Source organism: Natator depressus, chromosome 1 (genome assembly GCF_965152275.1).
Source record: "Natator depressus isolate rNatDep1 chromosome 1, rNatDep2.hap1, whole genome shotgun sequence".
In the NCBI taxonomy this organism is placed as follows: domain Eukaryota; kingdom Metazoa; phylum Chordata; order Testudines; family Cheloniidae; genus Natator; species Natator depressus.
The window spans coordinates 212,726,362-212,859,834 of NC_134234.1; the positions used below are offsets into that span (position 1 = coordinate 212,726,362).

At 47.8% G+C, this 133,473-nt stretch overlaps 1 protein-coding gene across 1 annotated transcript; it reads left to right on the forward strand.

The window, feature by feature from the left end:
• Positions 1–26,722: 26,722 nt before the first annotated feature.
• LOC141975063 (antigen WC1.1-like) lies at positions 26,723–83,874 on the forward strand. Its single transcript, XM_074935235.1, has 16 exons — positions 26,723–26,786; positions 33,490–33,804; positions 61,676–61,990; positions 62,235–62,549; positions 66,724–67,041; positions 67,121–67,435; positions 71,092–71,406; positions 71,978–72,040; positions 72,127–72,441; positions 72,867–72,902; positions 73,272–73,409; positions 75,777–75,872; positions 78,753–78,836; positions 81,588–81,677; positions 82,611–82,754; positions 83,587–83,874. The coding sequence occupies exons 1-16, from the start codon at positions 26,723–26,725 to the stop codon at positions 83,733–83,735; spliced, it is 3,072 nt and encodes a 1,023-aa protein (XP_074791336.1). The 3' UTR covers positions 83,736–83,874.
• Positions 83,875–133,473: the final 49,599 nt, after the last annotated feature.

The window sequence follows — 133,473 nt, forward strand, 5'->3', positions numbered from 1 at the left end:
CCAGGTCAATATACAAATCAGATCTTACCTACAAATCACGCTGTTGCCAATCCTTTAGAATCTAAAAGCAAAAGGTTTATTCATAAAAGGAAAGAAATATAGATGAGTTAGAATTGCTTAAATGGGATCAACTACATACAGTAATGGCAAAGTTCTTGGTTCAGGCTTGCAGCAGTGATGGAATAAACTGCAGGTTCAAATCAAGTCTCTGGAGAACATCCACAGTTGGGATGGGTCATTCAGTCCTTGGTTCAAAGCTTCAGTGTAGCCAAGTTCCTCCAGAGGTATGAAGCAGGATTGAAGACCAGATGGAGGAGCTGCTGCAGCTTTTTATATTCTCTTGCCATGTGGTCTTTCTTTCTTTGTTCCAAAGACAAGCTGTCCATCACATGGCCTGGAAAAACCTCAGAGTTCTGTCCATAGGCAGGTCCCTGCATACCTTGCTGAGTCGCAAGGCGTGTCTACCTTCTCTCAATGGGTCAGTTGTATGGCTGATGGTCCTTAATGGGCCATCAAGCAGGCTAGGCAGAGCTGACACCAACTTGTCTGGGGTGTCACCCAGAAGTATAGCACAAGTTTGAAATACAGACAGTATAGAGCCAATATTCATAACTTCAACTACAAAAATGATACACACATATAGACAGCATAATCATAACCAGCAAACCACAACCTTGTCTTAGACACCTCATTTGACCCCCTTTATATAAGATTTGGTGCCACTACAGGACCTTGGTTGCAACAATGATCTATATGGTCCCAGTTCAAAACAATAACGTCACAACTGCCAAGCTGATCCCTGGGCTGCCTGAGAGGCTAGTGGAGAGCAGGAGCTCACAAAGGATCAGGCCGGTCACCTCCCAGCAGGAGCTTTACTTCCTGCAGAGGGGAGGTTCCCCCTCCCCAGTGTAACAGGAAAATTCAAACTCCCACTGAAACACATAAAAGAGCTGCTGTTGGATTCTGCAGGGACAGGACTGACCCCTACTTATTTATGTGGAAATAATGGTGGCACAACTACTGTCTTACTGTATGTCACTAACTAGTGCCCTTCTCACCATGGTCACTCTGACTTTCCCTGAAAAAAGGTCATGAGCAACGGCTCTAATTATAAGGGCCACCTTCGTTGAAGAGAAGCACAGGATGATATGGGCTGAGTGTGGTGTTTGCTGTTACAAGGGTAGCTCCCTCTGATAAGCCTCAGATGTATTTTGATTACAAGGAGGGGCCTGGATTTAGTGAAGTCCCAGGGATTCCAGATGGCCAAGGTGAGAAGGGGATATGCATCCTGGAAGTAGGAATTCACTATCTGAAAACTAAATGTATTTTCCTAGTGTGACAATTTGGGGAAATTTTCTGTACAATTAAAGAATTCTGGTTGATGATATTATGAAGTTGTCACTATGAAAACAACTGTATCATGTGAATGCCTCTATGTAAATGTGGAATCTACAATGGACTTTCAGGGCCTGTAGCCTTTACCCACTAGACTAAGGACAATGGAGAGTGGTTAACCTTAACAACATACTCCGATTACACAATAGATACACTAAGGCGGTTGGTTGAAGTGAGGAGAACCAGTTTTCTCCACACCCTAAACAAGGGGCTGGAATTTGGAAAGTAGAAAATTCCCAAACAGGACAGAGAGACAGAAGTGACAGAGCAAGGGTTTAAAAAGGACTCACTGGGGAGAAAAGTCACGGAGAGACAAAAGGAGAGTAGAAGGGAAAAGATGGACATGCCTTTTAGTGTGAGCAGGAGGCAGTTTAGCTGCAAGACCAACCAAGGTTAGAGAAAGCAAGCTGATCTAGAGAGAGAGAAGATCCATGGTTCAGAAATCAAACCTTGAGCTGCAGCAGAAGGATCCCGTGTCTTCCAGGCTCTTGGTTCCCTGAATCCCTTTCTTTATTGGCCTGTAGTGCCCTGTCAATCAAGCTGACCTGGAGCGTTGGCTTCTCCCCATTGGCCCTGTGGACTGTCAGTCTCTCCCAGATCCTTTTTTTCGGTTAGAGGGATTGTGCAACCAGGAGCTAATCATGCTCTCCAGTGCGAAATTAAAAAAAAAAAAAAAAGCAGCAGCCAATCCTTTGGAAGGCCCAAACAAGCAACACTCAATAAGCCACTTAAAGCAAGAAGCCCAGTACAAGAAGCAACAAGCCACTTAAAGAGCCAGAAAAGACCAAAAGCAAACAACAAGCAACTCAAAAATATTGCAAGCCAAGTCCAGAAATTGGCTTGTGTCAAGGTTCCTTCCGCACTCTGAATTCTAGGGTACGGATGTGGGGACCTGAATGAAAACCTCCGAAGCTTACTTTTACCAGCTTACGTTAAAACTTCCCCAAGGTACAAACTATTTTACCCTTTGCCCTTGGACTTCCACTGCCACCACAAAACTTTATCTGGGTTCCTGAGAAAACGTTGTTTGGAAAAGTCTTTCCCCCCCAAAATCCTCCCAACCCTTGCACCCCACTTCCTGGGGAAGGTTTGGTAAAAATCCTCACCAATTTGCATAGGAGGCCACAGACCCAAACCCTTGGATCTTAGGGCAATAAAAAAGCATTCAGTTTCCTTACAAGAAAACTCTTAATAGAAGGGAAAAAAAGAATCACCCCTGTAAAATCAGGATGGTAAATACCTTACAGGGTAATTAGATTCAAAACATAGAGAATCCCTCTAGGCAAAACCTTAAGTTACAAAAACGACACACAGACAGGAATAGTCATTCTATTCAGCACAGCTATTTTCTCAGCCATTTAAAGAAATCATAATCTAACACATACCTAGCTAGACTACTTACTAACTTCTAAGACTCCATTCCTATTCTGTCTCCGGCAAAAGCATCACACAGACAGCCCCAGACCCTTTGCTTTTCTCCCTCCTCCCAGCTTTTGAAAGTATCTTGTCTCCTCATTGGTCATTTTGGTCAGGTGCCAACGAGGTTACCTTTAGCTTCTTAACCCTTTACAGGTGAGAAGATTTTTCCTCTGGCCAGGAGGGATTTTAAAGGGGTTTACCCTTCCCTTTATATTTATGACAGCTTGTTTTAAGCCTACTTGGCAAGCGTGGATAGGGGGTGCTGCCGCACCTCCCCCCGCCCCCCGCACCCTTAGTTCCAGCACCTATGGAAGAAACTGACACTGAAACTGCTCATCAAAAATAGCAGTTTAAATTATTGTCTGAGAGAAAAACCTGCCTTAATGTATATTTCACAAACAGCTCAGTAACTGTGTGGTGAGTAGGGGGCTGATAACCAGAAAATCCTGAGCAAACCAAACTGTCTCGCAGGTGACTTGGAGTTTATATTTCAGATTTTCAAGAAGTTCAGATATAATATCCTGGGGTTAGAGCCCATGACCGAAAAGCGGATAATTCTGTGTTGAGGCCTGGGTGATCAGACGGACATTGCAGGAGATGGGCAATAAATTACTGCACAGTTATTTGTGAGATAGTGTCATGTAGTGATGCCAAGCACATGTTCATCTCGAATATATTTTTGTGCATTGACCCCTAGATATATTTAATTTTCTATGGGAAATTTGAGTTTGCTTCACATGATGCAGACACATTGATGCTGGGGAGTTTACAGGACAGGGGATATCACCATGTAGCTACTTTTCCCTCCATGCCCCAATCTTCCTCCTTGAGCCCTGAGTAGAGGCCAGGTCAATCTTTGCCAGAAGATCATGTTTCACAATTCTTGACCTGTTTAAACAGTACAGGAGAGCAAATTTGTAAAATGATGTGGGGTTCAGGCAAACAAATGAGAAAATATCAGGGATGAACCAAAGCCTCAGGTTTCACCCCCAGGTCCAGATCTGAACTTCCCCAAGGTTCAGAGTGCTGGGTGGGGTCATTATTCCAAGTTGGGCCAGAGAAGTGGAGCCAGTATATGATAGGTACAGTATGTAAATGTGATTGTTATCCTGCAAGGTGCTGATGGCTGTAGGGTGACCAGATGTCCCTATTTTATAGGGATAATCCCGATTTTGGGGCCTTTTTCTTATATAGGCTCCTATTATCCCCCACCCCCGTCCCGATTTTTCACATTTGCTGTCTGGTCACCCTAAAGGGCTGCCATCACAGGGTCTTGGATAGAAAGCTCCTTTTTTCCTAGTGCAGACCAGGCCCAAGGGGTTTCCTTTGGGACTGGATTGAAATGAACCACACCTGAATAACCTTCCCTTTGGAGTGCAGCAAAGCGAATGATTTATATTTGCTTGGCATTAAAGGAACAGGATGGTCTGGACATGTACTGGTGTTATGCCATGAACTGCACTGTTCTCTGAGCTCCATGGAGGCTCCAGAAACATGGTGTCCCTGGCTCAGCCATCCACTGCTGCAACCAGCCCGTTCCAGGGGTCACAGAAGAACTCTGCATGTAGCCATAGCTCATGATCATTGTAATGATACCTGTACATGCTCCCAGTAGCAAGGACAGTCCTGGGTCTTCACATCCTGTCCTGGGGATGGGGAGCACAAGGCTGTAATGCCAAGTGCCACAGAACAAAAATGATGAGGTTATAAAAACCATCTAGTCATGTTATTCAGCCTGTCTATGGACTTTAGAACCCCCCTCTACTCCTCTGCCGGGGTGGGAGTGAGAATTGCAGGCTGAAAAGTCACCGTTTAATGCACCTGTCATAAATATAAAGGGAAGGGTAAACACCTTTAAAATCCCTCCTGACCAGAGGAAAAATCCTCTCACCTGTAAAGGGTTAAGAAGCTAGGATAACCTCGCTGGCACCTGACCAAAATGACCAATAAGGAGACAAGATACTTTCAAAAGCTGGGGGGGAGGGAGAAACAAAGCCTCTTTCTCTGTCTGTGTGATGCTTTTGCCTAGGACAGAACAGGAATGGAGTCTTAGAACTTAGTAAGTAATCTAGCTAGATATGTGTTACATTCTGATTTCTTTAAATGGCTGAGAAAATAAGCTGTGCTGAATGGGATGTAGATTCCTGTTTTTGTGTCCTTTTGTAACTTAAGGTTTTGCCTAGAGGGATTCTCTATGTTTTGAATCTAATTACCCTGTTAGGTATTTACCATCCTGATTTTACAGAGGGGATTCTTTTTACTTTTTCTTCTATTAAAATTCTTCTTTTAAGAACCTGATTACTTTTTTCATTGTTCTTAAGATCCAAGGGTTTGGGTCTGTGGTCACCTATGCAAATTGGTGAGGATTTTTATCAAACCTTCCCCAGAAAGGGGGGGGTAATGTTTGGGAGGATTTTTTGGGGGGGAAGAGATTTCCAAATGGACTCTTTCCTAATAATAATCCGGTTAGACATTTGGTGGTGGCAGTGGAAGTCCAAGGGCAAAGGGTAAAATAGTTTGTACCTTGGGGAAGTTTTAACTTAAGCTGGTAAAAGTAAGCTTTGGAGGTTTTCATGCAGGTCCCAACATCTGTACCCTGGAGTTCAGAGTGAGGAAAGAACCTTGACAGCACCCAAACTGCACGACTCTCCCTGGCTGCTCAGCTGGAGACTGTGCTTACCCTCCCCTCACCCCTGAGATCGGGAACTGCCGTCCATTGTCCAGCACTGCCTTCGCTATCCCCTCCTCGTTCAGTTCCTCTGACAGAAGAAGGGCTGGCTGGGAAAGAGCTTGAGACCCACTGAGCTAATTAAGGAAGCATGGTTCACACTCACACACAGAACTTTTGTTATTGTTGAGGGGTGAGTTACAGACAGAGATACGGGAGACCTTCACACTGACATCAACCATTGACATCAACTATAATGTCACCATAAACACTACCAGGATTGGTTTAGCCATTTGCAAACAGCAACACTTCCCTGACCTCTTCCGAGCCTCAACTTCTCTTCCATCCCTCCACTCTAGAGCCCCCTCCCCTTCCTTCCCTCTTGCCTCCTGCTCCAAACCTCCCTTCCCTCACTATCTCTCCCTCCTGCCCTCATACTCCAGATCCCATTTCCCTCCCCTTCCTTCTGATACAGATCCCCACTTCCCCTCCCCATGCCTCCCTCCATTCTACCCTCCTACTCCAGGCCCCTTCTGCTCATTCCCACCCCCTGCTCCACACCCCCTCCCTTCCCTACCCCTCCCTCCTGACCCTGTTCCAGACCCCCCTCCCCTCTCTGCACAAGATTCCCCCTTCACACTCTTCCTTCTTCATTCCCCCTTTTCCAGATCCCCTCCTTCCCACCCCCACTCCACTCTACCTCCCCTCCTTCCCCTGACTCCAGACCCACCTCCTCCCCTTCCTGTCTCCCTGCTCCATACCCCCACCTCCCATCATATCTCCTCTTTCCTGGCCCCATTCCAATCCCTCCTACCCTCCTGATCACTGTTAGGATATAGATATTCAGGCCTGTCGGTAAAGGCCTGTACTCTAAGAATTTAGGTGTATTCTTATCACTTGGCTAGTTATAGAGGTATAAAAGAAAGAATCAAAATCACTGTGTGCCAGTGTAAGGGCCTTCTCTTACTGTGACAGTCTGAGGCCCTGTGCTTAGGCTGAGGTCTTTGGCTAAGCAGCAGAGGCAGCCATAAGCTAGGAAGCGACCGGTCACCTCCTCACATTCCAAACTAGTCACATTGAAAGAAGGTGCTATTGGGCTGTTAGGAATACAGTCCTGTCCTGATAGTGCCTATCACCTCCAGAGAAAGGGAAGTGCCTAGAAAATGTAAAAGGAAACTTAGTTTGATAGCATCCTGTCTGGCAAGAACTCACTTATCAATAGCTGGGATGTGAAATCCTCACTTCTCTATTGTCTTGTCATTATAGTTCCCACTTTGCTATTGTTAGTCTGTATAATCTCTGTCTGGTTCTGTGATTGTTCCTGTCTGCTGTATAATTAATTTTGCTGGGTGTAAACTAATTAAGGTGGTGGGATATAATTGGTTACATAATCGTGTTACAATATGTTAGGATTGGTTAGTTAAATTTCAGGGAAATGATTGGTTAAGGTATAGCTAAGCAGAACTCAAGTTTTACTATATAGTCTGCAGTTAATCAGGAAGGGAGTGGAGGTGGGAGATGGGAATAGGGGTAAGGAAATTGGAATCATGTTTTGCTAAAGGGGGAAATGGGAACAGGGAATGGGAGTAAGGAAATTGGAATCATGTTTGGCTAAGGGCAGGAATGGGAACAGGGACACAGGTGTAAGGCTCTGGTGTCAGAGCTGGGAAGAGGCACACTAAGGACGGAAACTGGAATCATGCTTGCTGGAAGTTCACCCCAATAAACATCGAATTGTTTGCACCTTTGGACTTCGGGTATTGTTGCTCTCTGTTCATGCGAGAAGGACCAGGGAACTGAGTGGGTGAAGGAATAAGCCCCCTAACAATCACCGTCTCCAAACCTCCCCTTGCTCCTTCCCCCTGTACAAGATCTCCCTTCCCCAACCCTATCTCCCTCCTTCCCCCTTTTTCTGATCCCCTTCTCTCCTCATCCCTCCCTCCAACCCCCACTCCGCTTTCTCTCCCCTCCCCAGTCAAGCCTCCTGCCCCCAACTCCTCTCCCCTCCCCTCCTCATTCCTCTCTCTTGCCACCCAGTCCAGACCTCCTCCTCTCCCCACTCCTCCTTCTTGACCCTCTTCTCTAAACCATTCTTCCCTCCTGCTCCCTCTCCACTGCACCCTCTTGTCCCTGACCCCACTCGCCTCCCTCCAATCCCACTTTCTAGACCCTCCTCCCCTTTCTTCCTCCTGTCCCCCACTACAGACCCTCTCCCTTCTATATCCCTCCCTCCTGCCCCCCTGCTCCAGACATTCCCTTCCCCATGTCTTCTCCTCACCCAGATCCTGCCCCCCACTCCTCTTTCCTGCCCACACACCACCAGCACCCCATTCCCCTGCACACCTTAACTCTGCCTCCTGCCCTCCCCAGTGCCCTGCTCCCCTCACTCTCTCCATCGTCCTTTCACAGGGTCTCTGCTGCCCATCACAGTCCGTGGGTCCTGTCCAGCTCCCTGAGCCACACAGGGGCAGCTGTGTTCCCTGCGGGTTTCTGTCTCACTGAAAGCAGTGGGAGTTGGCAGCCAGATTTACTCAGGGCGGCCTCACTCCCACATGCCCACACACTGTAGGGAGATGGTGGCATCTCACTGGCTTCTGCCCCTGTCAAGGCTGAATCCCTACTCTGTCACTCTGAGTGCAGAAGGTGGGGGCCTGAAAGGATTCTAAAAATTAGTATGTGCCACTCCAGGCTTGTGTTACACTCCCAAGGTTACAGCTTTTCTCTGACCTTGGCTTGGTCAATGCTGCCACCACCCAAATGCAAAAAATCCCCTTTGAACCCAGGAAGGAACACTTGGGAATTCCTCCCTGTGGGGTACCCTCAAGCCCTTCTACACCCCCCCCCCCCCCACTCCGGGGAAGAACTGAGAAAGCCACAGCTAATTTCCTTTATTTTCTATCAGCTAATCAAACAACATGCACAAACCTTCTAGGACACCAAAAATCCAATCCTGCTCTTAAAAACGGTAAATTTTATTAAGAACAAAAAGGGGAAAAATACATCTGGAACTCAGACTTTTTGCTAGATCTTAAAAGAAACAATTACAAAAATTAAGCACTGAAAACAGCTTTCTCGGGGGGTTCAGCTTAAAGGTTACAAGCAAACAAAAGCATCAGGGGTTAGCACAGAGGAGATCCACAAGCCTTAAAAATAAACCAGAATAATCCTGATCACATCTAGCTAAACATTCTGATCTACTTACACATTTGGAGTTCAGATAAGTAGTTGTAGGTATGATCTGATGATTTATGATCATACCTGGCTTAAGCTTTACACAGCATTCCCTCTGCCCTTTGTTCCCATCTTTCCCGGAGAGCAACGGACAAAGGGAAAGTTTCTTTCCCCCAAGAGGGATTTTAGAGCTAACTAACTGGCTGGCTGGGTGTCCATCAAAGGGAACTATCCCCCCACTTTATTTATCACAGCCCCAGTGACAGTAGCAGGAGATGGCACCATTTGGAATAAGGGAAACTCCATGAGTTGGCGCCTTCCATCGTGTTCTCCCAAGACAGGTAAAAACTCCCCAAACCACCAGAGTGGGGATAAAATGGTGAGAGCTGCAGCACTGACAGCCCCGAGTGGGAGGCCCTGAGATGTGAGAAGGTGGCGCCATGAGGCAGCTCTGGGCGTGTCCCATTCTCCTGGCTCTGGGCGCGGAGCCCCCGTTGCCAGGCGCAGACTTTGCTGTGATAACGCTGGGGAGGGAGCTCCTTGCTTGCTCTGACCCTGCTCTGTGTCTCTCTTTGAAGGTGCTGAGGAGCTGAGGCTGGCGGATGGAGGCAGCCCCTTGCTGGGAGAGTGGAGGTTAAACACCAGGATCAGTGGGGGACGGTGTGTGATGATGGCTGGGACATGGCAGATGCTGGGGTTGTTTGTAAGCTGTTGAGATGTGGAGCTGCTGTCAGTGCCCCTGGCTTGGCTCCATTTGGACCAGGATCTGGAATAATTTGGCTGGATGAAGTTGCCTGTGATGGTACCGAGTCTGCTCTCTGGCACTGTGGGAACGAGGGATGGGGTAAGAGTGACTGCGGGCATGGAGAGGATGCTGGAGTGACCTGTTCAGGTAAGAATCAGCCAGCTCAGTCCTAAAAGGCAAATCCCCTGAGACAAAAGGGCTTGAACCCAGAAGGCATCCTGTGCCTGTGACATGAATTAGAAATGAACAAAAACCAAAGCATGTCACCGGCCACTGAGGATCCCCCTGTGTGACTGTGAAGCATTTTCATTCTGTCATTTCCAGTTGTTCCAGTGCCATATCTTTCTTGCTCTGCAGGGCTGAAGGTTTCTTTATGATGCAGTTGTTCATTAGGGCACTAGTGGTGCTGGGGCTGCCTGCCCACAAGGCCTTGTGGCTGCGGTTGGCAGCTGCCATTTTTGGGGGGAAATATTTGGGAAACTGTCATTGTCAGGGAAAAAAATAAACAAAATCATTGAATTAGCAAACTTGCCTGTTTCCCAATAATGTGTCTGTTAATGGTTATAGATAAACATGCATTTAAAATTTGTATATGATTTTCCATTGGGATTTCCAAAGAAGTCAACAAGAGTTTGGTGCCCAACTTGCATTGACTTTCAATGAGACAATTCATCATAAGTGCCCTAGGGCCAAATTTTTAAAGATATTTAGGTGTTTAAAGCTGCACATAGGTGCCCAGTGGGATTTTCAAATGTGCCTGGTGCCAAACTCCCAGGAGTTTTGGAAAATCCCCCTGGGTACCTTTGTGCATTTCCAGGCAGCTGAATGCCCTTTGAAATCTGGTCCTGAGTCATTTTTGAAAATGGTACATAAACTCCTAAGTCACTGAGGCACTTTTGAAAATGTTACCCTTAGACTCAAATCCAGACCCAGGCACCCAGCCGAGGGAGAGGGGAGGTGCACAGAGGGTGGGGCATTTATATAAACCCTGGCCCACCCTCATAGCATGACCAGAGAATGGGAGGATCCTCCTGGCTTGACCGGAATTAGAGTTAGCCCAAAGCACCCCCCCGACCCCAGCCTGTTTTGTTACTTTTCATGTTTTGGACCAACCAGTAATAGAAAATTACAAAATCTCTGATACCCTGTAGATCTAGCCTAGAGAATATCATATTATGGAGACATTTGTTGTGACTCAATTGTTAACCTTACAACTACAGGCCCATTATGAGTTATTTTAAACTCTTCTCTTCTTAATATTTGGTCAGAGTAATATCTTCCTCTGAATATAGCACACGGAAGAGAGAATATTTTCCTATAGTTCCAAAAGTTTTTGCAGCTGCTGTTTGCAATGGGAGCCAAGGGTTGTGTTTAATCTTGGCCCTTTCTTGAATTTTGAGTGTTTCAATGACAAACCTTGAAATTCTCTTAACATGGGGGGAGGGGCAGAAACAGAGGGTGTTTTATGCACTTTTTTAGTCTTTAAAAATAAATAAAAAAGATCTGAGAAAAGAACTTAGTAAAAAGGCGCTTCATTGCCAGGACTTTGAATCTCTAGAGACTTAAAATATATTGTTTCTTGCAGATGTAACCCCCCTATTCTAGTCATAAGAACGGCTCAATGCCTGGTGCTGCCCACCCAGCAAGTGCCCAGCAGGGCGTCCCTCTCCTCTGAACCTCAGCAGGAGGAGGGAGCTGCACACGAACCAAGGGGTATCAGAGCAGACGTCCCATCTGTGCTCCTTTCTGTAAAACAGCTGCTGCATCTCAGCTGGAGCTGCACGTTTGCAGTAGGAATAAAGTGAGGGTTGTTCCCCATCCCCGAGCTGAAGGCTGGAGAGGAGGAGGAGTCTTTCCATGTCCCGTATAGTTATGTCCATTCCTGTCACTAAGCCCCATCTTCCCTGATAGAGGTGCAGGGCAAGGACATAGGGCCAAACCAGGGTTCCTTACTCAGGCAATCAGCCAGTGACTTTGATGTGCGTTTGCTTTGTACAGACTGAGTAGAAACAGAATAAAGGACTCAGGATTGGGACCATTCAGAATTATTCCAGAAATAATAAGCTGTCTACAAACTGCCCTGGGTACTAGATATCACTGAGAACAAACACATAGGGGAACTGTGATGTTTCTGCACCAAGCGATTTTTGAGAGATGCTGTCCTGGCAGAATACTAGAAAACTTTCCAAAAAGGGTCAAGTATCAGAGGGGTAGCCGTGTTAGTTTGTATCCACAAAAGCAATGAGGAGGCTAGTGGCTCCTTAAATCTGTCTTTAAGGTGCCACCGGACTCCTTGTTGTTTTTCCAAAAAGTGAGTCATCCTCTTATATGCAGTGTTGTTGTAGCCGGGTTAGTCCCAGGATATTAGAGAGACAAGGTGGGTGAGGTAATATCTTTTATTGGACCCACTTCTGTTGGAGACAGAGATAAGCTTTTTACCCTACAGATTTCAGAGTGGTAGCCGTGTTAGTCTGTATCAGAAAAACCAACGAGGGGTCCTTGTGGCACCTTAGAGACGAACAAATGTATTTGGGCATAAGCTTTCGTGGGCTAGAACCCACTTCATCAGATGCATGGAGTGGAAAATACAGTAACAGGTATAAATGCACAGCACATGAAAAGATGGGAGTTGCCATATCAAGTGGGAGGTCAGTCTAATGAGACAATTCAATTAACAGTAGGATACCAAGGGAGGAAAAATCACTTTTGAGGTGGTAATGAGAGTGGCCCATTTCAAACAGTTGACAAGAAGGTGTGAGTAACAGTTGGGGGAAATTAGGTTTTGTAATGACCCATTCACTCCCAGTCTTTATTCAGGCCTAATTTGATGGTGTCCAGTTTGCAAATTAATTCCAGTTCTGCAGTTTCACATTGGAGTCTGTTTTTGAAGGTTTTTTTTGTTGAAGAATTGCCACTTTTAGGTCTGTTATTGAGTGACCAGGGAGATTGAAGTGTTCTCCTACTGGTTTTTGAATGTTATAATTCCTGATGTCAGATTTGCGTCCATTTATTGTTTTGCATAGAGACTGTCCGGTTTGGCCAATGTACATGGCAGAGGGGCATTGCTGGCACATGATGGCATATATCACATTGGTAGATGTGCAGGTGAACAAGCCCCTGATGGTGTGGCTGATGTGGTTAGGTCCTATAATGGTGTCCCTGGAATAGGTATACGGACAGAGTTGGTACTGAGGTTTGTTGCAGGGTTTGGTTCCTGGGTTGGTGTTTTCCTTGTGTGGTGTGTAGTTGCCGGTGAGTATTTGCTTCAGGTTGGAAAGTGAGGACTGGCCTGTCTCCCAAGGTCTGTGAGAATGAGGGATCGTCCTTCAGGATAAGTTGTAGATCCTTGATGATGTGCTGGAGAGGTTTTAGTTGGGGGCTGTAGGTAACATTATAATTCCTGATGGACACAAATCTGATATCAGGAATGATAACATTCAAAAACCAGTAGGAGAACCAGTAGGGGTCTCTCATGATGCTGGTATTGGGTAGGTTTGTTCTTTGGCCGAATTTACCTCACAGAGAATTTAAAAACAGTTTAGCGATTTGGTGTTTACTGGGGTTCAACCCAGTGGTGAGCTGGAGCCGGTTCGCACCGGTTCGCTAGAACCGGTTGTTAAATTTAAAAGCCCTTTTAGAACTGGTTGTTCCACGAGGGACAACTGGTTCTAAAAGGGCTTCTAAATTTAACCAGCCAAAAGTGGCGCTTTAGGCGCCGACTCCATGGGTGCTGGAGCACCCACGGGGAAAATTTGGTGGGCGCAGAGCACCCACCGGCAGCTCCCTGCCCCGCCCCTAGCCCCAGCTCACCTCCGCTCCGCCTCCGTCTCCTCCCCTGAACACGCCGCCCTGCTCTGCTTCTCCACGCCCCCTCCTGGCTTCCTGCGAATCAGCTGTTTGCGCGGGAAGCCAGGGCGGGCTAAGAAGCAGGCGGCAGCTTCCTGCTCAGGCCGAGGGAGGCGGAGGGGAGCTGGGGTAGGGAGGCGCGAGGAGGGCCACCCGTGCTGCAGCAGGTAACCCGGGGGGGGGAGGTGCGCGCAGGGAAACTGCTCCCTGCCCCAGCTCACCTGCGCCACCCTCGGCCTGAGCGGGAAGCCGCCACCTGCTTATCCGCCCCCCCAGGCTTCCCGCCGAACAGCTGATTCGTGGGAAGCCGGTGGGGGGGCGCGGAGAAGCAGAGCGGGGCGGTGTGTTCAGGGGTGGAGGCGGAGTGCAGGTGAAGTGAGCTGGGGCCAGGCGCGGGGCGGGGAGCTGCCGGTGGGTACTCCTCACCCACCAAATTTTCCCCATGGGTGCTCCAGCCCCGGAGCACCCACGGACTCGGTGCCTAAGGCTCCACTTTTGATGTGATCAATGGGGGGAGTGGCCACTCCCCCTGCTCCGCCCCAGCTAAGCTCCCCCGCCCCTAGGAGCCAGAGGGACCTGCCGGATGCTTCCTGGGAGCTGCCCCAGGTGAGCACCACCGGAACTCCCCACCTCACCCCCCGGCAGGTCCCGCTGGCTCTTAGGGGTGGGGTGGGCACCCACTACTGTGGCCCACGAGACCCTTCTGCCCGGTTCTGGGGGCAGTCAGGGGACAGGAGGGAGGTGGATGGGGCAGGGGTCCCGGGGGGAGGGTGTCGGCAACAACCCCCTCGTGGGGTGAGGAGGGAACCAGTTGTTAAGATTTTGGCAGCTCATCACTGGTTCAACCTGATCTCGTGTTGGCGTAAACACACACTTTCTTTATCATAGAAATCATTAACGTACTTATTTTGTTTTTCTTTGTCTGTGCACCAGATGGGATAATCTGAAGCCTCTTGTTTCTGGTGGAGGTGTAATTTTATGTACTCTGAAAAGAGTTGGTCAGATTTTTCATTAAAATGCCAGATTTCATAGATTTTAGGCACCGCGTACCCCTTCACTACGGCCATGTTCAACTGCACCGTGCACCAAGTGCCCAGGATGGACCTCTCCTCATCAGTATGGGTGCATGTCTCCCGCTGCTCGGTTTCCGCACAGGTTTGGCATAGCGGGAACATAAGCTTGCCACCCACTCTGACAGGTAACAATAGGAAAAAAAGGCCTTGCTGGGGATACACTTTAACTTTTTCAATTCCAAAATAATTTGCAAGGGGTCCAAATTTGTCATAAACTATATCGGGGTGTCCGATAGGGTATTCTTTGGTTTTGTTTACGAAAGGGTACAGGCTGGTAAAATCATAATAGTGGATTTCTTCCCCAGGGTTAGGTTTGTAATACAGGCGGATAGTGTTTGTCCTCCCCACAAAAAGAGCATCCCTAGGCAAGGGAGGCTGGGGCAACTGGGCTCGGTTTAAAGACCTGCAAGGTCCCTGTCTGTTTCTTTCATCACCTCTCACTTGTGCTCCCAGAGAGTCCTCACTACAAAACCAAGTCTTTTCAGATAGTCGGTCTTGAGGTGTGTCTTGTAGTAAAGAAACCCAAAAGTTGTCCCCATCATAGGGTTCTGTGCTTTTTCACAATAACAGGTGACACAGCTGTGGAAAAAACACCCGTTAAACTCAAAGGCCGTTTGTACCCCGTCAACATTGGTGTAACCATCTAAAAAGTAGGGGGCCTGCCTGTAAAGTTCCCCACCCTGTAAAGCATGCCGTATCTGTATATTTTCTTTGTGAGAGGTATACAACAGCCACTGAATAGATGGGGTCGAATATATCTTTTTCTGCCTGTGGTATTTGTCTGGAGGGAGAAGAGCTACCGTGTTAGGCTCCCAAAACATAAACCTGTACATAGCCATGCAGACGGATGCCAGCATTATGTACGGGAAAGGATCTATACAGTTTTATCTCTGTGAATTTACTAGGGCCTCTCTACTATATCTCCCAGCTCCGTCATTTTCATAATCTCTTTTCTGCATAGGATACAGGTCTATCTCAAAATTTTGACCTCTTGCTCACAGTAATATGCAAGCTCTTTCTGCAAGTCAAACGCCTCATATCTGTGGTCCCGATACCAGTCGAGAAACTCTGCTTTCTCTCTTGGCATCATGCTTTCTACACCATAGTGCTCAACACCAGGCATAGGCCACATAATTTTGATTTTCTAAAATGTTAAAAAAATGTGGAAAATACCCTTTGCACCATTCAAACCCTTTTGCATGCGAGACCTTGCTAAGCTTCATGGACAAGAAGTTTAAAGAGTCTATAAAACCAATGCCCAGGGCCTTAACTTCCACACGCATTAGTTTACTACCCTGAGTGATCGATTCTATGCACATCTTTTCCTTCAGTAAATAATAACAAAGTACACATTGTAACCTTTGAAACTGTGCGCTAGGAACGTGTAGTCCCGGAACTCTTTGCCAATAAAGGTCTTAACAAAGATAGAAAGACACTCACAGCCCTTAAATTCCCAGGATTTTTCCAGATTTAGGGACATAGCAAAAATGCAATTGGACACGTGCAACCCCGTCTCCTGCGTGCATTCAAAATTGTAAAAAATATACTTCTCTGAGGATTCGGGCTTTCTAAGGCGATCCATAAAACACAGGTGTCTGTCTAAATCACCAGTGAACAAACCCTGACACTCCTTACAGCACCTCCCTTTACACCTGTGCCGCTTGTCCACGTAAGACTGTCACTTATCACATGTTTCGAATTATACCCAACAGGTCACGCACAGTTCGAGTCTAGGCTGAGGCACACGAACAAAGTCCACAACTGCAGAGTTCCCAAAGATACTAAGTTTATTATGCTCGAGCATGGTGCCCCCTGCTAATCAGGAGGGGACCCCGAATGCAGGTTAAACAGAGGATTATATACCTTTTAGCAAAGCATGTTGCCCTCGTGCATCGGAAACCTTAGCCAATAGACAAACCCTTCCCTTATCTACCACCTATCCCTGCTAAGTGCATCCCCCGTGCTAAACCATTACTTCAACTACACTACATGGTCCTAAAGCAATGCACCAGTAGCATTTCTTATCAGGATGGGAGGCTCACATCAAGGCCAGGAGGCAGGGAGTTAGGAACAGACAAAGAACAGAAACCAGGAGTCGAGACAGGCTGGAAACAAGCGGGCGGGGGGGGGGTCACAGGAATGCAGTATCTAAGGAACACTCCTCCTGGTGCATGATGTGTTTGCTTTTAGGCAATGGTGGGCCCCAAACCAAAATGGAGTCACATATGCTAACTTTTCCTTAACACACACAAAGTTTTAGACAGGCATTCGGCTTGTTTTTTCGATGCACAGTTGACGTGTCTGTCTAAACACTCCTTGGACCGACAATACAGTCGACAGCTAGGACACCTCAGCTGCACGCCCATGCTGTCCGAACATGTTACGCTCAAGCAGAGGCGGCAACGATACCTGCAAGAGTGGTCGTGACTGTACACCGTGTGGCAAAACTCACAATTTTTCGCACCCAACAACTTTTTCACATCCAGGACCCCATAGTAATGCTCATTGTACAACAGGATCAAAAAAGTCTTGGGGTACACTGGGCCCCCCGGTTGAAAAAACCCCATCCCCCTTTCGCCACATAAAGCACCACTTGTATGTTGACTCCTAAATGCTGTTCAGATGTTGCTACGTCACTGAGCAGAACCTTTTTTTGATCTGACCGCCCCAGTTTCTCATGCAACTTTCTCGCCCCTGCTAACAATTCCGCGTCCGTAGGTTTACGGTCGGACATGATGGCCGAGAGCCCAACCACAAAACACAGGTTGGTACCGGTGTAAATCAGGTCTACTAAACATTGTCTCTTTTTACGGACGATTTAAGTACTGAGGATAGAATTTAAAACTCTACGACCGCCCACACCCCTGTTTTTACATCTGTCACAACAAGATGCAACGTCCCATCGACATGCTACTCTCTATTGTCTGTAGCAGCTTTGAGGTCTGATTGAAGAAATCCTCAGCAGACAGCTCATCCCTAGTTCAGACTGAAAACAAAGGGTTAGTTAAATTACGGCTCTAAACATAACTGAACATAATCATCCGGGCCTACCCTACCATTAACGTCATCGAGAACTAACTGTATCCCCCTGTGTATGGCTTCAACAACCTGCTGAGCAGAATTTATTCGCTCAGGATTGACAGAACAAAATTCTTCACAATACACCGACCCCTCCCAAATCTAGGTCATTCACGTTGCCAACGTCTCACTCTTCATATACACCTCTGCATTTTCAGGGTTACTTGCGGGTTCCTCTATGGGACCATCAATGGCATCTTCTACATCACATGCTATTTGACAGTCAGATTCCCAGGGGCCTCCATAAGGGTCATCAGGAGGAGACGGGGACCCATCTAGAGAGCCTTCTGGGGAATTTTCTAAATCGGACTCTGTGTGAGAGTCACCACCACCCCGCAGGTCAGATTCCGCCTCCCCATTTCCAGACAAGCCAGTCTAAGAGCCTCCAGTAGGGGGCATCTCTTCATTTTGTTTTTTTCCTCATTACCTCTTTAGTCTTTTTAAAATTTTTACAGTGACCCTCGCCTGGAACGTTTTGGCAGCCATCTGTTTAGCCCCCAAGCGCTGTCCCCCGTTTTGTTTACACCTAAGCTGATGTGTACCCTTGAGAGTGCCCCTTTTACCCAAGCCCCTTTCCACGAATAGTCAGGCCTGCTCAGAGCCACCCTTTGGAAAAATTGAAGTATTTTTCAAAAAGTCACCCACAAGAGCTTTTGGATTTTTGATGTAGTTTCCAGCCCTCCCTTCTTTTAGAACCCCCGAGGATACAGTGTCCACCAGTTTTCTGAATGGAGCATCAGACTTTTCCCAAATACTAGAAAATGGGGGAGCTGTGATGATCTTATGGTGTTGGGAGAATGGTTTGTCAGTCCTTGGTTTTTTTATTCACAACCCCTAGAGCGTGTGCTCCATGTTTGTGAATGTGGGCACTTTCACTCACAGTTTTCTGAGGGCTTGGTGTGATGGTGACCACTGAGGAACTGGAGTTGTGTTTGCGTGGTTGGTTTTTACCAAAGTCTTTTGTTTTGTCCTTGGGTTTGAGGTATATGAGGTTTGGACTGCCCTGATGCTTCATCTGCACTCTTGTGCTGTTTTGTGTTGGCATTGGTAAAGGTCTCAAAGGAGATTCCTGGCTCTTTGGCGGTTCTGCTGGAGGTGTCCCTCTAGCTCTGACTACAGCATTGTCAGGAGAGCTGCACATTCCTGATTAGGGGGAAAAAACATTTTACAAAACTTAACTTTACCATCTTTCTCACCCAGATCTATGTATTTACTTAAAATAAACAACCTCATAAAACAACCAAACCAATAAGCAAAATATATTTACCGGGCTTCATCCATCCATCAGTCACTGATGCTGGTGAATTTTCCTTTTCAGCTGTCTCTTTGCTTTTTCTTTTGAGCTTGTTTACCCTCTGGTCTAAGGATCTCTCATGTTTTGACCGTACTGTGGAGCAGACATGATTATTATAAAACACATGAAACTGTCTTGTAAATTTAAAAAATAAAATACTCATTAGGGTGTTTTTCTATTTAAAAAGTCATAGCTTTAAAACAAAGTAATCCATTTCTGGCTGTACAACACAGGTTTTGAGTTTATTTCTACCACTTAAAAAAAACCAAAAGAACCTACAAACATTTTTAAAAACACATCTCATTTTGCAGAATAAAAAACAAACTGCTTAAAAAAACAATTTTTAAAAATCCATTTTAAAACACATTTTTTCCAGAAACTCCTGTTGGTTTGGTGTGTTTCAAACTAATACTTTGCAGCCATATACTTTTTTAAAAAAAAAACACCGAAGTTTTGCACAAACTCAGACACAGACACACACACACACACACACACACACACACACACACCCCAGCAGTTTAAAACACCAAACCAAATACCTTTTTAAACACCCACACTTATCTCTAGCTTAGGTCCCTGAATCACTAACAATTTAAAATTAAAGCCAACTCTTTTAAGAAGACAAACAACCCCATTTAAAAAAATCTCTTTTTTGCAGAATAAAAACCAAACTGCTTTTAAAAAACAACTTTTAAAAACCATTTTGCACAGAAAAACACTTTGTTAGTTTGAAACACACCGTACCATCAGCTTGCAGCCATAAAACCCCAGCAGTTTAAATCCAACAGATTGCAAGAAAATACTTTTCAATAAACCCACATGCATTTAAAAGCCAATTGCAGAAAATTACCTTCTACTACAGGATGAAGGGTTGCTACCACATGGTTGTTCTGTTTTCCCCCATGTGTGTTTGGGCCTTTGGGTTAAAGAACAAGCAAAAATTTTAGTTCGTATCATTCCCGAAATGCATCAAACCCCTATACAATCTGTGTAATACCTGAAGTTTTTTAATTTAACAGTATTAAGCACAACTTTCGTTAAAAATGGTTTTTGGCTTTTACCACCTTGGCCTGGTGGTGAAATGCAGCTTAAAGTTACTGGTTCTATGCTAAACAGATCACACTGCAATTAAGATAGGTACCATTATTTAGTAAGGACAGCATAGCCAAAGAGTGACATTATATATGTAAGCCTTCTGCCCATCAGATTTGGCAGCAAAAAGGGCCGGGTTCAGTATCTAGGGGTTCTGTTTCAATAACACGATGCAAAACTGGCTCGAGCCCCCACCCAGGGACAATTACATACCACCCACCCGGTGCACCTCTCAGAGGCAATACTTCCCCTCTCTCAAGCACAGAGTCTGAATGTAGCAAAAGCCTTTTAATAAAGGAGGGAAACAATGCGGCATTATGTTGGGGAAACACTACAAACAGGATTCATACCACAAACCATGAGCAAAAGACCTACCCCCAAGTACATTTGGCAGTGTCCTTTTCCCCTCAGGGTCTTAAGTCCAGCAACCCAAAAGTCATCCCACCCACAGTTTCTGCCTCCAGAGTTCAGAAGTTCATCTGCAGAGTTTACCTCCCAGCCTGGATGCAAGTGGAGGGAGGTATGGGGGGCATCTTACATGCTCCGCTGCTCGGGTCGACGGCCGAGTGCCACACCTCTCCATGGGGTCCTGCTGCAGTCTTCACCACCAGCTGCACCTCTGTGCTGCTGTCCACTCCTCTCCACCAGCTGCCCTGCTATCCGCTTTGCGCTCCTCTCCTCCAGCCATCCTGCTGTCCACTCTTCTCGGTGTGCCTCTCTGCCAGCCATCCTGATGTCCACGCCTCTCCACCAGCCGCCCTGCTATCTGCTAGCCATGCTGCTAGCCACTATCCAACTTGTCTTCAGTCCCCCCCTTAACACAGCTCTCAGCACCTAGTAATTTCAGCTCTTAGTGAGTTTAGCTGGTAGTAGGGGGACCTCAGTGCTGGTGGACCACTAGCCCAAAGTAGGTCTAAAGCTTAGACCTAGGTATCAGTGATTTCAGCTCTGCAACATGTAACAAGGCTCCTAATAGAGTCAAAATTAGCTCTCAGAGTAGCAGCCATGTTAGTCTGTAGCCCCAAAACGAAAAGAACTCCTTTTCTTTTTAAAACTAGCTCTGTTATTACACAGTGGAGGAAGAAGAAAGGGGTCAGAGGACTGTTTCAGGACCTCAAAAGGTACCTGCCTGCCTGAATTCACTGGGTTTTAGAACCCATGTCCCTTGCCTAATGAGTACTGCTTACCTGAGGGTGAGTCCCTCCATCATAAAATGCCAAGTAGAGTTCTACTGTTCTTGATTCACATAACCAGGATAACAACCCTCTATTACTCCTGCCCCAATAACAAAGAGATTGGGGATCCCACAGCAGCCAAGTGACCATTTGGGCAAGCAGTCCATCATGCTAGGCAGGGTGGGTGTGCCCATGCAAACGAGATCGGCTCCTGAAGTCGTTTTCCACAGCTCACCAACAGACGTCAGGGTAGAGCTCATTCTGACCCTGCTTACATATAATATATATTTTCAGAGTAAAAAACAGGGAGCATACCTCCTCTTGCAGTCCAGCAGCAATTCAAGATAGTTTCTGTTGAAAGAGGACAGTCTCAAAAAAACTGAGGTTTTTATACCATCCTAACTCTTTGTTTCAAACAGACTTCAAAAGTCTGCAGTTAGCAGGTTGATTCGATCACAACTCTGAATTAATAGATACTTAAGGACTTTAGGCCCCCTGTCCCTAACATTCCGTTTTGTGATCTGGGGTAGGGGAATTAAGTTGTCTGCACAACTGGGCTGCTTTTGGCTATTTTTTTTTCTTTCAGTTAAAATACATTTTTCTGTTTCAATGAAAAAAGCAGTAAATCGCCATATAAAACACTCCTTAATGTTACTGTACCCCATTCCCAAGTGTGGGGCCCCTTACAGATATCAATGAATGTCTTCGGGCTTGTTTGTTTGTTTTTTAAACATGTTTCTTTCGTGCTTAAAGTTTGGAGGTTGTTTCTGAAATAAAATGGGTGTACCACAACCATAGTAAGCACCCTACAAATACCCAGAGCTTTTAAATGTTTGTTTGTCTTCAGAGCAAATGCTTGTTCTAAAGGATGGTGGAGGTTTGTGAACGCTTGAAACATTTCAGTTTTGGGTTAGACCCTTGTTTATTTTTGTGACTATATTATTTTAATGACTTTGAGTTGCTAGAAAGAGTGACCCATAGCGTTCAACTAACTCCTGGCTTGTATTTAAACTGTCCAATAGCATTCAACCAACTCCTGGAGATATATTTAAACTGTCCAATAGCATCTGCAAACTCCTGAGGTTTTATTTCATTTCATATTAATCATAGCTCACCATCCTCACCCACCTACCTCCCTTACGGTGGGTGTACACCCATCAAATTTAATTACTGATCACTAATATGATTACCCACCCTTGTTGCCATCAGAGTTAATCTCAGTCACCCTGTCTATTCAGCAGGGGAGTGGTTAAAACCATTCAGTTCAACAGGGTGGGTCAGCTCTCTTGTACTCAAACACATGTCTGAACCATCTCTTTTTTTTTTTAATTGTAAATGTTACCCGAAATTGAGCCAGCTGGTAAGCTTAGGGAGGACTAATGACCCACGAGAGTTTGGCAGAAAGCAGCATGTTTATTATTCTGATAGCTAAACTCAAAAGAAGGGGGGGGGTCACACTCACACCCGCATACTCATGCTCACAGGACAGGCACGGCACTGGAGATGTCAGGATCCTTCAAGGTAAGTGTCCCACAGCGCAGCGATGGATGGTGCGATGACGGTAAGTCTTCCCGAGGCACGATGGAATGCAACGCAGGAAACCACTGGCCAGGCGGTCTGGGTGAAGGGCCTTCACGGGAGATCCAAGCTTGTAAGTGCACTTCTGAGCACATGGACCCTTCCCCTTTGAAGGATCTGCTCCTCATGGCCTGCGACTAGACATGACTTGGCCAAGTCTGGTTGGTCACACTCCACCTCAGGCAGCGTCCATGCAGTGTCCCTGCATTGGGTGTGTGAGCGCTGCCTAATTAGAGACCCAGACACCTTGTCTACCTGGGAGCTCTTCTGATCTTCCAGCTGTTCCAGCAGCCCATTCATCCCACAAGCATTCCAGGAGGGACGGGGAGGGGGAAAGCCACTTCACAGGTATTCGAAGAGGGAGAGGAGACAAAGTGGGGGAGGGGAATGTAACAGACCTTTTGAGCAAACAGGTTATACATAGCATAGCCATACAGAGCATACAGATCACTGCTGCTCCAACAACAGTAAACACACTTTTAGGGTGTCTCCCCCTCACAAGATTCTACAACATATATTTCAGCTTTTTGCTGTAAATGGGTCTCTTTTACACAAAGACACAAGAGCTAGGTTCTCACAAACTATTTTTGTTATTTAAAAGACATACAGCTCCTTGAAAACAAACCAAGATGCTCCATTAAAACTATTAGCTCACTCAAGGGCCACAGAGACCTTCTAACAGAAACACAGATAGTCACAAAGCCCTTTCCAATAGATTTTTTGTATTTACAGCTACCAAGTTTTATATCGCATGTTTGTCCCCTCACCATTCTCTAACTGAATCCTTTTTGATTTCTTAAGCAGGGTTCTGTAACTTTTTGTATGGACCAGATGATCAATATAATGCTATATAGATATATATAACGCATCTTCCAGTTTGGTCATTTTCTTTAAAACACTTCAGGGTCTCCACTGAATTGCACAGCATTTATCAAGGTCACCCCTTGCACTAAATATTCTTGAGTTCAGCACAGACATTGCATAGCATCACCTATGGCAATAACAGTGTTTAAGAAGCTTTCCAAACACAGCTCAGCACACAAGCCCCGGAGCTTGCAGTTTATATCCATTGAAGTCCAGGCTACACAGTCATGGTGCCGCTGGCCTCGTGCATCTATGACACAGCCCTCACAATCTTCGAAAATCTTTCCCTAAGACAGTGATTAAGGACAGCATAAACTGCAATGTGTACAAGAAAAGTATGACTTTTTTATGCTCACGACGTGGGACTGGCTCAGTTAGTTCCATGCCAAGCCTCCTCTTAAACTCCTCATAGCCGTCATCCTCGGAGTCCTCTTCAACAATTTGTGTCGGTATTGAACAAAAACAAGGTGGGCCCGGTTCGTCTTTGCTGTTTGATGCAACGCTGTCCAGGGCCTCCAGGGACTCGAGAAAGGCATCCTCTAGCTGTTGAGAGATTTTCAGAAAAGAAACAAGTGTAAGTTCCCACTGCTTGTTTTTTAGATTTACACAACCCCAGTTCCTAACCCCATTACACACACACACACACACACACACACACACACACACACACACACACACACACACACACCCATACACACACACAAATCCTCTAATGTTCCTTCTAAATTGTTCATTTACCTAAGCAACATCTTTTCTGTTCACTTTGTCCTCCGGTGACTCCCCCGAGCTGCGTTTGCCTTCCTCCTCCAGGGGGGTGGACAACGAGAGGCCAGCACACTTATCGGGGTGTCTCATGAGCAGCTGGGTTTCGGGGTCAGGTTCTGGCATATCCATAAACAGCTGGGCCAAAGGGCTCCCCTTCGCTGCTCCCTCCTTCTCCTCGGAATTCTCGCTGATGTAGCACTTTCTCTGCAGATGGTCGAAGGCTCTCGGTGCTAAAACAAAGTCCAGAGTTTTCATGGGGGTGGTGAAGGAGTCCATGTTTCCTCTCAGCATTTCCACGATTTCTACAACACACATTCTTAGTAAGAGATGGCCTCTTCTGCCCAGTGCTGGGACTTAGAGTGCAGCACCACCACCCCATGATTGGCAGAGGGTGGTGGGAGGAGTTCTTAGAGAGGTCACATGACCCTCTTCTGGGCAGTTCATTCTGCCCCAGAACCTGCCCTATTTTGATCAAATCTGTTCTCAGGGCAGTCCTCTGTGGACAAAACCCATCCCAACTGGTAGAGGGTGGCGGGGAGAGTTCTTAGAGGGGTCACACAAACCACTTCCAGATGGGTCACCCTGCCCCAGAGCTCCCCCAATAGGTCAAATATCCTCTCGAGGGTGGTTCCCAGCAGCTGAAACCCATCCTGATTGGTAGAGGGCGGTGGGAGAAGTTGTTAAAGGGGTCACACGACCCACTTCTGGATGGGTCAACCCTCCCTGGAACTCCCCCCGATTGGTCAAATCACCTCTTGGTGCAGTCCTACCAGGGCAAAACCCATCCTGATTGGTAGAGGGCAGTGGGAGGAGTTCTTAGAGGGGTCACATGACACACCTGGCTTCTGTTCATGTGTCCAGCTTGACCCCGGAAGTAATACCCCATGGGTGGGACTTTAGGTGACAGGTGGGCGGGGCTTAAGGGGTTAAGAGGCTGGACTAATGTTTGGTTGACAGTAGGACCTTTGTACTACTTTGGTGCAATTTCCTGTTTTGTCATTACTGTTTATTTAAATAGTTGGAGGGCAGAGTGAGGAGGAATGGCATGATTGGGGCAGGGAGTTTAGTAATAATAAGGAGAGGGAAGGATGGGGAAAAGGCACAGCCACACCTCCTCATCTGCCAAGATAGTCACTCACTGTCAAGTGTTTTTCCGGAATCACAACAGAGCAGAGTCTCAAGGAGGGATTCGAAGGAGAATCAGGTGTTGCTTGCACAGATTTTCTGAGGGAGTTTTCTCCATACAGAAAGGGCAGCATCAGAGAAAATGCAAAGGTAAAGAGTTAAAGACGTTTCCCTTAATCCAAGTATTTGTAACAGTTCTCTTGAGGAAGAGCAGGAGGTAGGTGTGGTGCCAGCCAGTCATTATTCTGTTCTATTCCCTTCCCTTGTGCCTGTTCCTTGAATTGTCTGTGTCCCATGAATCAAGTACACTTGTTTCCAAGGAGCCCTCCTGCTGCTGATAGCACTGATGGGCACGGTGTGTGCAGGACCTCCTGCTACTGCAAGAGAAGGTCATGGCCTACTCAGGAAGCCCTATGCTCTGCCTCTACCACTAAGAATCATGGTCTAGACAGGAAACCCCAAGACCGGGGTGAAAGTAACATAAAGTCCTTATTGGTACAGGGTCCTGACTCTGGGCCCCTGGAAAGGGTGGGGCCTTGGGCAGAAGGGGTGGAGCTGAGGGATCAGCCTCCCCCAGCCAGCCCATCCGCACTCCCTGGCCTGTGCTGCCCGGGGCTCCGTCGATGATTTAAATTTTAAATTGCTGGCCCCAGGGCAGCTGCCCCTTTTGTGCCCCCCTTTGGCAGCCTGGGTTGGGGGGCAATGATGTTAAAGCGCTGCCATGGCAGCGCTTTAACGTCATCTGCGTACAGGCCAATAGCAGCAGCCACTTTTTACTGGTATGTTGTACCGGCCCACTTTCACCCCTGCCCCAAGGCCTATTAGTTGAAGAACTGTCAATATTTCAGATGCTGCTGAGTTATTCTTCTTCTATAAAGCTGATCTGAGTGACACAACCTGGTTCTAGTGAGTTGTCCTTGTCTGTAATTGGGCATGTCCTGTACTGGGAATTGGTCTTGTAATGATCACCTTTGGCACAAGAGATTTCTTTCCTAGTTTATAAAATAGCCTGCCTCGAATGTCTCCCAGTTCATGTTTAATATGATATAGAATCTATCAGGGCGAGAAACAGCACGGCTACAGTTTGTGCAGAACTTTTCCTTCCGGCTCCGGAGATTGGGGGTTACCCGATGATCTGAGGCTGTGGTAAACCTGACGTCAGGAGGGGGCTCATCACTCATATATGGTGATGTTTGTTGCTTTTGAGTTTTATTGGATGTTTTAGCTTCATACATTCACAGATAAAACCACTGATCATAACTAAAAAGGCAGATGGATTTGCTATTGGTTCCTTCGCGCAGCTGATGCCAGCCTCTGAATCTATATATTTCCCTTCCACTGCTTTGTTGTCACTTGTCAGACACAGAGGAGCCCTGGCAGGTGTTTAAGTGCAGCCAGAGTATTGAGAGGAGGTGACAGCAAGTCAGGCTGGCAATGAAGGGACATCTCTCCACTCCGGTGCTGTGGCTTCTTCTCCTCTCATTTCAGGACACAGCAGGTAAGTCTCCTCTGTGCTTCACCAGGGGAGCTGGGTCAACTGGAACGAGGGTGGTAACTTTTAGAGTCAGCTTTTTACCATCGGTACCTGGCTTGGACGTTATTACTTTTCTTTTCGGAATTAGACCTTGCCACTGTTATCAAGGCGTTTGTAACCTTGAGATTGGACTATTCAAATGACTCTAATGTGGGGCTGCACCTTAGAACCATTTAGAGAACGAAGCTGATGAAAATGGCAGCAACTCACTGAGCAGGGCATCATGCTAGGAGCATGTTACAGCCGTGCTGCAGGATCTGCACTGGCTGCCCAGCTCTGGGTGGAGGTTAAGGTGTTGGTTAGAATTTATAAAGTCCTTAATGGCCTGCGACCGGCCTCTCTGAGGGATCACTTCTCTCCCCTTGCCATACGGACACAGCTGTGGTTAGCAGGGACACCTGAGCTGGTTCCCCCTTTTTATAAAGGAGAGGGGTGGCTGGCAGGGTGTTCTCTGTGAGGCCTCCAGGACTCTGAAACTTGTTATCCTGTTTGGGCCAAAATAGCCCAAATTTGTTGACCTTCTGGGCACACTGCAAAAGACACTCGTTTGGGGGTTGGGGGTGGGAAGGACCCAGGCCGTGCGTCACATAATGAGAAAGGGGTGGGAAGGAGTTTCTGGAGGTATGTGGCTAGCTGAGTTCCTGTTGAAATGGTCAATTCATGCTGCTGGGATTTGAGTGTGTTATCCATGTCGTCCAGGTGCCAACAGTCTTAGTCCAGAATCCAACAGCTGCAAGGGCCAAGTCCTGGCTCCTCACTGCCCCATTCACTCACTGAAGCCAATAGAAGTTTTGCAATTTTGAAGTGAGCAGGATTTATCCAAATAAACTCAGAGCTGATTCCTCCCATAGAAGGGGGGTGTGCATGTGTTGGGGTGCAGTGTGCAATGCCCTGTTCCCATGGGGGTATCAGAAGCTCTGCCAGCAGGAAGATTTATCCTACAGGAGCCCTGCCTCCGTCCCCCAGGGTTTCTGCTGGAGCAGAGAAGCTTTGAATCCTAGCTGGAGGCAAGAGAAGCCCGACCAGCACAAGCTGCATGGCAGAGGTGCTGCATCAGGGCCACTCACGGCCACATTGGTTTCATTCCCTCAAGGCCGCCCCTGCCCAGTTTCAGGGCTGCTCTCATTCCTCCAGCACAGAGGGGGCTGCAGGCTCCTTGCCATCCCGTGTCCCAGCTCCAGAAAGACTTAACAGCAATGGGGGAGGGGGGAGCAGATCATGAGGTACATCAGCATGTGCTGGTGCGTCTTAGGGAGTGAATCTGGGCCAAAGACTCCAAAACTGATTAACAATAGGATTCAAATTGAATGTGGGACCCAGATATGATTCAAATAATGCAGTGATTGGAACCTGCTGGGCTGGTGTTAGCAGCACGAGAATGATCCATGTGTCTGGCAGGGCAGTGAACTGCTCAGCAGTAGCTGGTTCATGGGAACCCGATGTGCTGCTGCGCCAGCCTGAGAAACTGACCCTGACCTTGACAATCAGCACGATCAGTCTAAATTATTGTCTTCGAGAAGAACCTGCCCTGATGTATATTTCACAGACAGCTCAGTCACTGTGCGTTGAGTAGGGGGCTGGTACCCAGAAAATCCTGACAAAACCAACCATCTAGCAGGTGACTTGGAGTTTATATTTCAGATTCCCAAGAAGTTCCTATATAATGTGCTGGGATTAGAGCCCATGACACAGCTGTACATGACCGGGAAGCATGGAATTCTGTGGTGACTTCTGCTGATCAGACTGACATTGCAGGGGATGGACAATTATGACCACGTGCGGGATAAATTGCTGCACGATTGTGGGATGGTGTCATATAGTGATGCCAAGCACATGTTCAGCTCAATGCATTTTTGTTGGATTGCTGAGGAAATGTGTATCATCCCTTTGATATTTTTTATTTTCTATGGGAAATTTGAGTTTTCTTCACATGAACAGAGACACAGTGATGTGTGTGTTGGGGGGTGGTATACAATATAGGGGATATCACCATGTAGCTTTCCCTTTCCCTCAGTGCCCGAATCCTCCTCCCTGAGCAGAGGCCAGGTCAGTCTTTGCCAGAAGATTGTGTTTCACAATTATTGACCTCTTTACATTGTGCGGGAAAACAAATTTGTAAAATGATGTGGGGTCCAGGCAAACAAATGAGAAAATATCAGGGGTGGGCCAAAGCGGCAGGTGTCACTCCCAGACCCAGATCTGAACTTCCCCATTGTTCAGAGTGCTGGGTGGGGTCATTATTCCAAGTTGGGCCACAGAGGTGTAGCCAGTATATGATAGGTGCAGTATGTAAATGTGATTGTTATCCAGAAAGGTGCTGATGGCTGCCATCGGGGAATCTTTGATCCTAAGACAATGAATGAAAGCCAATGGCAGGACGAGAACTCTCTTTTAGGTTCAACAGATGGAGCAATCAAGATCCTTTTTGTAGTAAAAACAGCTGCAAACAGTGGGGGCTACTGCCAAAGGCACTGGGCACATGGGCAGGGCAGAGCTAGCCAGGGGTTTCCACTGTTGCCAAAGCAGGGGCTAGGATACTGGCGTCAGACTGTGTCTGTTGGGGGAGAAGCCAATAGAAGGAGTTGTGACCGGGATCTTGGAAGCAGAAAGGAAAGAAAGCCAGTTGAAGCTTGCTGGAGGGGCAGGCTGTGGGATTTCTGAGCAAGGAAACTGACAGCTGTTGTTAGTTTCTACTGGGTGCAGGGAAATAGAACTTAGCTAGAGCAGTGTTACAGCCTTGAGTCCTGCCACGAGTGAACATCACTGAGTTAAATCCATTGAAAAAAAGCCCCTATTTTTCTCAGTGCAGACCAGGCCCCATGGGTTGCCTGTGGGACTGCACTGAAGTGAGCCGTACCTGAATAAACACCCCTGTGGATTGCAGCAAAGTGAGCATTTTCTATTTGCTTGGCATTAAAGGAGCAGGATGGTCTGGCCATGTACTGGTGTGAACTGCACTGTTCTCTCAGCTCCAAGGAGGCTCCATAAACACAGTGTCCCTGGCTCAGCCATCCACCGCTCACAGTGGAACTCTGCATGTAGCCGTAACTCCTGGGCATTGTAATGATGCCCATACTTCTCCCAGTCTCAGGGACGGTCCTGGCTCTTCACACCCTGTCCTGGGGGCCAGTTCTCCTAGCCAATATCCCAGGACTGTGTGGCAGGCAGTGGCCCATCCTCACATTCCCTGTGAACTGCCTTCCTTCCAGCAGCCAGCTTTGCCTCTCCACAACCCCCACAGATACAAACAACTCTAGAGACAACTGGGGGCAGGGGGTGGAACTCAGAGCTACTGGGAGAAAAGCAGCTTGCAGGGAGCGGGGGCAGAGTCTGCTGCTCATCTGGGGAAGGAGCAGCCTGTACATGCAGGGCGGAGAGGCCAGGTAGAAAGGGGAGAAGAGGAGGGGGAAGAGCCCAGGGGAGGAGGGCGGGAAGAGACCGGTGGAAGAGAGAAATGTGTGGGGCAGGTGGGGAGAGGAAGCTCCGTTAGGGAGCACAAGGCTATAATGCCAAGCGCCACAGAACAAAAGTTGCGAGGATAAAAAAAAATCCAGTCTCATTTTTCCATCCATCTTTGGACTTTAGAACCCCCCTCTATTCCTCTGCCAGTGCGGGGGTGAGAATCGCAGGCTGAAAAGTCACCCTTTAGTGCTCCCGAACTGCACGACCCCCCCGGCTGCTCAGCTGGAGACTGCGCTTACCTTCCTCTCACCCCTGAGACCTGGAACTGCCATCCATTGCCCAGCACTGCCTTCGCTCTCCCTCCTGGTTCAGTTCCTCTGACAGACGAAGGGCTGGCTGGGAAATAGCTTGACAGCCACTGAGCTAATTCATGCAGCATGGTTCACACTCACACACAGAACTTCTGTTACTGTTCAGGGGCGAGTTACAGACAGAGATACTGGAGACCTTCACTCTGATCTGACATTAACCCTTCACATAAATTATGTCACCATAACACGACAGGTTTGGTTTAGCCTTTTGCAAACAGCAACACTTCCCTGACTTCCTCCACCCCACACTGCCCCTGCAACTTCTCCACCTGAGACCGGGAAGCACTGCCCCCATTCTAGAGACCCCTACTCTCTCCTGCCCATGTCTCCTTCGCTCCTGCCCCCTCCCACTCCTGATCCCATCCCCTGCCTACTCCAGACTCCGTTCGCCTCCCCAATACTCCCTTCCTGTCCCCCTTCCCCACAACCCCTCCCCTACCTCCTGTCCACTGGCACCAGACCCCCCCACTCCATCCCCAGTCCTCCATCCTCCCCAATACTCCTGCATGTGCCCCTGCTCCAGTCTCCCTCCGCTCCCTCCCATCCTCTGCTCCACACCCCTCCCCTCCTCACCCTCTTGCTGCCCTGCTTCAAACCCCCTCCCTCCTTCCCCCACAAGTTCACCCTTCCCCACCCCTTCCTCCTCTTTCCCCCTTGTAAGACCCCCTCTTCTCCCCAATGCCTCCTTCTGCCCCCTCTCTCCTCTCTCCCCCTTCCCCTTTCTCCCTCCTGTCCCTGATTCCTCATCCCCTCCTCACTTCTCACTCCTGTCCCCCACTCCAGACCCCTTCCTCTCTCCATGCAGACCCCCTTCTCTAAACCCCCTTCTCCTCCCCTCCCTCCTGCCCCCTGCTTAATAACCCCCTCCAGCCCCATGCTCCCTGCTCCCCACTCCAGACCACCCTGTGCTCCATCCCGCCCCAATTTCAGATCCCTGTCCCCTCCCCTCCCTTCTGACTCTCTTTCCTGCCTCCCTGTTAACTCCCAATGCAGACACCCCTCCCCTCCCCACTTCTCCCTCCTGCCCCTGCTTTCTAACCTCCTTCCTGCCCCCCACTTCAGTCCCACCTCCTCGCTCCTGCCCCTTCCTACCACCCTTTCCAGAACCTCCTCCCCTCTGTCCCTTCTGCCCCCTGCTCCAGACACTCTCCCTTCCCCACCCTCTTTCCTCCCCTTCTGCCAGAACCCCCTCCCCACCGCTCCCTCTGGCTGACTCATCGTCTTTACCCCATTCCTTTGCAACCCTTGAATCTGCCTCCTGTCCCCCCAGTGCCCTGCTCCCCTCACTCTCCCCATCCTCCTTTCACAGGGTCTCTGCTGCCCATCACGGTCCCTGGGTCCTCTCCAGCCCCCTCAGCCACACAGAGACAGCCGTGTTCCCAGTGGGCTTTAGTGGGAAGTGGCAGCCAGCTTTACCCAGGGCGGCCTCACTCCCACATGCCGACAGACTGTAGGGAGATGGCGGCTGTGATGGTGCCCCCCATCAGGCTTTATGGAAATATACTTATGAATGTATATATGACATAATTAGAATGCGTTTTATGCTACATATGCCATGTAACATATCTCTGTAAAGGTTATGAGCTACTGAATCTATTCATCCTATTTTTATGCATGTATCATTTTTGTATTCGAAGTTATGAATATTGGCTGCATACTTGTTTGATTCTGAGTAGGTTTTAGTGAAGCAGTTGGTCTATTCTCAGTAAGTGCCCAATCAAGAAGCCCTTAAGACAACAATGAACTTGGAGACATTAATCCTCATCTGGGCTTTCCCAGGAATGTGGATTGGCTGGTAAGGAACTCAGTCGTGCAGAGACATGTGACTTGCCCAGGTGACTCCGAAACTCCATTTTGTCTTCAGCTGGCTAAAGAGAACCTCTCCACCCCCAAAGATACCTGAAAGAAACTGGAACAAAGGACAGTCACTACAAGGGGTGGAAGTGACTACAGGACCCAGACTAGAAGGAGACTAGTCTGTAAAAGAGAGCGTCCTGGAACTGACGAGGTTTTTATCTGTATTCAGTTTTATTACGGTATTAGGCTTAGATTTGCATGTTTTATTTTATTTTGCTTGGTAATTCACTTTATTCTGTCTGTTACTACTTAGAACCACTTAAATCCTACTTTCTGTATTTAATAAAATCACATTTTACTTATTAATTAACCCAGAGTATGTATTAATACTGGGGGGGGGGGGCAAACAGCTGTACATACCTCTCTTTCAGTGTTATAGAGGGTGAACAATTTATGAGTTTACCCTGTATTAGCTTTATACAGGGTAAAATGGATTTATTTAGGGTTTGGACCCCATTGGGAGTTGGGCATCTGAGTGTCAAGGACAGGCAAACTTCTGTAAGCTGCTCTTAGTTAAGCTTGCAGTTTGGGGCATGTGGTTCAGACCCTGGGTCTGTGTTGGAGCAGACTGGTGTGTCTGGCTCAGCAAGACAGGGTGCTGAGTCCCAAACTGGCAGGGAAAGCATGGGCAGAAGTAGTCTGGTCACATCAGGTGGCAGCTCCCAGGGGGGTTCTGTGATCCAACCCGTCACTGCAGCATCTTGCTGGCTTCAGCCCCAGTGACAGTGACAGGAGATGGCACCATTTGGAATAAGGGAAACTCAGTGAGTTGGCACCTTCCAACGTGTTCTCACGAGACAGGTAAAAACACCCCAAATCGCCAGAGTGGGGATAAAATTGCGAGAGCTGCAGCACTGACAGCTCCGAGTGTGAGGCCCTGAGATGGGATCAGGTGGAGCCATGAGGCAGCTCTGGGCATGTCCCATTCTCCTGGCTCTGGGCGCGGAGCCCTTGCTGCTGGGTGTGGACTCTGCTGTGATAACGCTGGGGAGGGGGGTCCCTGCTCGCTCTGACCTGCTCTGTGTCTGTCTTTGAAGGCGCCGATGAGCTGAGGCTGGTGGATGGAGGCAGCCCCTGTGCCGGAAGAGTGGAGGTTAAACACCAGGATCAGTGGGGGACGGTGTGTGATGATAGCTGGGACATGGCAGATGCTGGAGTTGTCTGTAAGCAGTTGGGATGTGGAGTTGCTGTCAGTGCCCCTGGCTTGGCTCCATTTGGACCAGGATCTGGAAAAATTTGGCTGGATGAAGTTGCCTGTCGTGGTACTGAGTCTGCTCTCTGGCACTGCGGGAACGAGGGATGGGGTAAGAGTGACTGCAATCATGCAGAGGATGCTGGAGTGACCTGTTCAGGTAAGAATCAGCCAGCTCAGTCCTGAAAGGCAAATCCCCTGAGACAAAAGGGCTTGAACTCAGAGAGCGTCGTGTGCCTGTCACCCTAATGAGAAATGAACAAAAGCCGGAGCAAGCCCTGTCATTATTTTTATTACTGAACTATAATTATTACTGTTCATGTCTCTGGCCACTGAGGATCCCCCTGTGTGACTGTGAAGCATTTTTGTTATATCATTTCCAGTTGTTTCAATGCCACGTCTTTCCTTTCCCTTTGAATGGCTCCCATTTTGCAGTTTGTTTTCTGAATATGAGTCAGTGACAGGGAGGGACCTGTGGCCAGTGGGTCAGGGCTCATTTGGGAGAGATCTGTGACCCAGCCAGGAGCTTCCTGCTCTGCAGGGCTGAAGGTTTCTTTAGGATGCAGTTGTTCATGAGGGCACTAGCAGTGCTCGGACTGTCTGCCCCACAGGGGCCTGTGGCTGCAGTTGGCAGCTGCCATTTTGTAGGGAAAATATTTGGGAAACTTAGCCATCGTCAAGGAAAATTTTAAAGAAAATCATCGAATTAGCAAACTTGCCTGTTTCCCAATAATGTGTCTGTTTATCTATAGCCATTAACGTCTGTTTAAAACTTTTTTATATGATTTTCCATTGGGATTTCCAAAAAGTCCAACAAGAGTTTGGTGCCCAACTGGCATTTACTTTGAATAAGACGATTGAACCTAAGTGCCTACAGGCAAGATTTTTAAAGATATTTAGGTGTCTAAACCTGCAGATAGGTACCCAGTGGGATTTTCAAATGTGCCTGGTGCCAAACTCCCAGGAGTTTTGGAAAATCCCACTAGGCACCTTTGTGCATTTCCAGGCAGCTGAATGCCCTTTGAAATCTGGTCCTGAGTCATTTTTGAAAATGGCACATAAACCCCTAAGGCACTTTTGAAAATGTTACCCTTAGACTCAAATCCAGACCCAGACGCCCAGCCAAAGGAGCTGGGGGGATGCACAGAGGGTGGGGCATTTATGAACATTCTGACCCCCCCTCATAGAGTGACCAGGGAATGGGAGGATCCTCCTGGCTTGACTGGAATTAGAGTTAGCTCAGAGCACCCCCCCGACCCCAGCCTGTTTTGTTACTTTTCATGTTTTGGACCAACCGGTAACAGAAAATTACAAAATCTCTGATACCCTGTCGATCTGGCCTAGAGAGTATCATATTATGGAGACATTTGTTGTGACTCAATAGTTAACGTTACAACTACAGGCCCCTTAGAAATTTTATTTTAAACTCTTCTCTTAACATTTGGTCGGAGTAATACCTTCCTCTGAATATAGCACAGGGAAGAGTAGAATATTTTCCTATAGTTCCAAAAGTTTTAGCAGCTCCCCCTGGCGATGGTGGCTAAGGGTTGTGTTTAATCTTGGCCCTTTCTTGGATTTTGAGTGTTTCAATGACAAACCTTGAAAATCTCTTAACATGGGGGGAGGGGCAGTAGCGGGGGTGGGGGGGGGTTATGCACTTTCCTAGTCTTTAAAAATAAAAAAAAAAGATCGGAGAAAAGAACTTAGTAAAAAGGCGCTTCATTGCCAGGACTTTGAAACTCTGCAGATGTAAAATACAGTGGGCTCTTGCAGATGTAACCCCCCTAACCTGGTACTAACAACGGCTCAATGCCTGGTGCTGCCCACCCAGCAAGTGCCCAGCAGGGCGTCCCGCTCCTCTGAACCTCAGCAGGAGGAGGGAGCTGCACACGAACCAAGGGGTATCAGAGCAGACGTCCCGTCTGTGCACCTTTCTGTAAAACCGCCGTTGCGTCTCCGCTGGAGCTGCACCTTTGCAGTGGGAATAAAGTGAGGGTTGTTCCCCACCCCCGAGCTGAAGGCTGGAGAGGAGGAGGAGTCTTTCCATGGCCCGTATAGTTATGTCCATTCCTGTCACTAAGCCCCATCTTCCCTGGGTAGAGGTGCAGGGCCAGGTCATAGGACCAAACCAGGGTTCCTTACTCAGGCAATCAGCCAGTGACTGTAATGTGAGTTTGCTTTGTACAGACTGAGTAGAAACAGAATAAAGGACTCAGGATTGGGACCATTCAGAATTATTCCAGAAATAACCAGCCAGCCGTCTACAAACTAGCCCTGTGCACTAGATATCACTGAGAACAAACCCATACGGGAGCTGTGACGTTTCTGCACCAAGCGATTTTTGAGAGATGCTGTCCTGGCAGAATACTAGAAAACTTTCCCAAAAGGGTCAAGTATCAGAGGGGTATCCATGTTAGTTTGTATCCACAAAAACAATGAGGAGGCCGGTGGCTCCTTAAATCTGTCTTTAAGGTGCCACCGGACTCCTTGTTTTTTCTTCCAAAAAGTGACAGTGATCCTCTCATATGCAGTGTTGTTGTAGCCGGGTTAGTCCCAGGATATTAGAGAGACAAGGTGGGTGAGGTCATATCTTTTATTGGACCCACTTCTGTTGGAGAGAGACAAGCTTTTGATCTGACAGAGAAGAGCTGTGTGTAAGTTGAGAAGCTTGTCTCTTACACCAACAGGAGCTGGTCCAATAAAAGCTATTACCTCAGCCACCTTGTCTGTCTCAACCCCTTCTCTTCCAGCTTTCACTTCTCATTTCTGGTTGGATTAATACCAAACTTTGACAAAACGTTCTCCTCCGCCAAGGTCCCTGCCACAATCAGTGCACAGGCTGGATGGTGCCCTGGGAATGAATCAAGGCGGAGTAGTGAAGGAGGCTGTTGTCTGGAGGCCCACAGCCTCACTGGTTGCAGCAGTGGGAAGGTGCATAGGCAATAAGGCAGGGGATTGCAGGAAGACGGAGACTTTCCCTGAAGATTTGCTCCTGGCTGCTGTGGGCGAGAGTGACACCAGGCACCAGAACTGAGATGAGGGAATGCACCAGGACGTGCCCTTGCGCCTGTCTTCTTACCCTGCAGAAACGGCACAGACTCCACTAGTTGTGCATTGACCGTGCCATTGATTTTGAGTTAGCTCGACCAATAACGCTGTAGTCCACACGCAACGGTCTGTGTACAATAGCCTCTGTGTTTGGCCCCCTCGTCGGGACCTGAGGAGAAGAGAGATCTCCCTTCCCTGAGGCCTTTCAGTGACTGGGCTCAGCTCGCCCTGTTCTCCCTCTTTCTCTTCTCTCTGGGGCATCCTTCCTGTGCCACTTTATTAGATCCGGGCTCATGGGCTACTTGGCTCTTTATCCCACCCAGCCCACCAGCCTTCTTATCTACTTACTTTCTTTGGGGGACTAATTGGCGTCTAAGTGGTCAGAGTGCAGGCTCATCTATTCACTCCCGGTCCCCTGTCCCAGGGAGACTGTCTTCCGCTATTGGGCCCAGGCTGTGCAGAGAGGAAGCCTCCTGAATTGAATGCAGAAGGGGCAAGAACCAGACTGGGGTTAGAGGGGGAGAGTAGATTGGCACAAGGAGCCTGTGGGGTGGCGGGGGCTGGGGGGATTCCAAGACTGGATACTGGTGTGGGGAGAGAAACTGGGACAGGGAGGGAAAGGGAGAGATGGGGACTGGCTGGGCAAGGAGACTAGGACAGGGAGGAGGGAAGGGGGAAGAGACTGTCAGTGGCTAGGCAGGGTAAATAGAACAGGGAGTCGGGGATAGAAACTGTGACTTGCTGAGCAAGGAGATTGGGAGCTGGGGGAGACTGGGACTGACTGGGTGAGGAGTCTGGGACTGGGAACCAGTGGGGAGGAACTGGGGGTGGGTGAGGAGAGACAGACCAGATGAGGAGCCAGGGTGTCAGGGGAGTCTAAGACTAACTGGGCAACAAGACTGGAATAAGCAGCCAGGGTGGGGTGGGGGACGCTGAGAGCAGATCTACATGAACATTTAGTTTGTGGCAAGCTGGGGGGGTAAATCTGTTGCATAATAAGTGTCCATGTGGTCCATGCTCGCTCACTAACAGTTCCCTAGTGTGCTTTGATCTACTCCCATTTTAAAGCTCAAAGGTCAGAGGTTGTGTTCCAACCCTCCTGATGACCCACCTGGGTGTCAACTTGATTCCGCATCTTGGAAGTCTGTTTTTTTCAGTTTGGTTTTTTTTTAAATCCAGGGACTTATGCACCAAACATTACTTGTAAGGAACATTAAGTTTGCAAAGTTGAACCATAAAAAAATAAGGAAAGGGCAGAATTAAAGTTGTCTTTGCCACTTTATTTTGGCCCATCTGTACATATGCATTAAGATACAGTCTTTCATTACATGATAACTTGCTATTTGCTCCACAGGACCCCTGCCTCATGCAGTGAAGAGAATAGACACTGCTCTGAATCAGGGCTGTGGAGTGAAGTTATCTATAGGACCCCTGCCTCATTTGTTGCAGAAACTGTGTGCTGTGTGTGAGGCAGGGGATTGCAGAAAGAGAAAGGAGGATCTCTTGTTAAGGCAGGTGAACGCTGCCCTGGGGAACTGGATTCTATCCCTGCCTTTGCCACAGAGTTCCTATGTGATACTTGGCAAGTCGCTGAACCAAATATTTCACAGGTGGTCATTAATTGTGTGTTCCTCATTTTATGGGTGGCCCACTTGTAACCAGGGGGGTCTGGTTTGCAGAAGTGCTGAGCACTCACTGCTGTAAACTGAAGTCAGTGGGAGCCATGCTGCACAAGCCAAAGTACTCTGAAAAACCAGGACCTAGGGGTCTCAACCCAAAATCAGTGGATGCTTTAGATAATTTTGTCCATAGTGTCTCTGGGCTTCAGCTCCCTATATGTAAAATGGAGATAACAACACTTCCCTGCCTCCCAGTGGTGTTGTTAAAAGACATTCTTTAATGTTTGTGAAGCACTCAGGTGGTATAGAAATGAGCGCCATAGAAAAGCCCATGAGGAAATTAACAGTTCTGTTGTGGGATTTCAGTTTAGATGGTGTGCAGTACATAAGGGCTGGGGACACTCATTGAAGCCATTCAGTGAGCACCATTTCTTCTGTGCACTGAACGAGGTGGGGGTCCTGTGGAAAAAATAGCATATAATCATGTAATTAAAGACAGTATCACAACGCAGAGTCACAAAATGGACTAAATATGGTAAGTACAAGTCTGGCATTCTGAATGTTTGAATGCTTCTCTTTGCAAACTTTTACATTCGTTTTGATTCATAGCTGTATAGATTTTAGGACCAGAAGAGAGCTTTAGTGTGACCTCCTGGGTAACAAAGGTTATGGAATTTAATCCAGTCACTCCAGTAGTTAATCTAATAACTTGTGTTTGGCTAAAGCACATCTTCCAGAAAAGCATCCAGTTTTCTTCTGAATACTTCAGGAGGTGGAGAATCTTCTGCTTCCCTTGGTAATTTGTTCCAATGTTTCGTCACTATCACTGTGAAAAATGTATGCCTTACCTCTAATAGGAATTTATCTGACTTTAACTTCCATCCATTGGTTCTTCTTATGCCTTTCTCCACTTGATTAAGAAGGCCTTTAGTATGCAGTGTTTTGTCCATGCAAAGGTATTTATACACTGCAATCAAGTCACTTCTAGGTCATCTTTTTGATAAGCTAAACAGATGGAGCTCCATAAGTCTCTCACTGCAAGGCTCATTTTCAAGCCCCGGAATCATTATTGTGGCTCTCCTCTGCTCCCTTTCCAAATTTTTAACATCTTTCTTAAAATGTGGACACTAAAACGGGATGCAGTATTGGTCTCCCCAGTGCTGTGTATAGAGGTAAAATGACCTCCCTAATAGAGCTGGTCGGAAATTATCCGATGAACCAGTATTTCAAAGGAAAATGCCAGTATGTTGAACTCAAAATTTCTCATGAAAGTGAACTGGGTTCAGTGAACTTTCTTGAAACAACAGGTAGGGAGAGTCTGGTGGAAACCTTCATGGTTCCCTGCCAGCTTCCCTGGTGGGCTCCTGTTAGATCTGCCATATATATTGTCCTGAGGCTGGTTACCCCAGTCTTCGATGGTATGCAGGTCTGGTGCAGCCTCATCAAGCCAGTAGAAGTTTTGGAAGTGCTAGGTGAGCAGGATTTGACCCAAATATGCCCAGAGCTGATTCCTCCCTCTGAGGGGATGTGGGTGAGGGGATGTGGGTTAGGGTGCAGTGTGCAATGCCCTGTGCCCATGAGGGTACTGGAAGCTCTGCCAGCAGGAAGATTTGTCTTGCAGGAGCCCTGCCTCCCTCCCCCAGGGTTTCTGCTGGAGCAGAATCCTTTGAATTTGAATTTGAACACTTTGAATCCTAGCTGGAGTCTAGAGAAGCCCGACCAGCACAAGCTGCATGGCAGAGGTGCTATAGCAGGGCCTCTCACGGCCACATTGGTTTCATTCCCTCAAGGCCGCCCCTGCCCAGTTCCAGGGCTGCTCTCATTCCTCCAGCACAGAGGGGGCTGCAGGCTCTTTCCCATGCTGCGTCCCAGCTCCAGGCAGACGTAACACCAGTGTGAGGGGAAAGAGGGCATGGGGGGCTGATCATGGGTTACAGCAGCAAGTGCTGGTGCAACGCATGGAGTGAATCTGGCCCAAAGTCTCCAAAACAGATTAAAAATCATGTTTAAAATTGAATGTGGGACCCAAATACGATTTAAATAATACAGTGACTGGAACCTGCTGGGCTGGTGTTAGCAGCACGAGAATGATCCATGTGACTGGCAGGGCAGTGAACTGCTCAGCAGTAACTGGTTCATGGAAACCCTAAGTGCTGCTACGCCAGCCTGAGAAACTGACCCTGACCTTGATAATCAGCAAGGTCAGTCTAAATTATTGTCTTCGAGAAAAACTTGCCCTGATGGAATACGCTGAGGTGGTTTGTAAGCAGCTGGGATGTGGATCTGTTGTCAGTGCCCCTGGTAATGCTCATTTTGGAGAAGGATCTGGACAAACTTGGCTCATTCTAGTTGATTGTGATGGTGACGAGTAAGCTCTCTGGGACTGCAGTCATGCAGGATGGGCTGCATTCCAGTGCCCTCATTCTCGTGATACTGGAATGATCTGCTCAGGTAAGAACTTGGCCAACCTGCCCCCGTCGGAAACTCCCCATGAGGGAGAGGGGACTGAACCCATGTGAGACATTCCTGGTGACTCAGAGCTGTATTGTGCCCTGCAGTGGGCAGACGGGATGAGCAGGCTGTGCCATCCTCTCGGCCCCTAGCCGGGGGCAGCTGGAGCAGTTGTTGTGGGGTGGCCCCATTAGCAGGTGTGCGCTGATACATGCCTGGGTACAGCAGCCCAGTGTCTCCCCAGGGCAGCAGCAGCTGATGTGACCCTGCCTGTGGCTGCTGGAGCCGGGGCTGGGGGGGGGAAGGGGGGCGAGTGCTGTGGAGCTTTCCCCAGAGTTCCCTGAGGCAGCGGGGGAGGAGCCCTGAGCCTGCCTGTGGCAAGGGGGAGGGGCCAAAACAGCTGGGGTAGGTGCAGGGGGCAAAAACTGGCCACACTGTGCCACACGGCTCCCTCCTTCCCCCAATCTCCCTGCAGGGTCAGGCAGGGAACTCCCACATGGTGCGTAGCTCTTTGCTCCATAGCCTGCCTGGCAGCCTTCCCATGCAGGGGGGGCTAGATTCACCCCCAGCACCGTGTCATGGAGACTGCACCTGGATCCCTCTGCACTATGCATTTGGGAAATAAACGTGCATACGTAATCTGGCTTCATCAAAACTAGTGCAAGAAATATGCCTGCGTTTGCACAGAGTGACTAATGCACTGAGAGAAACAGCCCCTGACGCAGGTAAGACTTAGTGTAAGAACGTGGATCACTACAGCTGGCTGAACAGCGATAAAGCCTCTTTGTTCTGATTAGCTCAGTTTGCACCTTGCTGCTAGACCCTGATGACCACCATTAGTGAGTTCACACCTGAGTGCTGGGGTCAGTGGTTTGTGTCTCCCCCTCCCACCTTACTATCACTTACTACTCACTCACTCACTATCCTCATTGACAGGATCTCCAGAAATGGTGGTGAATGTTCACCCCTGCCCTGTGCCCTCTCGGCCCCGGCTGTGTCAGCACAAAGGGGCCACATTCACCATAAGCCCCCTCCCTTTCCCTCAGAAATATCCCTGGTACAGTGGGAACCTCCTCAACAGGCCCTTAAGTGGAGTAACCCCCAGCACATGGAAGTACGCTGGCTCCCCTCTCAGTCCTGTGCCAGGTTCAGCACTGCTGCAAGGATCTACTGGGGCCAAGGTTCCCTCTCTGGGCTTGATTCTGAGAGTCCCATGTAAGGGAAGCCTTGTAGTCGCAATGTCTTGACTGATTCTGTTGTAACTGACTCAGCTGCACTGTCCTTATTTTCCAAACTTTTTGTCCCTGAAATACACAAGTGCAGAGAGGAACTTGTATGCAGTAACCTTGCAGCTACATCCCCATTCCCTGCTGGGCCTGTTCTTGTCTCTGCTGCAGCAACTCTGGGATTGTAAACCCTGAATTCCTGGGCCTGTTGCTGCTGCTGGGGAAATTTGGAGAGTATCCAGAGGGTACAAAGGAACTTGACTGGCTACTTGGGAATTAGGCACAAGCAATTTCCAAGGCAAATGCTGAATAAACACAAAGTGGAAACCTATCTGTCTGAGAAACTTTCACTCCATCCATCCCCCTCCAGTGCACCTCCTTTCAGGGATGTAACTCATCATGATCCCAAAACAAATGATGAGCCACATAAATTGTGTCCCCTCATGTTAAATATTGAAAATTATTTACCTCAGAAATAAAGAATTGTTGCCCTGAGGTTACAAAGACATTTACAGGTTTCAGAGTAGCAGCCATGTTAGTCTGTAGTCGCAAAAAGAAAAGGAGTACTTGTGGCACCTTAGAGACTAACAAATTTATTTGAGCATAAGCTTTTGTTTTTTGTTAGTCTCTAAGGTGCCACAAGTACTCCTTTTCTTTTTGAAAGACATTTATGGCATTTCCTCAGCACTTTGTTTGGGGGGAGGGATAGCTCAGTGGTTTGATCATTGGCCTGCTAAACCCAGGGTTGTGAGTTCAATCTTTGAGGGGACCATTTAAGGATCTGGGGCAAAAATTGGGGATTGGTCCTGCTTTGAACAGGGGGTTGGACTAGATGACCTCCTGAGGTCCCTTCCAATCCTGATATTCTATGATTCTATGTGTGAATGATCAGTTTGTGTCCTTCGTTTTGGTCTTTTTCACACATTGGCACTTTGACGGATTTGGTCACAGAGACCCCCTATGACTGTCACCTGATGTGCTGAATTTACCTCTGAGCCCGTTTTCCCTGCCAGTTTAGGACTCCAGAACCCTGCCTTGTTGAGCCAGACACGCTAGCCTGCTGCAGCACAGACCCAGGTCTTGTCCATGCCCCCAAAACTCCAGACCTTAACCAACAATTGCCCAGCAGGTCACCTATCTCCAGCACCCAGACACCCAGCTCCCAATGGGATCCAAACCCCAAATAAACCTCTTTTACTCTGTATAAAGCTTATTCAGGGTAAACCTATAAATTGTCTACCCTCTATCACACTGATATAAAGATATGTGCAGCTGTTTGTTTCCCTTGGTATTAATCACTTACTCTGGGTTTATCAATAAACAAAAGTGATTTTATTTAGTATAAACAGTAGGATTTAAGTGGTTCCAAGTAATAACAGACAGAACAAAGTAAGTTACCAAGCAAAATAAAACAAACCATGCAAGTCTAAGCCTAATACATTAGGAAACTGATGAGAGGTAAGTCTCACCCCCAGAGATGTTCCAATAGGTTTCTTTCACAGACTAGACTCCTTCCTAGTCTGGGCCCAATCCTTTCCCCGGTACAATCCTTATTAGTTCCAGCAGGCATCTTCGGTGAAAAGCAGGGGCTTTCTCATGACTGGGACCACCCTTGTCCGGCTCCACCCCCTTTTATAGCTTTGGCACAAGGTGGGAATCCTTTGTCTGTCTGGGTCCCCACCCCTCCTTCGAAATGGAAAAGCACCAGGTTTAAGATGGATTCCAGTATCAGGTGACATGGTCACATCTCACTGTAAGACCTCATTTTTCATTACCCATGGGCTGGCCTACACATACACAGGCAAGCTTGCAGGTAAACAGAGCCATTTACAGTCAATTGTTCAAGTCAATGGGAGTCATCAAGATTTTACACCACCATTAATGGCCCACACTTTACATAATTACAGTTGGACCTCATAGTTTTACTTCATATTTCTAGTTTCAGATACAAGAATGATACATTCATAGAAATAGGATGAATATATTCAGTAGATTATAAGCTTTGTAATGATACCTTACAAGAGACCTTTTGCATCAAACATATTCCAGTTACATCCTATTCACATTCATAAAGCATGTAGAGTGCAACGTCACAGGCACCACATCTGTCTTAGGGCAATGCTCACATGTACGAGCTTGCACAATGACCCTGCCCCATCCAGACAAGCACTGGTCGGATGTTGAAAGGCCCCACTTTATCAGTCAGTAATCTTCTCAGCTGCTTTGCCATTTTCCCTCTCTCTCATTTCTCCTGTCTGCCCCACGGCTTTCACATTCTGCACCCACATAGAACCTGCCTGGCCAATTATCCATATCGCACCAAGGCAAATACAACCCAGTTCCCATAGTTAGGATCCTACCAAATTCACGGCCATGAAATCTGGTCTCCCCCTGTGAAATCTGGTCTTTTGTGTGCTTTTACCCTGTACTATACAGATTTCACAGGGGACCGACATTTCTCAAATTGGGGGTCCTGACCCAAAAGGGAGTTGCGGGGGGGGGGGTCGCAAGGTTATTTTAGGGGGATTGTGGAATTGCCACCCTTACTTGTGCACTGCCTTCAGAGCTGGGCGGTCGGAGAGCAGCAGCTGTTTCCCGGGCACCCAGCTCTGAAGGCAGCGCCCCGCCAGCAGCAGTGCAGAAATAAGGGTGGCAACACCACACCAGGCCACCCTTACTTCTGCGCTGCTGCTGGCGGGGCGCTGCCTTCAAAGCTGGGATCCTGGCCACCAGCCACCGCTCTCCAGCTGCCCAGCTCCGAAAGCAGTGCCACCGCCAGCAGCAGCACAGAAATAAGTGTAGCAGTATCGCAACCGCTCCCTACAATATCCTTGGGACCCTCCCGACAATTCCTTTCTGGGTCAGGACCCCAACAATGACAACACCGTGAAATGTCAGATTTAAATCGCCAAAATCATGAAATTTATGATTTTTAAAATCCTCTGACAGTGAAATTGACCAAAATGGACCGTGATTTTGGTCGGGCCCTCCCCATAGTCTACACGCCAGGCAGCAATCCTATATACACACGCAGTACGCGGGGGGGAGCATAAAAACAGACTTGTCTCCCCAGGGGAGAACAGCAGTGAGGTCAGCACAGAGTATGGCCTTGTCAAAAATGGTTATCGAGTAGGACCCCGGTATACCAGCTTTGCACGTACTCCAGCCACTTGCATCAAATTTACCCAGGCTTGTACTGGAGACTAAGCACAGTGTAGATTTGTGCTAACCACTCCCTCCTTTGTTCAGCCTCATTCTCTTTTGGAGCGTGACTCTTGTCTCATTAACTCAATCAGTCTAGCTGCAGGTACACCTTTCCACACAGGCAACAACCACTTCAGAGGTGGTGAGTCGGTGTAACTCACTAGTAGTGATGTGTAAGGACCACTTTACACCACCTTTACATGAGTGCAGCTGCCTACACATAGCGCTATGGAGACCTGAGCCCTCTGTGTGCACATAGCCCGGCAGTCACTGCTAGAGTTAAACATTTCTCACACTGGTGACCAATTTATCATCACTGGTGCTCTACGAGTCCCGCCCGAGACAGGAGGTCATTGTTCATTCATTGCAATGAAGGCCAGACTCTCCTTACTGCCTGTGGACAGACAGCTCCGCATGTCAGAGACTGTGGAGTTAAGTTAAAATTCACTGGCAAAGACTTCTTTCACACAGAGTTCAGGTTGCCCAAGGTATCTCATTCCCTTGGGTTGGGCAAAACTCAAACCCTTGAAAACCAGGTAATCCAGAGTTAAGGTGAATGCCAAGGCAGCCTTAACTCTGCCCCCTGGAGCTGGACTAGCCATTGCCATTGGGAATTATTTGCATGTGCTCCAGCTGCAGCCCCTGTGTTAGGTGTAGCTCTACTGAATGGTGGAGGTGATGAGTTGGAGCCACTTGGAAGAGCTGTGATTGTGATATGAGATCTGGTTCTGAGCCACCCATGTGATCAAAGGGAAGAGATGCCAATGTACCCTGAGGGATCCAGTATGCATCATTTCAGCGCTGTGTTCTGTAGGGTGTGTCAGTGGTGGAGCACAGGCATCTTCTTGCCATGTGGATAGCAGCAGTGAGGTGGGAGATGGAAACAGTCTGTGTGTTTAATGATGGGACGGTGAAAGGACAGTGCAAGATGAAACATCTAAGTAATGGGGAGGGGGTTGTGAGAAGGGGCAAAGGGGTTGTAAAAGGTAACAAGTCTGCGGTTGTTTCTGACTGGGGAGTAGGGTCAGTGTTTGCAGGGCACTGGCCACTGCGGACCCCCCTCTGTGACTGTGAAGTGTTTTCATTTTCTCATCTCCAGTTGTTCCGGTGCCAGGCCTTTCCTTTCCCTTGCAATGGCTCCCATTTTACAGTTCATTTGCTGAATGTGGGTCAGTGACATGGAGGGTCTCAGCCCAGCTTTGGGACCTGTGGCCAGGGGTGGAGGCTTATGTGGGAGGAATCTCTGATCCGGCCAGGAGTTTGCCTGCTCTGCAGGGTGGAAGGTTTCTTGTTGATGCCGTCGTTCATCAGGGCAGTAGTGGTGCTGGTGCTGTCTACCCCACAGGGCCCCGTGGCTGGTGCTCCTAGTTGCCCCTTTTGGGGGAAAATATTTGGGAAACTTAGTCATGGTCATAGAAATATTTAATGAAAATCATTGAATTAGTGAATTTGCCTGTTGGCAAATAATGTGTCTGGTTCTTTATAACCATTAACTTCTGTTCAAAAAATTGTTTATGAATTTACATTGGGATTGCCAAAAAATTGTATATGAATTTACACTGGGCTGATGGGAGTTCAGTGCCCAATTTGCTTTGACTTTCAGTGAGATTATGGATCCTAAGTGCCCAAGGGCCAGGTTTTAAAAGGTATTTAGGTGTCTATAAATGCAGATAGGTGCTCCGTGGGATTTTCAAATATGCCTGGTGCCGAACTCCCAGGAGATTTGGAAAGTCCCAGTAGATGCCTGTCTGCACTCCTAGGTACCTGAGTGTCCTTTAAAATCTGGCCCTGAGTCACTTTTGAAAATGACATGTAGGCTCCTAGGTCACTGAGGCACTTCTGAAATTTTTACCCTTAGACTAAAATCCAGACCCCCGTACCCAGCCAGGAACCCAGCCAGAGTACCTTGGCAGATGCGCAGGGTGCAGGGTGTTTATGGAGCCCCCTTCCCACCCTCATAGGTTGACCAGGCAATGGGTTGATTGTCCCCGCTCTCTGATACCCTGTAGATCTGGTGTAGCATAGAGGGCTCAGCCAAAAGCATGTCTCAGCCTTACACAGCACAAGAATATTGTATTATGGAGGAATTTCCTGTGACTCCATAGTTAACGTTACAATTATGGGCCCATTATAAGTTTTATTTTTAACTCTTCTCTTTTTAACAGCTAGTAGGCGTAATAAATCCCTATTCAAAAGGCACAAGGAAGAGTAGAATATTTTCCTTTAGAATTTCAAAAGTTTTAGCAGCTCCCCCTGGAATGGGAGCTAAAGGTAAGTGTTTAATATTAACCCTCTGTGGATTGTGAGTGCATTGGGGAATTGGGCAAGGGGTGGAATAGGGGCGGGACTGAGGGCAGAGTGGGAGTTGAGCACCCCCTGGGACAATTGGAAGCCAGCACCTATGCAATAACAGTCTTACCATGGAGTCACAGACAGTGCCCTTAGACCAGTGGTATTCAACCTGCGGCCTGCAAGCTGCACGTGGCCCATCAGAGTAATCTGTTGTTGGGCCGCAAGACAGTTTGTTTACATTTGCACAGCCGCCCGCAGCTCCCAGTGGCTGTGGTCTATAATTCAAAATGGTAGCAGAGATGTAGTCATCTGCCAGTTTCCCAAAACTCTCTCAGGGCTACCCAGAATGACTCTGGGGATCTCCATCTTTTTGTTTACTTATTCCACCCTGTTAGAATCCAGACAGTCCAGAGCTGAAGGATCTTTCCCTGAATCCAGCCTTATAGCTTCATCTCACAGAAAACAAGCTGACAGGGTCACTACGCACATGAACTCTTCCTTTGGTGATGGAGAGTGAGGAATGCATTTAGAGTGTTTGCCTCTGATCATCACACACAATCACCACTTGCTTTGAAATTAGCACTTTTCTGTGAAAGTTCTTCATTTGCATTCCACAAGGCTTCTTTCTCATTTGATTAGTTATTTCGTTACAGGGCTATACACAGTGGAAATGTTTGCTATTGCATTATAACGGGATACAGATAAGTGAGAACCATGCAAATAACATGGTTAGTTTTCTTGAAGATTAAACACTCTTATACATTTACACATTTAATAATCACTTTGATCAATACTAATGCACACGTGAATGGGCCAGGCTGTACATTTGTAAGCATTCAATGAGACCTGAGGCTTTGGCGTGAGCTGGCACCTGGTCTGTGAGCATCACAATCAGAGTGCAGGCTCATCTGTTCGCTCCCGGCACTCTGTCCCAGGGAGACTGTCTTCCCCTACTGGGCCCAGGCAGTACAGAAAGGAAACCACCTGAACTGAATGTGGAAGGGACAAGAATCAGACCAGGATGAGAGGAGGAGGGTAGATTGGGACAAGGAGCCTGTGGGGTGGCCGGGGGACAGACAGACATTCTGAGACTGGATACTGGTGAGAAGGGAGAAACTGGGACTGGGAGAGAAAGGGGGAGATGGGAACTGGCTGGGCAAGGGGACTGGGACTGGGAGGAGGGAGGGGGAGGAGACTATTCCTGGCTAGGCAGGGTAAATGGAACAAGAGTCGGGGGAGAGAGACTGTGACTTGCTGAGCAAGGAAGCTGGGAGCTGGGGGAGACTGGGACTGACTGGAGAAGGAGGCTGGGCCTGGGAACCAGTGGGGAGGAACTGGGGGTGGGTGAGGAGAGACAGACCAGAAAAGGAGCCAGAGTGTGGGGAGAGTCTAAGACTAACTGGGCGACGGGACTGGAATAAGCAGCCAGGGTGGGGTTGGGGAGACTGAGAGCAGATTGACATGAACATTTAGTGTGTGTGGCAAGCTGGGGGGTAAATCTTCCCTGCTCTGGCCTGCCAGGCACCGAGTGTCCATGGGGTCCGTGCTGCCGTGCACTAACAGTTCCCTTGTGTGCTTCGATCTGCTCCCAGTTCCCAGCACTGGGGAACTGTTAGTGAGCAGCAGCAGGGTCCACACGGATGCTCAGGGTGCAGCAGGCTAGTGCGGGGTAAATTTACACTGCAGTGATTTACACCCCGCTCTATCTGCTGGGTCTCTGGGCAGAGGGGGTGTGTTCATGTAACTCTCTCCCCCTCCCAGCAGCTGTCAGGGGAGAATTCATTCAGACCCTGCTTACACCTGCCATTTCCGAGTATTTTTAAACAATAAAAAGCTGGGTTGAGCAGGAACTTTACAAAAATGAGCTTCATTGTCAGGACTTTGAAACTCTGCAGAAAACAGATCTACCTTCACCAATGTAAACCCCCTAACCTGCTACTAACAACTGCTCAATGCCTTGTGCTGCCCACCGAGCAAGTGCCCAGCAGGGAGTCCCTCTCCTCTGAACCTCACCAGAAGGAGGGAGCTGCACACAAACAAAGGGGTATCAGAGCAAAAGTCCCGTCTGTGCACCTTTCTATAAAACTGCAGCTGCATCTCAGCTGGAGCTGCACGTTTGCAGTGGGAATCAAGTTCAAGTTTGTTACAGGTCGCTTGAAGGGCCAGATTGCCTAGTGGTTGGTGCCCCTGAACTTCAGCCCCTGGTTTTCAAGGTCAATTTCCTCAGTCTTTTAGGCAGTGAGGTAGGGAAACCCAGGCCCTCCCTCTCCACCAGGTCCCAGCCCAGGGTCCTGCATGCATCAGCCCCTAAATAGGGGAGGCCTCCCAGCAAGGAGTCTAAATCCACTGCCCTGGGCTACTTTCTACCACTGTCCCTTTCATTTGGGGCATGGCCCCCTAGTCCCGTTTGCTGGGTGGCTTGCATCCCATAGCGCCCTCTCGTGGATCTTGAGTGGCACCGTGCTGTGGTCCCAGGCTCCTTCAGGTGGGGCAGTCGCAAGTTTTGAGAGACTGAACTCCACAGTATCTCTGGGTTTCAGGGACCAAGTTACTTCAGTTGACAGAGGCTCCTTGGTCTCCTCCTCAGTCCCCCTTGGCCAGGGAGCCAGTGCTTACTCCCTGGTGACTGCCCCAGCTGGCAGGCTAGTGACCTTCCCCTCAAGTTCCCCCCCCCCCCGCAAGGCCTGCCATTGGCTGCAGGTATAGCGGGGTGGGGCTAGTTGGACCCAAAGGCTCCCTTTAACCCTTGCCATGCTGGCAGGGTAGTTCCACATGCCTGTGCTGAAGGTTGGACAGGAGGATGAGTCTTTCCATGGCCCTTATAGTTATGGCCATTCTTGTCACTAATCCCTGTCTTCCCTGGGTATAGGAGCAGGGCCAGCTCATAGGAACCCTGGGTTTGGCCCTTACTCAGGCTGTCAGCTCTTGAATGTAATGTGAGTTTGCTTTGTCCAGACTGAGTAGAAACAGAATAAAGGACTCAGGATTGGGCCGATTAAGGATTATTCCAGAAATAACCAGTCAGCCCTCTACAAACTGCCCTGTGCACTAGTTATCACTGAGAAAAAACCCATACGGGAGCTGTGATGTTTCTGCACCAAGCAATTTTTCAGAAATGCTGACCTGACAGAATACTCGAAAACTTTCCAAAAGGTGTTAGTCGTCTTCTGATATGCAGTGTTGTTGTAGCCGGGTTAGTCCCAGGATATTAGAGAGACAAGGTGGGTGAGGCAATATCTTTTATTGGACCCACTTCTGCTGGAAAGAGACAAACTTTTGATCTGACAGAGAAGAGCTGTGTGTAAGCTGAGAAGCTTGTCTCTTACACCAACAGGAGTGGGTCCAATAAAAGATATTACCTCAGCCACCTTGTCTGTCTCAACCCCTTCTCGTCCAGCTTTCACTTTTCATTTCTGGTTGGATTCATACCAAACTTTGCCAAAATCATTCTCCTCTGCCAAGGTCCCCTGCCTCAGATGGTGCCCAAGGAGTGAATCAGGGATTCAGAGTGAAAGAGGCTGTTGTCTGTAGGCCCACAGCCTCATCAGTTGCAGCAGCAGCAGCATCGTCATCATCGGTGATCCCTCCATTCGAGGATGATCTCTACCACAGATTTACATATGGGTCCTGAGATCACTGAGGAGTCCGATCCTGGAACCATAGATCTGCCCACAGTAGGTACAGACGTTGCCTGACGGGTCAGCTGCCTGCTGGGAGAAATTTCTTTTTCTTTCCTTTCTTCCCTCTCTTTTCAACTTTGAGGGCAAGGCACTTCTCCTCGAAGCGGACCACTGCCTAATGGAGGATGAAGCGGCATTGGGATTTGTTGGTTGCTTGATCCTCCCACCTTCTGATGTCCACATGAGTTTTCTTGAGATACGCTTTCAGTGTGTCTTTGTAGGGTTTCTTCTGATTACCACGGGATCTCCGACCATGGGTGAGCTGAGAGTAGAGGCCTTGCTTTGGGAGGCGAGAGTCTGGCATCTGCACACAATGTCCAGCCCAGCGGAATTGATGAGTGAGGATCATTGCTTCAATGTTGGTGACATTAGGTTCAATGAGATTGCTGATGTTAGTCCAGTGATCTTCCCTCTTGATGCAAAGCATCTTCCAGAGGCATCTTTCGTGATACATCTCCAGACTCTTGAGGTGCTGTTGATAGAGGTTTCACATCTATAAAGGAGTGTAGGAATAACAATTGTCTCCTAGACCTGGATTTTGGTGTCCTTCCGTAAGTCACGGTCTGTGAAAACGTGCCAGAGCAGTTTCCCAAAGGAAGCAGTTGCGCACTGGATCCTGTGCTGGATCTCACTGTCAACTTTTGCATTTTGAGAAAGTTGGCTACCGAGGTAACAGAAGTCCTCAACTCTCTCCAAAGTCTGCATCTTGTTGGTGATTTGTGGTGGGTCATGTACAAGGTCTTAAGCAGGCTGATGGAGCACTTTAGTCTTCTTGATATGGAGTGAGAGTCATAGGCTTCAGTAAGCTTGTGCAAAAAAATCCAATGTGGACTGAAGGTCATTCCGAGTATGCTTGACGATGACACAGTCATCAGCATACTGAAGGTCAGTAATGGATGCCCTGAGCAGTTTAGACTTGGAACGGAAATGTCAAATATTAATAAGCCGCCCATCCATTCTGTATTGAATGTCAACTCCAGTGGGAAGGTGGTCTTTAAAAAGGACCAAAATGACTGCTAAATACCTGGAGAACAGGGTTGTGGCAATAACACATCCTTGCTTAACCCCAGTTTTGATGATGAAAGGATTCATCTCCAGGCCATTACAGAGAACGGTGGCAGTCCTCTCATCATGAAGAAGCCTTAAGCCCTTAATACATTTTGGAGGGCAGCCAAATCTGGCCAGCACCTTCCACAGGGCTTTGTGATTGACAGAATTGAAGGCCTTTGTCGAATCAATGAAGGCCATGTGCAGGTCCTAATTTTGCTCCCAAGACTTTTCCTGGGTTTGGTGGGCAATGAAGATTATGTCAGTTGTTCTGCGGGATGGCTTGAAACTGCACTGAGATTCCGGCAATATTTCCTCAGCAAGGGGAAGTATTCGGTTTAAGAGGATACGGGTGAGAATTTTTCCTGCTGTAGATAGCAAGGCAATGCCATGATAATTTCCACACTCCAACTTATTCCTTTTTTAAAGATGGTAACAGTGTTGGCATTTTTCAAGTCTTCCAAAAGCTTCTCATTATACCACATTTGAAGAAACTTGAAGCTCCCGACAGCATAGCTCTGAGGATCATTGGAGCACACAAGCCCCTTCACCACAACAAGGTGACAGTCCCCGAAGAGGTGTTGCAGCCGTGGCAAGATGTGTAACCAATAAAATTATGCTGAAATTATACTCTTGGCCGCTGTGCACCAGAGTGGCACCAGGCATTAGCCCTGAGATGAGGGAGAATGTTTCCACCTATTGGGCCCAGGCAGTATGGGGAGGAAGCTACCTGAACTGAATGCAGACCAGGGTGAAGGGGAAAGTAGATAAGGATAAGGATGCAGGGGGAATATTCTGAGCCTGGAGGCTGGTGGATGGAGAGAAAGTGGGACTGGAAAAGAAAGCGGGAGATGGGGACTGGCTGGGCAAGGAGACTGGGACTGGGAGGAGGGGAAAAGAGATTAGGACTGGCTAGGAAGGGCGATTAGGACAGGGAGTGGGTGGGGAGAGACTTTGACTTGCTGAGCAAGGAGATTGGGAACTGGGGAGACTGGGACTGACTGGGTGTGACATTCCCCTCTGGTGTTATCCAGACCAGTGATCTGCTAGGTCACCCAATCCTTGACTCTGGGAGCCAGCCTTACCCTGCTCTGCTGTGAGAACCCCCACTCCTGGGTTGCTCACGCACAGCCTCTGGCATGTAAGCTGCTCCTTGGATTGTACAACCGAATCACACTAGCCACTATCCCTAGACACAACCCGAGGAACCTCCGTCTTGCAGTGCCCAGTTATGCCCGCTGGACATTGCAAACTTATCTGAGTTCATCCATTTAACAAAGAATTTGATATGGACCAGGCTTGTTATCCCAAGGGGAGTCCCTGACACACTTCAAACCAAACACACTGCTTCAGGTAGAATAAACAAACAAATGTATTAACTATAAAGATAGAGTTTAAGTGATTATAAGACAAAACATAATGTAACAATGTTGCCTCTGGCGGGACACAGCTGAGAGTATCAATTCAGGACAAAACCACAAGGAGTTTGGTGGCACCTTAAAGACTAACAGATTTATTTGGGCATAACCTTTTGTGGGTAAAACACCACTTCTTCAGATGCATAGAGTGAAAATTACAGATGCAGGCATTATATAATGACACATGAAGGGAAGGGAGTTACCTCACAAGTGGAGAACCAGTGTTGACATGGCCAACTTGATCAGGGTGGATGCAGTCCACTCCCAATAATAGATGAGGATGTGTCAATTCCAGGAGCAGCAAAGCAGTTTTTGTAATGAGCCAGCCACCCCCAGTCCCTATTCAAGCCCAAATTAATGGTGTTAAATTTGCAAATGAATTGTAATTCTGGTGTTTCTCTTTGACGTCTGTTTCTGAAGTTTTTTTGTTCAAGTATAGCTACTTTTACATCTGTTATAGAATGTCCAGGAAGATTGAAGTGTTCTCCTACTGGCTTTTAACACCATTAATTTGGGCTTGAATAGGGACTGGGGGTGGCTGGTTCATTACAAAAGCAGCTGTTGCTAATCCTTTAGAAGCTAAAATCTAAAGGTTTATTCATAAAAAGAAAGAAATGTAGATGAGCGCTAAAACTGGTTAAATGGAATCAATTACATACAGTAATGGCAAAGTTATTTTTTCAGGCTTGTAGCAGTGATGGAATAAACTGCAGGTTTAAATCAAGTCTCTGGAGTACATCCAGCTTGGATTGGTCATTCAGTCCTTTGTTCGGAGCTTCAGTTTGTAGCAAAGTTCCTCCAGAAGTAAAAAAGCAGGATTGAAGACAAAATGGAGGGGTTTCCAGGGCCTTTTATATTCTTTCCCTTTGTTCTCCTGTGCAAAATCACAGCAACAAGATGGAGTTTGTAGCCACCTGGGTAAGTCACATGTCCATGCATGACTCAGTTTGCAGGCAGCAGCCATTCCTCACATGCCACCTTGAACATCTCAGGAAGACTTCTCATATGTGGATTGGAGCCTCCCAAGGTCCATTGTTAGTTAAGTGTTTCTCGATTGAGCACTCAATCTGCAAATTCCTTTCTCAAGAAGCTGACCAAATGCTTCACTAATGCTACTTAATGACAGGTTTCAGAGTAGCAGCCGTGTTAGGCTGTATTCGCAAAAAGAAAAGGAGTACTTGTGGCACCTTAGAGACTAACAATGCATCCGATGAAGTGAGCTGTAGCTCATGAAAGCTTATGCTCAAATAAATTTGTTAGTCTCTAAGGTGCCACAAGTACTCCTTTTCTTAATGCTACTTAGAATCAAACACACTGAGAAACAAGTACATAGCCAATATTCATAATTTCAACTACAAAATTGATACATGCATACAGATAGCATAATCATAACCAGCAGATCATAACCTTTCCATAGCCACCTCACACGACAACCTTTGTACAATATTTGCTGAAAATGTATCACAGTGGTTGCAACAATGATTTATACAGTCACAATTTATGTCAATACATAACAGATAACAAGTCAGATTTGGTCAAAAGAAATAAAAGCAAAACCCATTCTAAGTTGATCTTAACACTTTCAGTGCCCTTACAAACTTAGATGTTTCTCACCACAGGCTTCCTGGTTACTCTTCAGCCAGGCTCTGCCCTTTGATCAGTGCTTCAGTTACTTGGTGTGGTGGTGTCTGTAGATGTAGGTGGAAGAGAGAGGAAGAGCATGGCAAACGTCTTTTCTTTTTATCATGTCCTTTCTGCCCCCATGGTTTTGCCCCTGCCTCCCCCATCCTCTTCAGAGTGAGGTGAGCATTACTGAATCTCTCCAAGGAAGACTGAGCAATTCCCCTGGTGTGGCCTCATGCCGTCATTCATTGTAACTCCCTTCCTGGACAATGGCTGTTGATTGGTTGTTTGACACCCCACCCAGGTGTTGGTTATTTTCCTTGCTGTTGCCTCTGGGGAGCTCATATCTGGCTGATTCCCCAATTTACAGCATGTTTTAGTGACAACCATACTACACAATTCTCATAACTTCATATGTATTAATGCTCTACATATATGAATAGAGAAATGACTTTCAGCAGATCATAACCTTTCCCCTGATACCTTAGAAGGCATGCTTTATATGTAAGGTCACAATTATATGAAAATGAGGATTATGGGGGTTACAGCACACTCCCCCAAGGTATAGAATGCCACACTGGGTGAGGAGTCTGGGACTGGAAACCAGTGGGAAGGAACTGGAGGTGGGTGAGGAAAAACAGATCAGATCAGGAACCAGGGTGTGGGGGGATTCTAAGACTAACTGGGTGAGGAGACTGGAATAAGCAGTCAGGGTGGGGTGGGGGAGACTGAGAGCAGATCGACATGAACATTTAGTGCGTGGCAAGCTGGAGTGTAAATCTACCCTGTACTGTCCTGCCAGGCACCAGGTGCCCATGTGGATGGTGTGGCTGCGCACTGAGGCCTTGTCTACACTACTGCTTAAGTTGATGTAAGTTACGTCACTCAGGGGTATGAACCCCTGCCCCCCGCCCCCCCCCCCCCGAGCAACGTAACTGGCATCGACTTAAAGCCTTGTCCACATCGCACTATGTCAGTGGAAGACGCTCTCCCGCCAGCAGAACTTCTGCCTCTCGATGAGGTGGGCTCATTGTGCAGACAGGAGGGCGCCAGAGGCGTAGCCCGGTGGAGAGAGCAGGGGGAGGGGACAGATAAAAAGGCCCCACCCGCTTGTACTCACCCGGCGGCTCTCCGGGTCTTCGGCGGCGCTTTGGCGGCGGGTCCTTCACTTGCTCCTGCTCTTCAGCGGCACTGAAGGACCCCCCCGCTGCCAAAATGCCGCCGAAGAGCAGAGCAAGTGAAGGACCCGCCACCGAACCCACCACTGAAGACCTGGAGCGCCACCGGGTGCGTAAAAATTAAAAAGGCGCCAAAAAATTAAAAAGGCTCCACTTCTGCTCGGTGGGAGAGTGGCCACTGCCCTGCCCACCCCCAGCTATGCGACTGGAGGGCGCTCTCCCCTCGACGTCACCCGTCTTCACCAGACGCGCCCAATCGGCGGCGCTGCGTCGACACAGTGGCACTGATCTTCCATTTTTTTCAGTTTGCTTTTTTAAAAACCTTAAAACGTTCCATTACTTTTAAGGAACATTCAGTTTGCAAAGTTCAGCCATAAAGAATAAGGAAATAGCAGAATTAAAGTTGTCTTTGCAGCTCTATTTTGGCCCATCTTTACACATGCCTTAAGATTCAGTCTTTCATGACAGGATAACTTGCTATTTTCTCCACAGGACCCCTGCTTCATTCAGCACACAGAACTGACAGTGCTCTGACTCAGGGTTGTGGCGTGAAGGAGGCTGTTGTCTACAGGACCCCTGCCTCATTTGTTGCAGACACTGTGAAGTGTGCTGTGTGTGAGGCAGGGTATTGCAGAAGGAGAAAGGAGGGTCTCTTGTTAAGGCAGCTGAATGGTGCCCTGGAGAATTAGAGTCTATCCCTGCCTCTGCCACAGAGTTCATATCTGATGCTTGGCAAGTCACTTAAACCAAATGTTTCACAAGTGGTCATTAATTGTCTGTACCTCATTTTATGGGTGGCCCCCTTGAGACCATGCACGTCTGAGCTGAAGAAGTGCTGAGCACCCACAGCTCTAAACTGAAGGCAGTGGGAGCCGTGCTGCACAGGCCTAAGTCCTCTCAAAAGCCAGGACATGGGTATCTCAAGTTGGGCACCCAAAATCAGTGGACACTTTTGATAATTTTGGCCATAGAGTGTCTCTGGGCTTTGGTTCTCCATGTGTAAAATGGAGATAATAACACTTCCCTACCTCCCCGGTGTTGTCAGCTGTTGGCTGTGTGTGTTTTCTCTCTGCGTGTGTTTTCAGCTCTGCGCAGATAGCTGACGCAGCAGGCCTCAACCAAACTGCCCAAGAAGACCACAGACTCGGTTCAGTGGCAAAGGCTTGTTCAGGTTTATTGCTGACAAAGGACGGTACTAGCTCCCTGGATCAATGTCTACAGTTACACTGGCACATGTAGGCCCCTTACCATGGGCTTGGCTCAGTGAGTGGCGAGACTTTCCACTCACCCCCTGCACCTAGGCCGGAAACCGCGCCCCCCATTGTGACCTGTCTTTTGTACTGTGATAAAATCAAGTTACACGTTACCCTTCTGATGTGACTAGTTACCACCTTTTACCTTGTCCATGTTGGTTTGACCAAAACATCTCTATCCATCACCCTGTCATCCTGACCTTATCTTTCAGAGGGAGTAAAAGTTTTCCTTTCATCATCTTTGGGGAGTGTGTTTACACCATAACCCTGTGTCAGGGTGTTCTGGTCCCACCCTTCTGGAAGGTGTTTATGCAAGTGCCAGTGCCTAGCACTTCTCATGAGTGTTTGTGTTTTTGCAACACCAACCATGCTTTTGCCAGGTTCATGTACTGGACAATGAACCTGCACGCACAGTCACAAAAGGGGCTAATGAAGGTTTCACAGGCAAGTACAAGTCTGGCATTCTGAATGTTTGAGTGCTTCACTTTGCAAACATTAAGTTTCTTTTTGATTCATAGCTGTATAGATTTTAAGGCCAGAAGGGAGCATTAGATCTGGTCTGACCTCCTGGGTAACAAAAACTATAGAATTTAAACCAATTACTCCTGTACTTCATCTGAACTTGTGTTTGGCTGAGGCATCTCTCCCAGAAAGGCACCCAGTTTTGTTCTGAATACTTCAGGAGGTGGAGAATGTTCTGCTTCTCTTGGTAGTTTGTTCCAATGTTTCATCACTAGTACTGTGCAACATGCATGCCTTGCCCCTGATAGGAACGTGTCTGTCTTTAACTCCCACCCATTGGTTCTTGTGATGCCTTTCCCCACTAGATTGAGAAGACCTTTACTATGCAGTGTTTTGTCCATGTGAAAGTATCTAAACACTGAAATCAAGACACGTCTCGGTCATCCTTTTGATAAGCTAAACAGATTGACCTCCTTAAATCTCTCACTGCAGGGCACATTTTCAAGCCCTAGAATCATTATTGTGGATCTTCTCTGCACCCATTCCAATTTTTTAACATCCTTCTTACAATGTGGACACTAAAAGCAGATGCAGTATCTGTCTCCCCGGTGCTGTACACAGAGGAAAAATCACCTCCCTGCTAGAGCTAGTTGGAAATTATCTGGCAAACCAGAGTTTCATTGGAAAATGCCAGTTTGTTGAACTCAACATTTATCATGAAAGTGAATTGGGGTTCAATGAACTTTCTCGAAACCACAAGCATTATCTGGTTGAAATGTCCATGGTTCCCTGCCAGGTTCCCTGGTGGCTCCTGTTAGTCCAGCTGTGCAGATTGTCCTGGGGCTGGGTACCCCAGTCTTCTAGCATCTGCAGCTCTGGGGCAGCCCCACCATACAGATTGCCCCAAAATTGGAGACCCTAGTCTTTCTAGGGTGTGGGCTCCAGGGAAGCCCTGCCAATGCTTTCAGGCTCTCTGCCATGGGATAGGAACCTGAGAGCCCTGGCAGCCCCAGTTCTAACCAAGGCTCAGCTCCAGGGTCTGCATCAGGGATCCTGGAAGTCCCGGGATGGATTCCGGTGTCCCAGGGTCTGTGGCTCTGGGGCAGCCCTGCCTTGCAGAATGTCCCGGACTGGGCTATTTGCCTGTTTCGGCTGCCAGCTGGCCACGGAGTCTGGAAGCCCAGGGCTTCCCAGTCCAGGGCAGGCCATATGATGAGGCTGCCCCAGAGCCCCAGCAGTGGCTCTGAGAAATTGACATGCTTGTCCTGACCATAACAGTGGAGAAACTGACAAGAATGTCAGTGTCACTCTGCATCTGTTGGGGTTCCTGGGAGCAAATTTCAAGTTGGATACACCGTGGGTTGGAGTTTCCAAAACAAAATTTTAGTCGGATTTCCAATTCGCAGGAAATTTTAAAATAGTGACATTTCCTGTACACTGCAAATCCTGCATTTCAGCCAGCTGTACTCATTGCTCCCCTCTTTATACATCCAAGGATCACCTTCGCCGTTTTTGCAGCAGCATCACACTGGGAGCTCACATTCAGTTCTTTGTCTACTATGACCCCTGCAAAGAACATGGGCTATATCTGTATTTCTGTGACTATTACGTGTACCTCAGGTCCTTTTACTGCTATTTTCACATTTCCTTCAGGGGCTCAAAGGGCAACCCCCGTCTGAGCTCCCCACATGTCCCAGGACGGCAGACAATGGTTTCATAGAACCCAATTTCTGGTACTTAACTGATAATACAGGTGTCAGGGCTTTGCATCTGGCTAAGCTGAGCACAAGTCCCCTTCCTTGGGATGGGCCCCTGAGATGAGAAATCTTAAACAGAGAGCTTGGGAATTGTTAACAGGGGAGCCCTGAGGAACAGAGGGGGTGAGGCAGGGTCTGCAGGGAAGGAGACTGTAACAGTCCCCAGGAGCAGGGGTTCCTGGGATAAGCTGAGTCAGCCCGGGTTTTGAGGGAAAAGCTGAGCTTTTGGTAAGACATAGGCCTGTAGGTCTTCAGTTGCTTTATTCTTTTCTCTGTGATTGCTGTGTTCCTGTGGATAAATAAAAAATAACACTGTCCTGGGTTCGGTACTCGTCAATATTTTCGTAAGTGACTTGGTTGATGGAGTAGAGAATACACTGACACAATTTGTGGGTGACACGAAGCTGAGAGGGGTCGCAAGCTCTTTGGAAGGAAGGGTTGAAAATCAAAATGATCTTGATAAACTGGAGAATTGCTCCAAAATCAGCAAATTGAAATTCAGTAAAGACAAGTGCAAAGTATGAGACTTAGGAAGGAAAAATCAAATAAAAAAAAAATGGGGAATAACTGTGTAGGTAGCAGTTCTGCAGAAAATGATCTCGGAGTTATAGTGGATCACAGTCTGAAAAGTTGTGATCCTCTTGTGAAAAAGAGAAATGTCATTCTGAATTATATTAACAGGAATGTTATATGTAATACACAGGAGGTAATTGTCCCTCTCTACTTAGTAATGGTGTGGTCTCAGCTGGAGTACTGTGTCCATTTTTGCTCATCATTGTTTAAAAAAGAAAAGGACAAATTGGAGAACGTCCAGAGGAGAGCAACAAACAGAGTAAGAGGTTTAGAAAACATGATCTATGAGGAAATGTTGAAAGAATTGGACATTTTTAGTTTAGAGAAGAGCAGACTGAGAGGTGAACTGATAAGTCTTCAAATAACTGAAAGATTGTTTGTTAATTGTTGTCCACATCCACCAAGGGTAGGACTCGACAATCATTTTAGATTGCAGCAAATGAGATTCAGATTAGATATTAGAAAAAAGTTTCGAACTATAGGGATAATTAAGGACTGGAACAGGGTACGTTGGGAGGTTGTGTAATCCCCATCATTGGTGACTTTGCACAAAAAGTTAGACAAACATCTGTCATGGTGGCCTAGGTATATTTAAACCTCCCTTGGTGTGAGGAGATGGACTAGATCACCTCTTGAGGTTCCTTCCATCCCTACACTTCTCTTATTCTGTGGTTTTATCAGCTATTGAGGCCTGCTGATATAAAAATAGTAAAGGCTGTTTCACTTCCTCCTGAGTTACCAATGGACTGAAGAGTAGTTCATCCTTTTCACATAATATGATACATCCTGTTGCTATCGAAAATCAGAAATATTTATTGAATACTTCTTCCTTTTCTTCATCGTTGTTAACAATTTTACCATCTTGATTTGCAGTGGAACTCCACCACTGTTAGGATTTTTCGTTCGTTCCTAGTATACTTAGAAATGCCTTGTGAATCTCCTTAGTGCAGCAACCCATGATTTTTTCCCTGATATCATTAGCTTCCCTTATCAATTTTCTACACATTATAACATCTAATGTATATTAATTGTTTTGTAATACCACTGTTTTCCATTTGTTATATATTGCTTTTTTATTTCTCATTGCGGCCTGCACTTTGATACTGAGCCACGACTGGCGTTCAGGCAAAATGTTCTGGCTGTCGAGCATCTAACTCCCTGAGGCCCCTTTGTAAATTCTTGCTTTCATTAAATTTCTAGGACACATTAAGCCCCGGCTGGTTGGAGGGCATAGTGCCTGTTCAGGACGTGTGGAAATAAGAGATGGAGAAACATGGAGCACAGTCTGTGATGCCCACTTTGATCTCAAAGCTGCCAACGTTATCTGTAATGAACTACAATGTGGAACAGCTCTGTCTATCCCAAGAGGAGCTCACTTTGGAGAAGGACATGGACCAATCTGGACTGAAGCATTCCGGTGTGCGGGGAATGAGTCCCACCATGCGTACTGTCCCCGGATATCGCACATCAGTCAGACATGCTCACATGCAAATGATGCTGGAGCCATATGCTCACGTAAGAATTCAGTGCAAAGTTTTTAAAATCCCAGTGATGTGAATTCTAGATTAGGGTGAATCAATATACAGATCTCACTGTGTAGAGAGCTAAGGTAATAGGATGGCACCAGTTTCTCGTAAAACACAAATGATCCAAGATAAATAGAATCAGATCAAATCCCCCCTGACTTTCCTTTCTTTAACTATTTGGTATAAAATAGCTCCAAGGCTCCCTCTCTAAACCCCTTCTCCCTTCTTCCCAGGGCACACAGGGTTCCGGCTGGTGAACGGCAGCACAGCGTGCTCGGGGAGGGTGGAGATCCAGGTTCCTGGTGCCTGGGGAACCCTCTGTGACTCTCGCTGGGATTTACCAGACGCCAACGTTCTCTGTCGTCAGCTCGACTGCGGCTTCGCTGTATCAACCCCAGGAGGAGGGTATTTTGGGAAGGGAACTGGCTCTGTCTGGACAGACACATTTCACTGCAAAGGGACTGAAACCCATTTGGGCCATTGCCCTGTTACTGCCCTGGGGGCCTCTCAGTGCTCCCATGACAATGATGCCAGTGTGGTTTGCTCAGGTAAGTGTAATGCTGGATTAATGATACCTGCCCCTCAGTGTGTGACACTGACCCTAGAGCGGGGAAACCTCAGGGCACAGCAAGGGGAGAGGGAGCTAGATTCTAAACCACGTATCATAATGGTAAATGTATTAAAAATAAAATTAAAGTAAACATGACCTCAAAAAGAACAGCGATGACCCGGGAAAGCCCTGGATTCTGCAGTAAAAACATCAGCAACTCTGTCCTTCCGCCGGGCAGTGGAGCAGGGGCAGCATTTTGTCCTTCGGGTTTCATAAATGTCACCGATTCACTGTTCTCATCCTTCTCCAAATCACTGCTGCAGTAATTAGAGGGGGAGCTACTAGCAATTCCCAAGATGGAGGTTGCATCACACTTTCTCTGATCAAATACTCACTCCACCAGCTCTTGAGGAGATTGTATGCCTTCATTGTCTGCAGCAGGCCTTTGCAATTTGGCAAGGGATCAGTGCTGGGGCCAGGGAAATGCCTTGCCCTAGTGCAGGGAAATCCCTTCCAGGTTTGGCTGAATTAGAAACTGCGGAAAATAAACTTTTCTCTTCTCTTGAGTTCCTGAGGGTATTTTTGGGAGCATGCCACAGAGAAAGTAGCACTTTATCTCACTTTGGTTTTTTCTAACTTTTTCACACCTTTCCAGTTGAAAAAAACCTCAGAAAGATCCCCCCGCCCCCCCTGCTCTCTTACACTTTTCTTGATTTTTGCTAATTTTTTACAGTGGCAAAAAAGATGAAAAAATAGGAAGGGGGAGAAAGGAGGAAAACCTGTAAACCCAAATATGAAAAGGAAAATTGATTTTTTCATTTTCCAAAAGTTAAAATGAATCAATGTTTTAGTTAGAATCTAAACAAAAATGCTCCTTCCATTTCCGCCTGCCAGTCTTTCGGGTGTGTTTGGAAGCTGAAATCCTGCATGACCACACAGTACTTAGCAGGGAAAATATTTACTTCACATAAAAACATTAACAAATTAAACAGTGTTATTAGTCAAAGCCAAAGGCACAAGAATTAGGAAATATCAGAGTTAAGGTTACCCGTGCAATGTTCATTCAGCTCCCCCCCTTGTGCATCTACATTATGACACAGTCTAATTGCATGCACACGTCCTGTTATTCCCCTCCATCCCACCAGCTCCTGCCTCCTTCAGTGCTGTGGGAGGATGGTGCTCAGGGGATGGAGGAGCTGGAGAATCTTTCTTTTTATCCTCATCATTCAACCTGTGGCCTAGGGCCTTATTCGCTCTACAGACCGTACTAACACTGCACTGAGTACAGAATTATTAATTTCTTCATGGGATTTTTTCTATGGTGCTCCTCACCGTAGTATCAGAGTGCACCAGAAGCATTAGTGAATTTGTCTTCACAACACCACTGGGAGAGAGCAGATTGTTATAATGCCATTTCAAAAGTGACTTAGGCACTTAGAAGCCCAAGAATAACCTTTTCAAAAGTGCCTAAGTGACTTAGGGATTTAAATCCCATTTTCTCCAGTAACGTAGGAGCCCAAGAACCCTGGAGACTTCACCTTCTTGTAGCCTAAATCACTTCTGAAAATGGCACTTAGGCTCCGACATCATTTAGATGCTTTTGAAAATGTTACATACAATGATTAAAGCCAAACTTCAAACTCGCTACTTATTTGGGATGATTGGGCACCAACCTGAAAGCCTCAGGGCCTGATTCTCCAGAGTACTCACCATTTCTGTAGAGCTTTGTGTGTTCAAAGTACTGTCCAGACATTGATAACCCCTCACAGAACTCCAGAGAAGCAGGTAGGTAAGTATTATTATTAGCTCCATTTTACAGACGATGAAATGGAGAGAGAAAAGCAAAGTGACTTGCCCAAGGCCACTGAGTGAGTCAGCAGCGGAGACAGGATAAAACTCAGTGTTTTGACTCGCAGCCCTGTGCTCATTCCACCCGACTACACTGCCTGACTGCAGAAGAGCGGAGCAGCCACATCTTGTCTTGAGCGGAGCAGCAGTTGTGAATACTCAGTACTTCTGCAAATCAGACCCCATAAAAACTGGCTTCAGAGACCTGCTCAGCACCACCTGTGAAGTCTGCAGCAGAGACAGGAACAGAACTGAGCTCTACTGAATGATGGTCACTGTTCTTAACAAGTTCTTCCTGCGCTCCCCTGCTCATTCTCTTCAGGCCTTCCAGTTTCTAAAGTGAATGAGGCAGGGATCATACAAGCAATAGCCTGACGCTGCACAACCCTGATTTATCTATCCTGGGCACTGAAAATGGCCAGGGTCCTGCGGAATAATTCACTAGAAAATTAATTTTAATGGCCAGCCAATCTGGTTCCCTTGTGGCTAAATGGAGCCCGTCTTATGGGTCTATAGATCCATAGAGTTTTAAGACCCAAAAAGGCCATTGTGATCATCTGCTTCTCCCCTCACCAAAGGGACCCTTCCTGCTTAATGAAGTTTCATCTCCTCTCTCTGCCCCATCTTCAGATCCATGTACAGAGTCTCCACAGGGCTTCTTGCCTGGCTGGAACTGGGGTCCTTAGAGAGAAACCTACTGCAGAGGCCCTGGATTTCAACCTTCTTCCTAATAATGGACACGTAGCTTCCAGAACTGCCCCCCACAGAGCCCAGAGTCACTGGTGCCATTACACACCATGACTAAGCCTATGTGGCCCTGCCCAGAACTCTCAACAGACGTCTACTCTCCTCTTTACAACTGATACCTTTGTACCTTAGGGGCAATTCACCTGGCAGTTCTCCTGCTTCTCACAGAGGCTGATACCTGCATTCCTAACTGAATTCCCTGCAGCCCTGCCCTGCCTCTCCTAACTATCTACCCAGCCCAGACCCTGGTTCTCGGAGGGAACTCCTCAGCACATGAAGATGCTGATTTCTCCCTAGGATTGCTGGAAGGAGAATCCCTTCTAAGGAAAAGCACCTGGTCCCTTCCATACGAGCTCCATCCACCATGATACCATCTGGCCTTCCTGAGGGGCTGTGGTATCCAGTTATATCCATGAGCCTCCTCAGAAAACCCCAAATCTACTCTCTAACCTCATACTACACTGGCTGCATGCAGGCATTCTCCTGCCCAATCTTAGGGTGAACTCCTGGTTCCATTGAAGTCAATGGAGGTTTTTGCATTGCCTTCAGTGGGGCCAGGATTTCACTCTTAGCCTTGAAATGTTATTTGGGTTCCAAGATCCTTGAGCTGTTTGGACCCAGTGCGCGCACACTGCACCCGTCAGGTCGCCATACTAGTACACACTGTACCCGACACAGCCAGTGGGTGTGCCCTGCACTGACTCTGCTGTTGTCTTTTCACATTGTCCTGGCTCCACCTGTGCCTGACTCAGTAATTCCTAACTTACCACCTGGCTGTAGGACTCTCTGATTCTGAGACACACGCAAAGACTGAGATTCACATCCCAAGGGAGTCACAATATTCACCAACAGAGAATGTCCTCTTCCCCTCACCCCCCCACAACCTGCTTAGTGTGGTGTGAATTGATCAGCTGGAATCTTACCTTGGACTCAGAGATGACACCACACTTCAGGGGACAGCTCCAGTCAGAACCACCAGTGCCAGGAACTATCTAACACTAGGAGCTCCTGTACTGGACTCAGGTGAACCAAGAAAGTTGCCACCTTCTGAGTAAGGATCAGAGGGAATGAAGTAAATTCACCAACAATAACCTGTTCCTAACCATCATGAGCCCTGCTCTTCCACTGGCCAACCTCCCTCAAGGCAAACTTGCCTAAATCACTCATGACCTACCTGCTAAGTGCTTGTGCAGGCACTGTTCACTGTCTTCCAGGCATTTAAGCCTGGATAAAGTGACTATAAACCTCAGCAGCCATTCCACCACCACACACAGAGAAGATTTTTCTCAATCAGTAATCTGCAGGAATTCCCTCGCTCACTCATTTACAGGGGCTGCTAGCAAGCCCCACTATTGAGCTCAGAGTGTTACAATCCTTATAGCACCTTCTACTTATACATTCAAAAGAATAAGTGTCTTCTGACAGAGGTTGTTCCCTTTAACACTGTGACACACTCTGATCACTGGGTGATAACTTCTTATTGAGAAACAGTCCATAATTTCATGCACACTCTGTATTATTTCTAGTGTATAACAGAGAGTGTTATTCAATGTATTTCCCATCTCTCCTGAGCCCAGGTCGCTCTGAATCACTCAGACTGCTGAATGGAGAGAGCCGGTGCGACGGAAGAGTAGAGATTTCCCTCCGTGGTGTGTGGGGCAGAGTGCTGGTTGACCAATGGGACATGAATGATGCCAGCGTGGTGTGCAGGCAGCTCCAGTGCGGAGTTGCTGAGAAAGCTTATAACCCCCCTAAGTCTGAGCGCGGAACAGGACCCATCGGGCTGAAAAGTGTCCGATCTGGAGGAAATGAAACTCGTCTGACTCTCTGTGACAACTCCACGTCTGAGACAGCCCAGGCAGGAATTGCTGAGGACGTCGGTGTCGTTTGCTCAGGTGATTCATTTCCAAATCTCACAAACATTTTCTGTTCAGTAGGAAAATATATATTAATAGCTGGGATCCATCTCTGCAGGGAGCAGACGGATCAGACTGGTGAATGGGGCAGGTCGCTGTGCTGGGAGAGTGGAGATTTATTACAATGGCACCTGGGGGACAGTCTGTGATGATTTCTGGGACCTACCGGACTCCAATGTTGTTTGCAAACAACTGGGATGCGGACGCGCCATCAATGCAACTGTCTCTGCTCATTATGGGCAAGGATCCGGGCAGATCTGGCTGGACGATGTGAACTGCTCTGGGAACGAATCCGATCTCTGGGCGTGTCCTTCCCGGGGCTGGGGCCAGCACAACTGCAGACACAAAGAGGACGCGGGAGTTCTCTGCTCAGGTGTGGTTTCTGAATGCTCTTCTGAGCCTGGTTACCAGGCACTTTAATGGAGGGGGCAGATGTTAAAGAGCTCGCTGAGAGTGATACTCTCCCCGACTGTCTCTGCCTCCTTTTCCCCAGTGTAATTACCTGCCAGGGTCACCATTAGAAAGTCCTCAGCTCCCTCCCAGAGGTATTGGAGATATTGCAAGATTTCCCTAATGTTAGAAGGCTGCGTCTCAGGTATCTGAAGGGGATTGTATCATGGAAAGCAGTGACTGAAAAGGATGTAGGGTCCTAGTGGAGAAATAACTGAACATGAGCTCCCAGTGCCATGTGTGGCAAAACAGGCTAATGCGAACCTTGGATGTTTGAACAGGTGAGTAGGAGTGGGGACTAAATTTTATTGTTGTACATGGCACTGGTGAGGCAGATACTGGAATACTGTGTCCAGTTCTGATGCCCACAAAAAATGGAGAGGGAGCAGAGAAGAGCCACAAAAGTGATCTGATTGTTTAAATAAAAGCCTTATGGTGAGAGATTTAAGATACTGAATCTGTTCAGCTTAATAGAAAGATCAAGAGGTAACTTGATTACAGGGCATAAGTTCCTTCACAAGGAGAACATACCAGTTACTGAAGGATTCTTTAATCTACAGGAGAAAGACAGAACAAGAGTCGATGGCTGGAAGCTGAAACCAGACAAATTCACATCAGAAATAAGGCCCACCTTTTTAACAGTTAGGGTGATTAACCATCAGACCAAACTACCCGGGAAATGGTGCATTCTGCATCTCTTGTAGTCTTCCTGACTAGACTGGATGCATTTCTGGAAGCTATGCTTATGTCAGACTCCATTTATTGGGATCTATGCAGGTGCTTTTCAGAAGGTCAGACTGTTTGATCTCATCATCCCTGTCACGCTGTCTGGAGCGGCTCACAGCTCTGAGTGCCCACCTCCGGGCAGACTGTGAAAAACAAGCAATACCCCGAACTCGTGCTTTGTTCTATAATTAGATTTCACCAAACCAGTAACAGATGTGAACTTCTGGGTCACTATATCAAGCCTACCATGGGGTCACAGACAGTCCTCTTAGACCAGTGGTCACCAACCGGTCGATTGTGATTGATGGTCGATCCTAGAGCATCTCCCAGTCAATCGCGATCTCCAGTGGCGCAGCGAGGCTGCCGCTAAGACAGGCCCCCTGCCTGTCCTGGCCCCACGCCACTCCTGGCAGGGGCCAGCATGCCCCTGGAGGCAGGGGGACAGGGGTCTCCCTCCGTGCGCTGCTCCTGCCTGCAAGCACTGCCCCCAGAGCTACCATTGGGCGAGAATGGGGAGCTGTGGCCAATGGGAGATGCAGGGGTGGTGCTTGCAAAGAGAAGCAGCGTATGGAGACACATGCTGCCTTCCCGCCCCACACCCAGGGGCTGCAGGGATGCGTTGGCCCCTTCTGGGAGCGATGTGGGGCTGGGGTAGGCAGGGAACCTGCCCTAATGGGTAGGCAGGGAACCTGCCACGCTGTGCCACTGACCAGGAGCCACCACAGGTAAGTGCTGCCCGGCGGGAGGCGGCACCCCGACCCCCAGCCCTGAGCCCCCTCCCAGAACCAGCTCCCCATACCCCCTCCTGCACCCCAATCCCCCTCTTACACCCAAGCCCCAGCCCTGACCCCCCTCCCAGAGTCAGGACCCTGAACCCCTCCTGCACCCCAACCCCCTGCCCCAGCCTTGTGAAAGTGAGTGAGGGTGGGGGAGAGCGAGTAACTCAGGGGGGTCAAAGCGATGGGAGGAGGCCTTCTGCATGTATTGCTCCATGGGTGTGATAAGGCCATTAACCAATTGTGATGATCCTTGATGGCCCATCTGATTTTGATAGTCATTGGGGATGGATGGGGGCGATGATTCCCATACCTGAGTTCACAAATTCAGAGCAAAAATTTTCAGTTATAAAGCAACATTTACATATTTTCTTGGAGCATGGACCACAGACATTACAAGTGAGATTAATGCCTGCAGCAACTAACAACCATTTCATAGACTCTAAACACAAAATACATTCTTACAAGATTAACACATGTTTTGAGCAAAACTAACATACATGTGACCTGGTCAGTTCTTAGCTAATGCCTGCAGCCTGGGCAAGAGCTGGCATCTGTCCTGCCAGTGTCAGAATCCTTTCAGGCCTTAATCTATTACAACCTGTATGTAGCTGCTGGTAAATGGTGGCCTTCCAGAGATGCTCACTGTATTTCTAAGGGGCCTGTGGTGCCAAAAGGTGTCTCTGATTCTTGGAGTGATTCTCTCTGACACTTGCTCCTGCAGAATGATGCACAGAATTGTTAGCAATCACTGGGATTTCACTCTTCATACCAACAGGTTTCAGAGTAACAGCTGTGTTAGTCTGTATTCGCAAAAGAAAAGGAGGACTTGTGGCACCTTAGAGACTAACCAATTTATTTGAGCATAAGCTTTCGTGAGCTACAGCTCACTTCATCGGATGCATACTGTGGACAGTATAGAAGATATTTTATACACACAAAGCATGAAAAAATGGGTGTTTACCACTACAAAAGGTTTTCTCTCCCCCCACCCCACTCTCCTGCTGGTAATAGCTTATCTAAAGTGATCACTCTCCTTACAATGTGTATGATAATCAAGTTGGGCCATTTCCAGCACAAATCCAGGTTTTCTCCCTCGCCCCCCACACACAAACCCACTCTCCTGTTGGTAATAGCTTATCTAAAGTGATCACTCTCCTTACAATGTGTATGATAATCAAGATGGGCCATTTCCAGCACAAATCCAAGGTTTAACAAGAACGTCTGAGGGGTGGGGGGTGAAAAAAACAAGGGGAAATAGGTTACCTTGCATAATGACTTAGCCACTCCCAGTCTCTATTCAAGCCTAAGTTAATTGTATCCAATTTGCAAATGAATTCCAATTCAACAGTCTCTCCCTGGAGTCTGGTTTTGAAGTTTTTTTGTTGTAATATCGCAACTTTCATGTCTGTAATTGCGTGACCAGAGAGATTGAAGTGTTCTCCGACTGGTTTATGAATGTTATAATTCTTGACATCTGATTTGTGTCCATTTATTCTTTTACGTAGAGACTGTCCAGTTTGCCCAATGTACATGGCAGAGGGGCATTGCTGGCACATGATGGCATATATCACATTGGTGGATGTGCAGCTGAATGAGCCTCTGATAGTGTGGCAGATGTTATTAGGCCCTGTGATGGTGTCCCCTGAATAGATATGTGGACACAGTTGGCAACGGGCTTTGTTGCAAGGATAGGTTCCTGGGTTAGTGGTTCTGTTGTGTGGTATGTGGTTCTTGTTAAACCCTGGATTTGTGCTGGAAATGGCCCATCTTGATTATCATACACATTGTAAGGAGAGTGATCACTTTAGATAAGCTATTACCAGCAGGAGAGTGGGGTGGGGGGAGAGAAAACCTTTTGTAGTGGTAAACACCCATTTTTTCATGCTTTGTGTGTATAAAAAGATCTTCTATACTGTCCACTGCATGCATCCGATGAAGTGAGCTGTAGCTCACGAAGCTTATGCTCAAATAAATTGGTTAGTCTCTAAGGTGCCACAAGTACTCCTACTCTTCATACCCCAGTTCATTTCAGAATCAGATGATTTAAAATCCCCTTTTGTGCATTTCCTTCTAGAGTTCACAGATCTGAGGCTGGTGAGCGACAGTGACTGTGCAGGGCGGCTGGAGGTTTTCTACAATGGGACGTGGGGCAGTGTTTGCTCCAATGCGATGTCTGGAGTCACCCCAACAATTGTCTGCAAACAGCTGAACTGTGGGGACGGAGGGCAGATTGCAAGTGACTTTGAATATGGAGCAGGTTCTGGTCCCACGTGGCTGGACCACGTTGCATGCAGTGAGCAGCACAGCTCCCTCTGGCAGTGCCCGTCAGAGCCCTGGGATCCAAAGTCGTGTGATAACCGAGCAGAAGAGACCCATATTTCTTGCACTGGTAAATCTGAAACTACCTGCATGCGCGTGTGCACACACACATGTAAACGATGTGTTCAATTAATTGAAGGGTTAGGAGAGAACGAGTTGTTGTTGTTCACATCTCAGCGTAGTGTTTAAATTCTCAGCACAAGATACAAGCATATTTTAATGGTCTTTTATAGGAACAAGCATTTGTCTGATTAACAACAAACATGGAAGTTAATCAATTCATTATAATAGAGACCGGTGTTACACAGTGAGGTAAGGTAGTCTGAGAGCCAAGAAAAGCCTCTCCCTAGAGACCGTCATGAGGCAGCTCTGTGGTTATTAATCCTTTTGGGATTAATGATCAGAGATGGGCCCAGGCTGTGCAGTTTGGGTCAAGACTGAAATCCCCCACAAGTCTGGGTGCATGTCGGCCTCTGTGTCTGAGTAACAGCTGAATAGCAAATTAATTAGGTATTAAATGACCCAGAGTTCACATTTCAGTTCATACAGTGCTGAAATTAGGGGGTTAAAATACAGATAAATTCTACTCCCACATCACACACACAGCCCAGTGCATTGACCTCTGCACTTTCTCTCCATAGGAAAAAAAGCAAAACCACCTCAGACCCTGTTTGTCGAATGCCCGAACTCTACAAGCTGCACAGGTATCTCTGCTTCTCACTGTCTCACTCTTGGTCCCGAAGGACTTTCCCAGCTGTCCCAGTAACACATACGTTTTCTGCATTTCCAGACCAGGAGAAGTTACGTGTCGTGGGAGGAGAGGACGGATGCTCGGGGAGAGTGGAGGTTTGGTACCGTGGCTTCTGGGGAACGGTTTGTGATGACTCCTGGGACATGGTGGATGCTAACGTTGTGTGTAAACAACTGGGCTGTGGATCTGCTCTATCTGCCCTGGGCGAGGCTGCATTCGGTGAGGGGACTGGTCCCATCTGGGTGGAGACTTTGAATTGCAGAGGGACAGAGTCATCTCTCTGGGACTGTCCTGCCAAGCCCTGGGGTGAGAGTAACTGTGGTCATAAGGAAGATGCTGCTGTGAATTGCTCAGGTGAGTGACAGGAGATGGTTCTGCTACATGCTGTAATTTTCATGGAGGAGGATGGATCACCCCTGCCCCCCGCCTTTTGTCCCACACCAGGCCCTCCCATCTCCTGTGTGCCGGAGCATCCTGGATGTTGTGTGTTGGATCCTTTCTCATGTCAGATTGGCTCAGACATCAGCCCACAAGCACCCTGCATCCATCACAGGCCCCACTGTGCTGGTTTGTTACTAAAGTCCTCATTGCTGCACAGAGCACAAGGAACGTGGCCCCTAAATCACTAACAAACAGGCCCTGTGCTGCTGTGAAGGAGTCTGTGGTGGTGACAGCTGCACAGTGCCCCCAGGGACTCTCAGAGTGAGGTTCCCCCAGGGAACAAACACGTCACCTCCCCCTTGCTCCAGACTCCAACTCTCCTCCCTTTTCCCTTGCAGGTCTGACAGCGAGGACAGATTCTCTGAGTACCCCAGGTAAAGCATCCCCCTCCTCCCATCAAGGGTTAAATTTCCCTGGTGCTGGGTCACAGAGGAGGAGCTGCAAGCTGCAGCCTGAGGGAAGGAGCTCCTTTCCATGGCCTGTGATATCTGAGGGCGAATGATACCTGGGTGGGAGCTGCAGGCCATGCTGAGCAGGAGGATTCCTGTCTGTTGGATCCAGCTGACAGGGCAGGGCCAATGATTTCAAGAGCAGCCTGTGAGCTGCCCTCATGGCGCACAGACTGTGTCCCAGCCCATTACCCTGCTGTCCTGGGCTGTGCAATGAGTGACTGGGGAGCTCCCTGGGGCGCCCCTGACTCTCACAGGATAATCTCTCACTGTTGCATGTTCATTTCCATCCAGCTGCCCCGCGCCGCCCTCCGACTGACAGTGGGAGAGTCACGGTGCCCGTGGTCATCTGCATTATCCTGGGGGCCCTGCTCTGCCTGGTCTTAATCATCCTGGGGGCGCAGGTGCGAAGTGCCAGAACACAGCGCAGAGGTGGGTCCTGACTGGTGTCACTGTGTGAAATGCCTCTGCAATAGCAGGGGGGCTGCAGGGTGTCAGGGTGAGGGGCGATACCAGGCTGGGTGGGGTGGCCAAGGGTGCCTAACTCCTCTCTCATTTAATATTTCGTTAACTGTCTGGCAGTGGAACAGCCCAGCCATCACATCTGGAGATGATACTAGCTAGGAAGGGTCACAGTTTCAGGGAAGCTGCACCTGTATCCCCCCACCTTCCGGTGATCCATTCCAGGAGTGCCCAGTCAGGCCTCGGGCCTCCAGCCATCACCTGTCTCTGTGTAGAACCCCCCATCCCACCTCCTACTGACCAGGGGGCTTTAAGGCTGCACAGCCCCCTGCCTTCCACTGTGATACCCCCAGCAAACCAGTCTGCCTACAGGCCAGCCCCATGCTGTGCGTTCTCCCCACGGGCTATGAGCAGTGTATTGCCAGCAATCCCAAGTCACCACCCAGCTCTCTCTCAGCAGACTGCACCTTGTTAGTAGGATAAAAGCCTCACAGAGAAAACATAAAAAGAAAAGGAGGACTTGTGGCACCTTAGAGACTAACCAATTTATTTGAGCATAAGCTTTCGTGGGCTACAGCTTACGTCATCAGATGCATGCAGTGGAAAATAAAGTGGGGAGATTTTATATACACAGAGAACATGAAACAATGGGTGTTACCATACAGCACTGTAACAAGAGTGATCAGGTAAGGTGAGCTATTACCAGCAGGAGAGTGGGGGGTGGGAGAGGGGAACCTTTTGTAGTGATAATCAAGGTGTGCCATATCCAGCAGTTACTGTAAATGGCCCACTTGATTATCACTACAAAAGGTCCCCCCCCCCGGGCTCTCCTGCTGGTAATAGCTCACCTTACCTGATCATTCTGGTTACAGTGTGTATGGTAACACCCATTGTTTCATGCTCTCTATGTTTATAAATCTCCCCACTGTATTTTCCACTGCATGCATCCGATGAAGTGAGCTGTAGCTCATGAAAGCTTATGCTCAAATAAATTTGTTAGTCTCTAAGGTGCCACAAGACCTCCTTTTCTTTTTGCGGATACAGACTAAGAAGGCTGCGACTCTGCAACCTGTCACTATGAAAGAAAACATAGAAAACAATAAAAAATTCCTCCACACTTACTGAATGTATCAGAAATCATCTGCCTTCCTCATGGGCAGCCTGGGAGACAATGACCCTAATCAGATCTCATGCTTCAGGGCTTCAGCCAGCCGCCCGCTGGGGTCTGGAAGGAATTTGGGGAAGCCCCTATATTTGTTTTTCGTCTTGTTTTGTTTTGTTTCTTGCCCTCCTCTGAAGCATGAGACACTAGCTACAGAGGGATATGTGACAGTGAATGGGCTGGACCACCGCTCTGAGGTGGTACAGAGAAACCTCTTTCTAAGATGTCTAGCTGGTGTGTCTTTTCCATATGCTCAGGGTCAAACCAATTCCCAGTTTTGGGGTCAGGAAGGAATTTTGCCACAGGTCAGACTGGCAAAAAGGGACCTTGGGGGATTTTTATCTTCCTCTAAAGCATGGAGCCTGCCAGGATTATCTAGGCATCCCTCACCTCGTCAGTTCCCTGCCATTGTAGGGACCTTGGGCATCGGTGGTACCTTAGTCCCCAGGGTTGTCCCTATGGGGGTGCGGGGCCTGGGGCGGAAGTGACAAATCCGTCACTTTCGGGACCAACCCGTCAATTCCAGGACTGACTGCCCCAGCCAATCAGTCTGCCCGTGGGGGCCTCCAAAGCGCGGGGTCCGGAGAGGTCACCCTGATTCGCTGTACCCAAGGGATGGCTCTGTTAGTCCCTCGTGTTTTCTACCTGTGGCACACAAGAGTTTATTCTCCTGAGGACTGAAATGCTTTAGTGTAAGTGCATCTTTGGGCTCAAACCTAGGGGTATCTGGGTGAATTGCAGTGGCCTGTGTTATACAAGAGGTCAAACTAGATGTTCTAATGGTCCTGTCTGGCCTTAAAGTCGATGAAAAAAAAAGGTTATCACCATTTTGCAGATGAGTGTAAACACCAGTGTGGGGGAAGAATTATTTAAGCTGCCCCAAAGGGGAATAACCAGGAATAATGGGATGAGATTGAAAAGGGAACAGTTAAGATGAATGTGAGGAAGCTTCCTGACAGTGGTCTAGCCCTGGGAACCATCGTCAAAGGGATGCTGTGGAGAGGGACGTTGTCCCTGTCACCTGGCTCATTTAAATCTAGCCTGGACACAGCAGTGGGAATGTGCTGTAGGGCTCAGGCTGACACTGGGCCCATGGGGGAGGGGCTGAATGAGCTAACAGTGTTTCCCATCTCTGGTTTCTCTGACCCTGTGCAAACCCTGCCCTTTGTTTTCAGGCTCCAGAAGACCCTTGGATCCCTTCTCTGAGGCCGTGTACGAGGAGATTGATTATAACCTGATGAGAGAGAAGCAGGAGATGTTCAGTCGCTCAGGTCTGTGGGTCTCACTCTTAACAGGGAGCAGCTATCTAATGCCTTTAGATGGCCTAATGTCCATCGGAGGCCCTGTCCCAGAGTTAAATCACTGCAGCTTCAGCCCTGTGAGCTTGTCATTGGAGCTGGGCACAAGTCTCCTTATGAAATGTTTTGGTGAAAAATGCAGATTCAGAGACACCGAAAGATTTCACAAATTCCTGTCGATTTCACCCAATTGTTCCAAATGCACACGGAATGATTCATTTCATTTCAACACTTGCTAAAGAAAACATTTTGGTTTTTTTTCAATTTGATATTACTTTTAAGACATTTCCTTTAATTTTATCTATCTATCTATCTATCTATCTATCTATCTATCTATCTATCTATCTATCTATCTATCTATCTATCTATCTATCTATCTATTTAAAAAAACCCACATATCCAAAAGAACATCAAATGGTTTCATTCAACATGAAACCATTTTTTCTTTTTTACTTTTGCATTTGCCAAAATTTCCAAAAAAGTCATTTTTGGCTCAACCCAAAACATTTTTTTATTGTATTATTATTATTGTTATTTTTACAATTGCCAAAGAACCAAAATATCTGTTTTTTGCCAAGCTCTAGCGTCTGAGGTGAGACCAGCAGTTACTCATGTAGACTAGTGTTGCCAGGAGTCCAGTTTTCAACCAGAACCCCCAGTCGAAGAGGGACCCTGGCGGCTCCAGTCAGCATCGCTGACCGGGCCGTTAAAAGTCCAGTCGGTGGCACAGCGGGGCTAAGGCAGGCTCCCTATCTGCCCTGGCTCCGTGCAGCTCCCAGAAGTGTCTGGCATGTCCCTGCGGCCCCTAGGCACAGGGGCGCCCATGGAAGCTCCGCACGCTGCCCTGCCTCAAGCGCCAGCTCCACTGCTCCCATTGGCTGAGAACCACGGCCAGTGGGAGCTGCAGGGGCAGTGCCTGCAGGCACGGGCAGCGCACACCACGCAGAGTCGCCTGGCTATGCCTCTGCCTAGGGTTAAGACCTTCAGGGAACAGCGCAGAGCCAGGGAAGGCAGGGAGCCTGCTTTAGCCCCACTGCGTTGCCGACCAGGAGCCGCCTGAGCTAAGTGCCGCCCAGCCGGCTCCCACACCCCAAATCCCCTGTTCCAGTTCGGAACCCCCCTCCCACACCCTCACTACCTCCCAGATCCTGCACCCTCCACCTGCATCCCAACCCCTTGCCCAGGCTCTGAGTCCCTTCCCGCACCCAAACTCCCTCCTGGAGCCTGTACCCTGCACCCCCTCCTGAACCTCAACCCCCTGCCCCAGCCCTGATCATCCTCCTGCACTCAAAAACCACCAGCCTGGAGCCCCCTTCTGCATTCTAAACCCCTCATCCCTAGCCCCACCCCAGAGCCCACACCCCCAGCCAGAGCATGCACCCCACACATATCCCACCCCCCTGCTCCAGCACTGAGCCCAATCCTGCACTCCAAATCCCTTGGCCCCACCCCGAGCCCGCACTCCAAGCTGGAGCCCTCACTACCTCCCATACCCCAACCCCCTCCCGCAGGTCAGAACACCCTCCCACATCCAAACTCCCTCCCAGAGACCTCACCCTGATCCCCCTCCTGCACCCCAATCCCCTTTCTCAGCCCTGAGCCCCCTCCCACACCCAAACTCCTTCCCAGAGCCCGCACCCCAAACCTCCTCCCATACCCCAGCCCCTGCCCCAGCCCTGAGACCTTTCCCAGAGCCCGAACCCTGCACCCCCCTGCACCCCAACCCCCTACCCCAGCCCAGAGTCCCCTCCTGTACCTCAAACCTCTCATCCCCCACCCTACCCTAGAGCCCCTCCCACATCCTGAAACCCTCATTTCTGACCCCACCCCAAAGCCCACACCCCCAGCTGGAGCCCTCACCCCCTCCCGCACCCCAACCCCTTGCCCCAGCCCAGTGAAAGTGAGTTGAGGGTGGGAAAGAGTGAACGAGAGAAGGAGGGGGGCTTGAGTGAGTGGGGGGCAGGGCCTCAGAAAAGGGGAAGATAGGGACAGGGCCTCTGGAAAGCAGTGGGGCAAAGGTGTTTTGTTTTGGCTCCCTTCCCACCATGCTCTACGAGCCTCAATTGTAAGGACAGGTAATGTCAACGTGCCCGTCCTGCAGCCTTGGAGTGTAACCACTGAAGGGTCAGGAAAGTGACTGTCTGGGGTCAGGCTAAACTATCATTTGAAAATTGCTCTGGAGCTTTGGGGCAGGGGATGTTCTGTGTCCCCCTCCCACCACAGCCACTGGTCTGCTGGGTGGGATCCTTCCTGACCCCAGAGCAGAGAGATCAGCCCAGGAGAGCCTCACGGCTTTGAGTCCCAGCCCTTTGTGCCATTTTGTCTCAATGTCAGATGGGAACATCCTGCTCCAGGGCTGTGCTGTGGTGGGGCTCTGGGAACATGCTCAGGGCATCCCCCGGCACCACTGCCAAGATAATGAGAGTGAATCACAGACTCTGCTCTGGGCCTGTCTTGGCCTAATCTGGAAACACCATGGAGAGCTGATCAACTGATTCATGGGGAAGGTGGATATTTACCGTTAAGCAGGAGGAGTCCCCTCTGTGGCTGAGGTGGCCAGGACCATTGTGGAACTTCCCTGGACCAGCAGCCAGACATGTGCCCTTCGCTCACCCCAGGATATTTCAGGTCAGAGGTAGAATCCCTTCAGTCACATTTACCCCAGTAACATGGAGATTTCTCTTGGGAAAGCTGTGCCAGCCTCCCACCGCTCAGAATCGCTGTGATTCAGCATCTTCTCTGGAAGGAGGAATAGACTGAGACTGGAAATCCTGCTCCAGGCCCCGGATGTGTTCCCAGTCCCTCAGTTCTGTTGTTCTCACTGTGATGAATTTCTGGTTCTTGTCTCTCCAGTCTCCTATTCGGATGACTCAGTGACGAAGCTGCAGTATTACACTGGGGACAGCGAGGGGGAAAACGATCCTGGATCAGAACAAGGTAACGGGGGAGGGGCAGACTTAGGCTGAGAGACCCAAATCTGGGCAGAGAACAGAATTTCTATGACGCTTGTTGCAGTCGCAGCCATTTCCCCCCCACGGTTCCCATTTTACACAGTCAGGTCTAATCCCATTGAACAGGATTTCTGTCAGAATCTCAGGATGGAAACATGTGACCATCTCCTGAGCACAGATCCCTCTGAGTGGCTCCCAGTGACCTCCCCAGGTGAGGAGCTGGAGGAGATGGGGTCTTTTCTTGGGTGTCAGGCATCAGTGCCCAGCAGGGCTCATCTTACACCCATGAAAGAGAGGGGAAGATTGTCCTGTGTTGTTATTACAGATGGGCTCAGACCAACTCACTGATCCGAACCCACCAGAACTTTGTGGGAGGGGGGATTTGCACATTCTGACCCAGCTTCGGATCTCAGTTTTGCAGCTGGCACCTGTCACTATATCAAGCTGAAGTAAAACCCTGGTTGTGAACTTCTTGGCCTGGGCCCATCTCTAATTATAAATGGGGCGGCATTTCTAACCCAACTGCTCTCAAGGGGGTCTATGAATTTGGGCCCTTTGGGAGTTTAGCCTGTGGCTGGGGGAGGAGACACTGAACAAATGAGCCAGTTCTGCTGAGAAGCTGGAGCGCTGCCAAGCTGAGCCCTGGGCTGCCTGAGAGGCTAGTGGAGAGCAGGAGCTCGCAAAGGATTAGGCCAGTCACCTCCCAGCGGAAGATTTAACTCCCAGGCATAAATGCTGACTTTTGGGTTTCCCGGTGGATGCTTTCAAAGAGGCGTGTGTTGGGGGGTGGGGGGTGGGAGGGAGCACTCTGCCAGTCTTTGCGGGAGGCTCTTTTCAGCATGTTTAGACACTTCTTTCATATTCTAGTTATTGAATGTTTCTAGCATTGATATCTTTACTATTTTAATAATGATTCAATTGTTATGAACTACATAATTACATTATTATCAATTACAGTATATTTTAAATCATTGCAATCACCTACAAGCTGTCTTCACTAACATCCCAATCTTATTTACATCTCGTTCCCTGGTATTCTCTTGATGCATGTTAAGGACAGCTGCATTCTTCAGTTGCATCTGTCCCACTGATGACTGAAAATAATTTTTAAGTCTTCTGAAGCTGGAGAATGAGTTCAGGATGACACAGGCACTGTGAGAAGGATTCTTATAAATTTGCAGTACTCTGGAAACATAGTGCTTCCAGAGTACGGCAAATGACTCCACAATCTCTTTCTTGAGGGGTAACAGCTAATTCAAGCACCATCATTTTGTATGTATAGTTGGGATTATATTTTCCCATGTGCATGACTTTGCATTTAACATTGAATTTCATCTGCCATTTTGTTGCCAAGTCACCCAGTTTTGTAAAATCCCTTTGTAACTCTTTGCAGTCAGCTTGGACTTAACTATCTTGAGTAATTTTGTATCATCTGCAAAGTTTGCCACCTCACTGTTTACCCCTTTTTGCAGATTATTTATGAATATGTTGAACAGCACCGGTCCCAGTACAGACCCCTGGGGACATCACTATTTACTTCTCTCCATTTTGAAAATGGACCATTTATTCCTCCCCTTTGTTTCCTATCTTTTAACTGGAGTGCCTGGGAATGCTTTCAGGATCACCATCAAGTGGAGTGCCCCAGGGGTCGGTCCTGGGGCCGGTTTTGTTCAACATCTTTATTAATGATCTGGATGATAGGATGGATTGCACCCTCAGAAAGTTCGCAAATGAGACTAAACTGGGGAGAGAAGTTGATACACTGGAGGGTAGGGGTAGGGTCCAGAGTGACGTAGACAAATTGGAGGATTGAGCCAAAAGAAATCTGGTGAGATTCAACAAGGACAAGTGCAGAGTCCTGCACTTAGGAAGGAAGAATCCCATGCACCGCTACAGGCTGGGGACTGACTAGCTAGCAGCAGTTAGGAAACACTATTTCACTAGGAGGGTGGTGAAGCACTGGAATGGGTTACCTAGGGAGGTGGTGGAATCTCCATCCTTAGAGGTTTTTAAGGCCCGGCTTGACAAAGCCCTGGCTGGGATGATTTAGTTGGTGCTAGTCCTGCTCTGAGCAGGGGATTGGATTAGATGACCCCCTGAGGTATCTTCCAACCCTAATCTATGATTCTATGATCTAATTATCCTTAATTAATTAAATTTGATTTAATGAGAAGCCTTTTGTTGTCTTCATCACCCTGCCTCTGTTTAGAAACAAACTCCCTGCCCCAAGGGCAGAAGTTGTTCCCAGCACAGAACTCATCACTTTCCACGCTCAGGCTCGGGCTCCTGGGTGCTGAGCAGCCACTATTTTTTTCCCATGGGTGCTTGAGCCCCGGAGCACCCACGGAGTCAGCGCCTATGTGCAGAGGGGTAGTTCCCCCTCCCCAGTGTAACAGGAAAATTCAAACCTGTCCGCAGAGATCAGCTGGATTCACACAGGCCGGCTCTGGCCTGGCAGTGCCCGTGTTCCAACCTGTTATCTCAGCACAGGCCCAGATCCTGCTCCCACAGAAACACGTGAAAGAGCTGCTGTTGGATTCTGCAGGGACAGGATTGGCCCCGAGTTATTTCTGGGACTCCTGTTTTACTGTAGTTCTCTGACTTGTGCCCTTCTCACCCTGGACCCCTGCGACTTCCCCTCTCACGTGCCATGATACACAGCTCTAGTTAGAAGGGCCACCTGCACTGAAGAGACGCTGCTGGTGCCATGGGCTGAGTGTGGTGTTTGCTGTTCCAGAGGGAGTTTCCCCGGGGGGGTCTCAGCTGGATTACGATAACGTGGAGGAGCCTGCCTTGAACGACATCCCCCAGACTCCAGACGGCCGAGGTGAGCAGTGAATCCGCCTCCCTGAAGCAACGTCACCCTGACAAAAAACTAACTGTATTTTCCAGTAGGGACAATCGTGGTTTGTTAAGAAAACCAGGAAGTTCACCGACCAGTATTGTGTATTGCCGTAATGCTGGGGGCGCTGACCAGGTGCATTACAAGAGCTGTGTGGCGGCCCAGGCGTAGGGAAGCGTGTGATGTCCTAGGTCATGACAGAGGCCCATTGCAGGGATGGAAGGGGCATCTGTGACCCTCACTGCCATGAGCGCTAAGGTTACTCACTATTTGTAAAGACAACTCACCGAAGCAGAGATCTCTACAGTGCAGCAATGTTCCTTGCCAGCCTTTCCTGACACGGGTCTATTGCAGCTTATATACACATGTGTGAGACACGTTGTGACAGGGGGTGGGTGGGATATGGAGATTTTAAACCCAAGGGCCCATATCCCCCCCTTATTAGCTGGCTCAGCACCCAGTGGTGTCAGTAGGTTGGAGACTGATGGCAGTTTATGGGGTGAACTTTATCAAGAGAACACACTGAAAAGACATAATCTTAAAAATGTCAAGTTTGGGAAGCCGGGAACAAATTCTGGGCAATTCCAAGTCATTTAAATTTGTAATTATGATAATAACATGCCTTGTGGAGTAATACCTCTGGACTAGACCCCAGTCACCTCTTTCTATAACTCCCCCTCTGCCTCGTCATGTGGAAGCTCTAGGATCCACTCAACCAGCAATTGAAATGTATCAAATCAGTGTGATATGTGAAGTCCCCCAGTCTAAGGGTTCCAGGGGAGGGCTCCTCTTCCTGTCTTGAGGGTGGAAGTGCTGAGAGATCCCCAGGGACCAATGAGGCTGGTGCATTTGCAGCTTGTAGTTTATTTCTATCTTCACTGGGAATATTCTCTTAATTACTTCACATCTTCACGCCAGATGCCCCTGCCCTGCCTGGAGATGTCCCAGGGGATGGTTATGATGATGCCAGAGAAGTGTCTGACCCTGAAGGTGACACTGGCTTGGGGCAGAATGATGAGGAAGGCACTGAGGCGAGTGACAGGAACAGGGGTTCACAAACAGGTGAGTTTGCACTTCACACTGTCTCTGCAGAGCGGGAGGGCTGGAAATGTGAGGTACGCAGCAAGGGAACAAACCTGGCCAACCCAGTGCCTGTGAGAAAATTTCTCCTTCTCTCTTCTTTTCATTCCCTCTAAGCAGAGGCTTCAGTGCCTGCAATTGTGACAGGAAAAGTGGGGTCCTTGCTGTATGATATTTCATGGTCAAACCAGCAAGATCCCTCAATCTCTAGGTTCAAATCCTTATGTGGCTGCCACACCCTGGATTACTGGATTGCTACCAATTTACTGCACGTGTATCTTTTGGGCAGAATCTTATAAACCAAAGTCCTGTTAATGCTGCACAAATGTTAAAGAGCCTGTGACACTTCCTGGGCATTTGCCCATTATCCTTGGCCAATATCTCCCTTCCCCTCCCCATTGTGTCATCAGCAGAGACACCACCAGCCACCCCAGAGAAGGTGCAGTGGTGATGAAATGTGCATTGCTTCGTACTTGATAAGAATTATGTGTTCATGTTTGTTGTTAGGGCAGAGTGAATTATACAGTGTCCTTAACTAAGAGCTCCTTGCTCGTAAGTGATTGGGTTTTGTACATGAAGTGACAGGTAAATGCAGTTGTCACTTGGCACCTTTAAATGGTCTGGAAACCAAGGGTTTTACTTCCAGAAAACATACAGAGATGATGGATTAAAACTTGTCGTGGACCCAATCAGAAGAACGAAGAGGAAACATTTTTTAACCCATACTGCAGAGTGCACTCCACCCTTGCAACGCAGCCAGACCTAGCTATAAAATGGATCCACTGACTGTATGTGTCTTCCTTGGTATTTTCAGGTTGGAATCTGCACTCACTAAGGAATGAAGGTGTTTCTGGGATGGAGAAGGAAACCCCATTCCTGCCTCCTGGAGACACAACTTACGATGATGGGGGACACGGTGACTCTGGGAGATCAGTATCAGAACAATGTGATTGGACAAAATAACCTTGTGATGATGTAAAAGCTTTGCCTTTTTCTCTGAGAAATGTTTCCTTTGGCCTGATGCCCAGAGACAGTCTCTGCCTGGTAGATAGACAAAGCAGGTGTTTTTATAGAATTTGTGAGAAGTTGCAGGAAATTCAACGGCGAGTGGGAAAAGTTTCACAAATTTCCTCTGTATAACTTCCCACTGATTGGCCAGGATGAAATTTTCCTGCTTTTTTATCCCTGTAATTACTTCAGCTTCATTTTGTGCCTTTTTCTTATTAAATCCTTTCTGAAAGTCTTCCCCATAGTGGAAGTTTTTCTTGCCAGATGAATTGTGCAGTTTCCAGTGTTTATGATGGGGAGAGGCTGAAATTGAAGAAATCCGAGAGACAAGGATGGGCCACCTCTGGGTATGGCCGGCTGTTTGGTGGGAGGTGAGTTTACACTGAATGTTCCGTCAGGCATGTGGTAAAAGTGAGAAACCAGCAAGAGAACATTCTGAGATGAGCAACAAGGTTGTTCCTAAACTGAATTCAGATTTGAAACTTTCATTGAATCCAAGGAGATCAATGGGAAATGCTCCTTTGGATAATTCACACCTGAAATTAAACAAATGGTGAAAAGAATTCCCCATTAGCGATAAATACAGAGGATGAATATTTCTGCTCGGATGATAAATGAATTTTATAGACAATAGTGACAAGGGGAAGGTTAATCAGAGTCTGGATTTCCACGGAACCAATAAGGCTACAACAAGTAACAAGTCACTGAGTTCTCACTGGAAACCCCATTACAACTAATCGTCTTCGCACAGTGGCATGTTCATTTCCAGCACAATCTACAAATACAGTTTACAATCAATGCTGAGCTGAGAACTGACCAGTGCAGAAGCCAAAAGGCTTCGAATTAATCCTCAGAGAAGTAAATACCAGAATGCTTGCAGAGTACATCGCTATTTCACAGAGGTGTCTGTCTTTCCTTCACCACAAATCCTGCATTCAGCTTGGTCACTTCATCTGTACACGGCTACAATGGAAATAGAAAAGGTCCAGTCGAGAGTCAGGGCTGTTCAGGCCGAGTGTCTGGGGTGCCTCTCCAGTCCAATCTCTAGTCAAGCACGAGGAAGACTTGTCTGTGCCTGCCATGGCTCAGATCCCACCTCCACTGGCCCTGGGCAACACAAGTCCTCCCCTCTGTGCCTCACAGGCCCTGCTGTTACCACACAGCTTAGAGGTAGGTGTACACCAAGCCTCGTGCCCTCCAAGCGTCTCCCTGCAGTGTCCAACTCTGTGCGGGATTTAGAGTTAGTGGGGCCCTGTGCTTAGCTTCAATTTTGGGGCCCCTCCTTGGGACCCAGCCAAGAAAAAGGACATTCTCTCTTAGCTCCCTCCCGTCCCCATTTTTCTTCATCCTCCTCCTATAAGTAATAGGAAGTAAATGAAAATAAAGTGAGGTATCTTGATTGTTTTTGTAGTCTAACTTATTTTTCCACAGGCCACTTGAAAATTGCAGAGGGTCTCAACGGACCACTTCATGATCTTTCTAAATATTGTTTGTTCCGTTAGCTAACTATTGGAACGTGCTTTGGATGAGAGCTCTTTATCAAAAATAATGTAAAAAAACATTGGGGTGCGGGGTCTGGCCAGGACTTAGGGTGCGGGAGGGGGCTCAGGGCTGGGGCAGGGGGTTGGGGTGTGGAGCTCTTACCTGGGGCAGCTCTTGTTTGGTGCAAGGGGTGCAGGTGGGGATGTGGGGAGGGTGCAGGAGTCAGAGAGGGCAGGGGGCTGGGGGTGTGTGACGGGGTGCAGGAGTCATGGCTGGGAGTGTGTGAGGGGGTGCAGGAGTTAGGCCTGGGGGTGCAGGGTCTGGGAGGGAGTTAAGATGCAGGAGGGGGTTCAGAGTTGGGGCAGGAGGTTGCGGTATGGAGCGCTTACCTGGGGCAGCTCCCATTCGGTGCGAGGGGTGCAGGTGGGTACGTGGGGGGGGGTGCAGGAGCTCCCGTTTGGTGCTCAGGATGGGGATGGGGGGGTGCAGGAGTCAGGGCATGAGGTGTGGGGGGGCAGGGTATGTGGGGGGGTTACAGGAGTCAGGGAGGGAAGGGAGCTGGGAGTGTGTGAGGAGGGTGCAGGAGTCAGACAAGAGGCTGTGGTTGTGGGGTTGGCGTCATGGGGGTGCTCCCAGCTCCCTGCCCCATCCCACTCCAGCCCCCTGCCCTGAGCAGCTCACGGCAGGGGACTGGGGGGGTATGTGAAGGGGGAGTGCGGGGTCCCCGCCTTTGCTCCGCCAAGCCCTGATTCCAACCCCTGCCCAAAGGCCACGCCCCCACGTCTTCTCCGCCTCCTCCCACGAGGGTGCTGTGGCCCCTCTCCTCCCGCTCCCTCCCGGAGCGACCTGAGTGCCGGCAAACAGCTGCTTGGTGGTGGGGGAAGCGCTGGGAGGGAAAGGGAGGGGCGGGAACGCAGCATGCTTAGGGGAGGAGGTGGGAAAGAGGCGGGGGAGGGGGAGCTTGGCTGCCGGTGTGTGCAGAGTTTGCAGCAGGAGCCCCAGGAGTCAGGAGGACGAAGCTTCTGCCCCCGCAGCTGCCTGGCCCTGGGGCCCCCTGTCATTGGGTGGCCCCATGCCAGGGCACCCTGTGTTTTACTGTAAATCCACCTCCGGTCCAGCTCCTCATCCCCTAGACACTCACAGTATTCATGGATTCATTGCTTTAAAAGAAGCTGTGGAACCCAGCTTAGCAGTTACACCTCCGATCACTGCTCCACTCATCATACAGCACTTAGATATGCTTCTAGTTAAATCAAGTATAAGTTTATTTAACAAAGACAGAGATTCAAGCAGTAGCAAGCAGAAGTATTGCAAAGAAATTATGTATAAAACAAAATTGTAACATGCCTTCTGCAGCCCAGATTTAATTAACAAGATACTCTCATGTCTTGTAGAATAATCCTTAACCAAAACGCTTGCAGGGTTTTACAGCCACGCTGGCTGTGACCCTCCTTTCATGAGTCAAGTACGCTGGCAGCTTGCCTCCGAAGTGAAGGATCCCGTGTGTTCCTTTGCCCCCCTAAAAATATACCAGTCCCATCCTTTGTCTTGATTCATAAACAGGACACCCCCCCGCTCTTTTGTTTCTTCTTGTAGAAGTTCTCTCTTGTAGATTTTGCAGACTTTCCACTTCCTCTGGCTCAGAAGACAAATAGGCTTCCATTGTGAGGAGTGCAATACACAATACAAACGACCAGACAGGGAGATAGGTGTCTGTTACCCCCTGCTTGAGAGGACCATTTCAGAGGTATGTCACCTCCTGGTGACCTGCCTTAACTCCTTAGGTATCATCTGTACAGACATTCTGCAATGGTTATGACAACTGCTGGGCTACTGGCTCTTGGTAGATGCCTCATATGACACCCATTAGTGAACTATGCTGCCTATATCTGACCCAGGGAATCCTTGTGAAATACTGTGCACCATCGGGTTCCTGGGTCACACCAGTTCCTTCCTCCAGGCATTGTGACCTGGTGCATGGGGTTCCAGAGCCACTCGGTTTTGGTGCTGCTGCCCCTCCATCATCTGTCATTATGAATGGGTGTCCAGTCCAAACCTGAGAGGTGCTGCAACACCGTGAGTCAGGCTGCGATGCCACTTACTTAAATGTGGCCCAGCACCCGCTTTGACTTTATGGAGGAGCAGCCAGGCCACACCTGAGAGGCCCTGCATCCCCATGTGCCACGTCACAGTGCCCGGAGCAGGGAGCTGGGCCCAGCCCTGCAGGACTGGAACCGCCAATGCAGAGTGAGTGTGGGGTGGGCTGGCTCTCCAACCCCAGAACCCGCCCCACCCCTCCACCCCCCGCCAGGCCAGGATTTGGATTGTGGTGCCAGCGTGGAGGGTGCATATAGGTAATGGTGGGTTGCAAGAAAAGCAAAGTGCAGTTAGTGGGTTGTCTTAGCAACAAGTTGGGGAACCGCGGCTCTAGTCTACCAGCTCAGGTACCGGAGCAGTGACACTGGGGCTGCACAAGTTTCAACGCAGGCTAGTCCCACTGGTAATTACCCAGCGTTCTGGGCGGGCTGGTATAGACATGATGAAGCACATGATGCCTGATACCTGAGCTAGCTACATTAAAGCTAGTGCTGGTACGTCCGCTCAAGCTGTGATCACACTTTGTGACTGCAGTGTAGACGTACCCTCCACAGTGAAAGGAAAGCAAAAGGCAGTGAATAGCGTAGCTGAAGTCCGATGTACTTAGATCTACTGACTGCAGTGTCTTCACTGCGGTGAGTCGACAGCAGATGCTCCCCCGTCGACTCCACCTGCACCTCTCACTCTGGTGGAGTACCAGAGTCGACGGGAGAGCGCTCGGCAGTCAATTTATCGCGGCGAGACTACATTGACCCTCGCTGGGTCGATTGCTGACCATCAATCCAGCGGGTAATGTAGACAAGCCCTCAGAAAAGTCTGCAAAGAAGGCTGGACAGAAGAGCAACGTCAGACATCTCTATGAAGCTGAACTGGGTGATTTCAGATGATCTTAGCCTCGACCCCAGTCTGTTGTTGAAGGGGTCCAGACTAGTCATCCCCACATGGGGGTGAAAAAGGACATTTTGCGTAAACTGCACGGGGGCCACCAAGCCAGACCAAAATGTGCAGAAACAGCTCAACAAGTACCAGAAAGAGGTGAGAACTCTGAGACCTGCATTCACATGAGAACCAACCAACCAGAACCATCGTTTCCTTCCCTTTCCCAGACACACCATGATGGAAAGATCTTCTCCAGCTGGCTAATGGAACCTCCCTTCCATTCACTGGCTGCTTGTCAAGATTTATTGAAATAGCCAAGGTACTGACCACTACATCACAGACAGTGGGGTCAGGAGGAAATCCATGTTTGACTGCAATGGAATCCCACTGCAAGTCTGCTCTGATAATGATCCTCAGTTACTATTGGACACTGTTAAATTTACAAATCCCTGCAGTTTCACCATGTTACATCAGTTCCCAGTTTTCATAAAACCACGGGGAAGCACAACTCTCTGTGAAAACAGTGGAACAGATTCTTACAATATCTGGCCCTGTTCCTCTGCTTGCCAGCACCTCTGGCAAAAGGATTCAGGTCCAATGAGGAGCTGAATTGAGTTCCATCATCCCAACCATCCCTTCACTATTAGATCTTAGTTGGACTGAATTTCTAATGCTACTAAGAAAGGAAGAACAATCTAAAAGCCATCAGAAGAGAAACTTTGTCAGGAGTCACAGACTCAGTGCCCTGAGGGAGCTGAAAGCAGGAGATCGCGTGTGGTTGAAAGGCTCTGCAGAAGAAGGAATAGTACAGCTGAACACTCTTCTATTTTACCTGTTTGAGTTCTGGAGTATCATTTCACACCAGGTTTTTTCAGCAGGTAAATCTCACGGAGCACTCAGATCCGTACTTCCGGGCTGAACCTGTGAGTAACCAGCCCCCTGCTCAAATAGACCATCCACCATGTCCTCCGAATCTGACTGAAAGGAGACAGCCAGCTAGATCTAAGAGCCTCCCTCCTTCCTGCAAGATTAGGTCAGACCTTGGATACCTGAGGAACTCAGGGATTTAGTAGCCAAGTGCTTTACTTGGGCAGAACAATCCCCTGGCATGAGACTGAAGGGTCAGGCAGTCTTCCCAGCCTTCACTGGGCTGTTTTTAATAGTCTGTGTTGATGTTTAGTGCATGGCAGGATCGATTAATATTTTATTTTCATTCCCTCCTCATAGAGGAGGATTTTGTCTAGGGCCACTTTTTAGACAGGCCACTAGGGGGCCTTACAGAAGAAGTACACAGCTGCAGGCGAGGAGGAAATTAAGGTTATTCTGTTATTTACCTGCCCTTTAGGAGCCTCTGTGAATTCAGCTGGCTGGGCTGGAAGGCTGCACAGCAGCGATGAGATTGATTCAGGTCACTGGGATCAGGCAGGTGTTGAGATGCTAATGGCTTACTCTGCTGACACTCATGCAGGAGTCTCTAGCTGTTTGCCACATCAGCCATCTCTCCTGCAGGGAGCTGAGACCCTGCATTCACTATGGCACTAACCAGCTGTTGGCATCAGCACATCTGTGGCACTGGACTAACACTGTGAACTTCCTGAGCCCCGCCTGGATCTGTGCTGTTGGTCACATGCACAGGAGAGGAGGGGTTCTCCAAATGCAGCCGGAGAGAGAAAATCATGATAAAAAAGTCTTCTCAATGCTGAGCACTCGTGGGAATCAGGCAGGCAGAGATGTAGTGGTAAAAAAAGGAGGTGGGTGAACTCCCAACCTAACTCCATATTCCCCAAAGGACACCTGGATAAACTCTGTTTACTCTCATTTACTCCCAACCACATGACTGCAGGCCGGTGCCGAAGGATCAACTTGGACGCCTAATTCAAGCTCCTGGTTTTGAAAACCAGGCACTGAGTGTGTTCCTCACAGAGTTTGCAGTCTAGGGACTCTCTTTTATTATGTATTTGTACAGCCCGCAATGTATAATGGGGCCCGAATCCTGACTGGGGCTGTTGCCCCTTTTCCACCTGAGCAGCTCGTCAAAGTTTGGGGCTCTGGGGCTGTTCCAGCTGGAAGCAGAAATTATTGGTGTCTGGTGTTTTCTTTGGTGCAATCTTGGTTGTTTCCAAGGAATGTACAAAGTCTGAACACAGGAGGGACTAAGAACAAAAGGAGCCGTTTTTTATTTTGCAGCCCTCAACTTCCTTAGCTGACAGACCCAAATGCTCTCTTTAGCACAGGGGTCTGCTCTGTGAAGGGCCTGTCCAGCCAGGGGGCAGGAGGCTCTGGCCTAAGGAGAAGCTCAGCAGGCAAGTGTAGGGAGCCAGCTGATCCAGCTAAGCAGCAGCTAATGAGTGGCTCCAGTTCCCAGCTGGAAGATGTAAGAGAGGACCCAGGCCTGGGGGGAACAGAAGACAAACACTTCCCTGAGCAGTAGGACGAGGAGGAGGCTGCAATAGTGCAGGGCCCTGTAGCCCCCTGAGGCAAAGGGAGGGCTGTGACCCTTGAACTATTGGGGCTAGAGGACCCTGAAGTATCAGCCCAGGTCAGGACTAACACTTGTGTTACTTTTCCATCTGCCTTGTCTTTGTGTGGCAGAGGAATAACAGAGGTGACTAAAGCAGAGTCGGGTGGGGCTGGTTGTTTTGCCCCCAGGCTGGTGGACAGGCCCAGCGGAAGGGTGGAGAATGCAGGCTGTGTCTGCCACTGCCCAGGAAACCACGGATCTTGAATCCTCTTTACAATGGAGGGGGGAGCAACTGTAGCTACAACATCAGCAGCTGCAGCAGATTGTGACCCAACAGCAGCAGTTACGCCAGAAGCTTCAGCTCCAACAACAACGGTGCCAGCAAAAGCAGCAGGGAGCAGCAGTGGTTTATGCCTCATCTGGAGAACTGGAGCCCACAGGTGAGTGCGGGGCTGTGGTTTCCTGTGTGGGAGGGAGAAGCCCTCACCAAAATGGGGACAGAAGATGTTCTTGAGGCCTTCCTAGGGACTTCTGAGCAGTGGCCAGGGCATACTATTGGCCCTGGGAGGAGTGGGCCACTAAGATTGCTCCCTACTCAGCAGGAGAGGCCCAAGCAGTGTGTCATGACCTGGCGGTTGAGATGGCAAAGGACAATGGGACACTGGAGCAACCCTACTAGCCTGTCTAGGACTTAGTGGAGAGGGCTATCATCGTCCATTCAAACATGAACCCATTGGCTCTAGATTCCCACCGAGGGCTGCAGCCCAACGCTTCCAGGATTTGTGTTCTCTTTGGCTGAAATCAGAGACTTATTTGCCAGTGGAAATGGTGATGTTAGAACAGTTTTGCCAAACTATCCTGGGGTGGCCCAAGTTGTGGTTTGGCTGCCACCGGGTGACTTGCCTGGAGGAGGCAGTCTGCCTCGTAGAGAACTTTCTGGAGACTGAATTGGAGTGTGAGCCTCTGGGAAAACCTTGGCAATCAAACACCCACAGATCTCTAAAGGGGCCAAATTGGTCTATGTAGAGTGTATTCACTGGGATGTTTGGTCCTACCCTGTGGCTAAAGTCAGGTTAATGGTGTGGAACAGCAGGTTGAAATGTCAGTGGCGGTGGCCTGACACCTAGCTTAACCGATGGTATTGGGCTGGGACTGGGGACCTGTAACCAGTCTTGTGAGGGTAGCTGGGAAGGCAGGGTTGGCACTTAACCTCCTCTTGGCATCCCAGGTTAAGCTTAAAGAAATGTTCCCCTTTTCTGACCCTGAGCTGTTCGGTTCCAAACCAAAGTGCTGTTGGGAGCAATGTCAGGCCTGAAGGGTCAGGGTGCAGTGTAGGTTGGAGCTCCCTGAAGAGCAGCCACAGGCACAGCCTCCTCCGAGGGACAACCCACTGGCCTGAGAGGAGGGGCCCAACTTCATCCAGAGTCAGAGGGAGGAGCCAGTCTTGAGTCTTCCGTATGGCCGGTTGACTTGGGCAAATGGATTGTTGGTTGCTCCTGACCAGGATGCCCAGAACCCCCATTTTGAACTAAAAGGGGATCTCTTGGTGTGTGTGATCCGGGACAAAAAAACAGGGCCTGCCAAACCCAACTCCTGGTCCTTAAGTTGTATTGGAACTAAGTGTTAAAACTGGCCCAAGATGTACCGTGGTCCTGTCACTTGGGAGTGGAAAAGACCCAAGGGAGGATTCTGGCCCAGTTCTTTTGGACCTTGGATTATTGCAACCTGAAAAATTATTGTTCATCGTGTGCAGAATGCCAACTAGTGGCCCCATAGCCAGCCCACAGGGCCCCTCAGTCCTCTTCTATTGCTGAGCAGCCCTTTTGCCACCATTGGAGTCGACCTCTTGTGGTCCCTGGAACCAAGTTCAATCTGATGCCAGTTTATCTTGGTGACTGTTCATTATGCCACTTGGTAACCCGAGCCATAGCCCTATGCTCGGCAGTGTCCCAGACACAATAGCTACCCAATTAATGGATGTATTTGCAAGAGGCGGGTTTCTAAGAGTTTTCCTGACAGACCAGGGCACAGCGTTCATGTCTCAGTTAATACCTCAGTTTTGTGGTCTCCTGAAAATGTACTCAGTTAAAAGCTCTCTTGCCCGCAAACAGACGCTCTGGTCGAGCAGCTTAACCCTACATTAAAAAAGATGTTTCAAAAATTTGTAACTAAGGTGTAACACTCTGCACCCTATAGTCACCGTATTAATATCATTATGAATCTGGTTATGAGACGATTGTGATATGTTTTGTACAAAGTATGGCTTGAGAGATATTTAAAAAGTCTTAATCTGTTACAATTTAACAGGATATTAATGTTTCTGTGCTATCATTATATCTAGAATTATGAAGTTCTGCTCAGCATCTGTAACTGAAATATGTTGTGAAATTAAAAACACCCAAAACCAGGCTTTCAAGTACAACAATGAAAAGGCCAAACAGCGTTAATGGCCTATTGCGGGAAATACACTCACAAGAATTACCCCAGGAACCGGGTACCATAGAAACCTCTCAGAGATAGCACTACGCAATGAGGACTGTTCCAGTCAGGTCACAGCAAAAGATCTTTCCAGGAAGATGGAAGAAGCTGTAAAAGGGGGAAGTGATATCACTATGGGGCCTCACTCTCCCCCTACAGCACAACACCTGGAAACACCTGAGGAAGAAAGACTGCACTGGGGAAGGGGGGTCCCAGGCAGGAAAGAAGGAAACCTGCCTGTGTATGGAAGCTTGGTGGACTATTTGTACTATCCAACAGGGTGAGACGCAGCTTGATTCAAATCCTTTCCTGTTTAGAGAACTTAGATTGTGTTTTTTGTTTTATTTCCTATGGTAATCGACTTTGATCTGTACGCTATTACTTATAATCACTTAAAATCTATCTTTCTGTAGTTCATACATCAATTTTATACTTTACCTAAAAGCTGTGTGGTTTGAATGCTTGGGGGAAAATCTCAGCTCAGTTAACAAAGGCGTGTGCATTGTCCTTTCCACACTGAGGGAGGGGTGGATTGCGTAATAAACTCATATACTGGTCAGGCTTTTGACCAGAGCAGGACACTGTAGTTCAGGGGTTCTCAAACTGGGGGTTGTGACCCCTCAGGGGGTCATGAGGTTATTACATGGGGGGGAGTCACGAGCTGTCAGCCTCCACCCCAAAACCTCCTTCACCTCCAGCATTTATAATACTGTTAAATATTAAAAAAAATGTTTTTAATTTATAAAGGGGGTCACATTCAGAGGCTTGGTATGTGAAAGGGGTCACTAGTACAAAAGTTTGATAACCACTGGTGTAGTTCATGGGGGCAAGGCTAGGGAGCTGGGGGTATTTTGACTGGAGTTTCGCGCTATTGTTAATTCATGAGTGTCTCTGGGAGCATTTATGTAATCTAGCTGGGTATGGGGCTCCACATGCTGTTGTGCCGAGTGATAGTAGCACCTGGAGGGGTCTACTGCTTGTCACAAGCAAGGCGTTATGAGAGACAGCCCAGGCTGGAGAGTTAAAGGAGCACAGCAGTGCCCCAGTTCCAGGCTGCACCGTGGGAATGCCCATCACATAAGGAATCCCAGAATTGGGACAAAATGTCCCTGAATATGTAGTTTGCAATTCAGGAGGTCCCACGATCCTCCACCAGCTTTTCACCCTTTCAATTGCTGTACAGCAGACAACCCCAGGGGTTAGTGAATCTTTCACAGGTGTCTTGTCAGGAACAAGGCACATCTAGCCAGAGAGTAATCCAGCATGCCCTCAAGCTGAGAGAGAGATTGGATCTGGTAGGGGGCTTTGCCAGGGAGAAGCTGAGAGTGTCGCAGCACTCCCAGGACCAAGAGTGCAACTGAAACACCAGCCTCTGGGTCTACCAGCCGGGGGATGGGGTTCTCCTGCTGCCGCCTCTGCAGAACGCAAACTGCTGGGAAAGGGGCAAGGGCCTTTTGAGATCATGTGGGGTGAGCTACAAGTTTCAATTGGTGGGCAAGCACCGGGGGTCCCAGATATATCATGTCAAGCCGCTGAAATCCTGGAGGGCCCAGAATGAATGTCTTGCCCATATCCCAACAGCAGAGGCAAAATTGAGTCCCCAGGGGTCAGAGACTGGGTCTTTCACAGAGATGCCTCAAGGGGGAAACCTGTCCCTGCCCACCAGGAGGAGGCCAGAGAATTGGTCAAACATTTCACAAATGTCCTTACTACTAAACCAGGGTGGACCCACCTAATCGAACACCTATACATCTGAAATCTGAGAGCTATGTCCACAAGGGCTGCTTCCAGGGACAGGAGAGGTTAAAGGACACAGCCAAGAAGGAATTACAAATTGTGTTGCAATTGGGTGTATCTGAGGAATCAAAGAGCGACTGGTGCAGCCCAGTTGTGCTGGTCCCTAAGCCAGACCACAGCATTCACCTTCACATTAATTTTCACAAATTAAATGGAGTGTCAAAGTTTGATGACATCCTATAGCCCGGATCAGCGAGATGCCTGAAGGCCTGGGGAAGGCTCATTACATCACCGCTCTCAGCCTTACAAAGGGCAATTGGGAAATCCCCTTGTCACCTGACTCCAAGGAGTTAACTGCATTCACCACGCCCTATGGGCTGTCCCACTTCCAGACCTTTTCATTCAGGCTCAGTGGAGCTCCCGTGACACTTCACAGACTCATGGATAAAGTACTTCTGCCCCACAAAGCATATGGCACTGCATACGTAGGCAGTGTCTGCACTTACAAGCTTACAGCAGCACAGTTGTACCGATTCAGCTGTGGTGCTGTAAAAGCGTCTGTGTAGCCTTGTTATGCTGATCGGAGAGAGCTCTCCTAGCGACTTAATAAAACCAGCTCAAGAAGCTGTGGTAGCTATGTTGGAGGGAGACACGAGTGACATGAGCGCTTACGCTGGCAAAACTTTTGTCACTCGGAGGGATGGGCGGGGGGCGGTGTTTTCACATCCCTGAGCAACAAAAGTTTTGCCAACAAAGCATGTAGACATGGCCTTAGATGATGTAATGATCTATTCCACCACCTGGGCAGTGCACCCACATTGTGTCGGTGCAATACAGTAACTCCCCACTTAATGTCCTCTCACTTAACGTTATTTCGATCTTACATCCCTGCTCCATTACAGAACATGCTCCATTTTAAAGTTTGTGCAATGCTTTGCTATATCGTCGTTTGGCCATCTGCTTTGTCCACAGCTGGCAGCCCCCCATCACCTCCCATATGCCCCCCCACAGCACCTCCCACCAGCTGGCAGACCCTGCGGATCAGCACCTTCCCCCGCCTCCTGCCCGTGGCAATCAGCTGGCTTGCAGTGTTCAGGAGGCAGGGGAGGGAGGGGGAGCCTGCGCGCCATGTCCTCGCTCTTCCCCACTCCCTCCTGCATGCCACAAGCCAGCTGATTGCCACGGGCAGGAGGCACGGGAGGGAGGGAGGAGGAGCAAGGACGTGGAGGGAGGAATGAAGAGGCGGATTAATGGTGGGGGCTTGGGGGTAAGGGTGGAGTGGACGGGCCAAGGGTTGAGCTGCCCGCCACTGGTGTTTGCAGAGTAGGGGAAGCTGCTGCTGTTCAACATGCTTCTCCTAGCCTACAGCACCTTCAGCCTCCTTGCCTGCCTCATCTCCAGTGCCAGTGCCTGTGTGGGGTAAGGCGGGGGACCTCCCAACTATAGTACTGTATTATATGGCAAAAAAAAATTCCCTGGAACTTAACCCCCCAATTTACATTCATTTTTATGGGGAAATTGAATTCGCTTAACATCGTTTCACTTCAAGTCACATTTTTCAGGAACGTAACTAAAAGGTTAAGTGAGGAGTTCCTGTACTCCTGTCCCTTTGAGCTGTGAGTCTCACAGCCAACCCGGCCAAGTGCCAGCCTGGCTGCACGGAAATGAAGTACCTCAACTATACACTGGGGAATGGGAGGATCTAACCCTTAATAGGGAAGGTAAAGGCCCTCATAGAATGTCCTGTCCCCACCACAAAGTGGCAAATAAAATCTTTCCAGGGGTTGGCTAGGAGCCATCAGTGCTTCATACCCCACACAGCTATGATTATAGCCCCACTGGCATAGCTATTGTGCAGCCAGGCACCCCAAAAGATGCGGGGAACCTCTGCATATGTGGCTGCATATGGTGAAATAAAGCAAATTCTCTGCAGTGCCCTGGTACTTCAGAGCCCAGAGTTTAATAAAGAGTTAATCTCACAAATGGGTGCATTGGAATGGGGCCTGGGGGCTGCACCCTCACAGAAATTGGAGGACAGAGACCACCCATTTTGCACTTGAGAAAGAAGTTGCTGCCCCAAGAACAAAAATACACAGTGATAGAGAAATAATGCCTTGTGGTAAAGTGGGCCACCAAGGACCTTAGATACTATTTATTTGACTCTCATCATAGACCATTCACCTTGAAAATAGCTGCATGCCAGGAGAGACACAAACCCCAGGTTGCCCCGTGGTACTTGGCTCCGCATCCTGATGTGTTTACACTTCGCCATTGAGCCGGTGCCACACATATGAATGAGGACTTTTTTCACGAGATGGGGGAGGGACTGGTAAGATCAAGAGAAGTCTCCAAGTCCATTCCAGGGGGAGGCATGTAGCAGGGCAGTCTGCCCTTTCCGGGGCTGAGGAGCCAGGGAGCAGCAAGCCCTGGCCTAAGCAGAAGCGGAGCAGCAGATGTTGGGAACCAGCTGATCTAGCTAAGCAGTAGTTAATGAGTGTCTCCCATGTCCAGCTGGAAGATATAAGTGAGGAGCCAGGTCTGTAAGATGGGGGGCACCAGGACAGACAAACGCTTTCTTAAACAACAGCAGGGCAGGCTGGCAGGCCAGCTCTGTGGTCCCCCTGAGGGTAAGGGAGGGCTGTGAGCCGTGAGCTACTGGAGAGTAGAGGACCCTGCAGTATCAGTCCAGGTCAGGACTATCACTCTTGTTACTTTTCCATATATCTTGTGTTTGCGGGGCAGAAGAATAACAGAGCCTGTGCAGAAAGCTAAAACAAAGTTGGGTGTGGGTGTCTGTTTTGCCCTCCACCTGATACACACCAGACTACACACTCTCTTTGGATTTTGCCAGGGTCACATTCTTCTCATTCACAGACTACCGCTTGGCGCTCTTGCCTTTTCTTTCTGCCTATTCCACTCTTCTTGTCTGTTGTAAGTTTCTAAGTGAACTCTCTTCCCCCACTGCCCTTTATAAAACACTACTCAGCCAAAAGCTCCTGGGTGGTGTGATGATGCACTCCATATGCTTTATGAAAATATTCTTATGAATGTGAATATGATGTAACTGGAATGTGCTTCATGCAAAAGGTCTCTTGTAAGGTATCATTACAAAGCTTCTAATCTACTGAGTTTGGTCATCCTATGTGTATGCATGTATCATTCTTGTATCTGAAGCTAGAAATATGAAGTATAACTCTGAGGTCTTATTGTAATTATGCAAAGTGTGGACCATTAATGGTGGTTTAGAATCTCGATGGCTTCCATTGACTAGGACAATTGGTTCTAAATGGCTCTGATTACTTGCAGACCTTCCTGGGGATGTGCAGGCCAGCCCAGGAAGAATCTAGGCTGGGGTCTCACAGCACATATGATCATGTCACCTGATCCTGGAATCCATCTTAAATCTTGTACTTTTCCACTTAGAATGAGCGGTGGGGACCCAGAGAGACAAAAGATTCCCGCCTTGTGCCAAAGCTATAAAAAGGGGTAGAGCAGGACAGAGGGGGCTGCCAGTCATGAGAAAGCCCCTGCTTTCCACCTAAGATGTCTGTTGGAACTAACAAGGACTGTAGCAGGGGAAAGGATTTGGCCCAGACTAGAAAGGAGTCTAGTCTGTGATAGAATTTTATTGGGACATCCCTGAGGGTGAGACCGAACCCATGACAGGTGGATTCACAGACACCTTTTGTCTGAGATGGGGGCTTATGCTGACTGTTATGTTAACTGAAACGTGAGTTCATACTTATCAGTGTCCAGGGGGATTTAACTCAACCCATGATAAGGTTTCATGCAGTTCATATGAAGGGCTTTCCGAACACTACACTAGTACAAATAATGATAAATAGAATGCCTCATTTTAAAGAGCTATGGATATTCTACAGCTCCGACTGTCTGGCCTATCTCAGTGCAATGGGTTTTGCACATTTTCATAATTTATACATCAAATACAATATAGCACCCCCCTCCCAACACTGCAATATCTCGGGTTGCAACATCTGTCACATCCATTCTGTAAATTCTCAGAACTAGGTGAAATCCAGACATTTTCTCTGTGCTGTCTAAGAGCACATCTGCAACCAACATCTGCTAAACATCTAGTGTCTGCACTATATCCCAGAAGTACTGTTGGTGGTGAGGATAAGGTGGTGGGGGTTGTTTTTTGTTTGTTTTGGGTTGTTTAATAATGGTATAAATATATCATTTCTTTTTGTGCTCACAAACGGCTGACTCATTTTCACTAAAAACAAATGTAAAACCCCTTAAGTAGAGACCATTCGTGGAAGAATTCAGCTTGAAACATAAAAAGCTATAAGGAGCTGAAAAGGGACCCTTTCAAATGGAAATGCTCAGGCAACATTGACCATAGCCTGCAGCGCAGGGGTTGCTCGGCGCTCCATCTACAATACACACAAGATGACCGCCATCCCGCCATACAGTTGGATGTGGCTATCAATGGTCAGCTCTTGGAGTGAATTCACTCAGTTTCGGCAATTCCTGGGATAAATTTGATTCACTAGATCTGGTGACCTCAGTGACCTTAATTTCTCCCAAGTGGAGGCTTCCTAGTGGAACTGATTGAATAAGGAAAAAGATTTACATATCATCTCAGACAAACAGCTCCAACTCCATTTGCTGTTGTTCATGAGGTCAGGCCACAATTCAGGTGACTGCTTGGGATTCTCCCAATTACTTTCCAATCTCATGAATATCATGAATTTGTCCTGGAAATACATTATTGGCAGGGCCATTCTCAGAATTTATGGCGCCCCTATGCAGTATTATTAAACTGGTGCCCCTATGCCTGAGGGTAACCCAGGCTCAAAACCCCAGAGGGGGGCGGGAGAGACGAGGCAGCAAAGGATACCTTGCCGTCCAGCCCACCTTACGGGGGCGGACAGTCACATTTCCCCACAGAGACGCCCGTACCCTCTCCCTTATGCAGAATGTGCAGCACCGACGCATACCGCTCTGTGAATACAGTCCCTGCCTAAGGAGACTGCAGTGAGCACTGGGTGTGCAGGAGCCGACCTGCTCTTACCTGCTGTCATGGGTGGTGGGTGAAGCTACCGCTCGGGGAGGCTAGCTCCCCAGCCCACCTCTTCTGCCTGTGGCCCCGCCCATACTCCACCCCTGCTCTGCCCAAGGTCCCACCCACGCTCTGCCCAGGCCCCTCCCTCTCCCCACTGTCTCCCGCCTCTCTTCCCTGCCTGTCCCTGTTCACCCCCTTCCAACCAATTCCCTGAAAAACCCAAATGAAGCAAGTGACATTTAAAAAAAACCACTCTTCTGCAATTTCTTTTTAAAGAAAATGGAGCATGTTTGCCACTGCATGCCAGAAGGTGAAGCCTGGACATGCAGAAGGTACCTAATTAAAAGCACTAAATTTGGGAGTAAAAAATGTCAGTCCTGGGCGTTTTGATATACCCTGAAGTTTGTCAGAGATTTATCTGCAAAAACTGTGTAGTAAGGGCAAGTCAGCTGCCCTGCTGAATACAACATTAAATATTATGGAATACGTGACACAGTTCTTCTCTGTTTTACATTTTCTTAATCAGTATTTCTAAAATGATTTTATATTTTAAATGTACTCCTAAGCCTTCATAGAATCATAGAATCATAGAATATCAGGGTTGGAAGGGACCCCAGAAGGTCATCTAGTCCAACCCCCTGCTCAAAGCAGGACCAATTCCCAGTTAAATCATCCCAGCCAGGGCTTTGTCAAGCCTGACCTTAAAAACCTCTAAGGAAGGAGATTCTACCACCTCCCTAGGTAACGCATTCCAGTGTTTCACCACCCTCTTAGTGAAAAAGTTTTTCCTAATATCCAATCTAAACCTCCCCCATTGCAACTTGAGACCATTACTCCTCGTTCTGTCATCTGCTACCATTGAGAACAGTCTAGAGCCATCCTCTTTGGAACCCCCTTTCAGGTAGTTGAAAGCAGCTATCAAATCCCCCCTCATTCTTCTCTTCTGCAGACTAAATAATCCCAGCTCCCTCAGCCTCTCTTCATAAGTCATGTGCTCTAGACCCCTAATCATTTTTGTTGCCCTTCGCTGGACTCTCTCCAATTTATCCACATCCTTCTTGTAGTGGGGGGCCCAAAACTGGACACAGTACTCCAGATGAGGCCTCACCAGTGTCGAATAGAGGGGAACGATCACATCCCTCGATCTGCTCGCTATGCCCCTACTTATACATCCCAAAATGCCATTGGCCTTCTTGGCAACAAGGGCACACTGTTGACTCATATCCAGCTTCTCGTCCACTGTCACCCCTAGGTCCTTTTCCGCAGAACTGCTGCCTAGCCATTCGGTCCCTAGTCTGTAGCGGTGCATTGGATTCTTCCATCCTAAGTGCAGGACCCTGCACTTATCCTTATTGAACCTCATCAGATTTCTTTTGGCCCAATCCTCCAATTTGTCTAGGTCCTTCTGTATCCTATCCCTCCCCTCCAGCGTATCTACCACTCCTCCCAGTTTAGTATCATCTGCAAATTTGCTGAGAGTGCAATCCACACCATCCTTCAGATCATTTATGAAGATATTGAACAAAACCGGCCCCAGGACCGACCCCTGGGGCACTCCACTTGACACCGGCTGCCAACTAGACATGGAGCCATTGATCACTACCCGTTGAGCCCGACAATCTAGCCAGCTTTCTACCCACCTTATAGTGCATTCATCTAGCCCATACTTCCTTAACTTGCTGACAAGAATACTGTGGGAGACCGTGTCAAAAGCTTTGCTAAAGTCAAGAAACAATACATCCACTGCTTTCCCTTCATCCACAGAACCAGTAATCTCATCATAAAAGGTGATTAGATTAGTCAGGCATGACCTTCCCTTGGTGAATCCATGCTGACTGTTCCTGATCACTTTCCTCTCATGTAAGTGCTTCAGGATTGATTCTTTGAGGACCTGCTCCATGATTTTTCCAGGGACTGAGGTGAGGCTGACTGGCCTGTAGTTCCCAGGATCCTCCTTCTTCCCTTTTTTTAAAGATTGGCACTACATTAGCCTTTTTCCAGTCATCCGGGACTTCATAAAGTAATCATTCCAGATTGCTACATATTTAACTCACTGAAACAAAGACATTGTTTTAAATTAATCAGTCAGAGAGGTTTAGCGTGTTCATAACAAGGTTCATTGCTTTTAGAAAAAGGGAACACTAATTTACTTTGTGTGATCTCCATAATGATAGACATGTTTATGAAATGTCACCAACTTTAAAAAATGTGTTTCCAAAGATTTTTGGCATAACGAAGGATTTTATATGTTACTAAGGTACTGATTTTGCTGGAGGATTCTCTTAAAACTAGTTCAACAAATAGTCCGAAGTAAAGAAAGGGAGACTCATTTGTCCAGCTATCTGGCAGGAAAGGGGTGTTGTCCCTTTAAGGGCTCTCTTCAACAGGAGGGTGAAGGGAGAAAAGGATGGACAGAAAGGGCAGTGTTACAGGGCGGCCCAAGTTTCCTTCTCCTTGTCCCTGCACCCTGTGCTTGGGCTGGCCAAAGAAAGGGTCTCAGACGTCTCTTGCAGGTGCTTCACCCTTGTTCTTTTATTTACAGTGGCGGTACAGTCCCACTTCCCCCAACACCTGTCCCCACTCCGACCCCTCACTGGGTCCTCTGGCCTTTGAGGCTTGTGTCAGCCAGCAGAGTCAGAGCCTCAACCCTCCTATCTTCCTCCCTGGCTATCCCCCTCCCTGAGCTTTTCCCTGGGTTTATACGCCTGCCCAGTCATCAACCCAGCTGGTTCCACTCGGCTCAGCAGATCACCCTGAGCCTGCCCTCATTAGGGCCTGCAGCTGGGCTCCCTGCTAAGGGTCTTGGCCCACACACCCGGCCACCCTATAGGGAAACAGGAAGAAGCCGGGTCTTTAGCAGGGCACCCAAAGGTTTTATACCTCTGCCCTGCGACAGACAGAATTACTTCTCTTGTCTTGCTTACAATACTCCTGCTAATACATCCCAGAATGATGTTTGCTTTTTATGCAGTAGCATTACACTGTTGACTCATATTTAGCTTGTGATCCACTATGACCTCCAGATCCCTTTCCGCAGTACTCCTTCCTCGGCAGTCATTTCCCATTTTGTATGTATGTAACTGATTGTTCCTTCCTAAGCGGAGTGCTTTGCATTTGTCCTGATTGAATTTCATCCTATTTACTTTGTTACCAGATTTGCCTGTTACTTTGGGGTATGCTCATTTATTAGGGTTACTCTTCTTGGGGGGGGGGGTGTTTCTATAATTCTATTAATGTCCTGTTTGTCTCACTTGTGTTTTTATATGGAGCTCTACCTTTCCCTTCTGCAAGTTCCCTCCCAATGGAGCTATCGCGCAGGACCTAGGTTCCCTAGGGCTGGGTTCCTCCAGCCCCAGAACCAGATGAACACACACACACACACACACACACACACAGACACGTATTAACAGAGTAAGTCTGAGCGGACTGAGGGAACACTAATTTACTGAGCGGACTGGGTCAATCAGCACTTTCAAGCTGTCACCCTTATATGTCCCTGGACTCAATGGGACCACCAGGTCACTGTGCTCTGGAACTACCCTCTGGCCCTCAAGAGAAACTTGATCCAGGACATGCAAGTCCTCCTCCCACTTCCAAGTACAAATAGTTACATGCCACGGATGGGGCCAAGCTGATTGCCTCCCAGTGGGCTCTGATCAATTCCGAGGCTCCTGATAACTTCATAGATGCTAAAGTTGCTCAAGTGCTACAAATCCCTCTCTGTTTAAAGCTTACAGCATTTCTCGTAGAAACGATATACGGCTCCCTCCTGTCTTCAGGGCCAGTGATACAGAAACAGTACTGCTAGGGACCATAATTCAGGGCCATTGGGAAGTGCTACAGTTCAATGTGATCTATTCTCCACTCCTCCCCCGAATTCTCTGCATCACCTGACTGGAGCAGCATAAGCCTTGCATCTCCTGGTGAGAAAAGAGGATCAGCTTCCTCTCTGAATACTGCCAAAGGGTCTGACTGCATGCACCTAGCCCCAGCCTTCTGGTCTGGGTATCCTGCAGCCCATTTGAAGTATCTGTGTGGGAACTCCAGTTCATGGTGGCTAGACTGAAGTGGTCACTTCCAAGCCTCAGTCCCCATATCCCTGAAAAGGATTGGGATTATGCAGACATTTTTAAAAGAAGAATACAGACATGCAACCTCTGCGCTGGGACTATGACTGCCTCATAGACCTGCAGCCCACGGCAAATGTCCCTTATGGACAGATCGATGCGATGTCTGAGCCAGAATTAGCAGCCCTTCATGTGTACATCCAGGAGAACCTGGCCCAAGGCTTCATCTGGTGCTCCTCCTCCCAAGAAGGGGGGTGTCATAAATATAAAGGAAAGGGTAACCACCTTTCTGTATATAGAATGATAAAATCCCTCCTGGCCAGAGGCAAAACCCTTTCACCTGTAAAGGGTTAAGAAGCTAAGATAACCTCGCTGGCACCTGACCAAAATGACCAATGAGGAGACAAGATACTTTCAAAGCTGAAGGGGGTGGTGGGGAACAAAGGGTCTGTCTGTCTGTGTGATGCTTTTGCTGGGAACAGATCAGGAATGCTCTTCATAACTTCTCAGAACTTCTGTTAAGTTAGTAAGTAATCTAGCTAGAAATGCGTTAGATATCCTTTTGTTAAATGGCTGGTAAAATAGGTTGTGCTGAATGGAATGTATATTCCTGTTTTTGTGTCTTTTTGTAACTTAAGGGTTTGCCTAGAGGGATTCTCTATGTTTTGAATCTGATTACCCTGTAAGGTAGTTACAATCCTGATTTTACAGAGGTGATTATTTCACTTTTTCTTCTATTAAAATTCTTCTTTTAAGAACCTGATTGCTTTTTCATTGTTCTTAAGATCCAAGGGTTTGGGTCTGTGTTCACCTATGCAAACTGATGATGATTTTTATCAAGCCTTTCCCAGGAAAGGTGGTGTAAGGCTTGGGGGGATATTTTGTGGGGGAAGACGTCTCCAAGTGGGCTCTTTCCCTGTTCTTTGTTTAACACGCTTGGTGGTGGCAGCGTAGGGTTCAAGGACAAGGCAAAGTTTGTACCTTGAGGAAGTTTTTAACCTAAACTGGTAAGAATAAGCTTAGGGGGTCTTTCATGCAGGTCCCCACATCTGTACCCAAGAATTCAGAGTGGGGAAGGAACCTTGACAAGGGGCCAGTCCTTTGTGTTAAGAAAAAGGACCGAAAGTGACATCTTTGCATACTCTATCAGGCCCTAAACTGGGTGACAGTCTGAAACCTGTATCTCCTGCCCTTAATCTCGGAGTGTGCAGTGTGCAGATAGTATGCAGTGTGCCTGAATTTTCACCAGACTGGACCTCTGTGGCACGTGTAAACTAGTTTGCATCAGGTCAGGAGACGAATGGAAGACTGCATTTTGATCCCGTTATGGGCACTTTGAATATTTAGTAATGCCATATGGGCTGACCAACCCTCCTGCGACCTTTCAATACTTCACGAATGACATATTTAGAGACGTCTTAGAGCAGTAGGTAGTCATCTATCTCAATGACAACGTTATGTTTTCACATAATCCTGAACAGCATTGTTACCATGTTCATTCCATCTTGGAAAGACTACAGAAGTATGGCTTCTGAGAAGGGGTCCAGATGGACCCCCAGAAGGTATTCATAGTAGAAGTCGATGCCTCTAATGTAGCCATTGGGGCCATAGTCTCTCAGAGCCATGGTGCACAGCAAGTATTGCATCCGTTTGTCTACTACTCCTGAAAACTCATCCCTGCTGAGTAGAATTATGATATATAAGGAACTACTCACAATTAAATTGGCCTTCAAAAAGTGACAAAATTATCTCAAGGGAGCCCAACACACAGTGCAAGTCTTTTCTGACTGTAAGAACCTTGAATATCTGCATAAGGCTCGAGCCTTGAACTAAAGACAGCTCAGGTGGGCATTATTCTTCTCTTGGTTTGATTTCATCATCACCTATCACCTGGAACCAAGAATGGGAAAGCCAATGCCTTATCCTGAAAGGGGGAGTGCTACCAAGAGGGTGAGGAGCCTAACAAAGAACCACCCTGTCTCTGAAAGCCTCACAACTTCCTTAGTGCCACAATATACTAAGACCTGCTTGATCTGATCTGATCTGCTTCGTGGGGAAGTCCATTGTCGCAGGAGGTGACAGAACAGCCTGAGCAAATGAGAGACAGAACCAAAATGCAATGTTCCACACATGATGGGATCACTTACCTCGATGGGTGCATATTCATTCCACCAGGATGCCCTGGCTAGAAGTGCTCCCCCATCTCTGCTCTGACATTTCATTGGCAGGCCACTTTGGCTACCTTAAGACTTTCCACACAGCTTTCCATTTCTTCTGGTGGCCCCACATGTGAACTGAAATCTGTGATAACATTGATTTTTGTGACCTGTGCGTGCACACCAACAGGCCGTGTACTGAACCCCTTAGTGCCCTAGTACCCTTGGAGACTCCACCTAGACCAGCAGTTACCACCCACTCCATTGTGATCTCTAGATGCTCAAAGTCTGGCGGTGTAGCGGGGCTGCCCCTAAGGCAGGCTCCCTGCTTGCCCTCACCCCATGCTGCTCCTGGGCGGGGGCCAGCACACCCCTGCAGCCCCGGGAGAGAGGGGAGGCAGGGGTCTCCATGTGCTGCTGCTGCTGACAAGCACCACCTCCGCAGCTCCCATTGGCCAGGAACAGAAAACTGTGACCAATGGGAGCTGCAGGGGTGGTGCCTGCAGAGGGGCAGTGCATGGAGCCACTTGCCACCCCAGGGGCCACAGGGACACATTGGCCCCTTCCGGGAATGGTGTGGGGCCTGGGCAGGCAGGGACCCCGCCTTAGTCCTGCTGCGCCACCGCTTGGAAGCAGCCCAAGGTAAGTGTCGCCCAGCGGGAGCCCACACCCCAACCCCCCAGCCCTAAGCCCCTTCCTGGAGCCAGCACCCCATACCCTGTCCTTCACCCTGAACCCCCTTCTACACAGCAAGCCCCAGCCCTGAGCCCCTTCCCAGACCCAGAACCCTATACCCCCCCCTTCACCCCATTCCTCATCCTGCACACCAAGCCCCTGCCCCAGCCCTGACCACCCTCCCAGAGCCAATACCCTGTACCCCCTCCTGAACCCCAACACTCTGCCGCAGCCCAGAGCCCCCTCCTGCACCCAAACTCCATCCCAGAGCTTGCATCCCTCAAACCCTCCTGCACCCCAACCCCCTTTCCCAGGATCAGCCCAAAGCCCTCTCCCACACTCCAAACCCCTAGGCCCCAGCCCAGGACCCACACCCCCTCCCGAACCCCAACCCCCTGCCCCAGCCTGGAGAAAGTGAGTTAGCATGGGGGAGAGTGAGCGGTGGAGAGAGGGGGGTGGAGTGAGCGGCTTGGGGCTTTTGGGAAGGGGCAGGGCCTAGCAGAGGGGGCAGGGTGGATCCTGGGTTGTACTTAAATTCAAAAAGTGATCTTGTGCATAAAAAGGTTGGAGATCACTGACTAGACCCTGGACCTCCATCACCTTGGACTTTCATGGTGGAACTCCCTGACTCTCATAACCACACAGTGGTCTTGAGTGTGGTGTGCCATTTTGATCAGTTGGTCTACTTCATCCCCTGTAACAGCCTGCCCTCTGCTGACTCCAAATGGTTCATGTGATCCATCTTGATGGACTTCCAGAGTGTATCACATTGGACTGAGGCCCACAGTTTGTCTCACACTTTTGGCATGAAGCATTCAGGCTAATGGATATTCTCGTTTTTAATGCCTCCATGTACTGTCCCCAGATAGATGGGCAGACAGAGCTGGTGAACCAAGTATTAGAGCAAAACCTATGGTGCTTTGTTAACTACCATCAAGATAACCGGTTCTGCCGCCTTCCTTAAGCTTAGTTCTCATACAACAAGCTGAACACACCTCCATGGGCACAGTCAATGCTTTGCAAATTACGGGTTCCACCCTAGCTTCCACCCGGACTTCATAGCAGCCTCCTCGAACCCAGCAACTGCCGACTGGATGCAACAAATTCACCACATCCAGGAGGAGCTTAAGGACCATCTCCAAGATGTGAAAAGGGGTGATGTAAGAATTCACTGACTAGAACCCAGGTCTGCAGAGCCCGGGACAGCTGATGTTCCCAAAGTACCACTGGGAGGCCCTGTGAACCAGTGCCAGGGACCACTGTGGACAATAGGTGCTGCAAGAAGTATTGCCCAAGGGATCCAGAATGACAGTACCCTGAGGTCCTCTTATTGGCCAAGTGCCTTATTTAACCCTGGAGGGAGCCCCAGGAAGTCCCTGACATGTGGATCCCAGCCCAGCTGTGACCGCTAGGCCAGACCACCTACACCTCAGCCCCTAACAATGCTGCTGGGCTGGAGGAGCGATGAGGAGGGCGGGATGGGGAGCAGTGGGATGTGGCTACTTCCTGTGTGAAGTTGGGGGGCCCATTCCAGCTCGCTTGCCTCTCTGGGGGCTGGTGCATGTGCACCCCTTGGGAGGTGGTTCCCCCCTGCCTGCGCAGGCTGTTGGGCGTGTGTGCTGGGGTCACACCGGGTCTGGAGGAGTCTGTGGCCTGTGGGTGGTTTGGATGAGAGTTCCATGGGTAACACCACAGAAAGGAGAGCCGATGGGCTGTTTTTTTCCTACTCGGGCTGCCCACCTGGCGCATGTCTGAAGCAGGGGGTTCTTGTGGGCTGGGAACATTAAGGTATCCCGGCTGATGTGGGCTCCAGGGCCCCAGGCATCCATGAAGTTGCTGTTTCTGCTTGGAGGGAAGGAGGTGCCTGGGGGGCATGGGTCTCTGAAGCAGGGTGGAGCATGACAGAAAAAGTCTGGGAATGTCTGGGCTAGTGAGTGTCCAGGATCCATTTTCCAAGGACCTGGTTTGGGGGTGGAACTGAGGAAGAGCCTGGAGAAGGAGCAGCACAGAGCCAGGGATTGGATTCACAGCGTGTTAAGGATCAGATCTGCCCACCATCTTTATTATTACTTTTGGGGAAAGTGTAGTGTAACAGGGAGGGATGTGGGCACACAAGGCATCCCTCATTTCCTTTGCTGGCCTGGATCCTGCCCCAGTGATGATAGAGGCATTGTCTGGTTGCTAGCAGATGGGGCAGCTGAACCAACAGGAAGCTCCAAGCTCAGTCAAAGAGGAGCTGCTGGGAGCCCAGAAAGCAAAAGAACTCAGCTAGCGCATAGCCCCTAGAAGGAGGGCCATGAAACCCTGATCTAAAGGGGTGAAATTACAGGCTGGAGAGTATTTGAACAACACAGCCCCAGAAGGCAGACTGTGGAAACTCTTTCCCGAGGGGCTCAGAGACCCTAAGAGAGGAGGACTATTGCTTTGAAGACTTCTTGCTGTGAGTGGATTATTTTGGGGAATCACAAAGGGAAACTGAAGGGCCACCCCAGACCACAAAGCGGTGTCCTGGGACACCACCTGTCTATAGTCCGAATTTGAGATGGGGTCTACATTTTATATTTTGAAAATTTGCAGGATGGGAAAACTGTTCCCCACTCACCAGCTCTACTATTTAGATTTGCTTGTTTCCTGTGTCCCTGTAACAGGGTCGCTGCTTCTGAGCACCCATCATGGCTTGGGATGGTTCTGCAGGTGCCTCTGCCTCAGTTTCTCCTCATCAGGGTTTTTCCGTCTCTCCCAAGAATTCACGTTGCTCAGCCCTCTGGCCAGGTCACTCTCAGAGTTCAGCCCCATTCAGGGTACTCAAAGTTCAAAATAAACACCACCTTTGGCAATAGTCTCAAGTTCTTCTCACTCTCATGGGAGCACGGACTCTCTGGGCTTTTCCCCACTGGGAGTCCAAGTACAACACAAACAGAAACAGTCTCCTGCGCCCTCCTGGGCTTCACACTCTACTTAAACAAACATTTTCTTACTCCTTACCACAGCCTGACTCCCAGGACATCACCAGGGGGATGAGGTAGACGAGGCTTTCTTCCGGCAACTCGCAGAAGTTACTAGATTGCACGCCCTGGTTCTCATGGGAGACCCTGATATCTGCTGGGAGAGCAATACAGCAGTGCACAGGCAATCCAGGAAGTTTTTGGAAAATGTAGGGGACAATTTCCTGGTGCAAGTGCTGGAGGAACCAACTAGGGGCAGAGCTCTTCTTGACCTGCTGCTCACAAACCGGGAAGAATTAGTAGGGGAAGCTAAAGTGGATGGCAACCTGGGAGGCAGTGACCATGAGATGGTCGAGTTCAGGATCCTGACACAAGGAAGAAAGGAAAGCAGCAGAATACGGACCCTGGACTTCAGAAAAGCAGACTTTGACTCCCTCAGGGAACTGATGGGCAAGATCCCCTGGGAGAGTAACATGAGGGGGAAAGGAGTCCAGGAGAGCTGGCTGTATTTTAAAGAATCCTTATTGAGATTACAGAGACAAACCATCCCAGTGTGTAGAAAGAATAGTAAATATGGCAGGCGACCAGCTTGGCTTAACAGTGAAATCCTTGCTGATCTTAAATACAAAAAAGAAGCTTACAAGAAGTGGAAGATTGGACAAATGACCAAGGATGAGTATAAAAATATTGCTCAGGCATGCAGGAGTGAAATCAGGAAGGCCAAATCACACCTGGAGTTGCAGCTAGCAAGAGACGTTAAGAGTAACAAGAAGGGTTTCTTCAGGTATGTTAGCAACAAGAAGAAAGTCAAGGAAAGTGTGGGCCCCTTACTGAATGAGGGAGGCAACCTAGTGACAGAGGATGTGGAAAAAGCTAATGTATTCAATGCTTTTTTTGCCTCTGTCTTCACGAACAAGGTCAGCTCCCAGACTACTGCACTGGGCAGCACAGCATGGGGAGGAGATGGCCAGCCCTCTGTGGAGAAAGAAGTGGTTCGGGACTATTTAGAAAAGCTGGACGAGCACAAGTCCATGAGGCCGGATGCGTTGCATCCGAGATGCTAAAGGAGTTGGCAGATGTGATTGCAGAGCCATTGGCCATTATCTTTGAAAACTCATGGCAATCGGAGGAAGTCCCGGACGACTGGAAAAAGGCTAATGTAGTGCCCATCTTTAAAAAGGGGAAGAAGAAGGATCCTGGGAACTACAGGCCAGTCAGCCTCACCTCAGTCCCTGGAAAAATCATGGAGCAGGTCCTCAAGGAATCAATTCTGAAGTGATCAGGAATAGTCAGCATGGATTCACCAAGGGCAAGTCATGCCTGACTAATCTAACTGCCTTCTATGATGAGATAACTGGTTCTGTGGATGAAGGGAAAGCAGTGGACGTGTTGTTCCTTGACTTTAGCAAAGCTTTTGACACGGTCTCCCACAGTATTCTTGCCAGCAAGTTAAAGCAGTATGGGCTGGATGAATGGACTATAAGGTGGATAGAAAGCTAGACCAAGTTCGTCAGGCTCAATGGGTAGTGATCAATGGCTCCATGTCTAGTTGGCAGCCGGTATCAAGGGGAGTGCCCCGAGGGTCGGTACTGGGGCCAGTTTTGTTCATTATCTTCATTAATGATCTGGAGGATGGTGTGGATTGCACCCTCAGCAAATTTGCAGATGACACTAAACTGGGAGGAGAGGAAGATACACTGGAGGGTAGGGATAGGATACAGAGGGAACTAGACAAATTGGAGGATTGGACCAAAAGAAATCTGATGAGGTACAACAAGGACAAGTGCAGAGTCATGCACTTAGGACGGAAGAATCCAATGCATCGCTACAGACTAGGGACCGAATGGCTCGGCAGCAATTCTGCAGAAAAGGACCTAGGGGTTACAGTGGACGAGAAGCTGGATATGAATCAACAGTGTGCCCTTGTTGCCAAGAAGGCCAATGGCATTTTGGGACGTATAAGTAGGGGTATTGCCAGCAGATCGAGGGACGTGATCGTTCCCCTCTATTCGACACTGGTGAGGCCTCATCTGGAGTACTGTGTCCAGTTTTGGGCCCCACACAACAAGAAGGACATGGAAAAATTGGAAAGAGTCCAGCGGAGGGCAACAAAAATGATTAGGGGACTGGAACACATGAGTTATGAGGAGAGGCTGAGGGAACTGGGGATGTTTAGTCTACGGAAGAGAAGATTGAGGGGGGATTTGATAGGTGCTTTCAACTACCTGAAAGGGGGTTCCAAAGAGGATGGCTCTAGACTGTTCTCAGTGGTAGCAGATGACAGAACAAGGAGTAATGGTCTCAAGTTGCAGTGGGGGAGGTTTAGGTTGGATATTAGGAAAAACTTTTTCACTAGGAGGGTGGTGAAACACTGGAATGTGTTACCTAGGGAGGTGGTGGAATCTCCTTCCTTAGAAGTTTTTAAGGCCAGGCTTGACAAAGCCCTGGCTGGGATGATTTAATTGGGGATCGGTCCTGCTTTGAGCAGGGGGTTGGACTAGATGACCTCCTGAGGTCCCTTCCAACCCTGATATTCTGTGATTCTATGATTCTCCTGGAGCCTGGCCTCTTCTCTGCCTTGGAGGTCACTCCCAGAGTGACCTAGCAGGAGTCCTTTTCAGGGTCTCCTGCAGGAACGTTCTTGCTTTGTGCAGTTCCTGCAGCCATTTACCACTGCCATTTCCCCTTTCTGCCCATGCTGCTGGGCTAAATGAGGCCAGATTGCGTCATGTGACCCTCTGCCATTGTCCCCACCTGGAGAGTGTTACAGGTGGGGATGGGCCCATATCCCCTTTAAGGGGCTAGTCACTCTGCAACAATCCCATTTTCTTGTCACCTGTTGTTTTCATGGAGAAGAGCTGGGAAATATGACCTGCAGATTCATCCCTGGAACTTCACTGATTATAGACATTTGTCTCCTGTCCACAATTCATAGACTCATAGATTATAAGGCCAGAAAGGACCATTGTGATCATCGCACCTGACCGACCTAACACAGGCCACTGGAATTCCCTGAATGAATTCCTGTCTGAATAGAGCTTAACTTTTAGAAAAACATCCAGTCATGGTTTAAAAATTACTTATGATGGAGAATTCACCACTGAACTTTGTATGTCGTTCCAATGGTTAATTGTCCTCATTATTAAAAATAGTGCCTTATTTCTAGCCTGAATTTATCTACCTTCAACTTCCAACCATTGGATCTTGTTATACCTTTGTCTGCAAGATTTAAGAGCCTCTTATCATAGAACCATAGAGAGACTTTAGGAGGTCATCTAGTCCAACCCCCTCCTCAAAGAAGGACCAACCCCAATTAAATCATCCCAGCCTGGGCTTTGTTAAGCCGGGCCTTACAAATCTCTAAGGATGGAGATTTCACCACCTCTGTAGGTAACCCATTCCAGTGCTTCACCACCCTCCTAGTGAACTAGTGTTTCCTAATATCCAACCTAGACCTCCCCCACTGCAACTTGAGACCACTGCTCCTTGTTCTGTCATCTGCCACCACTGAGAACAGCCCAGCTCCATCCTCTTTGGAACCCCGCTTCAGGTTGTTGAAGGCTTCTATCAAATCCCCCCTCACTCTTCTCTTCTGCAGAGTAAACAAGCCCAGTTCCCTCAGCCTCTCCTCGTAAGTCATGTGCCCCAGCCCCCTGATCATTTTCGTTGCCCTCCGCTGGACTCTCTCCAATTTGTCCACATCCTTTCTGTAGTGGGGGTCCCAAAACTGGATGCAATACCTGAGAAGTGGCCTCACCAGTGCCCAAATAGAGGGGAATAATCACTTCCCTTGATCTGTTGGCAATGTAGGTTCTTTGATATTTCTTCTTAAACATTGGGCACCGGAATTAGACACAGTTTCTCCAGTAGTGGTAGAATCAGTGCAAACGACAGAAGTAATTTAACCCCCCTGCTCCTGCTCATTATTGCCCTCTTTATACATCTGAGCAATAATTCTTTTAGCCCGAGCATCACACTGGGAGGTCATGTTCAGCTGATTATCCACCATGAGCCCCACGTCTTTCTAGGGTTGCCAAATGTCTTATCACACGAACCCAAACACCCCTGCCCCTTCCCTGAGGCTGTGCCCCTGCTTCGCCCCTTCTCTAAGGCCCCACCCCTGCTCAATCCATTGCCCCTCCCTCTGTCACTCGCTTTCCCTCACCCTCGCTCACTTTCCCCGGGCTAGGGAAGGCGGTTGGGGTATGGGAGGGGATGCAGGCTATGGGCTGGGGAGTGGGGCCGAGGAGTTTTGAGTGTGGGAGGGGCTCTGGGCTGAGTCTGGAGCAGGAGGGAGTGAGGCATGTGGGTGCCAGGAGAGAGCTTGGATGCAGGACGGGGCTCAGGGCTGGGACTGGGGGTTGGGGTACAGGAGGGGGTTTGGGTCTGGGAGGGGATTTGGGTGAGGGAAGGAGCTCAGGACTGGGGCAGGGGTTTGCGGTGCATGAGGGGGCAAGGGTTGCAGGCTCCGGTAGGGAGTTTGGGTGCAGGAGGGGGCTTAGGGGTGGGGCAAGGGGTTGGGGTGCAGGAGGCGGTGAGGGGTGCAGGCTCTAGCTGGGCAGCGCTTACATCAAGTGGCTCCTGGAAGCGGCTGGCATGTCTGGCTCCTAGGCTCAGGGACGGCCAGGTGGTTCTGCGCGCTATCCCTGCCTGTAGGTGCTGCCCCCACCGCTCCCACTGGCCGCAGTTCCCGGCCAATGGGAGCTGTGGAGTTGGTGCCCCGGGCTGGGCATATTAAAGCAATATTATATGCTTTACCAGTTTACCAAGTGATCCAGATCATTCTGTATCAATTACCTGTCCTTTTCATTGTTTACTACTCCCCCAGTCTTTTGTCATCTTCAAACCTTATCAGAGATGTCTTTATTTTTTCCCAGGTCTTTGATAAAAAAGGTTAACTAACATAAGGCCAAGAACTGATCCCTGAGGGGCCCCACTGGAAACACACCCACTCAATGATAAATCCCAGTACACAGTTACATTTTGAGACCTGTGTTGACCTGTAACACTGACCTAATCTGAGTGTGCAAGATTCGATGAAATATCACGTGTTAAAGCATATTCAAATGCTTGAAGATCATAAAATAGAAGCTATTAGAGCTGTAATGCAAGACTTGCTAGTAGGTTTACAGAAGAATCTGTGTAACAACTAAGGAGGGCTTAACGATAAGCAGAGACCTAGTAGGTCTCTTAGTAGTCATGACAGCCTATGTAGGAAAGGAGTTAGCATGACAGTATAACCTAACATTATAAGATTTAACAATAGTTCACAATACGTAGCTTGGGATACACAAGGACACCACAGAAGCTGGAAGTAATGGATTTCTAGGGGATTTATGGGGATTTGTAACATGGAGAAACCACATTTACGTATTGCAACCACTGAAAAAAGAATGACCCCAAAAGAGCTAATGCTAACAACCAGAATCTAAATTATGGGCCCCGGAATGACAAATATGGACAGTGGGCGGAGACCTAAATCAAAGATGTGTGGGGGATGTGAGGAAAATGGTATAAAAAGATGTTTGCAGATAAAGATATTATCTCACCTATCTCATCTCTTTTATAAACAGATGGTCAGACCATCCCTTTCTTGAGACATCGGGATGACAGTATGGTGGAAACAGATTGTCACTGCCAACTTTGGGTGCTCTCCACTTACTGTTCTCTTCATCTTTATCTCTAATGGTCTCCATAAGATTTCAAGAATGTGAGCTGTGGGGGTGTTGTGTTATATGTATTTGTTTTCATATAATTATGCTTGGATTTATTTGGATTTTAAATAAATGTAAATAAAATCTTCCTATTTTGATTTGTCTGATTCACCAATCTCACTTGATAATAATCTTAGGTAGCTCCCTGAGTAAGGAACCTGTTATTAGTGACCTGTTCAATTTGCACCCTAAATTTGTCAAAGGCTACACCTGTCAGGTTGCCACTTTTTAATCCAAACCAAGTTGAACATTATTTATCAACAAAATTTGTAATCTCACCAAAAAGGGACATCAAGTTAATTTGACAGGATCTATTTTCCATAAACCCATGTTGTTTGGCATTGATTGAATTATATTCATTTCATTCTCTATTGATTGAGTCCCATATAAGAAGTTCCATTATTTTCCCTGGAACCAATGTCAGCCTCACAGACCTATAATTACCTTCAGGGGTTCTCAAACTGGTGTGGGGGGGACATGACCTGTGCAATGTGCACCTTAAACTTATCAATGGCTTCACTTTGTCAGGTATCCAGTTTTTAATCCATAACCACGGTGATGCTATTTATCAACAAAACTTGTAATGTCACCAAAAAGAGATATCAAGTTAATTTGACAGGATCCATTTTCCATAAGCCCACGTTGATTCACATTAATTATATTACACTCATTTAATTGTGTATTAAATGAGTTCCATATTAAAAGTTCTGTTATTTTGCCTGGAATCGATGTAAGTCTCACAGGCCTACAATTATCTAGATCATGCTGTTCAGTCTTTTTAAATATTGGCAAAACATTAGCTTTCTTCTAGTCTTGTGAAGCTTCCCCAGTGTTCCAAGAGTTTCTGAAAACCAATATTTATGATTCAGACAGCTTCTTGGCCACTTCTTCTAAAACTCTTGGTTGAAAGTTATCCAGACCTGCTGATTCTAAAATGTCTAATGGTAGCTGCTGTTTAACATTCTCCTAAGTTGTTTCTTCATCATCATCCTTATCTTCATGTGATATGACTACATCATCTGACTTTGTCCCAAATATGGAATAAAAAGATGTAGTGAACACTTCTGTTTTTTTTCTGCATTGCTACTGATAATTCTACCATTTCCGTCTAGTAAATAGACTGATACCATTTTAATATTCTTTTTGTTGCTAGTATACTTTACAAATTGCTTCCAATTGTCCTTAATTCTGCTGGCTATAGATTTCTCCTTGTATGCCTTTGCTTCCCTTATCAATTTTCTACAGTTCATGACTGCTCATATATACTCATTCTTATCATGTATATAATTTTAAGAACAGCCTTCAATTCCCCTCTAAGGGTATGTATACTCTTCGAAATTAGGTAGATTTTATAGAAGTCGGTTTTTAGACAGGTTGGTTTATTTTTAACTAGTGCAGCCTTCTTCTTTCATCCTCCTGGTAATAAAGCAGGAGATATATTAATTATTATTAATAATCAAATCGTTATTTCGTGTATATTATTGTAGCACCCAAAGGCCCATTCATGTCACAGATATAGACACACTCCAAGATCCAGAAAGCTGTCAGACCCATCAGACCCACTGATGCTAAAACACTCAAGAAGAGATGCAGGATTAGATATGGGAGAAATAACAAACAAGCAAATTCACATGGTGATGATTGGTGAGTAGTATAAGGGCCCTACCCCCAATGAAATGTTGGCCCCGCCCCTTGACCCCTTAAATCCCGCCCACCTGTCACAGGAAGTCCCGCCCTTGGGGTATTACTTCTGGGGTCAAGCTGGACACATGACCGGAAGCAAGGTGTGTCATGTGACCCCTCTAAGAACTCCTCCCACTGCCCTCTACCAATCAAGAGGGTTTTCAACCACTGGGGACCACCCCTGAGAGGAGATTTGACCAATCGGGGGGAGTTCCAGGGTGGGGTGACCCATCTGGAATTGGTTCATGTGACCCCTCAAAGAATTCCTCCCACTGCCCTCTACCAGTCAGGATGGGTTTCAGCTGCAGAGGACCCCCTGAGAGCAGATTTTACCAAAATAGGGCAGGTTCTGGGGCAGGATGAACCACCCAGAAAAGGGTCGTGTGACCCCTCTAAGAACTCCTCCCAGCACCCTCTGCCAATCAGAGTGTGTCACCACAACCCCATAAGTCCCAGCACCTGGCAGAAGAGGCCATCCCTTATCAAGAATGCGTGTTTTAGAAATCATGGAAATGGGATTTCTGAGAGGAAACATGGACTCCTTCACCACCCCCATGAGAACTTCTGACTTTGTTTTAGCCCCGAGCACTTCTGGACTTGCGTGGAGAAAGCGCTGTATCAGCAACAGTTCCAATGAGGGCCCTTTGACTCAACTGTTGATGGATATGCTGGAACACATCCCCAAAACCCGACCCCTAAACCCAATGGCTCGTGAGGAAGACTGACGAGCATGACGGCATCTCATTGTCCACCCCTATGGAGGAAGGCAACCCCGGCTCAGGGGCGTCACTGGTGGTCAAGGTGAATGGAAAAGATGTCACTCAGGTAAATGAACAATTAAGAAGTAATTTTAGAGGATTTGTGTGCGTAATGGTGTTAGGAACCACGGTTACGTAAATCTAAAACAAACAGTGGGAACTTACACTGTTTCTTTTCTGAAAATCTCTTGACAGCTCGACTATGCCTTTCTAGAGGCCTTTGCGAACTTACACATCGGTAGCCCTGTGGGGGTAAATTTATCCTGTGTCAGCTGTTTTTGCTCCTGCCTGAGACAGGGATCTGGACAATCGCAAAAAGAACAAAATGGAGGAATGAACCAGCTCAGACTCCCTAATGGTAGAGGTCATGTCATCCATTTTTGCAGGCGGCTGTGAGAGGTCATGTTAAACCAAGCAATTAATAAAATTTATTTCAATGTGTCAAGGTGAATGTGTCCCCGCTCCACATCATCGTGTTAGTAAAAGATGATACAAGTAACAGTCATACCTACGCATATGGCTCTGCGAAAGAAAATATATTACACCCCCAAAGGAAGTTAGGCGCTTCAGTGGGGTGAACCCTCTTTTTCAAGTGGCCAAAAAGCATATTAAAAGTTTAAATAGAAGACAGGTAACAGCTTGGCTTTCAGACCAGGATACTTACACTCTACACAAACCGGCTCGAATACGTTTTAAAAGAAACGAGACCATTGTTTCAGATGTGGACGTGTAGTAGCAGGCAGATTTGGCGGACATGCACCGGTTCTCCAAACACAACAGCGGTTTTGTTACTAATAACGAAGTCAAAGCAGGGGTTGTGGAGCGATTTAACAGAACTGAAAAAATGAGGATGTGGAGTTATTTTCCGCCCATAACACCTTTTGCTTTATTGACATGTTACCTGACTTTATAAAGAGTTACAACCAGAGCTTTGACAGAACTGTACGTACCAGACCCACTGATGTTAACCCTTCAAATTCTCTGAAGGTATGGAAAACGGTTTATGGAGACGGTTTTAAAATAAAATTGGTTGATGCCCCTTTTAGAAAAGGCGAGCACGTGAGAGTGTCTAAAACCAAAGGAGCTTTTGAAAAAGGTTATGAACAGATGTTTACTGATGAGATATTCATAGTGGATGAAGCCTTAACCAGGGGCCAGAGGCTTGTATCCTGATTAAAAGATTACAAGGGTGAGACAGTTACTGGATATTTTACCCTGAAGAATTACAAAAAGTAAACCCCAAACGAGACAGGATTTACAGAATTGAAAATTTTCTCGCGGAGAAAGGAAAAGGGAGAAAAAACAGCTACTGGTGAAATGGTTGGGATGGCCTGGTAAGTTTAACAGCTGGGTGGAAGCGTCTCAACTCTGTGACGTTTAGACACGAACAAAAAAGATTCCTTCTGAAAAGACAGAGAGAGAGAGAAATGAGCGATGGTGGGTTTTACATCACTTTGCCCAGCAATGCGAGCTCTGCAACTTTTCCCCAAAACACCAGCTCAAACTTTACAATACAGCTAATTAAGCCCTTTGATCTTCCGGGTGCCTGGGAGGTGTGGTTATTGGAAATACAATACCCGCACAGCTGGAACACGGTCAATGAAGACACCCCTTTCAAAATCACCTTTGGAGATTTGACGTGGAGTTTCATCCTGTGACGAGGTTATTACTCGTCCATACCCAAATTACTGGATCATGTGAACAATGCCGTGGCTTGTCACCCAGGCTCACCTGAGGTAGTCATGAACTATGACCCTGTGGGTAGAAAAGTTAAACTTAAATCCATCGATTTTACTGATATGTTTTCTACCGGCGATAAACCTCATTATGTCCCTGTCAGTAAACACCACAATGATACCATCACCATTGAAATAAAGACAGATCAGGAGAAACACGTCTTATTTCCCTTCGGCAAGGTGATCATCAAGCTGCACCTGCATCCCCGGAGATTTCTAAAAAGCAAAACACTATTATGACAATCCTAAAAATTACGGTGACCCCACCAACTACAGAAACTATTCCAGAGCTCAGGCTGGATACGCCCTACCTGGATATCATGGGGCCCCCGTGATGTACAGGGCTGGCATGGGCGGAATATTCCATAACCTCTTTCGAAAAGCCTTACCGCTTTTGAGAAAGGGGCTAGAGATTATTAAACCCTATGTAAAAACCGCCACTGAAAACATAGCTAGACACGTGGTAGGCCATGTCTCCCGTGCTGCTCTGGAGAAGGTGGGAAATCCAGCTTCACAGGAGGGATCAGGGCTGATGTACATTGAAAGGGGGAAGAGAAAGAGAAATGTGTCATACCCGTGACGCATAGGTCCCCCAAAACCCTTTTAAAGAAGGGCTTTGAAGCACAGGGCCAGCCATAAGCGAAAGTCCAAGAGGAAGCCTGGTAAAGAGGAGATGTTTTCCGCCTGGTAAAAGAGAGATATTTTAATCAACATGGCTTTTGTTCACTGCAGGTCTGAAGAGTGCACCAACTCTGAACGAGACTTGTTTCAAATAGCCCGTACGCAGACCAGCATTGAGAAAAGCATCTACATTGAGATGCCGCCTCTATCGGCCGTTACGGACAGTGGCGTAGCTACAGGGGAAGCGGGGCAGCAGCCGCTCCCCCGCTGAGCACAAGTGGTGTCCTGTGAATGTCTTGGCGCCTTTTCGATTTTCCCCTGTTGAGTGAACAGGGGGAGCGATCCCTCTTACTCACCCGGTGGCGCTCCGGGTCTTCGGCTGCAACTCGGCAGCGGGACCTTCACTCGCTCCGGGTCTTCAGTGGCTGGGTGAGTAAATGCGCCATAGCGGGTGGCCCCTTTTTTTTGGATCGCTCCCCCTGTTCCCTCCACCTGGCTACGCGGCTCGTTAGGGAGTCTGCCCCCGTTGACTCTTTATAGCAGGGAATGGCATCGATTTAAACAACATGCTGCTGTACCTGTGTTGCAAGATTGTAGAAGGAGACGGAACTGGACTTGCCAGGGACGCCGAGGTGGGGCCTCGTGAATTACCCAGCGGCCTCTATTTTTAGCCAGTTGGACGTTCCGCTGGGAGACCCCCTAGTAAGCCAAAGCAACAACTGTCACCCTGTAACGATGCGGCCTCTGGCGGGACGCAACTGAGAGTATCAATTCAGGACAAATTGCTTAGAGCAGGGCAGTTACAGCCCAAGGCTGGGTGTCCTTTATTATTAAGGCACACCAAACCAGCCAAACAGAGAGGACTTTGGTCTCATCCCACTGGCTAACCATAAGTCATACAAACAATTCCCTTCGACACTCCAGTTTCCCAGTATCACCACCAGTGCCACTCTTTATGGGGACGAATGGTTGTGAAAACCAATACCCCAGTAAAAGAAAAAAGGTTCTCCTGATCCCAAAGGACCAAGCCCCAGACCCAGGTCAATATACAAGTCGGATCTGACCCACAAATCATGCTGTTGCCAATCCTTTAGAATCTAAAATCTAAAGGTTTATTCATAAAAAGAAAGAATATAAATGAGAGCTAAAACTGGTTAAAGGAATCAATTACATACAGTCATGGCAAAGTTCTTGGTTCAGGCTTGTAGCAGCGATGGAATTAACTGCAGGTTCAAATCAAGTCTCTGGAATACATCCACAGCTGGGATGGGTCATTCAGTCCTTTGTTCAGAGCTTCAGTGTAGCAAAGTTCCTCCAGAGGTTAGAAGCAGGATTGAAGAGAAGATGGAGGAGATGCAGCAGCCTTTTATAGTCTCTTGCCATTTGGCCTCTGCTTCGTTTGTTCCAAAAACTATCCAGCACATGGCATGGAAAAAACCTTAGAGTTCTGTCCATAGGCATGTCCCTGCATGCCTTGCTGAGTCACAAGGTGTATCTGCCTTCTCTCAATGGGTCACTTGTATAGCTGAGGGTCATTAATGGGCCATCAAGCAGGCTAGGCAGTGCTGACGGCAACTTGTCTGGGGTGTCACCCAGAAGCATAGCACAAGTTTGAAATACAGACAGTCTAGAGCCAATACTGATAACTTTAAATACAAAAATGATACATGCATACAAATAGCATAGTCATAACCAGCAAACCATAACCTTGTCTTAGACACCTTGTTTAACCCCCTTTATACAAGATTTGATGCCACTACAGGACCTTGATTGCAACAATGATCCATACGGTCCCAGTTTGTGTCAATAATGTCACATACCCTTGCAGGGTTTTTATAGAATCGGTGCTCAATTACAGTTACGACACCCTCGCCATGCAATCTTCTGCCGGCCTGTTTTACAAAGACACTCCTGGACAAACGAAGGAAGGGAGTTGGATGGCGGGACTCTAGGGTTTGTGAGGCGTGGAAAGCTGATGGCCCAGAACAGGACAGTAGAGCTATTGGGTCATTTACACAGTGACCTGTTTTTTCAAGAAAAACTTTTGTTGAACAGAGTGTATGTCAAGGTTCCTTCCCCACTCTGAACTCTAGGGTACAGATGTGGGGACCTGCATGAAAACCTCCTAAGTTTACTTTTATCAGCTTAGGTTAAAACTTCCCCAAGGTACAAACTATTTTACCCTTGGACTTCCACTACCACCACCAAACTTTATCTGGGTTCCTGAAAAAATGCAGTTTGGAAACGTCTTTCCCCCCAGAATCCTCCCAACCCTTGCACCCCACTTCCTGGGGAAGGTTTGGTAAAAATCCTCACCAATTTGCATAGGTGACCACAGACCCAAACCCTTGGATCTTAGAACAATGAAAAAGCATTCAGTTTCCTTACAAGAAGACTTTAAATAGAAGAAAAAAAGAATCATCTCTGTAAAATCAGGATGGTGAATACCTTACAGGGTAATTAGACTCAAAACATAGAGAATCCCTTTAGGCAAAACCTTAAGTTACAAAAAAGACACACAGACAGGAATATTCATTCTATTCAGCACAGCTATTTTCTCAGCCATTTCAAGAAATCATAATCTAACACATACCGAGCTAGATTACTTACTAAATTCTAAGACTCCATTCCTGTTCTGTTCCTGCAAAAGCATCATACAGACAGACCCAGACCCTTTGTTTTTCTCCCTCCTCCCAGCTTTTGAAAGTATCTTGTCTCCTCATTGGTCATTTTGGTCAGGTGCCAGCGAGGTTACCTTTAGCTTCTTAACCCTTTATAGGTGAGAGGATTTTTCCTCTGGCCAGGAGGGATTTTAAAGGGGTTTACCCTTCCCTTTATATTTATGACAGTGTATGTAAAAATTAAACTGACGTGCAGCAAAGACGCCTTCTGTTTAATGGGTGATGTGGCCGAAGGCTTTAAACTGCCCATTTTATCAGCGTCCCTTTTTGTGAAGAAAATATGGGTGGCCCCAGGCATCTGTCTGGGGCACACGGAGGCCCTGCTTACCACTAATGCTAAATACCCCATGGACCATGTGGGAATGAAAGTGTTTAGCATCCCCGCGGGCAGCAGGGTCAGTAACCAGGAGAATCTGTTTTGGGACAGTTACCCAAAATGCTTGTTCTAGGGTTTGTGGATAATGATGCCTTTAGCAGAAGTTACACTAAAAACCCCTTTCATTTTAAACGTTACGATATTAATTTTGTGGCCTTCTGTGTGGATGGTGAACAGATACCAGCCAAGCCTCTGCAACCAGACTTTGAGGCCAGAGGCTGCATGAGAGAATACACGAATCTGGTACAGACGGCTGGTAAACACATGAAAGATCGTTTTCTGTTAATCTACCGTGAGGAGTTTGCACAGGGTGACACCTTGTTTGCCTTTGACCTGTCTCCCGACCAGGAATGCACCGATCACTATTCCCTGATTAAAAGTGGGAACCTGAGAGCAGAAATATGTTTTGGGACGGCTTTGACGGTCACCGGCCAGATGATCGTGTATGGGGTTTTTGACAATGACATAGAGATAAATCAGAGGAGAAACGTTCTGTTTGACTACAGGTGAATATGGACACCATGCAGCTCTCACGTGTCTTATCAATGGACCCTTACACAAAAAAGAATTTCTCAGATGTGTTCCCTTGTGATTGGCTCCCTTGTGCCAAACTGTGTCAGAGACGCCTAGGTTTGGTGGTCAACACGCATCTGTACAACCAACCGGCTAAACACTGGCTTACCTTGTATCTGGCAGAGCGCAACCATGGAGAGCTTTTGACTCATACAGGCATCCCCCAAACAGTGTGTTGTTTCCTAGAAGCATTATGTATTTTTTAAACAAAAATGCCACTGACATTGTGTTTCACGATAAATTATTACAAGACCCTCGCTCCGTCACCTGTGGCTATCACTGGGTGTTTTTCTTACATCATTGTAGCAAGGGTTTATCTTTTGACCAGATTTTAAAATTGTATTCTAACGACTTAGTGCAAAACAACCAGATGGTGATGAATTTTGTAAAAAATATAAAATGTAAATTCTTGGGCATGCCTAGCCTCCCTCAAAACATGTTTCAGCAAACCCAGATGTGTGTATCTTGAAAGGATTTTCATAGCCCTGTTACCCAGTAAAGCAACCCAGGTGAGGGGTTTAAAGACAATTGATGTTTGGTGGGTTTTTGTTCTTCTTTTTTAAAGAATGGCCAATTCAGAATATTACACGTAGATTTTTTTTAAAAAAAGTATACAAATGTTTTATTTAAAGCAAAACATTACCAGTTTTAAATATTTTTTTTTTAGAACATGAAAAACATCACATACTGAGCCATTTGGATCTTTTAGCCAATTTTTGTTTTTTAGATCGCAAAAAAGGGGTGACGGTTTCTCGATCCACCCCCGGTGTTGGCAGTCAAGGCCTTTGCGTGTTCCAAAAGATCTCTGTTGGCCAGGTTGCCCATGACGGAAGATGGTACATTCAGTTGCACCATGGCATTCATAAACACATCCCATCCTTTAGGTACACGTCTGCTAGGAACAGAGCATGTCTGGGTAATGGCCCTGACTAAGTTGAGCAAGTTAGAACCATTAACCACAGAGCTTTTGTACACAAAAGCCCCTTTATCGTTCCACGAAGAGATATTTTTATCCTGGCCCAGTTTATTTAGCAATACTAATGCATTTTTTCTTACTCACATTATCCAGCACCTCCTGAGCAACAGAGTCTGAGGACTTTGGTGTTTCTGGGGGTTTGGCAGTCACACTCTGTTCCTGTAGAAACCGACTTATATTCCCTTTATTCACATCACTCTGCTTCACATACGTTAGGTTCCTTTGAAGCACGGCGCTGTAAAGTTTAGCCTTTTTGTATTCAGCTAAGTCAGTTCTTTGAAGAACAGACTTCATTTCAGCATCCAGGAAGTGAGTTGCGGTCGTTCTGATATTTTCCTCCACAGGAAGGGGAGCCCTTAATTTCTCCAACTGGTGGCTGGGCACCAGGTACATTTTTTCTGCATACTCCATTATCGATTAGTCAAATGCCCCGTTATCAGAGAGGTAGCAAAACTTAACAGATGTCCAATAAACCCCCCACCCTGCTTCACCAGATGCTTCTTTCTTTTAAGTGAAACCCTTTGACTACACAGAGTTTTTATAAGCGCACTTGATCTTGTGTCAAAGGTTCGTTTCCTTTTAAGGTATTGAGTGCTCTTTCTGAGATGGCCACCACTAAATCGTCAGAGGCCAAACACAGTATACCCCTCCTTTGCTGCGGGGATGATTTGCTAAGTAATTTTCAAAGGACCCTGTTTCTCTTCACGCAGCTAGACATGTTTTCGGTCAGCAACCCTGGCTGTTAAAAAGGGACCTGCTTATAATTCATCTCTTTTTATACCTGGCTGTTGTTCTTTTCAAAGTATAAACCGCCGGCCAGTCTGGAGGGAAAAGACCGGTTCTTAGTCTCTACTCTTCTGGTGTGGAAGCGTTTAAATCCACCACCAGGTAGCCATAAGGTCTTTTGGTAGCATCCTCAAAAGCTTCCAGAAAGAATTGAGCTTTACCGGGGTACAATTGCCGAGCTAGCATAGCAATTTGTAATTCATCCCTGGGGTTTTTGAACAGAACCATGTACTTTGTGTTTAGGTTAATCGTACGATTCTTTTTTCCCTGACAAAATACGTTCCGGACTATATACATAATGCTCAGGTTCCTGTGATGCATGTACTTGGTAAAGACTTTCTCGATTTCATTGCTTTCACAAGCAGAGTTCATCAGATCATCCATGATAATCATATTTACTTTATTGGTAGGAAACAAACGGTCATCCTCAAAAGCATCAGGTAGCCCCTCCACAAAATTGATAAAGGGATATTTACAGAGCAGTTCTTTATACAGAGGTTGCCAACAACTGTAACATCGCACAATAGTCTGGAGGGAGAAGAGCTACTGTGTTAGGCTTCAAAAACATAAACCTGTACATAGCCATGCAGACAGATGCCAGCATTACGTACCGGAAAGGATCTAGACACAGTTTTATCTCGGTGAATTTACCAGGGCCTCTCTCTACTATATTTCCCATCTCCATCATTTTCATAATCTCTTTTCTGTGGAGGATACAGGCCTATCTCAAAATTTTGACCTCCTGCTGACAGAAATACGTGGGCTCTTTCTGCAAGTCAAATGTTTCATATCTGTGGTCCTGATACCAGTCGAGAAACTCTGCTTTCTCCCTTGGCATTATGCTTTCTACACCATAGTGCTTGTCATAAATAGAAAGGGAAGGGTAAACCCCTTTAAAATCCCTCCTGGCCAGAGGAAATCTCCTCTCACCTGTAAAGGGTTAAGAAGCTAAAGGTAACCTCGCTGGCACCTGACCAAAATGACCAATGAGGAGACAAGATACTTTCAAAAGCTGGTAGGAGGGAGAGAAACAAAGGGTTTGTGTGTCTGTCTACATTTTGTCTTTGCCGGGGATAGACCAGGAAAGAAGCCTTAGAACTTTTAGTAAGTAATCTAGCTCGGTATGTGTTAGATTATGATTTCTTTAAATGGCTGAGAAAAGAATTGTGCTGAATAGAATAACTATTTCTGTCTGTGTATCTTTTTTGTAATTTAAGGTTTTTGCCTAGAGGGGTTCTCTATGTTTTGAATCTAATTACCCTGTAAGGTATTTACCATCCTGATTTTACAGGGGGGATTTCTTATTTCTAATTCTATTTTTATTAAAAGTCTTCTTGTAAGAAAACTGAATGCTTTTTCATTGTTCTCAGATCCAGGGGTTTGGGTCTGTGGTCACCTATGCAAATTGGTGAGGCTTTTTATCCAACATTTCCCAGGAAAGGGGGGGTGCAAGTGTTGGGAGGATTGTTCATTGTTCTTAAGATCCAAGGGTCTGGGTCTGTAGTCACCTAGGCAAATTGGTGAGGCTTTTTACCAAACCTTGTCCAGGAAGTAGGGTGCAAGGTTTTTGGGAAGTATTTTGGGGGGAAAGATGTGTCCAAACAGCTCTTCCCCAGTAACCAGTATTTGTTTGGTGGTGGTAGTGGCCAATCCAAGGACAAAAGGGTGGAATATTTTGTACCTTGGGGAAGTTTTGACCTAAGCTGGTAAAGATAAGCTTAGGAGGTTTCTCATGCAGGTCCCCACATCTGTACCCTAGAGTTCAGAGTAGGGGAGGAACCTTGACAGTGCTCAACACTGGGCATAGGCCCCACGTACTTTTGATTTTCTAAAGTGCTAAAAAAATGTGGAAAATACCCTTTGCACCCTTCAAACTCCATCGCCTGCGGGAACTTGCTAAGCTTCATGGGCAAGAAGTTTAAAGAGTCTATAAAACAAATGCCCAGGGCCTTAACTTCCACACACATTAGTTTACGACCCTGAGTGATGAGTTCTATGCACATCTTTTCCTTCAGTAACTGTCTAACGACGAAGTACTCATCGTAACCTTTGGTACTGTGCGCTAGGAACGTGTAGGCCCAGAACTCTTTGCCAATAAAGGTCTTAACAAAGATAGAAAGACACTCACAGCCCTTATATTCCCAAGATTTTTCCGGCTTTAGGGACATAGCAAAAATGTAATTGGGCACATGCAACCCCGTCTCCTGCGTGCATTCAAAATCGTAAAAAATATACTGTTGGGCTTTCTAATGCAATCCACAAAACAGAGGTGGCTGTGTACATCACCAGCGATCAAACCCTGACACAGCTTACAGCGCCTCCCTTTACACCTATGCCGCTTGTCCACGTAAGACTGACACTTATCATACAAAGTTTTAGACAGGCATTCGACTTGTTTTTTGGATGCACAGTCGACGTGTCTGTCTAAACACTCCTTGGACCGACAATACAGTCGACAGCTAGGACACCTCAGCTGCACGCCCACGCTGTCCGAGCACGTTACGCTCAAGCAGAGGCAGCAACAATACCTGCAAGAGTGGTCGTGACTGTACACCGTGTGGCAAAACTCACAAGTTTTCACACCAAGCAACTTTTTCACGTCCAGAACCCCATTGTAATGCTCATCGTACAACAGGATCAAAAAAGTCTTGGGGTACACCGGGCTCCCCGGTTTAAAAAAGCCTCATCCCCCTTTCACCGCATAAAGCACCACCTGTATGTTGACTCCTAAATGCTGTTCAAACGTTGCTACGTCACTGAGCAGAACCTTTTTTTGATCTGACCGCCCCAGTTTCTCATGCAACTTTTCTCGCCCCCGCTAACAATTCCGTGTCCATTGGTTTACGGTCAGACATGACGACCAAGAGCCCAACCACAAAACACAGGTTGGTACCGGTGTAAGTCAGATCTACTAAACATTGTCTCTTTTTATGGACGATTTGAGTACTGAGGATAGAATTTAAAACTCTACGACCGCCCACACCCCTGTTTTTATAAATGTCACAACGAGACACAACGTCCCATCGACATGCAACTCTCTATTGCTCTGTAGCAGCTTTGAGGTCTGATTGAAGAAATCCTCAGCAGACAGCTCATCCCTAGTTCAGACCGAAAACAAAGGGTTAGTTAAATTACGGCTCTCTAAACGCAACTGAACATAATCATCCGGGCCTACCCTACCATTAACATCATCAAGAACTAACTGTATCCCCCTGTGTATGGCTTCAACAACCTGCTGAGCTGAATTTATTCGCTCAAGATTGACAGACCGAAATTCCTCACAATACACTGACCCCCCAAATCTAGGTCATTCACGTTGCCAACTTCTCACTCTCTCCCTATATACCTCTTCATTTGCAGGGTTACTTGGGGGTTCCTCTACGGGACCGTCAGTGGCATCTTCTACATCACATGCTATTTGAGAGTCAGATACCCAGGGGCCTCCATCAGGGTCATCAGGAGTAGATGGGGACTCATCTAGAGAGCCTTCTGGGGAATTTTCTAAATCAGACTCTGTGTGAGAGTCACCACCACCCCGCAGGTCAGATTCCGTCTCCCCATTTTCAGACAAGCCAGTCTGAGAGCCTCCAGTAGGGGGCATCTCTTTGTTTTGTATTTTTCCTCATTACCTCTTTAGCCTTTTTTAAAATTTTTACAGTGACCCTGGCCTGGAACTTTTTGGCAGCCATCTGTTTATCCCCCAAGCGCTGTCCCCCTTTTGTTTACACCTTAGCTGATGTGTACCCTTGAGGGTGCCCCTTTTACCCAAGCCCCTTTCCACAAATAGTCAGGCCTGCTCAGAGCCACCCTTTGGAAAAATTGAAGTATTTTTCAAAAAGTCACCCACAAGAGCTTTTGGATTTTTGATGTAGTTTCCAGCCCTCCCTTCTTTTAGAACCCCCGAGGATACAGCGTCCACCAGTTTTCTGAATGAAGCATCAAACTTTTCCCAAATACTAGAAAATGGGGGAGCTGTGATGATCTTATGGTGTTGGGAGAACGGTTTGTCAGTCCTTGGTTTTTTATTCACAACCCCTAGAGCATGTGCTCCATGTTTGTGAATGTGGGCACTTTCCTTCACAGTTTTCTCAGGGCTTGGTGTGGTGGTGACCACTGAGTAACTGGAGTTGTGTTTGTGTGGTTGGTTTTTACCCAAATCTTTTGTTTTGTCCTTGGGTTTGATGTATATGAGGTTTGGACTGCCCTGATGCTTCATCTGCACTCTTGTGCTGTTTTGTGTTGGCGTTGGTAAAGGTCTCAAAGGAGATTCCTGGTTCTTTGGCGGTTCTGCTGGAGGTGTCCCTCTAGCTCTGACTACAGCATTGTCAGGAGAGCTGCACATGCCTGATTAGGGGGAAAAACATTTTACAAAACTTAACTTTACCATCTTTCTCACCCACCCCTGTGTATTTACTTAAAATACACAACCTCATAAAACAACCAAACCAATAAGCAAACTACATTTACTGGGCTTCATCCATCCATCAGTCACTGATGATGGTGAATTTCCCTTTTCAGATGTCTCTTTGCTTTTTCTTTTGAGCTTGTTTACCCTCTGGTCTAAGGATCTCTCATGTTTTGACCGTACTGTGGAGCAGACAACATGATTGTTATAAAACACATGAAACTGTCTTGTAAACTTCAAAAATAAAATACTCATTAGGGTGTTTTTCTATTTAAAAAGTCATAGCTTTAAAACAAAATAATCCATTTCTGGCTGTACAACAAACACAGGTTTTGAGTTTATTTCTACCACTTTAAAATACAGCTCATTTTGCAGAATAAAAAACAAACTGCTTTAAAAACCAATTTTTAAAATCCATTTTAAAAAACATTTTGCACAGAAATTCCTGTTAGTTTGAAACACATCATACCATCAGCTTGCAGCCATAAAACCCCAGCAGTTTAAAACCAACAGTTTGTAACAATATACTTTTCAATAAACCCACATGCATTTAAAAGCCAATTGCAGAAAATTACCTTCTACCACAGGATGAAGGGTTGCTGGCACATGGTTGTTCTGTTTTCTCCCATGTGTGTTTGGGCCTTTGGGTTAAAGAACAAGCACACATTTTAGTTCGTATTATTCCCGAAATGCATCAAACCCCTATACAATCTGTGTAATACCTGAAGTTTTTTAATTTAACAGTATTAAGCACAACTTTCGTTAAAAATGGTTTTTGGCTTTTACCACCTTGGCCTGGTGGTGAAATCAGCTTAAAGTTGCTAGTTCTATGCTAAACAGATCACACTGCAATTAAGATAGGTACCATTATTTAGTAAGGACAGCATGGCCAAAGAGTGACATTATCTACGTAATCCTTCTGCCCATCTGATTTGGCAGCAACAAGGGCCAGGTTCAGTATCTAGGGGTTCTGTTTCAACAATACGATGCAAAACCAGCTCGAGCCCCCACCCAGGGACCTGGGACAATTACATACCACCCACCCAGTGCACCTCTCAGAGGCAATACTTCCCCTCTCGCAAGCACTGAGTCTGAATGTAGCAAAAGCCTTTTAATAAAGGAGGGAAACAATGTGGCATTATGTTGGGGAAACACCACAAACAGGATTCTTACCACAAACCATGAGCAAAAGACCCACCCCCAAGTACATTTGACAGGGTCCTACTCTGAAACTTTTCCCCTCAGAGTCTTAAGTCCAGCAACCCAAGTCACCCCACCCACAGTTTCTGACCTTGGTCAGCGCAGCCTCCAGAGTTCAGAAGTTCATCTGCAGAGTTACCTCCCAGCCTGGGTGGAAGTGGAGGGAGGTATGGGGGGCATCTTACATGCTCTGCTGCTCCGGTCAACGGCTGAGTGCCACACCTCTCCATGGGGTTCTGATGCAGTCTTCTCCACCAGCTGCACTGCTCTGCTGCTATCCGCTCTGCACACCTCTCCGCCAGCCATCCTGCTGTCCCCTCCACTCTGTGTGCCTCTCCACCAGCCATCCTGCTGTCCACTCCTCTCTGCCAGCCACCCTGCTATCCGCTCCACACACCTCTTCACCAGCCATCCTGCTGTCCATGCCACATGCCTCTCCACCAGCTATCCTGCTGTCCGCGGCTCTTCTCCAGCCGCCCTGCTATCCACTAGCCGTTCTCTAACTTGTCTTCAGGCCACCCCTTAACACAGCTCTCAGCAAGTTTAGCTAGTTGTAGGAGAACTTCAGTGCTCGTTCACCACTAGCTCAAAGTAGGTCTAAAGCTTAAACCTAGGTATCAGTGGCTTCAGCTCTACAGCATGTAATAATACTCCTAAAAGAGTAAAAATTAACTCTATTATTACAAGGAAAAGGATCACAGTAAGGATTAAGACTCTCAAAAGACACCCATGCTACTAATTACACCTATCTATTCCCAATCTCTCTCAAGTCATTGAGTTTTGGAACCGATGTCCCTTGCCTAGCGAGTACTACTTAGTGGAGGGCGAGTCCCTCCATCATAAAATGCCAAGTACAGCTCTACTGTCCCTGATTCACATAACCAGGATAACAACCCTCTATTACTCCTGCCCCAATAACAAAGAGACTGGGGATCCCACAGCAGCCAAAGTGACCATTTGGGCAGGCAGTCCATCGTGCTAGGCAGGGTGGGTATGCCCATAGAAACGAGATCAGCCCCTGAAGTCCTTTTCCACAGCTCACCACCAGATGTCAGGGTAGAGCTCATTCTGACTCTGCTTACATATAATATATATTTTCAGAGTTAAAAACAGGGAGCATACCTCCTCTTGCAGTCCAGCAGCAATTCAATTCAAGATAGTTTCTGTTGAAAGAGGATAGTCTCCAAAAAAATTAAGGTTTTTATACCATCCTAACTCTTTGTTTCAAACAGACTTTGAAAGGCTGTAGTTAGCAGGTTGATTTGATCACCACAACTCTGAATTAATAGATACTTAAGAACTTTAGCCCCCCACCCCCCGCCGCCCCTAACATTCCCTTTTGTGATCTGGTGTGGGGGAATTAAGTTCTCTGCACAACTGGGCTGCTTTTGGCTATTTTTTTCTTTTAGTTAAAATACATTTTTCTGTTTCAATGAAAAAAACAGTAAATCACCATATACAACAATCCTTAATGTTACTGTACCCCATTCCCAAGTTGGGGCCCCTTACAGATATCAGTGAATATCTTAGAGCTTGTTTGTTTGTTTTTTAAACATGTTTCTTTCGTGCTTAAAGTTTGGGGGTTGTTTTTGAAATAAAATGGGTGTATCACAACCAGAGTAAGCACCCTACAAATACCCAGAGCTTTTAAATGTTTGATTGTCTTTAGAGCACATGCTTGTTCTAAAGTATGGTGGAGGTTTGTGAGCCCCTGAAACATTTCAGTTTTGGGTTAGACCCTTGTTTATTTTTGTGACTATATTATTTTAATGACTTTCAGTTGCTAGAAAGAGTGAACCATAGTGTTCAACTAACTCCTGGGTTATATTTAAACTGTCCAATAATGTTCTACAAACTTCTGGGGTCATATTTAAACTATCCAATAGAGTTCTACCAACTCCTGGGGATATATTTAAACTGTCCAATAGCATCTGCAAATTTCTGAGGTTTTATTTCATTTCATATTAATCGTAGCTCACCATCCTCACCCATCCACATCCCTTACTGTGTGTGTACACTCGTCAAATTTAATTACTGATCACTAATATGATTAACCCTAATGGCAACAAGGGTCGGTAATCTCAGTCACCCTGGCTATTCCGTGGGGGGTTGGTTAAAACCATTCAGTTCAGTACGGTGGGTCAGCTCTATTGTATTCAAACACATATCTGAACCATC

Excerpts from the sequence above, each read along its gene's own strand:
- LOC141975063 (XM_074935235.1), top strand. The coding sequence starts at position 26,723 with ATGAAGGGACATCTCTCCACTCCGGTGCTGTGGCTTCTTCTCCTCTCA. Across the intron at positions 61,991-62,234 it reads TGCTGGAGCCATATGCTCAC|GGCACACAGGGTTCCGGCTG; the intron begins GTAAGAATTCAG and ends CCTTCTTCCCAG. Across the intron at positions 75,873-78,752 it reads GGAGATGTTCAGTCGCTCAG|TCTCCTATTCGGATGACTCA; the intron begins GTCTGTGGGTCT and ends TTGTCTCTCCAG.